The 144,179-nt window shown below is 40.9% G+C and overlaps 1 protein-coding gene across 3 annotated transcripts; it reads right to left on the bottom strand.

Annotated features, from left to right (window-relative positions):
- Positions 1-36,813: 36,813 nt before the first annotated feature.
- Positions 36,814-123,531, bottom strand: col5a1 (procollagen, type V, alpha 1). Of its 3 annotated transcripts, none has more exons than XM_035991257.1 (66): positions 123,102-123,531; positions 103,400-103,567; positions 96,646-96,859; positions 95,407-95,569; positions 80,794-80,925; positions 79,098-79,205; positions 78,187-78,627; positions 76,931-77,485; positions 76,747-76,803; positions 74,929-74,970; positions 74,294-74,356; positions 74,043-74,117; positions 72,101-72,193; positions 71,546-71,602; positions 71,328-71,381; positions 71,119-71,172; positions 70,665-70,718; positions 70,499-70,552; positions 70,357-70,410; positions 69,817-69,861; positions 69,045-69,098; positions 68,522-68,566; positions 67,588-67,641; positions 67,457-67,501; positions 66,289-66,342; positions 65,109-65,153; positions 64,723-64,776; positions 63,428-63,472; positions 63,002-63,055; positions 60,813-60,920; positions 59,155-59,208; positions 58,631-58,684; positions 57,810-57,854; positions 57,565-57,618; positions 57,029-57,073; positions 56,879-56,932; positions 56,718-56,771; positions 56,567-56,620; positions 55,458-55,565; positions 55,169-55,258; positions 54,581-54,634; positions 54,164-54,271; positions 53,975-54,082; positions 52,800-52,853; positions 52,580-52,633; positions 52,349-52,456; positions 52,140-52,193; positions 51,937-52,044; positions 49,598-49,651; positions 49,250-49,357; positions 49,045-49,098; positions 48,888-48,941; positions 48,710-48,763; positions 48,550-48,603; positions 48,319-48,426; positions 48,058-48,111; positions 47,543-47,596; positions 47,082-47,189; positions 46,388-46,441; positions 46,252-46,287; positions 46,083-46,136; positions 45,710-45,977; positions 44,249-44,361; positions 42,563-42,631; positions 39,497-39,730; positions 36,814-39,206 (listed from the first exon to the last, which is right to left on the bottom strand). In XM_035991257.1, the coding sequence occupies exons 1-66, from the start codon at positions 123,199-123,201 to the stop codon at positions 39,060-39,062; spliced, it is 6,078 nt and encodes a 2,025-aa protein (XP_035847150.1). In that variant the 5' UTR covers positions 123,202-123,531; the 3' UTR covers positions 36,814-39,059. The 3 variants fall into 3 exon arrangements, with proteins under 3 accessions (XP_035847150.1, XP_035847151.1, XP_035847152.1); XM_035991258.1 differs by lacking the exon at positions 42,563-42,631 and adding an exon at positions 42,429-42,497; XM_035991259.1 differs by having other exon boundaries at positions 78,190-78,627.
- Positions 123,532-144,179: the final 20,648 nt, after the last annotated feature.

The following is a 144,179-nucleotide window of genomic DNA, read 5'->3' as shown; positions in this document are numbered from 1 at the left end:
TTTATCTCCATCCGGACAGATTTGTATGAAATCCAAAAATGCAGCCTCTGACGCTCGCTGTCACTAGCCACATGTTAAACATGGTTTTGGGTCTGAATTGATACAGACAGCCAGCTACTGCAAAACATTAGTTCAGATGATTGCTCTACATGATTGTTTACCAGCTAAGAGATATGAGACTGTGTTCATAGCATCAGGTGCACACTGTGAGGCAAATACCTTATTTTAATGGTGCTCCCATACTGCAGCATGGTAATGTCACCAGACACACTGCTCGAGCAATTCAACAGTGTTTTCAATCAATGTCGGGATAAAGTCAAACACATTATAACTGCCTCTCCAATCACCACATCCAAAATCATTAAAGCTTCATGGGAAGTTCAGAATCACAGAGATGAATTAGATAGTTAACATTTAGCGTCTATGACCTACGTAACATCGCTCATCAAAGAATTGGAGGCTTTCGTTCTTTGAGGATGGACTAATGTCTCACTAAATACAGCTGAGGACTTTCACAGAACACTGAAATAGTTTTAGACATTTCGCTAAACTCCTCCCACGAACAGCGATTGTCCAATCATAGCTTCAACTAGTCATGGCTGATCAAGCTTTTGGTTTTGGCTTTTTTGAAGCGGTTGAAGCAGAATTTGGCAATGGTGTCTGTTTTTAAACCTTTCCAAAACCAAAAATACAAGAGATAAAGTGTGAGTATTGGATTAAACAGTGAGTCTGTCTGCTCTAAGCTATAAATATTGCTATAAGCTGCAAATATTAGTATGCTAGCTAGCTAACTACCTAAAAGTATCATCAGCTAACTGCATTCTTTTGTGGGGTTATATCAGAAAAAGGCCCCTTAAGGACTTGGACATCCACTGTGTAGTATTTACCCATCGTTCTGGATGCTATTACTATATATATCAGATTTCAGTGTATTGTTAGCGTCCTTTAATGATGGGGGGATGGGGGATCCTTTTCACACATCGAGTTGATACATGTAAATGTATAAAAACCTTTCGAAACTTGCGAGTTTTGAGTTTCTCTGTAGAAAGTCACAGAGAAACTCAAAACTCGCAAGTTTCGAAAGGTTTTTATATGGATCATAAGCTGGTAAGGTTGCTGACTTTTTGCCTGGGACTTTAGCTTACCTTTAGCCTCCGTCCTTTAGCATGATACAATGTATGTAGCCATCAAGGGCATATATATAGGACCTTTTTTATAAAGGATTCTAGTTTTTAAAACAAGCTTACCAGACACAAACTTGTCAGTCATGGAGGCAACGATAATTAGCTACAGTACCTAGATAACTATGATAAAATATGCAAGCGATAGTTGTCATTTCAGCCGGCAAAAATTGACAGTTGCCAGCTAGAAATGAACAGCCTGCTTTTGTCTTCCTGTATGAAATTAAGGATCTATTGTTTCAAAAATTACAAAAAATTCTGAGTGAGACAATGTGCTGTGCATGAACAGAAAACTTGACAAGTCAGTAACCAAGCCTGGTTTATATACAGTCTATGGGTGTAGCAAACAGTCAGTCTTTTGTACAGCTGCAGGTATTTAGGCAGATGATGGAGACATTTATAAGAGCTGCTTGTTCTGTAGGTTGGTGTAGGCCGCGGTGAGTGTTGCTGAACCCACACAGTTTGCTACGGTAAACATAGGCAACTCAAGGCCCTGGGGTGGAGAAGCCTACAGGCTATCCCTCAGGCCCTGCCTTTGATTCACAGACTGAGCGCTGTGATTTGACTAATGCAAACATTTACAACAAAAGCACAAACCCCTAAATCAACAAATATTATGCATGTCACGCCTACATCTTCAGCCATGAACGCACCCATTCTAAAAAGATCCAGACACATTCACTGTGCGACACACTTGCTGTGGATGCTCTTTTATTTAGTAGGTTCCAGTCTGATAAACTGATGGTATGGGCTGCTCACAACCGCATTGTCAGACAGCTTTACAGTTGAGTGACTGTATGGGTTAAGAAGGTTTCAATGTGTGTATATACCGTATTAGCCTATTTGTTTTCCACTGTGTTCATGCAGCTGCTTCAACCCTCTACTAAAACTAAGGTTTGTGTATTTCTCCCTCCATCTCTTAATTATCCATTCCATTTATTTCTTTATTCACTGCATCCAGTGTTCTGTGCAGATATATTATCATCCCCACTCAGTCTTTTTCCGTGTTTGTCTGCCCCTGAATAGGCTGCAGTACTGTTCGCGTGTGTTGTTGCTGGGGGGCTTCATGTCAGCGAACGACTGCAATGGCTCTGATTTATGCTTGTGTGTCAGTGAGTGTGTGTGTGTGTGTGTGTGTGTGTGTGTGTGTGTGTGTGTGTGTGTGTGTGCGTGCGTGTGTGTGTGTGTGTGTTTCAGTGACATGCCGCTGTTCACAGCCCCTGGATGGACATCTCTGCCATAGAGACCCATGCATCATAATGCATCAGCTATATACAAAATTGATGACCAGAGGTTATGTAGGTCAGGCCCGAATGATGCAGCAGAAATGCACACAGGGACATTGACAGACAATGGGAGACAGGGAGAGGCTGAACAGACTGGAGGCCATCATGGATAAACAGAAAAGAGTACAACAAATAGTCAGAAAACAATGCAGCATGAGACAGACTAATGGTCGAGCAAAACAAGACAGTGGAAAGAATAGAGTAACGGAGAAGGACGGGGAGAGCTCACAGTAATTTTTGATGTTAGTATTTCTGTCATATGGTACCGTCCTTTGTTTGCACATCACACGCAGCATCTCTGCGTGGTTCTTGTATTCATGTCAGAGCTAATTACAGCCGCCAGTTGTCAGATCAGTAGTTAGAGGATGAAGCTGCATCTTAGCAATGTGCTTTCCACCCTACTGGGTTGCCAGATTTGTGAATGTCTTAATTACGCCGTATAAGCTCGCAGCAATGCCTCACCTTCTGCGTGTCCTCAAATAAAAGCGTCCACCAGGCTACACATTTCTTCACTATGTTTGCCGTGAAGGTCAACACAGTATATTTTAGCATGCATTTAAATGCTTGTTACTGTAGCCGTGTAGAATGCATCTGTGTAAGAGTGCAATGAACTCGTTGATTTTTGATGATTGGACATTGCAATTGCTGCGAATGTCATGTACTAGTTGTGTAGTGATTTACATTTTTGTAATCAATATTTTTAAATTAAGAATGGATCAACTGATCATATACGTGAAAGGTGTCGCTTGTAGTGACAAACCCACAGATAATTATCCCCTGACTCTGCAGTTACCCTCACATCTATAGAGTGATTTATTAGTATATTTTACCTCATTGTTTTGGTTTTACAATTGCATTTTCCAGCTGATCCAAAAGGGTTTTTAAAGACTTTATGTAGCTTAAGAAGTAGGATAATCTTATTTTAACACATAAAGGAACTTCAAATTCAAAAATCAAATTCAAAATCACCACATTTGGACATACATATAATTGCACAAAGTTTTTATGTCGCTTTTGTACGAAGCACATTGTGTTACATTGATTTGTATCAAATGTATTAAAAATAAAGTTTGATTGATTGATACGTGGTTTTCACTAGACAGGGACGGAGTGTAATCTGAAAAGTATAATTATAGCTGTCAGACAAATGTAGTGGAGTAAAAGTACAGTTTTTGCCTCATGGAGTTGACATATACAATTTCATAAAATGGAAATACTTAAGTAAAGTACAATTATCTTGGATTTTATCTTACTGGAAGAACAGTACTTGAGTAACTGTACTGAATTACATTCCACCACTGCATTTATTGGATGGCCAGAAACATGAATGTGCTCCATATCTGCTGCATGTGACTGTTTGCTAACACGTTAATGTGTCAGTGCTGTGTTCACAGCTTGTTTCCACTGTTCTAACAAATCAGGTACTACAAGTTTAAGCAAAACAGCTTGATCACTATGAATTAATTCTTAACAGTTGGTGTAATATTTCCACCAGTGTTGTAGTACTCGAGATCAGTCTTGCTCTTAAGACTGGTCTCAAGACCACTTTTTGAAGGTCTCGTCTCAGAATCGACCGCATTTTTACTCGGTCTTGGATAAAGAGGACTCAGGATTTTATTTCACCACCGGTCAAGACCACAACTGCAGGGATGTCACTAAATTGCCTCTGCGTTGTCTTATTTTATGTGTTAACGTCAATTCTGTGATTGGATGTAAAAATTCTTGCTTCAAATGCAACCAATAACTTGACTCATTTCTAATTTGAAATTTGTTACTGTTAACCCACTCTACCACCATCTTAACACTCACTCCCAAGAAAGTAAATGCGGGAGACAGGAGAAGCTCTGGCTGTCTGGCACTGGTCTGGTCTTGGTCTCGACTTGGTCTCGCCCTGCCTTGGATTTGGTCTTGACTCAGTCTCAACCCTCAAAGTCTTGGTCTTGATTTGGTCTTGATACACTCTTGGTGATGACTTGGTCTCGGTTTAGGTGGTCTTGACTACAACACTGATTTCCAAAACAGTATAATGTAGGTTACATCAGGTATGTGTTATTTTTATTTTAACCTCAATCAGTACATAATATTTGGTTGGTCTCTCTCAGGAAATCATATCTCAATATTTATTATTGTGAGATTTGCAAGTGTGACACTGTGCAACTGTGTCATACATAAATTGTTCAATTATACATCAGGAGTGAAATTGGTTGAACAGCACACGCACCTCAAGAAAATGAACACCAAGATGAGTAGACAAGAAAAGTGACTTAGTATTCAAAGTTGGTCCAAGGCAAACTTCGCCAAGCTGCTTGATTTATGAGGCTGAATATGTGTGATTTGTTCTAGAGAGCGAAAACTGCCCTCTCAGTTTAATAGTGATTTGAATGCGTCTCAGGATTCCTATATACACTAGCACTGTGGAGTACAGTTAAACACTACTTCAAAGCCCATCAAAGGGAGCATTTGGATTATAGTGATGTATTTGCTACTCTGAGACATCACAGTTTGAGTGCTACAACTTTAAAGTGGCGACTGCAAGTTTCATTGGCTTGAACAATAGGGTGCCATAGAAACCAGGAGAAAAAAAAAAAGGATGAGGATAATCTTTCGAACATCCAAAAGAAGCTCTGGCTTTTATCTGCATACTCTTTCCTATTTACAGGATGATTTTGACAGTTGATGTCAGTTGTACCAGAGGGTGGTTACAATCTCACGAATACCTATATGATCTTAATGCACCTGTAAGCTGTGAAGCTTAGAATTTGTTGTTGTTTTTTTTCGGTTGAAAGACTGTGTCAGAGATATGCTGATGCAACTGTAGGAGTGGGGAAAAAAATCGATACAGCATAGTATCGCGATATTTTCTGTGGCAATACTGTATTGGTACACAGATGCCAAGTATCGATCTATTATTATACTTCATGTGTTGGTCACTTTGTCTGCTTGACAATCCCATTTTGCAGAGAGATGAACAAACAGAGAAATGTATCTTTTTAGATAAAACAGATGTTGACCAAGTTTCCTTTTGGGGACATCTATCTAATAAAGCGGGACACCTCTGTGTGTGTGTGTGTGTGTGTGTGTGTGTGTGTGTGTGTGTGTGTGTGTGTGTGTATTCTTGTCTGTGTGTTTGTCTTTGAAATATCTCATGAACCGTCTACTTCACACTTGGTGTCCTGGGTACCTAATGACCTTGGGGTTTGGATTTTGGAGCAATTTGGACGACATTGGATATTGGATAATAAAGATAAAACTAAATGTCCGAACAATAAGCTGCTGGTGCAACACGCAGCAGACTGTTGATACGTTCTGGACAGCAGCGGGGTCGGGGGAGGTTTACCGGCTTGGACTGCGGTTCACTTTTTGCTGCTTCTAATGTAACATGATTGCTGGATATAACAAGAAAACTTTTCTTCACGTTCCTGGAGCACAAGCAGATAGTTGACAGGAACATCGCAACTGTTGTATTGAATAAGGTTGGAAAAAAGGCGCTACGTAACGCTGGCTTTTCCGTGTCTACTATTTCGCTTAGAGGAAACTCAATAAAAAGCCATTTGCCAATACTAAATATCAAACAAAAGCCAGACACTATATCATATTAAGTTGCTGTGAGCTGTACATTCACCACTTCTAAACAGAGGCAGAACATAACCTAATCTTGGAGCTTCCTCCACAGCGCTGTGCAATGCGAGACGATCTCGGAGCTGACCGGCCGAAGACAGCAGTTTCCATCAGACTCACCCTGGGTCCGGTTATTAAGTGTAGCCTACTGCTAACTTATAATACTAATAACATTACGGTCGGCAAAATGCCCTTGCAAATCAAATCCATACTTTATTGTTAACCGTCAAGCCGCTAAACCTGTATGGAAATTAATCCACATTTTCATTGTGATATTGTGATTAAATTCTGAATCTGCAACGTTCTCTGTCAGTACAATGTCTTCCTCTGATGTAGAAGTACACTGTAAGTCAGTTGTAGGCTATACAGTGGAGTTGCATATTAAGTGGTTTGGGGTCCTTCTGTCAGTAATTTTGGGCCAAGCAATAATTACGTATTGTGACATATGTATCGTGATGATATCGTATCGTGAGGCCTCTGGTGATTCCCACCCCTATGCAACTCTATTGTCATTTTTGATGCTGTTTGTGGTGGTATAATTGATTGCAGTGCACTACTAACTGCACATAATATTTCCGCCACCTGTCCTGACAGTGCATCTTTAATCAAGTTTAGACACCCTGGTATTTTCCCTCTTTTTAGATGTAGGCTACATCTCCCTTTTCTCTACTTCTCCGTGTGTGACATAGTTTTTATCTTTTTGTGCTGTATCTGGAGGGTGCCCAGGCAGGGGAATTCATCATCCTAATGTGCCGTGTATAAGCACTTGTTAAAAACCCCACACTGCATTTTTTCGATATTCATCATGGTTGTAATATTCCTGCTTTGGGTGCCTTAGGCAACTTTTGAAGCCGGTCAAAAAGTATCATTGAAAAGAGTGAAATCAAGCAGTATCTTGTGGAACTCCCAGATGAAAGAAATATCAATTGAGGAATACTGTTTTTACTGGAGAGAAGGTCCAACACACACACACACACACACACACACACACACACACACACACACACACACACACACACACACACACACACACACACACAACTGTGTTAAGATTTAGATTTTCTTAAAACCATTTTGCAAGCATTTAAAAAATGAATGCATATATATTACAACTGAATCAATGTGCAGTACAATGGCTCCAGTATTAGCTAGCTACTATGAGCAGAATGTACTCAAATAGAGTGTATATGCACAAGCACGTATGTAATTTATTTACTGTCAGAAAACACACAGTATAACTGTAAACAAATTATTTCTTCAGGGTACAATATCTTGTGCTTCACACACACACATGCACTCAAATGTTCATATATTAGGTCCATGTGGACCAAGATTGCACTTATTACATATCATTAATTTTGTACTATGCCACATACATGTCCATTACACAATTCCTAAGCACATTATACACGCAAGTGGACCATGGCCACACACACACACACACACACACACACACACATGCACACACACACACACACACACACACACACACACACACACACACACACACACACACACACACACACACACACACACACAGTTGCAGAGAAAGCCAGAGGCTTGCCTGTCTAAATGTAATTTCCTTTGACTTGTTATCGCCTTTGTGCCACACATGTATAGACACACCTATATGCATTAAAAATGAAACAAGTTTTCCTTTGGATGATAATGATGCAGTTTAACTGTTTGAGTGCCATCAAAGCCAAGTAAATTACATCTAGGGGAATAAAACACGCTTTGTTCCAAATAGCTTCCTGACTGTGTTTTTTGTTCTGTTTTATAAATGCATTAGAAGTATAATCATGAAACAGATGTCAAAATGTGAAAGATTCAATTGGGTTTCTAATTCAACATTAATTAAATTTTTGAGAGTGACCTTATTTTCTAGCTTGTGTGTAGTTGGTAGCAACATTAGATAAAACAGATATACAGTAGGGTGTGCTGTAATTACTGCACTTGAATGATATCTTCCAGAAAAGCAGTATTTTCTGCGTGTAGTAATAGATTGTATGAATTTAAGAATGAATATAGTGTCGCCTGTCAAGTAATGCTTTGCAGAGTGCCTTCTCCAAGCACACCACTATTTCAAATGTGAGATGGTATAAGTGTCGAGTCACCACACAGTCAGCAGTCCCATGATGGAAAGTGGCATTTTGAATAGGTGGCACTGTAATGATTTCTGAATTTAATGTAAATAAACTGTGGTTTGGTGGTTCTCAAAATGAGTCCCTGCAATGGAATTGATAGGTCACCAGCAGACAAAAATCTTTCATTTTTTTCCCCTAGTATAATTCATCCTAGATTAGGAATAAAATGACATTTGAAGCAAAACCCTTTCATGATCCCATATTCTGTCCCATTTCCCCTCAGTGTTTGTGTTGTATCATCGATCATCAGCCCTGACGTGTCAATACTTTGCTACATTAATCAAGCAAAATGTCAACATAGGCCTACAATTTCATCGATTTTATATGAACAGTAGAGCTTTTTTGTCATTATAAACGCCTTATTTAGAGTTATCTGGACTGAGTGAACATCTATTGAAAGCAATGGCTTAGCCCTTGTTAGTCGGTCCGTCATGCAGCACCACAGATTAATGTTGATCACATGTGTCCAAAGACTCATGATCAATTTGAGGGTAAAATCAATAGGAGCTGAGTCTCCCAGCTCTGCCTCCCTAAACATTGGGCTCTGCAGGGGAAGAGATCAATGACCACACCAGAGGCAGGTGCATGGTCCAATTACACCTGCGTTGCAGCAAGCATCCATCTTGCTAGTTGGCATGCACACAGGAGCATTAATCCCCTTCACAAAAATCTCACACAAACACTGTGATGGGGAGAGGGAGAGAGAGAGAGAGAGAGAGAGAGAGAGAGACCCCAGTGCTTGAGACTATCAGTCTCATCCACCCCTCCCCCATTTCTATAGCCTACAGCCAGGCAGCTGTGCTCTACCGATGTAAAAAGATGCTAGCAAGCAAACCAGCGATTGATTTTTGTCAAATCAAGACCACAGTACAACAATCATTTACAGTATGCATGCTAGAACATGTATTAGCAACAGTGTGCCTGTGAATATTTATTTTGCACAGCACAGACACTTGTCATTGCTGCATTGTGCAATGTTCAGATTTTGATGGCATAATATTGGCATTGAAAATATCTATATGTTTCCAGCAGTAATTTGTCATCATATACTAAAATCTTTTGAGCAAATAAAAGAAGATATTTGTTGAGTATTGATTGATTTTTTTAGCACATTATTATGCTTTTTATGCAGCTCCTTTTTATATACTTCACAATTATTCACCAGTAAGCACTTTGTGATTAACTGAATCAGTTGATTGCACAATGCTTTGTCAGTCATTGCTACTAAGACCAGTATGGGTTGTTAAATAAATAAATAAATAAAGAAATCAGCATTAATGCAGCGTGCCAGCAGATATACTCTCATCTAGCTTGGGGTGTCAAACTGTTACGATTACTCTATAAAGCCTCTGCCTCTCTATTATTTCAGGAGGCTGCACAGTGAACAGAGTAAATCAACATAACCCTGCAGAGCCGCTTTTTGACAAGACATACTTTTTTAATTTTACAGGAGGAAGTTGTGGGTCTCTTCCTGACATCTTTATATATCAGCGCTGTCTGTGAACACAGTGCCTGTCTGAGTCAGATTTGGCTGATGTGCAGCTGGCAGGGAACAGATATATGATTTTAATATATTATGCTCCAACTGGACACTGAGTGAATGAATTGTATTCCATCTTGCCAAACACACTCACTATTCTCTTTTGTGTGACTGTTTATTTGATGTGTTTGCGAACAAAGCAGAACAAAATTGATTTGAGATTAATTTGAATGCACATTTTTGATGTGCGTACACAACCCAGCCCTGACTTGATTCCCAAAAGCATGTAATATTAAACTGCACCAACACTTCTTTGAATGAATCTGACACCATACGCTCAGCTTCTCCAGTTCCTTCAAAAAGGCAGCGCAGTCAAATCAGTGTGATGATGAGCGGGAAGGGCACTGTAGCCTGCTCATTTTGAAATAGAATATCTAATGTAATTTGAACAAGCATGTGCAGGCTTCATCTGGATTTCTTTCTTTGTTTGATTTAGTTGCAATGGTATAAGAAAAGTCATTGTTTGCAAATGAATTTGAGGCCTAATGTAGAACAGAATTCCATCCAAACATCATTAGGTCTGAGTTTTCTCCCATTTATTCCAGGCGAAGCCAGGCAGTGACTATGAATGAGTAATTTGCATCACATTGGGCATCATTAGCAGCCCTTATGAATCTTGAGACAGTGAGTGTTGCTATTTTTTTTGATGACACAAGCACCGTCTTTCTCCCTTAAACTCTGCAGGCAGGAAAATAAGCAGTAACTTCTGTGACAAATAAAATGTCTTTTCTCAAGATCTCATTTCAGCGTGTGAATAATTAATTATAGTAAATATGGTAAATAGGCTGCTAATGTTAAAGTAACACCCATGGCATGTAATTGGCCTCTTGCTCAGCCCAACCCCCCTAAGCTACTGTTGCTATGTCTGTTAAGTTTTCCACTGTAGCATGACTTGTGTGTAGTTTACAGTGGCAGCATTACCATTCGGTTTTTGGAATAATAGTTCCCGGATTTCAAACGGAGGTAAAAAAATAAATGTTGCCGGCTGAAATTACAACAGTAACGAGTAGATTTAAGCTCTAGCTAACCAGCTGTTTAGCTGGGGCTGTCCTTCAACATCCTGTCTGCTTCTTCATAAGTAAGCTAAATTATTCAGTTGTTGAGAAAACACACAGGCTTTAATCTGTTTTTTTTGGAGTGTAGGTTGGAACATCATTGCCAGTTACAATTTATACAGGACATTAGCCTTAAACTTTCCTGTCTATGCAGAATGGTAACCAGAGTCTTATGCAAGGGTTACTGTTTCTTTCTAAGTAAAACTTGAATTATATAGCACAGATAAAAAATCACAAAGTGCCTCACAAAAAATATGCAATATTACACATATTAAAACAATGCACAATTAAAATCACAAGGTAATACATAAATAAAAAATGAATGAAGTGCGGATAGTCTCGCATTGCCAGGCCTTCCTCCACCAGCACTGCGGAGGAAGGTCTGGCAATGCGAGACTAACCTTTGGTTGTGGAGGAGGGTCTGGCTAGTCCACACAGCATTCCGGATTGGGAGAAAAATGTGCTCTGATTTATTGGCATTTCTTTAAACCAATCACAATCGTCTTGGGCGGTGCTAAGCGCCGTATGGAGCAATGGTGACTCTGTCGTTCAAAAGTTGTTTTAGTCATGCAACAGAAAACTCAGATTGGACAGATAGTTTAGCTAGCTGTGTGGATTTATCTTGCAGAGATCTGAGGAACAGTTAACCATAATACTCATAAACAGGCCCGGATTGGCTAATCGGGAGCACCGGGAAAATTCCCAGTGGGCCGGTCTGTTTTTTTGGCCGCGAGGGCCGTTGTTGTCATGGCACTGGGTTGAAATATGGATGCTGTCCCTAGGCTGCCTGCACTCACAGCAGCCCCACTTTCTTTATTATTTTACCGCAGTCCCACTCTTTTTATTTATTATTTTACCACAGCCCCACTCTTTTTATTTATTATTTTACCGCAGTCCCACTCTTTTTTATTTAATATTTTCTCGCAGAGTGCAGCCTGCAGGTTAATGATGACGTGATTATCTTTTGACTCCCTGGCCCCGCCCCTGACACGGCACCTTGCAAGTTGCTCAAAATAAAAAAAGTCAGATAAAAATGGATAACAGGAAGCACAAAAGCGGCGCTGAAAGCTTTGGAAACTGATGCGGGCAAATGTTCTAAGCTGAGCACATTTTTCCTAAAAAAAACAAATGAACAGGCCGGTAAGTAAGCTAACGTTAAGGTAGTTAGGAGCAGTGCAAGATGCTAGCGACCGTGCAAAACAACGTTGTGTGCAAACCACCGTTCATGTATCAAACTTTTTCTTGTAGCTCTTCAGCAGCAGCCGCCTCTAGTCCAGTTTGCTGCTAACAGTGAAGAGCAAGGCCCAGTAACGTTACCAAGCTCCAGTCATGAGCCCAACACACCAGAATGGGCAGGTAGGATTGTCATTCAGAAGAACTAATAGTAATGAAGAGCCCTGCTCAATGAAAAATGCCCTGAGATAATTAATGATACCTGATGATTCAGCAATACATTATTGAAACTGACTTGACTTGATTTGAAAGCTTTGTAAAAAGGGGATATTTGTGGTGAGAAATACATGTAAAAAATTTCATTTAGTGTCAGAAACAGAGCCAGGACCCAGTTGTGAAGAGACTAATGCTCTCACTGTGAGAAAACTTAGGCTACTGTTTTTGCACTGAATTGGAAATGATGATATTTTTCAAAAATTTGCTTGGAAAACCCATATAACCAGGTTGGTTCCTGTCCATGAGTATTTTCTGGAGCCACAAAGTTGTCTGTGGGAGATCCAATACTATTCTGTTGTTACCAGAATGAACGGCTGGTTGGAGCCAAAAGTGCAGGTTTGTGCCTGATTTATCTCACAATGCAGTGCAGCTGCTACATAAAACCACTGCTTAATTCCTTTCTTACCATTTTTTCTTTTTTGGTTTTGGAAAAGCTAAAAATCCTCATGTTAAGAATTCCAAAGCTTGGCCGGGCTGCTGACAAACTCTGTTCAGTGGAGGATTTTTGCAAATAGTAAGTAGTCGTAATTAAGTATGGAGACAAATGTCCCTGTGTTAATATGTGGTGGAAACTCTGTGTTTAGATAAATAAAAAGTCAGTTGTATAGTACCTTTTATTGCAGAACACATAGTGTTTGTCTGTGGCCACGGTCTGTCTTGTGCAAATACTCTCTCTGTGGCTGTCATGATAAGTAAACTGAACTGTTGGGATATCAAAATTGGGATGAGACCATTCTGTTATTGATTAACTAGCAGCTAAAGTAAAAATTGCCTCTTTTAAAAAACAGCCTACACCAGGAGCAAGGATACTACAACTATTGGCGAAGACATAGGGGTGAGGAGCAGAGAAAGGAATCCCATCCCACAAACACAGAAATAACAGTAGCTACTTTCTTTTGTGTTTCATGCCAAATATTCAACATGCCTCCAATTCATCCCAGTTGTTTACATCATATCCCCAACACACACTGACAGAAAGAGAGACATCAACACTTGTCTTTAGCCAAGCAATGGGGCATTTGGCAAGGGTGGAGAAGATGAGGGTTTGCGTGGAGTGAGAGTGGACAGGCTACTCTGTGCCTTGGGGTAACTTGAGATTTCCCTCTACTGTAGATGCTTCAGCTTTTATCCAAGTAGTCTAGGAAGCTGCGTCTCCCCACAGGAGGATACGCTGCCTTCATTAAGCTCCATTGTCTGCTAATGTTGCTCTCAGCTGGCTAATATAGGCACGTTACATTCCACTGGCGAATAGTTCACACTGCCTGGAGTTCTGCCTGGGATTGATAGAACTGTGATCTAGAAGATACTCTATGAATAAAAACTGAGGCTCCCTCTTTTCTGCCCAATAGGTGTATTTTATTGAACTGCTGAACTTGCGGTCGGTAAAGTTGTAGTGCTGTGTATCAGTAGAGAATGATAGGTCTGACAACACCACCCTCTGGCTTTCTCACCGACTCCATCAACAGCAAAAACTGGTCAACAAATGGTGAGTTGTGGCGGGTGGGGTGGAAGGGGGTTTGTGGGATGACAGCCAGGATATGGGGAAAGAGATAAACTGTAATGATACAAAAACAACCATTCTGGTTTATTGGATATACAGCCTTGAGAGCACCTCTTTGCCTGCCATACATTTTACCTTTTGACATCTCTGATCTGCGTTTCCTGTTGCTGTCCATTAGTCATAAAAGTCACCAGGAGTGCTTTTACTGCAAGGCATGCTGAGCCAATTAGACATCACTACCTTCATAGCTCAATAAAACTTTTATAACTCTTGACACTGGGCATTAGCCAGGGTTTGAGAAGGATTTGTCCGGAACTAAAAGTGCTTCAATTTGTCCCGTGGAGAGAGACAGAGAGAAGTAACACCTCAGAAAGCCTTCATTAGGCCATTTACTATCCCCAGTCTATTCTCTGGGCTCAGCAAAGTATCTTCACAACATCAGCAGCCTGGGCAAGTTAACTTCTGAAACTGACAAAAAAGCTTCTTTCTTTTTTTTTAAATGTAGCTGCCATGCTTTTCAGGTCACAACAATTGAATTCATTGTAACTCAGCTGTTTTCCCTTTTATTTAAAAATGTCCAACAATTTATAAATTATAAATCTAGATTCAACTTCTTTTTGTTTTAATTAAAGTATCATAAATTTTGGCCATAATATCTTGGCTCCCCGAGACATAAAAAACCTACATCAGGAGAGGGAAAGGACAAAAAGGATGTCCAACCACACACAGAGATGCCTCAGAAAATCACAGCAAGTGATAGAATATAAAAGAGGAGTGAAAGAAAATTGTTGGTTGGTTTAAAAAAAAAAAAAAAACTACAGATAGGGAAAGTAAACAAATAGTCAGAGAAAAGAGGAGAATATGCAGTGCAAGACACAGGGTGGGGATTTAAATTCAGCAAAACAATACATTCACTGAAAGACGAAAATGAGAGCCAGAGGAAGTGGAGGAGGATGGAGGGACAGCATGTGCAAAGATAATGGGGAGGAGAGGTGAGGGACAGGAGTAGATGATGTCGCTGGGAGATCATCTGTACCTTTTCCTCCTCTTTTTCCAATAGTTTGCACACACAGCCACACAGCTACACACAAAAAGCCAAAACAGGGATGAATCAAGTGGGGCATGGTGAGAGTAAAAACAAAAACAGCCATATCCTCATTACCAGTTTTATAAAGTAACAGCTTGAAGGGTACGTGGAGAGCGCCAGTGATGTAGTCTACGTGATACGCAGGTATACGCAGTATACCCCCTCAGAAAGCTCCAGGATTTCCATATACCCACTTAAAAATGATGAATAAAGGTATTTCCACCGCAAATTGGTGCATAAAAGTGTGTCAGAATGCAGGAAATTAAGTTGTTGATGCTCAAAACTTCCCTGGGGGAGGAGACTCAGACCCCCCACAATGAAATGCCCCACCCAAAAAGGCCCATTGTGGCCCATATATATAGGCCCATACATATACAGTACAATATACCCACTACAATACATTAGACTACACCACTGGAGAGCGCAGACCTCTGCCAAGGCCATCTCGTAATATTAACGAAAGTGAAAAATAATTTGCGTATGTAAATTTCATGAGTTCTTCCTCGGCCCACGCTACACCCTTCCACCAAGGTTTATGGAATCGGACCAGTAGTTTTTCTGTAATCCTGCTGACAGACAGACAAACAAACAAGCCGAACCAAAAACACAACCTCCTTGGCGGAGGCAATACATGTGACATATACAAGTTGTCAATCAGTCTTTCTTTCTGTCTCAGCAACTTTTCGTATCTCTTCTCTGTTTTATTTTTTATTCTTTTCTGCCTTTGTTCATTTTTTACTTAAATTCTCAAAATCCAAAAGGACCGTATCAGAAGTAGCCTACATTGACTGCAGTCCACGCTGTATTCCAGGTAACAGCTGTAATACCTCTGTGGGCTGTGTTGCCATTAAGCAAATAAAATAAATATTGATAGATTCAGTTTTAAAGGTTAGTTGTTTGGCAGCCTATAGTCTTGGAAGTCAGTGTGTGTGAATGCTCCAACAAGGAGACTTTTCAAAGCACTCCAAACTGATAACATACAGATATGTGAAAAAGTTAGGACACCCATGCTAAAGTTGACTAAAAAGAGGAATAAAAAAATCATCTTTTGGAAATTGATCTTAATGCCTTAATTTAAAAAATGAGTAAAAATCCAACCTTTAAGTTCCCTTGGCCTTTGGAATTAAAATAGCCCCACATCATCACATACCCTTCACCATACCTAGAGATTGGCATGGGGTACTTTCCATAAAATCATCTCTCAATGCAAATCAAACCAGCTATTAGGCTAACCGACATAAAACCATGCCAATCTCTAGGTATGGTGAAGGGTATGTGATGATGTGTGGCTATTTTAATTCCAAAGGCCAAGGGAACTTTATCAGGATGCATAGTATCCTGGATCCATGAAATAACTGGCCTTTAAAAATAGAAATCTGCCTGCCTCTATGGGAATTTAACATAGGGGTGTACTTACTTATGCCCCCTGTATTTTAAGGAAGAACATTTATTTATTTACGATACATTATTCATTCACAAAGAAAATTGGTGTCCTTAAAGATTGGATTTTTCCTCATTTTTTTAATTAAGGCATTAAGATCAATTTCCTAAAGATGATTTTTTTGTATTCCTCTTTTTAGTCAACTTTAGCATGGGTGTCCTAATTTGTTCACATGACTGTACCTCATACCAAAAATAAAAGGATTCAAATCTAAGTTCACTGTGATGGATTATCTATTAAAACCCATTTTTAATTCATCTCTAAGTTAATGAGGTTCTCTGAAGTACTGAAATGAAACCAATGTCTGGAAACAAATGGCTGCCTGGAAGGAGTGAAATCAATCTAAAAACTTCTGGTATGCTTTGAAAATTGGTCGACAGCAATGTTGTGTGTGATGTGTAATTAATGGTCTTAAACATACAAATCCACCAGTATGGACCTTTATTTGACTACTTCAATAAATAAAGAAAACATTGGGTGTCTCGCACTGTCTCGTTTCATTTTTTCTTGTTTTCTTGTTGTTTTTTTGTCTAAATCAGCATCTCTAATTAGAAGGGGGATTAGATGGCGAGGATAATGTGTTATCACCAGCTTCTGTCTGCCCATGCCTTTATTAGCTCTGCTCATCATTACGGATCATGGAAGAGTGGGGAGACAAATCTAAGTATTGGTGGATTAACACTGCCCCTGAGAAACTGGGGAGCTTAAGCAGGGTACAGCTAATACCGCCGCACAAATGTGAGTGTAATTTGAAAGCTATTATGATCCTCAAACTACAGTAACCAGCTCTTGGACGTCAGCTGCGTGGACCTCATTGGCACAGGAAGTCCAATAACTCAGTGGTCCATGACGTTTGACTGGAGGAGGATTTGGAACATGGTGGGCTAGGCGTGATGGTCGCTGAATTTGAAATCTTTTTTCACATCCTCATATCATGACAAAATAAATGGCCTGTCGACCGAAACTGTGACTAGCCCCTGACAGCTGTTTTGGCAATGTCTCATGATCCAATGTCTCATGTTCAGTCACAGGTTTCATACAGAGACTTTAATCCGTATGAAACATTGAGTTTCTTGGCCACAGGCCTAGAGTAACACTGAGACATAGCTGTGTGTGTATGTGTGTGTGTGTGTGTGTGTGTGTGGTGTTCTTCTGCCTCTCCCTCTTCCTCTCTGTCTCTGTGCGTGTTTATGCCATCGTGCTGCAATTCTGCCATCTGTCCTAGCTGAGAATCAGGTACTGAATGCTTTGTGACTTGGCTTGCAGCTAATTCCGTGTTCCCCAGCCTCATTCTCTCTCTGAGGCCAATTTATGCATAAATGAGCCCAATTGAAAGGATACTGGCACTGAGCTGCACAGGTCCAATTTGCATCCTGGAACTAAGAAGTGTCGAAATGACGATACTGCAAACTACTACTGTCACTACTGAGCCAAAACGACAGCATTTTGTAGTCTATTTGCTTCCATTTTCTTTCCCTTCCTCCAGAAACAAGAAAACCAATTGAAGCACAAGAAATGAATGAAAGGTGGTGCTCAGGGAGGACTCAAACAGCTGTTTACCTATTATGGTAATAACTAACACAATATTAATAGTATTAAGCTGTGATCATGAAGCCTGGTTGCCTGAGCATCCTGGTGCCAAATACAGTATTTTTTCCTTTTGTGTCCCAGCCCATCCTGTACTGGACACTTGCAGTGTTATCGCAGCACAACATCATTAATAATGCACTGACTGAGAGAGCCATGTGGGCCGCAGTACAAAAGCTATTTTTGTGTCAAAGCAAATACACTGATCTGTCTTTTATTTGCAGCAACAACAAAAAAAGAAAGAAAGTCGAGCACACAGTAGTTATGAGCCTTCGACGTTTTGTTTGTTTGTTACAGGAGATGATAAATAGCCTAAACTAAAAGAGCTCACACAGACAAACTCAGAAATAAATACAGATACTGACATCAATATGAAGACTGTCTTGCCTTTTTACAGGCGTATCGTCAATGCAGATTCATAGTTCTGGCAGTAAATCACACCCTCACAGTACGCTGCTCTGTTAGTTACTGCCACCTACACATAAGACCCTGTTGGAGTTTATGGCTCCTGCAGCCAGTTGTCATGTTACACAGCAGCTCAGCTGTGTTCACTGCTTTCTGTAATGAGTGGTACCACACCTCTCTCCACTGATCTATCGTAATATATGACATCACACGCACTCCTCTCATTCCCTCTAGATCCAATTTCCATCCTGTGTAACCCCAGGGTATTTGACAGCCGTGCAACTAACTCCCACAGTCCTGTGCAAATCATTTCGCCCCCTTTCGTCTTCCCATTGACTTTGGCATTAAAGAGTGGATGCCAGCACATTGCATCAGCCGCTGTGGACATAATCGAGGAGAAATACTAAATTACAGAAAGAGGAGGAAAGACAAAAGTGGATTTATGGGAGAAATGAAATGAGTCAACAAAGACAGATGACTGGAGGACATGCATATGTCCAGAGTGATGCATTAATTGCAGAACAGGCTGCTGCTGTTATTATTGCTGTGTACTCCAAGTGTATTGGTGAATCAATCCCCTTTAACCCTCCCTCCTTTTTACACATTTGTTTTCTGAGTGAGACAGATTGTAATACTTTATTTCCACATACAGACAATATAAAACAAAGATGTGGTCGCCGTTCAGACATAACCTGATCACAGATGTATATTTTATGAGCAATGTAAATCTCACCGAGGGCACCTGAAGCAGAATTTCCTTGTCTGTATTTTGTTCACACACATTGACATTGTTTTTAAAGCAATAGTTGGACATTTTTGGAAAGTACGCTTCTCACTTTCTTGCCGGGAGTTCGACGAGAAGAACAATACCACTCTCAATTTAATAACTTTCATTCAGCAAAAAATGTCTTCCAACCCCAAATGTCCTCACAAGACAGGCTGTGTTATCATTCCTCACAAGTACTGCTAAACCTGCTCACACACGACACACGCAAATAAATGGCAATACATATTAAATTATTGAGCACAATATTACACTGGATGTTCTGCAAATTCACCTCCACGTCTTGCAACTCTCATACTCCTTTGACAGTTGATGCAATGTAGGACGCTTTGCTGAGAACAACCTCATAACAGTGTCTGTGATGTTTGAGAGCCCGCTGTAAAAAATTCTCATGGTCACAGCCTTCACTCTACGAGCTCAAACTGAGTTTAATTCCATCCTGTCAGCAGTTGCACCACAGCGAGGGCTGTAGCTACCAGCTACTGCAGGAGACGTGGCTCCCATAATGATCCCCCCCTCCCCGACTGCTGCAGGGTTTTGCTCTCCTCAAAACAAATACAGAATCCCCCTGCAAAAGATGGACGAAGGGTGCAGAGGAGGCCTAACGGTTGTGAATGAACATGATGCCAAGCTATGTCTCCAGACTGTTTGTGAACCCCTAACAAGCAATTCTTAGACAGGTGGAATCCTGCAAATTGCCATAAGGAGCTTGCATAGTAAAGTGTCCAGATGCCTGGCTGTAGGTTAACACATTGTCCTCAAGTTTCCTCCAGACTGGGCCACAACGTAATTAGTATTCACAGCGGACAATCTGCTTTGTTTTCGATCCTCAGAGGTCATACATCATTTTTCACTTGTTCTAGAAACTTCTAATTCACACTGTAGCCTAAGTAAAATTGCCCGCCCTATACACATTCCCTACCTTATTTTGTATCGCTATTCAAACGCAGTAGAGGGATGTCTGTGTTTTGAAGTGGTTAGTGAGATATCAAACTGAGTTTTCAGCTGTCAGAGCTGTTTCTGCGTGAGACTCTAGTTGCCAACTGCACACCTGTGCTGGCACTCAGTATCATCTACATCTCAGAGGCACGGCTGCCTTCTCTGAAAAGCAACTGAATTTAACAGTTAGTGACAACAACAAATGGTAAGGAGGGGTGGAAAGGCATAGAGAAGCGTCTGGATTTTGATGATAGTCTGCCACTTTATGACAAATGAGTAGTTGACTGGATTCCTAGTTGAATGTTAGCGCCGTAATTAGTTAAGGAAAAGCATAAGCTCATGAGACTTTTTTCTTATGAAGGAGTTACAGAAGAAGTGAGTCAAAGAAGCAAATGTGCGTGTATTTGCAATAAAGCAGGAAAGATATATCTATCTTCTTGATTTATCATCTATAGAAATTATGGATATGTGTGTGTCAAAAGAAACTAAGGCAACTATTTGTAAAAAAAAATAATAATAAAAAAATAGACATGCGTTAATAAATAAAGCAGGATTTGGAGCGTTGTAGATTCAGGTGGATTTACTGTAAGAGCAGGAGACTGAACTGAAAGAGGAATAAAAGTGGAACCAAATCAATTTAGCGTAAAGAAGTGCATTAAAGAATCTGAATCTGACTGTACTGAGGTGCTTTTATCTTATTTGCCTATAATCACATTAAATTGATATCCAAATCATCTGGTATCTGATGCCTAAAGGAAGAATGTAACCTAAATTACCTTAAAGTATACCACAGGTGAATTTCTTATCACCATTAATGCTTGTAAAGATTCTAAACCCATGATTTATTCACCACAATGAAGCGCTACGGTCTGTCGCAGGTGTGCCTTACCTGCTCAAAGTCACATAGGCTCATATTGTTTGTTCAAAACTAAATTAAACAGCTTGTCATACTGTTGCCTTGATTAATGTAATACATCATGCTGAACAGCATGTGGCTTCTGCTTTTGCCATATCGTCTTTAATAAACACAGATGTTGACTCTGTTCCTTTTATATCAGGGCTCGTGTTGTGGTTTGACGCCAGATTTGTGTTATTCCCGTTGATTACTGAGTAAATCAAAATGACATGACATCACATTATGACACTTCCCGAGCAGCATGGCCAGACTAACCTGCTGGGGTACTAAAAATGAGATGCTGGTGGGAACCTATTAACCTCTGTTACTGCCATTCTCTTTTTCTATGCTGCAATACTACTTGGCCTCCTGTTTGCTTAATAGTAGGAATTTGCACATACATTTTGAAAAATAACACATATAAACACTAAACTGAAAGGTTCACTGCAAGGTCTTAGAGGGGTGGTTCAAAATTTTGGACACAGGACCTCATTTCCAAGTTAGCCAGTGTGTTATTTATCAGTGGAGACAGTTTTCAACACTTTTCATCCAGTCCTTCCAGTTGCAGAGTTCGCTGGTGCTAGGCTAGCGCAAGTCAACAGTATCTGCTAGCCTGCCATTAAAAGCAGTATATATATATATATATATATATATATATATGAGATCTTTGAGTAGTGACCAAAAGAATGGGATTACGCCTTAGAGATAGGGGTAAAGAGTTCAGACATCCGAGGGGAACTCGGAGAAGGAACGCTCTTCTTTTTTGTGGAATGGAGTCAGTTGAGGTGGTTCAGGCAAGGTTCTGACAAGGATTTCTCCTGGACGCATTCCTTTAGAGGATGTCTGGGCTACCCTGTTTAGCCTTCTCCCTCTGTGACCTGGACCTGGACAAAGTGGATGGATAGACTCATCAACCATACAAGAGGATGATACTCTTTTCTTGCAGTAGCCACAATAGACCAGAATGCAATACATACCACTGCAAGACACTTCTTTTTGTATTAAGGGCATAACAGTAATGATAGATAGACACACAGTGTACTAATTGGCACGCTCACTTTATTTATATGTTCTTATTCCCACCTTGGAATAAAAGCTTCTTCTTTTCTAGGGATTTTTGAAAGCCTTTAGGGGGACAGGAAATCACAAACTGAAATAGAAGTCGAAGATGGTTGACATAAAGGTGCACCACAGAAGCACCCTACCAACACTCATCACAGGCGTGTCACAGATTGATGATAACTAACAGTGTAAGAATACCGAAGGGTGGATTATTCCTTAAAAACCTAATGCTTCCTGATGCCTGCCTTGGCGCCATTAAAGATGCATCACCCAAGTTTATTTGAAGCAGCTCGGTTTTGATGATGAAACATCTTTGTTGTACTTCTAGCAGCGTGTGCTTGGCATTTCCTGATCCAGCTGTCATTTTGGGTAACGTTTGATGACACCTCGCACAGACAAAAGTAATGTGAATTCAGCCCTTAAACAGAATCAGTTTGACTGAATCAGGGGTGATCAGAGCCGTGCTGCCGAGGCACAACAGGTAAAGACGTTTTCAGGTTCCAACACTCAGTTCGAGACTAAAGAGATTCTCTATTTGTTGAGGACCATTTACAGCTTGCTCTATTATTTTCCACATGGTATGAAACATATTGAGTTTAATAGATTTACTCTTTTGCAGAAACTATGAAATAAGTATACTGTAGGAGTGAGAGAAAGAGAGAAACCAGTTGGGAGATGTAAAGCAGTTGAGGGGGAGAAGTTTTCCTCCTGGACTTTATGTAAATACATATTTGCGTTCTTGTTTGCATTGATGTTGGAGTGTTTGTGTGTGTGTGTGTGTGTGTGTGTGTGTGTGTGTGTGCGCGCGCGTGCGTGCGTGCGCGCGTGCGTGCGTGCGTGGGAGAGCCAGCAGTCTGGGCTTCTGCTGGTACCAGGGGAGATGCCTGATGACAGCATTGAGCAGTGTCAACTTAAAACTATTAAATTAATTATTCTCCCCATCAGTCAGTCTGGCTCTGGACAGTGTAGGCCTGGAGCACAAGCTTGACAAGTTGTAGCCAGTCCAGTCTTACTGATGCCAATACATGGAGCACAACAACAGACGCTGCATGTTGACAACGTATTTCACTTTAGTAATAATAAATAAATAAATAACGTTATTTTAGTTGTTTTTTATAGCATGGCCATGATGATTGTTTGCCATTTTTTGTCAGCTATAGGCTTTTTTCACAAAAGAAAATTTAACATGTTGTAGCATGAGAAGCACAACTAATAACATTAATGATAGTTCTGTTCCTTTCAAGTGTCCTGGTAATGGCCCAGTCACATCAGCATTTAAGTTAACTTAAGTTGACTTGTGGTCCAATTGACTTGAGTGTAAGGGTTAGGGTTAGCAATAGCAATAATAATAGCAATTGCTATGCAATAGCAATAGCAAGCTGTCCTGACCTTTAAGGGAACGGAAAGCCAGAGTGTCCAAAATGGAGGAAGTTATCGTAGGTTATTAGCTGCGTTGCACCACTCCACTTTTATTTAACCCTACTCTGTCAGAGTATAAACTGCTTAACAAAAGCCTAAGACAGATCTGTGGCAGGAATCAATAGCTTATGTCTTTGAAATAAACATTAGTTTAGTTTTTTTGCACAAAGATATAAAATGCATACAATAGATAATAGAAACAAGCAATTTCAGCACAGGAGAGGAAAGAAGCCTAAAAGGCTGATTCATAGTACTCCCCTTATACAAAAGAGGAAAAAAACAGACAACTAGTAAAGTAAAGTAAAACAAGCACCACAACAAACAAACAAACAGGAAAACATAACATCCAAAATGCATGACCAAGCTAATGAGCCTGCTACTTTACAGTTAGCAAGCTTCCTAGCTCAGCAAGCTTTAGTCCCACTTCAATAACTTTATTGAATGAAATGATAAACAGTCCAGAGAACTCAATGCCGGGAGGAAGTAAGCTTTATAAGCTATCATAACTGAATAGCACAAGCATGTTCCCAGCTGGCTAGCATGTTGGCAGTGAGCACACCAGCTACATCAGCTTATCAACCCTGCAAGTAATGGCTACGCCAGTAAGCCTGTGGAACCAAATATTTTGAGAAGACACGCAGAATTCCGCTGTGCTACTTTTTGTAGGGTTATATGAAGTAGCCTACCTACAGTATCTATAGTCAGTGTATTAGCTACAGTAGACGGTGAACAGCACGCCCTCAGTTTGGAGAAGTAGGCAACAGTACCGGCAAACAGTGTTGCCAGATCTTGCGAGACAAATAAGCAACCAGATCTGTGAAAACAAGGCCAAAACAAGCAACTTTTTCTACGGAACCCCCCTAGGTTCCGGGAAGAGAAAAATAAATAAACTGTGTGCACGGTTTTACAATCCGTGGGGACGGATTTTAAACTGTGGGTACAGATTGTCAATTTACATCCAGGTGGACAGATTGGTAAACTGTGCGCAGTTTTGCAAAACTGTACACACGGTAGTTTATTTATTTTTCTCCCCCCTGAGCTTCAGGACAATGATCACAAGAGTTAGTTAAACCACCTTTTAACATTATTTAACATTAGAAAACTGATGGGATATCAAATATAGACTGATGTACCAAGTACATTATATACACAGTAAACCTCTGATAGCCTAATTAAAATTTGCACACACAAATAAATATCCTGAACTCACAAATTCGTTATTTATTATTGCAGGGACTGCAGAAGATCCCATTTTTAAATAACTATAACCCAGAAACAGGAGAAAGTATTAACAATCTTAGCGTGCAGCAATAAAGTGGCTCCTGCTCTGATAAACAAATGAGTGAGTTAGAAAAGACTTAAATAAACTAAACTGGTTTAAAAACAATTCCAGTCAAAACCATTTAAACAGGTGAGGATGAGGCTTGGTCTAAAACATTTTTCTTAAGACTCTTAACACTTTAGCCTCATATATATGAAGAATAACACCACCATTATCTTTCTCATCACTCACTGACATTTTCCTAAACAGAAAAAAACGATTTCCCTGCTCTGCCTCTGATTGGCTAGTACTCGTTGCCATCTGGGTCAGAGCCAATTAGAAGCAGGATGTGGGTGGGAAAAAACGTTGCTGTCTTCTGTATGTATGGGGAAAGGGGAGGGACAGAAGGAACAGGTAAGGCAAACTCCTACGTTTAGAAAATATCTGCTTGACAACTTATTATGGAGCTAGGAACAAGCCCAAATAAGCAACTACACTTAAGAAACAAGCCCAAAAAAAACACGACCCGCGACTACCAATATTTGTAAGCGACTTTACAGAACAACAAGCCCAAAGTCGCTTATAATAAGCGGACTTGGCAACACTGCCGGCAAAGGACCTAGGCAATGTTCTGCTGTGGACGGGGGCAGCAGCAAAACGCATTTAAGCCACCTTAAATAACATCAATATCAGTAGTATACGCTATATTTACAATATTTTACCACTTCAGAATCAGAGAAACCTAATTGTCAATCACATAAAATAAAAATATTCATGACAACATACACATAGCATTGAGAAAAAAAGGACATTCCCAATAAAGTTGTGTCAGGCTCAGTACATCATACCTTCACTAGCTCTGTTACTCAAGGTGTAGCCTGCTTCCACAGGAACATGATCTGAACCAATCCTTTTCATGGTTATTATGATGGTGATTCAAACTGCGTAACCAAATATGTGGATGCTAATGGAAAATGCATTTTGTGAGTACTGATAATACTGAAAATTGACATCACATAAATGTATGGTAATTGTGCTTAAGTAGGAATTTTGTAATACACTAAACTCAATTTAAATGTTATGAGAATAGGCATGCAATTGGGGTTGACACATAATAACATAATACAATTACAAAGCATAATCATCATTTCTCATTGAGATAGAGGTGCTCATTCAAGTCAACTGTGATTGTTTATTTTTGTATTGAACTGCATCATATAATAAGGTTACCATAGACTCCCAAAAAAGAAGAAGACAAAAACAAATCATTCACAAGGTTGCAGTTTTCTTTGTGGAGCAAAAGAGCACTCAGAAAAATGATGTTAAATTGCTGTGAGCGACATAACCTCATTATAATTAAATCTTTCTCATAGGACTGGATGAAGATGCTTAGCTGACTGCAAAAATCCTCCTGCAGGCCAAAGATGCTTCACTGGTTTGATTCTCCTTGGCATCGCTGTCTCCACTTGAAGTTTAATCAGAGGAAGCTTTTTGACCTGCTGGAAAGGTGTTGATGTTGAAATGACAGTGATGAATTACCTCCATGTGCTGTGACCTCAGGTGGTACATTCACTCTACCATAATTTAATATTCCCTTTTCTACAAAAATGATATAAATTTTTTTTTTTTTTGCAGAATGCGGTGGAGGGGGATGATTCGAGGTGACTCTTATCAATACAAAATCAAGTTTGGGCAAGTTGGTTCCCTGGTGTTTTTCAAAATTGAAACACCAAAAAGAAAGTTATTACAGGGGCTCAGGGACGAAATACAAGAATTGGAGCAGAAAGGGTCAGACATCAACTGGCAGACGCACACGCATGCACGCACACACACACACAAACACACACACACACACACGCAATGACAAGCCCTGCATTGTAGGAACAGGATTGCAAATCATTTAAATGGCAATTTGTATGACACAGTATGACAAGTATCACAGGCACTGAATGTGGTCAAGGCCAGTCCAAGGAGCCAACCAGTGGCTATTTTAGTGGCTATTAGGGTCGGTGTCTCAATCTGCAGAGAGCTACAGAGAAGGGCCTTGGTTCTTCTCTTTTTAATATATAGAACATACAACACAATGTGTCACATTGTGATATACAAAGCCAGTATTTGTAATCAGTGTGCACATGCTGGGGTATGCATACGTCTCTCTATGCTAACTCATGCATATGTTTTAGTGGCTGAATTTGCATCAGCAAATGACAAAGCCTGGATTCTATTTGTCATTTCGCAAATGATTTAATGACAAATAAAAGCACAGGAGAGGATGGTGAGATCCTGCTGTCGATAGCTTTTGCCAGCATCATGAAATATGCAGTTGAGTTGCACTGAAATAATTGTATCACCTAATTATGTTAGACATATGCTGATGGAGATCTGGGAGATGTGGTCTCCCAACTGAGAAAATACGGTAGAACTGATAACTGAATCAAACTGACATATTCATAATAATATATTTTCTTACATTGTAAAAAAAAAAAAAAGAGCTGATAAATGGTATGCAATAGATGCTATTTTGACTTTAATCTATGCACTGGACAGTATAGACCTTTGAGCAAACTGAGAACTAAGATTTTGTGCATATAGTTAAAATTAGTCATGCATGTTCTTCCAAAACTAATCAAATATGATCCATATTAAATCTATATTAAAAAATAATAATATATTGCACATCATTATATACAATTATTAGCTCAAATAAGCAACCCATGAAAGAAATAATGAGTCCAAAATGTTTGTTCAAATTACAACTGTTGGCTGAATCCTTAAGCTACTAATGCAACCACTCAGCACAGAGCGCACTTGCATGATAAACAACTGCACAATGTCGACACTGTCTGCTTGTCACCTCTCCCAAATCCATTAACAACTTCACGTTTGTTTCCCAACTGTACTTGACCAATTCATCAGCAAAGATATACACCATCTGGGAGGAGAGGGGAGGTGAACACAGCAGTCCAAGAAATATAAGAAGTTGTTTGTTGACAGCTAACAGAGCCATATATAAAAATCTCCCAATTTATGAGAGCAAACAATTGTTTTCTTTGTTCATCGACCTAGTAAGCCCTCTACTTCAGTATGTCATTTTTGTTCTTCCTTTTTGTCTCCAAATGTCAAGACATACAAAGACTTTCATCTCCTCCTTCCACTCCACCAACAACCTTTCTCTCTGTGCACTGGAGAGTGCACCTCAGGAAAGAATACCATAATACATGTTCATTTCCATCAGAGTTATATCAGTGGGCCGGTATTGTCTTGGCTTCTGCCCCAGCAAGTCCTCCAAACCATACAACAATATAGGTTGTAAATTCCTACCTTTAAATAAGACCCACAAGAGCTTTTCATAAATAAGCGCCCCCTAGCTGTAGCAGGAAATACGACCCACAGGTGCGGTTTCGGTCCTCATATCTAGACGACAGAACGCAACAGTTGTTGGGAAACGGTCGCAGTTTGGTTGCGTTTGGTAACAACCCATCCTTCCTTACACTGAATTGGGCACTCTTATACTTTGTTACTTCATGCTTTGATCCTGTAATAATTATGGGAGGCTACCAGAGGGCGGTGCCACTATAAACTTTAATATGAGTCGTAATTGCTGCTTGAGCAAACAACCTATGAGAGCGTTTTTCAGTGGAGGACAGCGTCTTCTGCCCAGATAAATGAAGATGTGCTGGTGTAACAGGTTAAGTAAATTCCCCGTTTTACCTGGTGGCTTTAAGTGGTTAGTTTCCCAGTGGTTTTAGTGGACGGATGAAACTTAAAGTGCCCATATTATGAAAAAAAAAAATCACTTTTTCTGGGATTTGAGGTGTTCTTGTGTCTCTGGTTCTTCCACACGCATTCAAACTTTGAAAAAAAAACATCCATGCTGTTTTGAGTGAGATACGGGTTTCTGAATGTGTCCTGCCTTCAGTCTCCGGGTGAGCCGGTCAAAATCTGCACGGCTTTCTACGTAACTAGCTGAGACGAGGGGCCTACGGGGCTAACCGTTAGCTTGCTAGCTCGTTCTCAATGGCAAAACACTGCTACAATACACACAAATTCACCTTAATCTACAAAATAAATTGTATAGAACTACTTACATGTCCCTGTTCTGCAGGTATTCCACACAAAGTTGCAAGTGCGCCCTCATTTAGAAGAAATCTCCCGGCTAATCCTGCCTTGTACAGGCCAAAGTTGTAGAAACAGCTAGCTAGCTCATGTAATCCTTACCTAGCTACCGACGTAAAAATCACCCTTTAGCGTCTGTATGGAATGCACCAGCAGCTCGACCACCCGGGGTTGTAAGATGATGTAGTATTAACAGTGACAACGGTAGCGATTGGCATGAAAGGCCGAAATCTGCGTAGAAAGATTGGGGTGTGGGTGGTGGATGGGTCAAACAACACAGGACTTTCACCCATGAGACTGGGGTTTGTCCCGTTGTTGTCCCGCGTATCACTGAAACGTACATCTTGTAACCCCACCCACGATCTTTTCCTAAAACCTAACTGTTCTGTTCTTCTGCCGCACGTCAGATAAACATAGTCCCGACACAGAGCATCAAAAAGTGACGCAAAGAGGCCCGACCAAGCGGATCTAAATATGACACCAAAGGGCTAGCCCCTTAGGGAGATTTTTTGCGTCAGTAACAAACTCCAAAGGCACCTAACCAAGCATCGCTTTTTGACACGCTGGGAGTGAGAATGCGTTGTACTGTGAGCAATGAGGTTCTACAAATGAAAGGAGTAGTTAATGTGCTTACTATATGTATATGGAAGCATGTTTGTGTTGCATGAGAGTATGTGTTGAGAGATACTTGTATTTTGAGTTGTTTTTTCTGTATTTTGTGTTGTCTTCGTAACGCTGCAGAATGGACAGAGTCCAAAACAAATTTCCCCTAGGGGACAATAAAGTATATCTTATCTTATTATACATGAACTCAGTTCTGCCAAAGTTTGAACAGTTTTGGTTATTTTACGTGAGACTTTTTGTACCTGTGGTTTTCCCCCATTGTCTCGCTGGTTTTGAAGTGGGTGGGACGCTGCAAACCTTGCACCAATAAGAGTTTAGCAACAATTTTGGTTTTTTTTTGCTTATGCTGCCAGCACTGTCAATCAAGTTTTTCACCGTTAAATTCTTGAAAAATTGCAACAAATATTTTTTCCCCAACTTTGTTGTTTGGTCATACATACATTTAAGCATGCACCCATGCACTTAATCATGCAGTCAGACAGCAGGGTATTTTAGCACCGATTGTATACGTATTGTATACCGAGAATTACAGCAGCATTGCTCACACAACAGTTTCAGCGCAGAAGTGCATAAGGCTGCAAAACTACGACACAAAACCAATCGCAGAGCAGACGAGCGAGTTATGCAAGTGAATAATTTACCCCGTCCTTGTTTGTCTCTCTTGAATGACATCAAGGGGAAAAAGCTGCTCTCACACTGTGTCTAGGAGAAGTAATTAATGCTGTTAATATGGCCCGTCCTTGGCTGCTGTTTGGGTCCTGTACCACACAGGTCTGTTTGACCCTGTCTCTCTACAGGGGGCCGCCAAAGTGTGGAGGAGAGGCCCGCAGCTTCAAAGCTGATACTCCGGGATCCTGAAAATAGAACAGAGCTACTGTATGTGAGTGAAGGGGGAAAAAAAGTGCAGGACCATATGCTCTTCCTTCTGGCTGTGAAACAAGATGATCTAATTAAATCAAGTGCTAAGTTTTACATGAGTGGGACAAAGCTTCTCCTGCTGAGAGAAGGTTCAAAGTCATTAGCTATTCCTTTTGGGCACAGAATTCATCACATCGATTCAATGCCAAGAATTATTCCTTTAAGCAATCTTGCATGTTAAGTTCTCATCCAACTACACTGAAACACAGTATGGAAAATGTGCTATGTATGTTAATTTGGTAAACTTTAACATTTTTAATTCCGGAGACATCTGAGAATCTTCTAAGGAACTGAATGTATCGCCATCTCAGCTGTTTGTACCTCTCATGACAATAGCAACGAGGAAGCACATCAATTCATTCTCCGCATGCTAATGATGTTTGCTGACACCTATTTGAATATGATTCTAAATATGAACCAAACTCATGTGTTATTTACCTGCATTTCTGCAGGGAAAACATCACCGGCTGTGTGGCGTATTTACACATCAAACATCTCCCTCGCTTCCCCGCCACTGCTTTTCTTTTTTGTTTGTCTTTTCTAGTTTTCCTCCGATCCCCTCCCGTGACCGTCTACTCTTATCTCTGGTACTACCTCCTCTCAAAAGGACAGAATCTTTGTCTTATCAATCTTAAAATAATAATCTTAAAATCACTTGTTATGATCCACTGTACAGAATTGGATGAATGCAAGCTTACAGAACAGACAAGACACCGCTGCAGTTTACCCTTGTGTTGTCTTCCCTTCGACCATGAACTTGTCCTTCAGGGTAAAAAATGTAATTTTTGGCGCTTCTTAAAAACGTGTTTGCCACTTATTTCGACGTCGTTTTTTTTATGCATGGTCAATAAACCTAAGTTAAATGGCATTGTACCTCATTTTTTAGTTAAACCAAAGCAGATATTATGAATTATTCTGACTAATAGTTTAGATCAGAGGATGTTGAGCAGATCACAGACTGGTGTGTGTCAAAGTTTAGTCAGGATATTGTTTTTGAAACCATTAAAACATTTTTTTCAAATGATATTAAAAAAACAAAAACACCCAAAATGCAATGAAAGTAATCATTCATTTTACCCGTGAAGAATGTTGCATGGGTCCCATACAATGTGCATGCATCCATGTTATTTTTAGGCAATTTGATTGAAAGAAACACATATTTCTGACTTTTCTTTTAAAAAAAGTTTTCAAAAGGACAACACAAGGGTTAATAAACTTATTCATGTTTGTGGTGAGCTTCAATACTTTACTTTTCAAGCATTCACCAAAATGCATACAATTCTGAAGCCGGTGGCATCCTGAGCCTCTGCACACCCACACAGGTGTTGTCACTTAGCTGATTAGACCTCTCAGCACTGCGTGGGCGGGTACACACTGTGCTCGATTGACACCTGCCCAACTCTTCTGGCAATCTTTTGAGATCCTTTTTAGATTCAAATATCAGTGAAATGTATTTGTTTTTAAGTGCTTGGACGTTTGTGTCCTCAGCAAGCATGGGATTTACCCAATGTCAACCTGAAAAAAGGGGTGTAATCAGCCTTCATAACTGAAACACTTGTGTGGGTGAGCGGGGGCTTTGAAAAAAAAAAAAACTTACTGAAGACATGCCCCCAGCCTCCCTTAATCTGGTGATGCAAAAAGCACTTTCCCTGTACACTAAAACTTCTGACTTCCTAGTACAAGTATGCCATGTACTTCTGAGTATCGCTTCTTGGATATTTTACAGGATGATTCTGTGTGAATGAATCATAGCAATGTGTGATTTCTTATTATGTTCAAATATTCTTCACAAAGTATTGTTTTACGCGACTCTCCCGAAAAAAACAACCCCATGAGTCGTTTGTACGAGCAGCAGTTGTTAGCCCTCTAGTGGCCGTATTAATTATGATGGGAGATAAGAAGGAAGTCAAGTTTGTCCCGTTTCAAATCTGTTTGAAAAATAAAAAATAAACGGCAAGTCATTTTAACTAACAACAGAAGTACGTCACCTTCTGAGTCACGTGCGTTATTACGTCGTGTATGTACGCACAGAAGTGAAGTAACGTACTGTAATGTACTGATTTTAACCCAAACTGCTATCTTTTTCTAAACTTGACCAAATAGTTTTGTTGCCTAAACCTAACCAAACTGCGATCCGTGGCTGTTAGGGTAGCTAGGGTCTTATTTATGAAACGCTGGGTTGTACTATACGGTAGGAACAAACAACCAAAGTGGTCTTTTGGTTTGGAGGACTTGTTGTGTTTTACATACACAGTTTCATAAAAAAAAGGGGTGCTTGTAATTTGAGAGTTTTGCTTCACTGGTTGAACAGATTGTCTCACATTCGTGACTTGCTCTGAGGTTATAGTAGATTTCTGCTGCTCCTTATACCTTTTGCATCATCTAATTGGATCAGCTAATGACTGAGGGCCTGCAGCTGTGAGATGGTGGGTGGAGTCCATCATTACAGCACACTGAAGATGGCTTGAGGCTGGCATGTTTTTTTTTTCCTGCTTTCATTCTGTCTTTGCTAATAAAATATGACAAAAGGAATCGGAGCTCTTAGACCAGTTTAATGAGTGCAGACTGTCTTCAGTTGATGTGGTTAGATGCATCTGACAGATGAAAGCTGACACAAGGTTGTGGATGGTTGTGAGCTAAAATGTAATTTTTAATCTCCAGTGTAAAATGATGTAGATAAGGCTCCAATGTAATACAACAGCACACAAACCCAGCAGTGATATTGGAGAGATGCAGCCATGTGTAATGTTGGGTGGCCAGCCTCTAATCACATTAGAAAAGCCAAGCATCTTGAACTACAGCCACTCCTCAATCTCAAAGTCTATTAGAGCGGAAAAGCCTGTTATTAATATCCCAATATGACAGCCCGTGTTGTAACACTATCTCGTTTTCTCTCCCCTATCTGATTCATATGTAAGTAGGTCAGTGGTGCCGGGGCCCGGCTATGAATGGGCTCTGTTAGCCGAAGATCCACAGGCTCAAAGCAATTACACATTAACACAGGGCTCTGTCCCAAATTTCCCTTTTAACGTATTGACCCTGTATCCCTTCCCTAACCAGCCTGGACCACACATTAGCACTCCTTGACATTTAATATGTAGACTTTTATGTGTGAATTGATATAATACTGATATACGTTAGTAAGTGTGGTATCTTTAAGTAGCGATGATGTGTCTGAAGAGAAATTCGCTGACGCTGTCTTGATTGTATAAAAAGATTTATTACATCAAGTTTCAGCACCAATTACAAGCCCTGCAGAGCCCGGTTTACACAGCCGATGGACACACGCTGTCTTACTGCATCGAGAACAGGGTTATAAGGGATATGTTTAGATAACATATTAGATAACATAAAAAGATGTGAGTTGGCAAAGTAAAGGTCAGAGTCCATCACGCCACTGAGAGGTAAAGCATTAAACCTACTTCACTACCACACATGATGACTCAGCACATTTGAGCTTTATAACTTATAAGCCCTCAGATACCACATAAGTAAGGTTTATTTTTCACAGAATCACAAAGTGCTAAACATTTAAAACAATTACACAGTATCCTGTTTCTAACAAGCAATCATAGAATGGGAGAAGCAAGTTGTCAAATAAAAATACGTAACAGCAGCTGGGAACAGTTTGTTACCACAACAATGACATCCAGGAAGATATTGACAATATTGTGATTTTAAATCTTGACTGGTTTCCTTTTTATTTGGGATATCTCGGAAATTGCCTGCAGTTATCCCAGAAAGTGACAATATCATAATATGGTCAATAAATCCATGGCACCCATATTCCAACAAACATTCGCCCTACTGTTCCAGCCCGACTCAGTGATAATTTTAAAGTGCTCATATTATGCTTTTTGGCTTTTCCCCTTTCCTTTATTTGTGTTATATATCTTTTTTGTGCTCGTTATAGGTTTACAAAGTGAAAAGGCCCAAAGTCCACCCCAAAGAGACTTACCATCTCCATCAGAAAACACTGTTCACAAACTGCCCCAAACAGCTCTATTGTAGTCCAGCTTTTACTTCCGTGACAAATGTGCGTCACTTTGCGTCACTATGTTATAATGCTCGCCTAGCTGCTAGCGTGGCACGCCCTCAAACCAAGCTAGTTAGAGCGGAGGCCTGAAGAGTTCAGATAGCTGTATAGCCATGTCCACAGTGCAGAATAAAAATGTTCCGTATGAAATACTAATTTCTTAATATTTAAATAACTTACCACTCTGAAACGTCTTGCTCCAGTCTAGGTTGTGAAGCTGGTTCGGATTGTTCTGCCTGTGTTTCGGGATCAGACTTGGGTTTGAACATGTACGGCTGAGCCAAAGCCATAGGTTACCGGCTGGATGGGGTTTGTTTTGGATCACACTAGCTTGTTTGTCAGGGCCCGCCCTACTCTGCTTCTGACTGGCTAGTAGTCCTTACCTAGGTACTGTGCATGTGTGACTCCCAACAAAGATGGGATAGAAGTGTGATGCCTCACTCTGTAGCTAAAACAGAGAGCTCAACACACAGGGTGAAAAGAGGAGCTGCAGCAACGTCCAATACGACAACATTTCTTGAAAATAAACCATGTAAACCTATTCTGGTACAACCTCTAAATATAATTATGAACCTGAAAATGAGCATAATATGAGGTCTTTAATCCAAGTCATAATTAATCTTTTCTTTAAATTGAAACAATCATCTACAAGGTTTACTACTGACTCAGTCTGCATTTCCTTAGGGTTAGTCTCCCATATCTGGAAATTCAGTCTTGACAAAGCTGCTGTTCTTTGTTAAAGACACAACAGCAAATTGGCACTGCCACCTTTCTTACAGGATGTGAGTAATGCTCTTACATGTATTTGTAGTAATAAACAATGAATATAATAATCATTCTCTAATAATACAATACTTTACAAAGGAGCCATTCTGCATAATGAGTACATTTACTTTTGATTCTTCAAGTATATTTAGCTGATAAAAAACATACCTCTGTACGTTTACTTACTAAGAAAAGGATCTGAGTACTTACCTAGTTTACTAGTTTTGGTTGGTACATTTGCTCCGCTATAAATTCACTACTTAGCTCCGAGCACATTTACATGTCCCAAAGCGACCTCTTCACACATCCTGAATCTGCTCTTCTAAAATTTTTCACAAGCTTATTACACTTAGGTGCTGTTGTAGACTTTTGACACATCACCTGTTGACATAACTGGACAGAGCTAAATCCCTACCTGCTGTCACTTCTTTTTTTCTTCCTGTCTTCAACCCACTTTGATGCCCCACTTATCACCCCCGCGTTGTAAGTAGGTCTGTGCTTAGATGAGGAATTAGCTTTCCCACTTTGGTTTTCTGCTTTACTCACCCAGGATGCTGCCTCAGTAGAATCCATGCATTCTGATCATCCTATATCCCTCCTGTAAACACTGCATTAAATATTGATCATGGCATCATGCACAACAACTTTATTTTTTGTTTCGCTGTGCTAGGCTTAATGTGCACTGTGTGAGGTTTACTGCTAATGAGACAGCTGAAGCGCTGCAAGTCATCTTCACCACCAAAGATTTGATCAAAGCTTTACGATTACAGATATTGAAATTAGTGGTTCATGAGCGGGTTAAAAAACAGAATTTTGTTTTAATGATCACTGAGGAAGGTTTGCATGAAATACATACAGTGGAGCACACATCACATCGTACATATATTTGCTGCCTTATCATAATGCGCTGCAGGCAGTGTAGAAAAATGAGCATGGGAGTGATAAAAGTAGGCCTACGTACAGTAGCTGTCCAAAAATGCCTAGCCAGGAAGATTCTTTAAGCAGTCTTTTTTTGTTGGAGGAATCAGCGGATAACTGCATGTCCTATCACGGATCACAGCCTGGAAACCTTTTTCTTGTGGAGCATCTGTGGAGCAAGAGTTGTTTCACACTATTAAAACATACGTGGTAGTGCAATTAATAGTAGCCTTGCCTGTTATGCAGCAACAGACATCCACTCATTTGTTTAGGGTTTAAATAGTCTAAACCTTCAATATGCATTATCTCTCTCTCTCTTACACTTACACACACACACACACACACACACACACACAGCCAAGAGGTTGTTAACATGAGGACTTTATATTTAAACGATGCGGCCAAACACATCCTGAAAGGCTCCATTAAAAGAGCTCATATGTTGTGTAAAATAGCATGTGGTAAATGAATAACCTTTTGACAATAACGTTTGTTTTCCTGTGTGCATGTAAAGAGGGGGCCTCTTACACTTACACACTATGGTATCATTTAACATTTATTTTTTTATTTTAAATAATACAATAAATATACTACAAACGAACATTGGCTTCGGTAGAGTTACAAGTTCATCATTTTGTCTTCACTTCACAATTGTGGACATGACCTTTTACTCATCTGTAGCATGGAAAAAACGGATGTATCCTGATGAATTATAACGTGGACTGGAGAACATGTCACTCTACAAAATTGTAACAAGAGAAAAAAACTTTACAATTTCATGCATACAGATAGGTTTTAATGCTTCAAAAGACATACAAGAGTGGATGGCCACAGTAAACTTGAATTTATTGACATAAAAACCAATATAACTTCTATCCTCTTATCCTTACACAGGTTTGACAAGACTGTGAAAACAAACAAACAGACAGACAAACGGAAATCTACAAGATAAAACGAAACAAAAACAATGGCAGCATCACTGCTGGTTCTGGAAATTTACAAAAAATTGTTTCTCCTTTTTATTTGAGAGGAAAAGTTAAATTTGGGTGTACTGCATCACAATGAAAAATAAAGCCAAAGATCTACAAGCATGTTATCTTAACAGAAATGGTTCAAGTCACATATTTGAAGATAAAAAAAAAAAAAAAAGGAAACAAAACAATCCTATGCATGAAGGGCTGTAAAGATTCTGTGGTAGATACTAGTGGTCATAAGCATAGAGAGTGCATAGTTTGAACAAAGAGCATAATTACAACGAGGGCAAAAATAGTAGACCAACCAGCAATTGTTAACGCTTTCATCTGGCTAATTTAGTGACCTGCTTCTACTGTGAAAAATACTTATCAAGTTGGTTCCCATACAAAGACAATGATGTCAAGCCTCCATGGCCCTTAAAGCTAAACATATACCTGAAAACCTTTGGTGGAAGGGGTTAGGATTTCAAACACCGAAACCAAACTTTGGACTATATCCCTTTCAGTTGCTTTGGCCCAATCACAACATGTCCACTTCTCAACTCCATCACTTTGATGTGGCCCAGATGATCCAACAGCAAGAGCTATACTGTATAATGCAGCGCCTTAGAGCAATGATATGCAAAGCCAACAGCACCATCTTAGTTTCCTCACGTTATTCCAACGTTTGGTACAAGTTTCTTATCCGTGCGCTCCGCTGAAGCAGAAGATAACATATGCCGCCGTGCTGCACTGATCTGTGAGTGGATATGTAGAGAAATGGCATTCAAACACCACTGCTGTACGTAAAAAAAAATAAAAAAATAAAAAGATGCAGCAAAGATCCACGTACGTTGGATGTGGTGGTTACGAGAGTCAAGGGGCTGCTGGTGATGGAATATCATCACCACAAATTTCCTTTCATTCAAACAACACAAACTAGAAAAATACATAGCACCACAGAAGAGAGAAATATAGCACCTAGGTTTTGATTTCTTTGTGTTTTCATTTAAATGTGTCATCATCTCCCATTGCATAGTCAGATAGATGTGTAGTTTGAGGAAGAAAAATAGAAGCTAGCTGTTTAAGTTAATGATATTATCACCGAGGTGGGTGTTCTGTTCAGAGGGCACAAAAGGAGGAATGTATTCTTTTTTTTGTTTTTTGTTACGTAAATCAAACTGTCACATAATATCACAGAGCTTGTTCTCGTCTTTTATTTCCATTCTGTTCTTAAATTACAACAAGGTGTGCTCCACAACTGCAACAAGACAGGACTTCCCAATTTGTTTTGTTTTTTTGTCAATTTACAAGTCGAATTTCCTCAATTTCGATATATTTCTGCAATTTAGGTGTTATCCCCGTATCCATCGTCTGCTACCTCAATTCATAAAGTCACATGCATGTTTTGAAGCCAGAAGCAATAAACATTACCTGGAAAAATATACAAAATGTACTTACAAACATTAAAATTATTTATATATATTTATATATATATGGTCCATTCCAAGGGAATGGGGGAGAGAATTATGCACAAACAAAGCTCCTGTAGTGAATGAGCAAAAAACAAAAACAAAAGACAAGTGGAAAAAAAGCCAGGGAGATGAGGGAAAACATGAGATCATAACTTGAGAAAAGAAAAGAGCCAAATCAGATGGAGTCTTTGGCAAATACTGCGACCGTCTGGAACGGCTGCAGCTCTCAGGGTCGCCTTCGTTGTTTGGGTAACAAAAGAAAAAGTCTAAATCAAGTGTGATGACATGGGGCTAGGGTTGCATGTGTGTGTGCGAGTGTGTCGTGTAGGAGGCAGGATCTGACATCCAGTTTCAAAACGTGCATGTGATGGAGAAGGCACACTGAGGTTTCAAGGTTTTTTCATTTTCCTCTATTCCTATAGAATTTCACTGTATTCTCAACTTGATTTCATTGTACTCATACTTGTTGCTTTATGGAAAAAAAAGTTACTTTTTTACAAATAGAATTGTCCTATTCTTTTTCAATTGTTTTTTTTTTTTCTTTTTCTGAGAAAACAAATATATGCTTTTCTTTCTCCATTTGTTCAGTAAACAGTCTTAGCCGATGAAACAGACAGGGCCCACTTCAAATCCAAACTTCTGCGTGGAGCCGCCAAAATCGTTGAACATGATGTCCACAATTGGCACCTGTTCCACCTTTGGTGTGTTGATCTCAAGTACTGTCTTTTCATAACCCCGTTTCAACTGTGGAAGAAGAGAAGAAGAAAAAAAAGACACAGCAGGGAGGGAGAGTTAGTGTGCGAACAAAATATTCTTCAGAAATAAACATCATACACTTCTGCAGGGCTCTTATTGACCGAGCCACTACAAATGCAACAGAAACATCATTTTCTGATAGTGTTCATCAAAGGAACCCCGCCGACCACGTGCACACGCACGCACGCACGCACGCACACACGCACACACACACACACACACACACACACACACACACACACACACACACACACACACTCATCATCTCTTTGACTTACCGCACAGCCATCGACCACGGCGCGGACGTAGGGGTTGTTATCATAGGACATCTCCTCATCGTTGGAGCCCAGGAAGCGGATGGCCTTGTCGTAGTTATCCTTTTCCTGGTCGTGCCAGGCCACAGACTGGTAGCAGTTGTATGTCATGTTTTGTCTGGCTGCCGCGCTCAGCAGCCGCATGAAAGTCATTTGGACCACGCTGATGGGGTTGCCCTCCGCATCCACGTAGGAGAGCTGCAAAGAGGAATACAGATGGAGTTGAAAATCCAAAACGTAACACCAGGAGAAAGGACCGGTGTAAAAAAAAGAGTAAACCGAGAGGAAGAATATCCTGAGTATCCTATAAAGATTCACCTAACATATTCATATCTATACAGTGCAGTGTTTTTGTCTCCTGGGAGCCACGTTGATTACATTTATGACTAATTTGTATTCCTATTTTGCCGCTGTGTTTGGATTTCTAGGATGCATTTCTTATTGAAAACGGTGTTAGAATAAGGAGGTGTCATCCAAGAATAGAGTTAATAAACTTCCATGCTCTGCCATCAGAGCAAAACTAACAGCACTTCATTTGCAAATTCTTAAACAATACAGGACAGCATTTTGACCTCATCATTTTTCTTATTGTCAAAATAAAAAGGCCAAAACCAACAATGTGTGAGTTTGTCTCTCAGTACTTTCCGACTTACCTAGCCTGTGTGTGGCACTCAGCTCCAAGCCCATTCATTCCTATTGACGTTCATCTCCAAAGGTTTCAAAAATATTTATGTATTTAAAATAATTTCCTTTAGCAGCTGGACACTGTAGATTTAGCAAACGTTACTCCAACAGGAGGAAATATTGCATTTGTTTGACTATTTCAACCAGCGGATGAATACATATTTAGTATACTATTGAATATTTAGAACAGAATGGTGTATATAGGATTGAGTATGTTCACAGTAAAGGAACATGTCAGCCAGTGCAACTGTGTGGCTCACTGATGGGTTTTTGGACAACAATGGAGCTCTCGTACCATTAGTAGAATCACTTCATAGTTGGTTTTGGCCTTTTCATAGGGATTTGTTGACAATAGAAAATATTGAATATTACCCGCCTTATGCTTAAGAACTGTAATGTGCAAATATCTGCAAATGTCTCCAGGGTGAAGATGAACGTGGAACAAAGTCCACATTAACAATGGATCAGGTGATGATACTATATAGATTGTAAGAAGGGCTCAGAATATTTCCAAGGTCTAATGCCTGGAAGCTGCGCTGATGTGCAATGCTTAATGTGGAAAAAATATGCCATCAAAGTAAAAAAAAGCAGAACTAAACCCCTCATTTAAATATTGATTTTGTAATTATGTAAAATATGAATATGTACCAGTCACCGTACATGAAAATGTAATTATCTTAATAGGAAATATGTTGCAGTAATGATATGTTAATTGTCTGGCAATTAACCCTAGAGTTAACCTAGAATTAAGCTTTTTCAGCCCGTGTTACATAAAACAGAGACATGTTCAATTAAGCTGATTATTAGCGCTGTGTAATCCTGACTGATAAGATGGCAGGTTTGGAACCAGTCACGGTTCAGTTTAATGTCCGTACCTGACTATCTACATACCAACCATCAGGAATCCATTAGATCCATATAGTCGCTTCGTCTTTCAGACAAACAGGACTTACTGAGAGTAGTGCGCATGCACACCATGCAGCCAGAGCAGCAGACTGGATGTGGTCTTTCTCGACTTGTTGGTCTTGCACATAAGCAAACGTTCTCACACACACACACACACACACACACACACACACACACACACACACACACACACACACACACACACACACACACACACACACACACACACACACGCACATGCACGTACAAACCCAGAGAGTGCCGACACTCAAACTTGACATTAACAGATGGAGCTAATCATCTTCTCCATCTATTTGTGCAACCATTTAGTGCCAATGATTGATTGAATTAGCCAATTAATCACAAGATATAAACAATGAAGACTTTGTTCTGCAACATGTCTATGAGTGTCGGCACCGCGGCTCAACAAAGTGCCACGGTTCTGATGTTTTGATCCTCAGAGTGGCCGGGTAGTCCCATCATGCTTTTCTTGTGTTACCCCACCACTCTTCATCCCCCCACTTTCCCCCGCCCCACGCAGCATGTGGATCCAGCCCGACATCGCCAGGGAAACATTACCTCTTTATCATCACAGCCGCAAGTCAACAGTGACTGAGAACCCAGAAGCCCCTGGGTGGTGACTGAGTGCCTGACCTCTTTGACTCAGAGCTACTCTGCCGGATCTAAGTAATGTTTAAGGGAGACATTGGGAATGTGAGTGCAGCTGAATGGCTGCAGCAGAGGAGAAATGATACTTATTTTCCCCTCCTTGTGGAGGACAGATGACCTGCTGAGGCATGGACTAAAAAAATGTGTCATGTGAAAGAAAGAGAAGTGTTAAGTGATGTATTCACTCTCAGGAGTTTTTGTCCAATCTATTAAATCCCCTATGTATGGATATTGCTTCTTGAGTGATGGGAGTGTCAAGGCACACAGTCACTAGGGGATGCTCTCTTAATGTAGCAGAGGTGTCTTAGACTGGATATATAATCAAGAAATTTAAACAGTGAAACAGCAGTACATTGTTTTCCATTTGCTAAACTCCATTAGATGCCAAATATAAAGCTTCACCACGGCAAAGCTTGCCTGTATGGTCCACAAACCTCTCCTCCATTTCCTTGTCAGAGCATCACCCATGTTGTTGGACTGTAGGCGAGTGCAGCTCGTGCTGAATCATGCACCACATTAAAGCAACAACCAAGATGCAAGGTGCCACTGCATAAACGTACCAGAAACATGCAGAGCCTCAGGCACACAGAGTCCAGGCCGGAGCCAGGACTCTGGGACCACGGGCAGGGCCACTTACCAGGGAACCTCTCTTGTAGTGACTATACCATGTGCCTGGCGAGTCTTTGGGCCATTTTGCCATTTTGCTCTGTAAAATATAAGAGGCATTCAGGGAAGGGAAAAGGACTTGGGGAAGTCGGGAGTCTGGCTTACCAGTTTACCACGTTTGAATTCACTGAACCAGGAGCCAGGATTCTCCTTTACCCAGGATGTGAGTCTAACCTGGGGGCATGGATCGACAGAGAGGCAGAGGAGGGAAAAACAGCAGTGTTAAAGAAAGGAAACAGATCTGACAGAAACACATCCCATCTTTTTTTTTTTCTTCTTCTTCTTCCCCTCTTGCTCCTTCTGTTTGACCTCTGATGAGTCTTCCAGACCTGAAACAGTATCCAGTAAGATCAACCAGACCAACCGGTCCAGTGCAGAAAGTTTTAGTAAGCCATTATGCCATTTTGTACAGTACAATCTGTAGCTGGCAGCTAATTGCTGCTGAAAAATTCATGAGTACACAGTGATTAATTACGAAATGATCGCCTGCAAAGAGCTCTTATAGCGAGGCCTCTATCCCTGCTGTGTAGTGTTAGTGCTGTGCAGCCATGGTGCACTAACTTTGTTATGCCATTAAAAGCTGTGGATTGGCCAACAGGGCACAGCTCTAATGATCTCAGCCATGACAATGATGAATTTCTCTATAATTAGATAGCCCGGTTTGATATGGAACTGTCCTCAATAGCTTAATGCGTTAATGAATGATGAGCCGGAGATCACTTAGCGCTGGGAGATGGCATACATTAGACCCATGCTGCCTCGAAGGTGACCTGCAGTTGTTTTCACTGGGAGGAGTAAATATATTCTTTCTGTGACTTTCTCTTTTTCCAGAATCCGTGATAGTGTGTCTGGCTTTGGGACTGTGATTCTGTACAGTGCGTGGACAGTGTAACTATGTGCTCTTATAATAACTGTGCCAATCTAAACTCACGTGGGTGTGTTTGCAATGTCTACGCCAAGACCGTCAGCACAGGCTTTTCTTTTCACCCCCGACACAAATGAGAGCAGCCCATCGCCAGCACTCTATAAAAAGTCTGCTTCATTATTCGAAGCTTAAGCTAAATCCTGCTCCTCTGAGGCTTGGTGAGTGTCATCATTAAAATGGCTGTAGCACTGTGCTATTACACAACCCCGACTTGTCAAAGACAGTGTTCCCAATGTTTCACCACCCTGCTACTCTCCTCTCCTCCACACGCTCATGCATAATGAAGTGAAAATCTTCTCAACGTGTCTGCCACCTGCCAAAAGGCTTTACAGTTCCTTAATGGCATTCAATCTAAAAACGGCACTGAAACAATAGTATGGACGAGAAAATGTGGGAGTTGTCTCCCTGTGGTTACCAACTGTCAAAATTAAACTGAGATTTAGCATGTTTATAACTTCGCCCCCCAGGGGAAATGCAGGGAACCCTGTTGCGTCATCTCCCACTACTTATTGGTAACAACACGCAAGGTAATCTCATGGAGGCTAATTATATGGGTACATGAGCTACAATAGAGATACTGTTGCAACTAGCGCCGTCTTGAGATGTTCGGGTTATTTATACAGTATATGCAAGTCCCAGATGTGAGGAAAAAAAACAATCATTCACTTATCTGGAGTGTTCAGCTAATGTTACTTTACTGTCAATCAAATCCACATTTGGAGGCTGGAAATAGTGGTATTAATACCACATCATCTTGCTAGCACTAATCCCAACCTTTCTGCTTATTTTTTCTCAACCTGACTGTCCATTGTGTGTGTGTGTGTGTGTGTGTGTGTGTGTGTTTGTGTACACGCGGCCAAACTTACCCCTTCAGACTTCTTATCTGGGAAGATGCAGCTCTCGCCACCTGCTGTGAAGTTGCAGTAAACCTTGAAGGAGTCCCGAGAGCAGCCCTGGTTTGGATCGATCCAGTACTCACCTGGAGAAATGGAGACAACAGGAGAGCAATTAGAGAGTGGTATATATGATTTGAAGCCTATACTGTTCTCCCTCAGGCCAAGGCAGTGTCTAACATTATATGGCCAGTGCTAAAAGTATCCTGTCTCTACGTCTACACTTTCAGTATCTGTGTTGAGCCTATATCATATTCTGAGATGTACAAATAAAAACTGTTAACAAATGTTAAAATATAACATAACTTGTGAAACACAATATACAACACAAATCTTAATTAATAGTGTTTTCTATGAAAATCAGCATTAAAAGTGATGACACCAAGTGAGAGACGTTTAACAAAACTCCATCTTGTAATTTCTGCTGTTTGATAACATCATGCAAAGATGGAACATGAGAAATAGAAATACTTGCATTAAAGGGTAACTCCCGTTTTTTTCAACCTGGACCCTTTTTTCCTATGTTTTTGTGTCTAAGTGACTGATGGGAATACCGATCTTTGACATTGGTCCAGTATTAAGCGAGATAGCTGCAGTCGGCAGCGGCAAAACGAGCTACAATGTAAGTAAGTAGGGCAAAAGTGCCCGTTTTACCACAGATTAATATTCTAAATTTCTGACAACATTATGGAAAGGATCCCTTCAGAGATACACCTTTAAAACCTCTTTGAGACCTTTCTGTTTAACCAGAAACAGCTCTGGAGTCGCTAGCGCTAAACCCACCAGACTCCATTTAAAAAAGCAACACTTTTAGTGTGTATAGAGCCAACATATTTTCACATGTAAGCTATGTGTTTATTTCAACCAAAACTAGAGTTGTGATGGTTGGAAAAGTGGAAAGACGACCCAAAGTGGCTTTTCACAGTTGTATTTTGTTTTCTGTCGACTTTAAATAAAGTGCATTTTACGATGCTAAAATTACTTTTTATTGACATGGAGTCTGGTGGGTTTTGCGAACGCAATTTCCCAGATGTTTTTATGTTTATAAAAGGATTTTACTCTTTAACAGAAAAGTCGACCTCCTTAGACATCCTTTCCATAATGTTGTCAGACACTTAGAATATTAATCTGTGCCTGTCAGTGGCAAAACAAATGCATGTAATGATGATTAGGTGGTTGATTCTAGGGCTGCACCTAATGATTTATTTCATTATAGACAAATCTTTATTATTATCTAATAATTTTTTTATTTTGATTTATTTAGTCGTTTGGTCTATAAAATGGCAGAAAAGATGATCTAAAGGCCAGGGGGACATCAAGATATTCTGTTTACTATCACATGAAAGACAAGCTGGACCAGGAATTACAATCTGCGGAGAGGAAGGATTAGCCAATAGACCTGTCGGCTCATTTCAGATAGAGTGGAACACAAACCATCGGGGAAATCGGGGTGGCAGAGCTGCAGGTCTTTGCAGGTACGAGCGGGGTTGGTCTGTGTGCCCAGCGGGTGCTTCATCTGCTCGATCTCCAGCTTAAGGGAGTTGAGCGAGCCAAAGATTTCCTCCATGCCGTCGTCGTAGTCCTTGTAGTTGGCATCCGTGGCTGCGTCGTCCATCACCTGGCTGGCATCGATGTTCCTACGAGTTCGGCCCTTCACGGAAGACATTATGGGGAGCGGGTGGATGACATCGCCGGGGGGGCCCTGTTATGGAGAGAGACGGATGCCAGTCAGAGATAAGGATGGAGATTATGACTTGGAAGGGTAAGACACAAAATTGATGATCGAGTAGAAAAGTCTTTGACTTACAGGAGGGCCAGGAGGGCCAGTTGTACCAGTCTCTCCCTTTGGTCCAGTTTGACCCTGAGCAGGACAAATTAAAGCAATGCTTGATCTTAAGTGGCGAATTCTTTCAGAAGTGTCGTGATTGATACTTTTTCCTTATCTGATGGGATGCAGCTATCAGTAAAACACTTACCGATGAACCTTTAGCTCCTTTGGGACCAGGGGGACCCTAAAGACACAAAAATGGCAAAGTAATCAATATTGGCTTAGACATTACGCGCTATTTGGTTACACACATGCTGAAGCACAACACATATGATGAGTCTTACAGGTAATCCGGGAGGACCAATGGGACCAAGTGGACCTGAAGGACCAGCAATACCCTAAAGGAAAGAAAGAGAGCGTGAATCCATAACTGATGTCTGACAATAGAAGAAGTTTATTCCTGATGCAACAGTTAGGGCTGGTCAATATAACGATATCATAACGACATCGATATATGGGGCTAGATATCGTCTTAAATTTGGGATATCGTAGTATCGTGATATGACACAAGTGTTGTCTTTTCCTGGTTTTAAAGGGTGCATTACAGTAAAGTGATGTTCTGAACTAGACTTACTCGCTGTTTTATTATTGTATCCACATTATTGGTGATTATTTATCAAAACTCTCATTGTGTTGATGTTTTGTGAAAGCACCAATAGTCAACCCTACAATATCGCCGCAATATCGACATTGATGTATTTGGTCAAAAATATCGTGATATTTGATTTTTTTTTCCTATATCGCCCAGCTCTAGCAACAATATTGACTAGAATGAGGGATGTAAACACTGGTGACTACATTTTCCCTGTACAAAATAAAAAACACTCCAATGCCGAGGATTATCAAACACTTCCAGTGGGCTGATTATTGGCACAGATACTCTTCTACAGCACTCCCAGTCTGATTTTGGCATACAGACTTTTTTTTTTTTAAACAAGCGTGGGCCTTTTAACATGACTCCAGTGTAGTTGTACTTACATTGTCTCCTTTGAGACCATGTGATCCTGGTGGACCAGGAAGGCCTCTGTCACCCTTCTCTCCCTGTTCACCTGGGGGTCCGATAAGACCAATAAGACCCGGATGGCCCTGAGGGTGGAGAACAGCACACACATTATCAATACAACAGTCAATAATACACCATCACAAACATTAGCCATATAATACATCTATCCGGCACACCCTCTAATCATTAGGGTAATGATTTGATGGCTGGAGGCAAACAACAGATCTAATCAATCTGTTAGGAAATGGTTCCATTAGTTCTAGTATTAAGCTACAGTAATGCTTTACATCCAAACATTCATGCTAGGTAATTAGGACTACAGTTGAAAATTAGCCGACTGGCTAACACTGGCGCATTTACAGAAATGTTGATTAATGTGCATTGTCCTAATCAAATAAAAAAACTTACAAACTATTCAGCTGGGGAGGTGGCTCACCTTTTCTCCTTTGATACCAGAGTCTCCTTTCAAACCGGGTAAACCAGGAGGACCCTGTGAGAGAGGTGACACATTAGAGAGTAGGGGTGTTGAAATGAATCACTGCATGACAGACCATAATCGATTATTGCCTACTGATGTTGCTTGCTGATTTTCCGGTTGCTGCTTTTTTTGTGTTTGCCTTTTGTCTGTTGTCTGCTGTGTTCAGACTCCGCTACATTCAGGAAGTGTCTTTTTTTGAGAGCAGATACAATAAAAAGGGGATTTCATATTTATTTCTGACTGCTTGAATTTGTCGATGTAGCAATATAGAATAATATTGAGGAGGTGACGTGTTGTGATGCATCGGGATATCGAAGCAATTCGAATCGTTGACAGGATAATCAAACTCAAATTGAATCGTGACACCAGTGAAGATTCACACCCCTATTGGAGAGGGGGATCCAGATCAGGTCGCACACATTACTGTATGTGAGATACGTCGGTTCAAAGGGCCAGGAGTCACTTCTACTCACCATTGGTCCGGGAGGTCCGTCCGGGCCTGGAGCACCAGGTAGACCTTGCTCTCCCTGCATAGAAATACCAATTAGACAGTGTTTATCACCCCCCGGTTCATAAGAAAAACACACGTTTCTATTAATAGAACGGCTCCTTTATGTTCAACAGTTTATTGAAAACCATTCAGCACCTGCTCTGGAAGCTCTTTTAACAATGCCACACAACACTGAGACATGACTGCCATAAATTGCCGTGACGGTACGAAACATTTTACTTACAACTGGGCCAGGGATACCCCTGAGGCCTTCAGAACCGGGCTTGCCAGGTGATCCTTGAGGACCAACAGGACCCGTCTTTCCTTGGGGACCTTCCAAGCCAGACTCTCCCTTTCACACACAAAAACAGGGTACACACAAACCATTAGATTCTTGCTCATTTGTTGGGGGCATGATATTGTGATGTACTGAGTGAAGAGAAAATGTGTATTTGTTGGACGCGTGATGCGTTACCTTGGCTCCCTTCTCTCCTTGTCTTCCCTCAGGTCCCGCTGCTCCAGGTGGGCCCTATTCGAAAATAAATAAATGACAGATTAATATTGTGGAATACAAAGAGAAAGACATTGATAACATTTTGAAACGACAACGACAAAATCGTCAGGACAGAACTTACTCTCTTTCCTGGTGGTCCGGAGGGGCCAGACTCTCCAGTGGGTCCAGGAGAACCCTAGATTGAATTGTAATTAAATGAAAATCAAACAGTATTCATTTCATGATTTAAATTGAAATTTCTATCCCCAAAAAAATCCCTTTCAACACATAGAGTTGTGGTAAAGTAACACAACACTCACAGCTTGACCGGCCTCTCCATCATCTCCCTTGTCACCAGCTGGACCGTCTAACCCCTGCATAGGAAATGAACAGAGCCTCAGTCATGCTGCATTGCAGCCAAAAAACAAACTGTAAAGAACAGAGTTTGCACAATGCATTCACTCATGCCATACGTACAGCGGGACCGGGCTCTCCAGGGGGGCCAGGGTCACCAGGGAAACCACTCGGCCCCTAAAAAAAAATCAATAGAAATGCTTTATTTTTTGAGAAAAGAGATGTAGTTTAAGGTCACAATGTGTCCTTGGTGAGAGGTGAAAGCGGTGGCGAGAGTGCACTTATTTATAAAATAAAATTCTGAAGTCGAAGGTGGAAAAAGACCTACTGGGCTGCCTTTGGGACCATCATCTCCAGGGGGACCCTTAGGGCCGGGAGGGCCAGCTGTACCAGCCGGACCGGACTCTCCCTTTTCTCCTCGCTCTCCTCTTGGACCCTGGAACAATACGCAGTATGTATGTTATTCTAATTCAGAGATGGCTGTAGAAAACAAGTTAAAAATTACGAAAAGGAAACTTCAAAGCAAAATGTAACAGTCTCATTATACGTTAACTGATTTGTAGTCCAGCTATTGACCAACACTGATTCAATTGGTGGTGAAATTATTGTTGGTCCTTTCATCCTTTGTTGGTACTTATTCATCTAAATATGGAGGAAAGAAAACCAGATTACTCACTGGTGGGCCAACTTCTCCCTGAAGACCGGGCTCTCCTGTTTCACCAGCATCGCCCTGATAAAAGAAAGAGAGAGAGGGGGAATATTAGAGGGTGAGAGAGGCACATATATTATCAGAAAGTTGATTTGTTGATCCAGCATGGTTCTAAAATTCCCATCATTTACAGCAGCGTCCGCTGTCCTGGCGCCCTTGTCACCCAAATGGGGATAGAAAGAGATAACACAAGAGATTTCAATCCATCAAGTGCAGACAGATTGGGCACTGACCTCACTCTTCTCCCTGGACCCTGCCTTTATATCTTGTCCTCTTTCCCCTGCCTTATTGGATAGTTGCCCTGTTGACTCACCTATACACCGGGCACTATCGTTATTCACTGTCACATAAGCCTACCATCCTCCCTGTTGGGGTTTTATTGCAGATGCAGTCTGCCACACTTGTGTAAGGGACAACTATTAGCTCGTGTCATATTTGGGAAATGGGGAGCCAATGGATCGCACAGCACTGCAGAGCCAATACCAAGCCATGCGGGGATGTGTTATGATAAGCATGTCCTGAGTCTCTCTAGCATGAACAACAGGATTGCTCTGTATTGTGAACATCAGCTGATCCTCTAAATGAGTGTCTGGCTGTCTTCCAAACCTTCTCTTGCTGCTGTCAAGAAATCCACTCTAAGCAGTTGGCATGTCTGTTTAAAAGCATGACTGATCCTCCTGTATTAGGAGCCGGTCTTGCCCTGCACAGGCCTCGACTCCATCCTTACAACAACCTGCCTATGTTCACCACAGGGCTGCCTGGAAAATCTGCTGACAACAGGGAACAACCAAGAGCATGAAAGACAGCTGCTCATCACAGATACAGTATATGAGAGATGTGTTTAAAAAAAAAAAAAAAAAGCCCGAGCTCAGTGGCTTGCCAGCTCCCGGGGCTGGCCAATAAAATGCCAGATCAGCTCAAGAGCGATTAGCCAAGAGAGCGCTGTGTTTGTTTGCAAAGGAGAAGGACAAGGTATCCTCAGGGAGAGTATAAAGGTGATTCTATTGACTGGACCAGATAAAACAAATCACATCATCGCTACGGACAAAAAGTGATGAGAAAGTGCAAAGCGCTGCAGTCCAGCGGCTGCAAAAGCTGTCACAGCAGGCCTTTCATAATGAAACGGCAGCAACGAATAAGCGCTGATTATATGAGAGACGCATTTTAATAATGCAATCATCATCTTGCAAGTGCAGCACCTTTGAGTATTAATTCATACTCTCTCCACCCAGCAATAGTACTGTTGGGGATGGCAGCCCGTCTACTAGATTTGCTGTGCATCTGTCACTCTGCAATGGAAAGAAATGATCATGTCTAATTTAAAAGGGTATCACATAAATAGGCGTGGGAAATATTAATGGCCGCAAAAGCCTTTTAAAGAGGTATCATTCACATTCTATAGCCCAGAGCACTCAAACAAACTGCTAGCACACTGAATCTGTCGCTTCCAAAGTGTTATAAAAACCAGTCAGCCGGACAAAAACTGAATCACGTACATCTTATACAGTAGGGAGGTTCATTGAAATACTTGTACATAATCAGGTGCCATAGTGGTCTGGGATCCATAACACTGAGACATGTTGGGACCTTTATTGTGTTGTCTGCCTCTCTGGAAAAACTGCTTTATCTTTACTTCTCTAGATGTGACTAAATTCACATCTAAAGAGACATGGCACCCAGTGTTTTTGGAACGGGACCAGAGGTGCCATCTGGAACAAAAAGGCTGTACAGTAGCACACATTGTCAATTGAAAGAATACTGTTCAGCCGGTTTAGTGGACTCCCATGATAGCCAATAACAACAGCTCTACTTTAAAATCCAAAGACAGTTTCAGTCCATGCTTCTCCAAGCGAAAAACTGTTCTTCTCTGAGACGTGCAGAATACACGTTTATACTGTACTGCAATCCAAATACAGTATTTACATGGGTGAATGTTCCTTTTTTCAGTTGAAATAATGTTCCAGGAGAGAATGAAATCATGATGATGTGCACGAGTAGTTTGTTTAGACAAATACCTGTGAGGGTAGGGTGCAGACTTCAAATCGGATTTTACTGTCTGCCTATGTTTTTGTTTACTGAAGTGATTACGTTGTCCATTTACCTAATTGCCTACAGGGTAGATATAATTAGCATCAAATGAAAAGAGGCACAAAACAACATAACCAAAAGGAGTTCATGTGACTTTAGAGATGTCTGTGTTTACACTTACACCAACTAAAGAAGTGGCAGGTGTAATTTAAAAAACATTACACAAAACCTCAGCTGCACCACTTTACTCTCACACCAGACGTAGAAGAGAGGTTTACCTTTTCTCCAACAGAACCAGGGTTTCCAATGCCACCGGGAGGCCCCTGAGGGCCATCTGCTCCTGGGGGTCCTGAGGGGCCTCTGGGACCAGGGGGGCCGGGTGGACCCTGCACGGAAGAGGTCATGCAGTCTAATGAGCAAGGAGCCTTTACATGCAAACTTCCTGTTATGTGATGTATTGAATGATGACACAGTCACTTACCATTTGACCAACGTCTCCAGTTTCACCTTTCTCACCAGGTGGACCAGGCAAGCCCTGAGGAGTGTGCAGAGGGTTTAATCATACAGCCTCAGTGCAGTGGTGGAAGAGTTATTTTTCTTTAACATGTTAAAAATAAACTAAACTAAAACCTCAGTGTTTCTTAATGATAACATTTGACCATAGTTTATATGTTTCGTGGCAGTCCGCACCTGCAGCCCAACTGGCCCTGGAGGTCCGGGGAATCCTCTGGATCCTTCATCTCCCTTCTGGCCAAACAGACCCTGCTGCCCTCTGGGACCAGGCTCACCATCTGCACCCTGCGACAGATGAAAAGGGGGTCCCAATCAGGAGATACAACGGTCGCTGCTACTGTTGGCCTAGCAGATACAGTGGATGAGGCGTTGAGTCATCTGAACACTTGATGCAAACGAGACACTTACAGCAGGACCGGGTGCTCCAACGGGTCCTTGAGGGCCGGTGGGACCAGGTGGACCCTGCAGAAGAGAAGGAACACGTCAAAGGGTCAATCAACTCAAAACTGTCAAAACCCATGAATTCACAGGGAAAAAAAATAAATAAAAATGGATCGTACTGAGAATCTCAGGCAGTGAAATGATACATAAATGATGTATTTATGATTTCTGTAAATAAACAACTTACATGCTCTCCTTTGTCCCCCTTGCCTCCTTTCTGGCCTGGCTCTCCAAGCTCTCCCTGTCAAATGACATGATCACAGTGTGAAACCAGGACAGATAAATGGTCATCAAACACGCCCCAGGACAGAAACTGACATATTAAAGCACAATAAAACTCAACTATATCCCACCTTTATATCTTTTCTTAGAGATCTGTCTATGGAAATTTTCAATTAAATATCTGTAACAAATGGGGACAGAAACAGTTCACATCTGGGGGGGTGGGGGGTTATCGTGATTGCTGAGTCACTGGCGCTACGGGCAGCCAAATACAGAATAGATAATTAGTCCTGTCTCAACCTGTTTGCACCAGCATTCCCAGAGTGAAGAACCTTGCACCGTTCTTTCAAAGCCTTCACATGCTGTTGGCGTTTGGAGAAATAATGTTAATATCTGCCCAACCCAAAGCAATTTACTTTTGGTATGAGTCACACAAGGCTCTTCGTGAGGCAGTATTAGTCTTAAAATAAAGGCCTTGGAGTTATTCCTTCCCCGTAGATAGGACTTATAATGGGAAAGTGTCTGAATGTGTGTAAACATTAGCTTGCGAGATCCTTTTTATCTGCACGGCAAATACACTCTGTATTCTCTGTGTCCGTCTGCACCGTGGGGACCAGTGTGAGGCCAGTTAAGAACTGAGGCATTCTTCAAAGGATAAGAGATTATCCTCTGAGTATCTCCGAGGCTGATCTCCCGGCAAATGTTTTTTTTAGAGCCGATGAAGAGTTGTTCTCGCATCTGAATACTAAAGGGTCACTTTCACACATTCTGTCATTGCCACAAAAGTCCTCCCTATCCTCTGTCTTTTTGTACAGAGGAGTACAAAGCTGCGACGAGGCAGGCTGACCTTTTAAAGATCTGTTAATCTATGAAAACTCTGTCGGCCAAATTCCCCTTAGAGCACTTAAGGTCACAGGGAAAGAGACAAGATAACATCTGGCTTAGATCTCAACTGTAAAGTTTAGTGTCTTTGTAAGGTGGTAAGTGTGCATGTGGTGTATATTAGTGTGTGTGTGTGTGTGTGTGTGTGTGTGTGTGAAGCGAAGTGCTCAAAAAGTTGAAAGCTATACAGCTTTACTGGATTTCACCTTTTTCTCTCTTCACGTGGACGGCGAAACAAGACATTAAAAAGTAACCCACCTTGTCTCCGTCCTCTCCAGGTGGTCCAGGAGGTCCTCCAGGTCCTGGCAGACCCACAGGTCCCTGAATACCGTCTCTTCCAGCTGGGCCTTGAGGTCCTTTCTCTCCCTAAAATGTATATTTTTGTCAGGATGTTGTCAGCCATGCTTGATCTGTGAAATGTGCTACGTTCTAAGACGATGTTCTTACCGGTCCACCTTTCTCTCCTGCAGGCCCTGGGGGTCCCTGGGGGCCAGGGCGTCCAGGAAGACCCGTAGGTCCGGCTGGGCCAGCAGGACCACGCTCACCAGGTGAACCCTACAGCACCGCGGCACAGTAATGTTAGTAATCAGAGTAACTGAACGAAAATATCAGCGACATCAAAGTGTTAACACTGAAACAAAGTCATCACATCAGGCACATTTACCAAATAGGTCAGACCTCTCTTATGTAAGCAGCAAACTGTGCATATCATTATATTATGTAAGAGACTGGAAGGACTGAGGGTGGGAACTTTGCCATGAAGACAATTCCCAGAGGCTGAGACTGAGACCATGGAAGGTGAGAGCGAGAGTGAGAGAATGAAAGTGACAAAGTGAGGATGCGGATGCAGTAAATTGCACTCACAGCAGGGCCAGGTGGGCCATGAGGTCCTTCATTCCCTTTCAGGCCATGAGCCCCCTGCAGAACAAAATAAAAAGAAGGCATCAGAAAACAAACACATCTGTTGGGGGAAACACATCCTGCCCTACACTGGACAGGCTCAGCGTGAGATGGAAAACCTCCTGTAGTCCCTAAAGTGGAGGCTGAGAGCAGCCGGGGAGAACAGTTATTCAACAAAAATTGCTCCGAACATCCGTTATATTACAAAGGGAACAGATGTATCGCATAATTTCTGCATCCTAGAGTTAGAAGGAAAAACTGTTTCTGCCATTGATTTCTTTCTAAAAAAGTTTGCAGTAAGAAAATAGCATCAATTGCATAACTACCAGAACATGACTTTGTCAAGTAAGAGTAGAATAAAAATTTTCAAAAATTAAACAGTCTAGAGTACACTGTTCCTTATTTAAAGCCCACTCAGGGATGTGATATCATGTATGATTCTTGAAGTTAACTACAGTGATTTAATAGCCCAGAACGATTATGCAATAACCAAGCTGTGAGGTGTACTGAATTTGTGAGATGTTTTTGTACTGAGCAGAAAAGAATACTAACCACAGGGCCAGGCAGACCTCTCTCTCCAGGGAAACCTCTTGGCCCAGGAGGGCCATCCTTACCTGCTGGGCCAGCAGGACCAAAATCACCCTGTGGGTCAAAGCACAATGCCATTAATTCTATAAATGCAGTGTTATTGTATGTATGCTCCAAATTACACTAAGATAAGTGCGGTTATATCATCTCACAAAACAAAAAAATCTAGATGGGATGGGAACAATGTTATTGCAGGTATGATGCTGACTGGGTGCTAAAAAGATACAATATCAAATAGAGCTTCAGGATTCACCTTAGCTCCTTCTTTCCCTGCAGCTCCAGGTAGACCCTGTTCACCAGGTGGGCCTGGGGGCCCAGGATGACCCCGATCTCCCATTGGTCCAGTCTCACCGGTTGGTCCCTACAATTGAAAACAAAACCCAGGAAAGTAAGACACTACAGCTATAAAACCCAGTTGCAAAGGAGGTGTGAAGAAGAGCAGCTACGGTAAGAGGAACACTGTGAGCAAAATCAGCAATTCAACAACAAAAAAAAGATTTCACAATTTCTCCATCTCACAAAACACGGCATGGAGAAGCTGTGTGGGAGGCCCACTAGTCATTAAGGCCACATACAGCTCCATTATCGCCAATGTTTTCAGCTGGCATTAGCAGAGCGGCTGGGTGGTAAAGTCTGTTAAACGCTTATGTATAATGGATGAAGAGCCCATTGCTAATATGGAAGAGGATAAGCAACACTCATGGCTTGTGAGATATAAGTATGAGGATTAATCCATGTGTTTGCCAGAAAGCCATAATGTTGAGAGCGTTCTGGTAGCTTTACTAGTGCACGTCTCAACGATCACCGACAGGTTTCTCTACAACACAGAGTGTAACTTTGAAAAAAAAAAAAACATTCTGAAATTAATACAGATACATATTTGTTATTTTTCAGCATCTTAATGGAGATCTGTCTCTGCACTAGGGCTGTGAATTAATCGAATTGTACTCGCTATTTTGATTTGTGCAATCACAAAAACAGTGTAATCGAGAGAAACGATTATTTTTCACATTGCATTCTGCAAGTAAACTCTTATTTTGTCTTGTGTTCTGAAAGGGAATTCAGAAGGTTCAACGGTAAAAGTCCTAAGGGAAATTTCACAGTTTAAGGTGTTTTCATTGTTGATTTGCTTTACTGTTTCACTGTTTTTTAAGTTCAATAAATGCAGCATCTTTCCAAAAGTCAATGAGTAATCGTTTTAAATAATCATGATTTCAATAATGACCGACATAATTGTGATTTTTTTTTTTTTCCATAATCGAGCAGCCCTACTCTGCACAAAAGATTACAATCAAAGTTAAGTTGTACTAATAATACATATAAGGGAACAACACAGCAAGATGGCCGGTGACTGTGACTCACCTGAGGTCCAACCACGCCTGGAGGGCCAGGAGGACCAGTCTTGCCTTGGAATCCCTGTTTATTACAAAAGAAGAAAAACAGAGTTACATGACATTTAACTGACTCTGTTGAATACAGATGAAGAGCTGAGCATTCAAACTATTTTACTCACAGTCTCTCCTCTCTGTCCGGGATGTCCAGGCAGTCCATCTTTCCCTGAAGGTCCCTGAGAAATACATCCAAATCGATGAATGCAAGTGTAAAGAATAGCCAAGGAAAAGGAATGATGGGTTCATATACACAGTTGTGTGTCGTGTATGAGTTTGGACTCACAGGTGGGCCCTTTGGTCCTGGGAAACCTGTTGGTCCCTGAGGCCCTGGTAGACCCTGCAACAAACGACAAATGATTCCGGGTCAATAATCGGTTGACTCTACATGTTATGAGAACAAAACGACCCTTGATGACAGTGTGACGGTACGTACCCTCTCACCGGGAGGTCCTGGTGGGCCATCATTTCCTGAGTTACCCTGAAGAGACAAAATAAGGAGTAAGTGGGCATTCACACCGACTCAACTTTTGGAGAAAAAAACGCAACCCCACGTCCCCTGCGGTGGCCAATCATTTAATTTTGTGGCGGTGTGAGAATCCCGTACTGTAAACAGGAAACATCACTGCCTCCGTCGCTGCCACAACAAAGTTTGTAAAACACGAAACACAGGCACCCAACTGCTCAGGAGTTTGTGTAACAGCTGAATGTTTGACAAGCAACAAAGCACACTCGATCCGCCTCGCTCATCTCTTTTCTTTCTCTCTTTCTCCGGGAAATGAACCTGCCTTCAAGTCCGGTCAGAAACGTCGAGATCTATAAACGATCTGACGGAAAACAGTAGTCACAACAGGACGTCAGTGACACTCCCACCACCATCGCTGTTTTGCTTATTTTGGTCTGAATGGGCCTTAAGTGGTGAACTTGTACCACAAAATACACAAGAAAGTGGCAGTGAAATATTTGACTCACCTTTGGTCCAGATTTTCCTGTTGGTCCTCTTGGTCCTCTCTCTCCTCGAGGCCCCTTGAGGGAAAAGACAAAGTGAATAAAAATGGTAGAACGGGTCCTAAGACATATTTGTGACCTGAAACAGTTATGCTTTCCCGGTTGAATCAGTGTGGGTTCCCCTCAAGCATGCCCAGGTTGAACCTCCAGTTTCACTGTGCCAAGCTCGCCATCTGTATACAAGCACGAGTCTGCTGAGTAAGACTAACCGTTGGTCCTCTCTGTCCGCGTGGGCCAGGCTTTCCTGCTGTTCCCTGTGGACACAGAGAACACAAACAGTGATCAAAGGAGTCACATCCTCGAGAAGAATCAATCTAATGCCGGCAGTCAGTAACATTTTCAAACAGATTTGAACAGAATTGGGCAATTTAAGAGCTCTGACATCATCTTTTATCATTAATTAGGAATTACCAGTTTCAAATAATACAATCAATATTTATCCTGACTTACATTAGATTCATGACTACCTCAGGATAGGATGCTAGAATTATCAATAATGCACAATATAATGATTTTAAAGCGATATTACAGTTGGCTGCATAAACTTTAATGAGCAAAACAATTATATCTTTTGTGTGGCTTTAAAAAAAAAATAAAGTGCTGTGAAATGATGTTAATTGCCCTATTATCCCTTTCTGTCTGGGAGCTTGGTCTCATAAACTTCACAAATGTTTTGTGAAGATGAAAAGCTTTATATGCCCTGCTCGACTCGTGGTGGCAAACCATTACTCTGGCAGGCAAGCTAATGGCCCAGCCCTTAAACAAAGAAAAAGAAACACTGCTCAAGTACCGCAAAGTGATAAACAATGCTTTTGGTGGTTCGACATGAGTTGTGTTAAGTGGTAAAGAAGAAGGAATGCAATTGTCTTTCTGTCCTTGGTAAAAATCTTTATTTTAGAGCCATGCAACTTTCTCTAGGTTGATAAATCTGGAGCTAGGACAGAAGCCTGTCACCAGCACTACGCCAGTATTGATCCAACCCTTCTTGTAGCAATGAGAATAATAATAATAACAAGTCTATTTGACATACCCGAGTTCCTTTCTCTCCATTGGCGCCAGGGAAACCTTGGAAACCTTGAGATCCCTGTGTGAGAGAAAGAGTAATTAATCATTTCAGAGACAAACCTTAAATATTAGTTCCTTTGTTTATTCCCTGAGATATCCCTAGCATACTAAACGCAGCAAAAGACAAGGTGCACCATAAATAAAAGCGTTTTATTGTTGTCATATTATAGCAGCTTAGGGCTGACACCAAAAGGCATATTCAAATCCCCAGCTCTTTGATCAGGGAGCTTCAAGCATGTCCACTTGTCAGACTGCGGCTTTGCCTATGTGAGGCTAAAGCGAGAGCCATCAAATGTTCAGCAAAGCAGCCTGCACATGCACATGTATGAATTTTTCATTGTCTTTCAAATACACATAGAAACACGCATGTGTGTGGAGACACTTTGGCCATATACATTGTGTCTCTTATGAGTCGGGTTTTAAAGTTCCTCTATACTCACATCAGTGAACTAATGGCAATATTATTAAGCATTACATGTGCGCAATTACCTTTGGTCCTTGTCTTCCTGGGTATCCTGGCAATCCGGGAACTCCAAGTTTACCCTGTAAATGAGAAAAGCCAAATTTAATTTTAGATTCACTTTTCCAGACATGAAGTATTGCACTTCCATAAAGTTGGGGGAACTCATTTAAGACAGATTAAATGACACAAAAGTGCAAATTGATTCAGAACTTTACAAAGCTTCCTCCAGAGCCTCAGACAACATTATACAACTTAGACAAAAATGTCTTTTGTTGGGGTCAATTTCCACATTATGTAATCCTATATTACCTGATACTTGTGATGCATACACAACATATTTAAGACACCTAGTATTAATGTGACTTTGTACATGAAATGTCTTGTATTGTTATGGCTTATAGGTAATGCAAAAGAATTGCTTTGCAACGTTAATTTCCTAACGAGTATCTTGCCAGCCAGCCTAAATGCAAGGCAATCAGACTGCATTATACTACAGTGGTACAGCTGTGAATGTAAACAAAGTAGCAGTGTGTTATTTTAGTAGTAAAACTTCAATAAAATATGAACACCTGCTAAACACAGCAGCATTTATTATGACTAGCTGAGTGTTAATGTTGGCTGCTGTGCAGGCTTCAATCAAATATGAAAATGAGTCTGCTGTTACCACATGTGTGATCCAGATACAGACCAGTGTCTACATCTATAATGCATTGTTACTGCGATTATGCAAATATATGTACAATTCAGATTAAGAACAAACACTTTAAAGCTATAGTGCGTAGTTTCTGTCTCCCCCATGAGGAATTCTAAGTAATGACAACAAAACTGTCGGCACGTCCACATGATACAAGCCTTCTGTGATCGTGCACGTGCCCCCACCCCTCCTCCACGCAGTTGCTAGTAGCCAAGTAGGACACGGAGGATTAAAAAAAACATGATGGACTCTTCAGAAGAGGTAATTATCTTCGAGTTTCTGCGCGGGAAAGTCACCGGACGACACAATCTTTTGAACATAGCCATACTGAGAAATACAGAGAGAGTTGTGTGGAGCTGATAGTCTTAATTAGCTTTGTAGCAACTCATCTGGCAATGGCTTGAATGTAACGGACGTTCATTAATATCAAAAAGTTACGCACTAAAGCTTTAAGCTCGGATACTAAACAGAAGCACTGTGGTTACCGTGGAACATAACCACAGTTTCGGCTCGTACTTTGACTGATGACTTGCCAAATCAGATTTTGTTAGCACAGTCTAAATGACACTCAACATGTTTCAAGCCTTTTGTGAAAGACCACAGACAGGCTGCATCCTCTAGAAAAGACTGACATTTCTTTTTTTATGCACAAAAAATGTCTGAGGTATTGTCAGCAACAGCTAACCCAGTGTTCAATTTAACAATGAAGAATGTTAAAAACTGAATCCATTTTATGCTCCCAGCTGGTTCAAGAGCAGCAGCAATAACAAAACGGTTGCTGTTAGGAAGAGAACGGTCGGAAAAACTATTTTCCTCGTCAAGCCCTGCTGAACTATCATCCTAGATCAAACATGACTGATGATACAAAATTGCAAATTGTTTTTGATTCTGTTTTATCCGTCAGTGTTAAATTTAGGCAGAGGACACAGTGTCTGTTAGAGCTCAGTGTTTTGGTTGTGAAAGCCAAACTGGAAAAAAAAAGGAGCTTACCTTCTCACCACCTGGGCCAAGAGGACCAGCATCTCCTGGGAGACCTGAGCGACCCTTTGGTCCCTCGGGACCATCTTCTCCTCTGGGTCCTGCTGGTCCAAGCTCTCCCTGGAAAGCACCGGAACACATGCTTGTTCATACTTACAATTTATCATTTTCCTCAAAGCTACAATGTGGAGTTTTCGTGTAAAAAAACGTTGAATGTATTTCCGTCACCATAAACCATAAAACAGATTAAATAAAAATAAATTAGCAAAGCCAGTTTTGTTTTGTTCTGTCGTTTAGATGCATACACCAAGTAGCACTTTTCTTCTTTCCTGCCTTTTGCTTGTGCATTTGTCGATTAGTTGAACTGCGTGAAACACTACATTACACATTTGCATTCATTCAGGAATGTTAATCCACCTTTATAGACCCAGAAAACCAATTTTCTCAATCAGCTTCTTAATTGACAATGTGCAATGGACACAGAAACACACAACTTTTTCTTGTAAAGCAAACAAGTCAATTCATTCTGGGTAACTCGGCTCGCCCTTTTTAAACTGTTGTGAGTGTAAAGTTGCTTGAAGAATCAAGTAATGCCATTTTCCCTTGCCGCCCGCCCCTCAAAGCAGTTAGCGATCCTATTATTGCTTCTCTCTGTGAGCGTGCTCCCCTTCTAGCGGGACACCCACTAAATGACAGAGTATAAACTCGCTCTGACAACCAATCACGGCTGCGGAGACTCAGCAGTGTGTGAAAGGTATCCTGTTAAAGGGCAGGTGCGGAGTTGCACAAGCAATCAGGTGTCTGCATACGCGCACTTAAGTACACATAAAACGGCATCAAGGAAACTGTACTTGACTCACACTTGCAAGCTCATCAAAGAGAACACTTGCAATTGAGCACTCACACACACACACACACACACACACACACACACACACACACACACACACACACACACACACTTTTCATAGGCATGCTTAAAAATTAGTATTTTAGATTCTAGTCCATGTGTGTCTATTCCAGAACATGGGGACTCCTCAAATCCTTGCTTTCAGCTGGATCTGCAACGTCTCCAGAGTTTGAAAAGGTTCAGAGTGCCATTGATTTCTCCTTCCTTTCTGTACTCAGCTATAGACAGCCTGGTCAGGGATTGGGGGATTGATGTTTGAAGTGGGGAAAGTTATGTTTCTCACTGTAAAAGACTGTTTTCCTGCTACTTTGACATTGTAAATCCCTAAAGCAGTTTGCTCTGCTGTTCCCGGGTACACCTGTCAAACCTTGTGCTTCTTTAAGTAGTTGAGGTTTGGACTGACTGGAAAGTAGCACACTGGATAGAAAAGGAATTGGAAACTGCTCACGTAAACAGCTGGCAATAGGAGCAACACCTTATGTTTGCTCATTACCCCACATCCACAGTAGTCACAGAGGCTTAGGCCATAAGGGGCTAAACTCAGGAGTGGTTGCTGCTTTCACTTAGTTCAGGTAAAGGTCACCCCAACAAAACTAAGCCCCAAAAACAGCGTTGAGTGCAGAAGTTACAGTTGTCTAATAAGTCATTTCAATTAGGGCTGCACGATATGAGGAAAATATGTGATAACGTTGTTGAACATCGCGATAACGATATGACTTGCGATAAATAAACAGATATTAAAGTGTACTCAGTTCAGCTGCTTTCAGTATTCTAACATACAACAAATTGCTTGAATGAAAGGAAATCATTTCTAATATACTTTTATTGAACAAATTGAACATTAAACTGAATATAAAAGGCACCACTAAAAAAAAAATGACAGTTACATTTTAAAGTGCAGTTTTTTTACAGATATTTTCTTTCAACTAACACAAAATAAGTGCGATATGTCGCCGCGACGACGATAAACAAAACCATATATTGTGCAGCCCTAATTTGAATGATGTTTTCCAACGCTCAAGATGTGACTGACCGACTTGCACAAAACGCAAAAGCACTTTGGTCATGTACTGTCTTCTATTCTGTCTTCTATTCTTTTTATCCATGTTTTATTGCCTGTTTTATATGTTTTAATGTTTTGTGTGTTACATGTTATGTGGTGGTCTACAAAGCTTTAAGGGTGTCCTGCCTCTTAGACTGTAAACCTAGTTTACCTACGGGTACCAATAAAGTAACCTGAACCTGAACCTGACACATACTCAGGAGTATAATATAAATAAAGGAGCCTTACCCTGTCGCCCTTGATACCCATATCTCCCTTGAAGCCAGGGAAGCCATCTTCTCCCTGGTGAGAGAATAAAAGAGATAAAGAGGTGAGGATGTAATGAAGGAGAAATAATTGGATAATACAGATGTTGAAACCATTTGTGTGGTATTCATACGCAGAGACACAGTCAAAGATGAGCACACATACACACACAGATGCAGAGTCTTGGCAAGATCCCCTGTTGCCACAGAAACTCTTAATCGCCTTTTTTCTTTCTGTACCCGCATCAGTTTTACAGGACTTCATTGAGATTATCATTAGCATGAAATATTTCATGCAAGACCCCCACACATGTTTAGTTATAATTCATACAAATGCTACAATTTCTCTGAAGTTTACAGTCGCTTCCCTTCACACACAGACTTTCTTAGCCAATAAGAGCTCTCTTACCTTTTCACCCTTATGTCCTTTAAGACCGCGCACACCGTCAGCTCCCTGTGATGGAAGAACAGACAGATGTTACAGGCCGATAGGGTGCACGTTGGACAAAATGGAGGAGTTCATTTGTATGCAGTCCCACAATGAGCAAGAAATTTATTCACCAACACAGCTTTACTAGATTGAGGCAGAAGTCATCTGATGTAGCTGATTGTCACTGTTGCGAGTGTGTCAAACAAAAGGTGCTATGGAGGCTACACAATGTAATCGATGCATTAAAATGTGTTTTGTCTGTAGTTTATAAAATAACCGTAAAAGCATTTGACATAGGGCTGGGCGATAGGGAGAAAATCCGATATCACGATATTCTTGAACAAATAGCTCAATATCGATATTGCGGCGATATTCTAGGGTTGACAATTGGTGCTCTAACAAAATATCTTCACAGTTAGGTTTTAGATAAATAATCATCAGTAATGTGGACATAATGTCTAAGTGGGGAAAAGGCAAATAATAGAACAGCTACAACAGTCTGGTAAGTTCAGATAATTACATTACTTTACTGTAATGCAGCCTTTGAAACCAGTAAAAGACAACACTTATGTCATATCACGATATCACGATATCCAAAATCTAAGACGATATCTAGTCTCATATCACGATATCGATATAAAATCAATATATTGCCCAGCCCTAATTTGACATCTACAACTACTTTCCTTGAACATCCTTCTGATCTTCCCAGAGAGAGCAGACACTTCAGGCCTCAGCCATGTAACCGAACGACTTTTAGCTAGAAGTTAAGCCACTTGTGTGAGCCCCTTCCCTCAGTGGAAGCTTTACTGATTGGATCAGTCACACCCTCTTGCCAAGATTTCATTTGATGGGATTTCTTTCGTCTCTAGCTACTGATGAAGGGCTGTGCGCCTTGAGCTGTCATCTGCACCTGTGACTAACCTCAGCACCACATTATGTGAGCAAGGTGATGTAAGATCTGACTTTCCCGTCTCACAGTAATCATTGCATCACTAGGATCGTTTTCATGAGGCCATTCCATTCTAGACAGTCCCTAGAAAATAAGCAGTTTAGCAGCAAACGAGGGCGTTGATTTTGGTAAAGAACAGCTTTTTACAAAATCACACTTAGTTGTTGGAAGAGCCTTGGAAATAATAACATTGTTGTTGTTTTTTCAGAGGCATTTTGATGAGATAATGTGCAACTATTAGCACATAACGGTTGTTAATTGCAGGGTACCACGACCTGATGATATCACAAATGGATTTATGAGTGGTTGATAATCATCTCACCTTCACACCTCGGGGCCCAGGATAACCGATGGGTCCTTGAGGGCCAGCAGGGCCCTGGGGGGAGACAGATGTTTAGTTAAGAGCTTGTAGCACACACACACGCACGCACGCACGCACGCGCACACACACACACACGCACGCACGCACGCATGCACGCACACACACACGCACACACACACACACACACACACACACACACACACACACACACACTCACACACACACGCACCCACAATGCAAATGTTATCTACATTAATGAAAAATGTTTTATGCAAATGTGTTTGAACTAGACAAAAGGAGGGGAAAGAAACTTAGAAAAGCTTCAAATAAATTCAGAAAAGAATAAAATGCAAGCTCCAAATGTAAGAGAAAGAAATAAAACCTACCAAGTGTCCTTTCTCTCCAGAGGGCCCCTCCTTTCCAGGGTGACCCTGTGAATTATTAGGAGAAATATTATCGCATCTCATTTCAGGATAATTACCACCATAAATACTACAACACCCTCTATAACTGAGGTATTAGGTTGTAAAACTGTTGGAGGAAAATTGGAATAAGAGCCTTTAGATTTTTATCTCATTTGGGATTATGGATTGGATTATTACTTGGAATTAACACACAAGTATTATGAATGCACTACCGGCTATTACTGGGTTCTAAAAGCCAAGACTGCCGTCTTGGGACTTCACAATACATTACGCACATACTGTACATGCATGTGTGCAAACACAAAAGCAAAAACACACATCTAATATGGATGTCTGGTAAAAAGAAGAAAAAAAATTGCGTTCTCATGAGACAAAGAAGCTCTGCAAAGCCTCTGATGGGTTCATAGTGGATGTGAGAGAGGATGGAGAAGGAAATAGATACTAGAGAGTAGAGAAATGAGGGGCAAGGAGGGAGCATTGAGATTGAGAGAGAGAATACTGCGGCTGGAAGATGCAACAAATGGATAAATATAAAAAAAGGCGAGAATGTAAATGGCGGGGAGCTATTTCCACTCCAAAAAGACCCTGAAAGCTATTGAAGCACCAGGGGACATCGTACGGTGTCCGCTCTCCTCCATTTCTTATTCCTCTCTTTCACCAAATCCCTCATTTTCAACACTGTCTCCTTGTGTCTTTTTCCCTCACTACAGTTGTTTGTATTTCACAGCCTTTCTCGTCTGGGTCTCTCTCCAGTGCACCAGCCCTCTCAGACACACCTGCCATTAGTGCAGGTGTTTTCTGTGCCGTCTGTGCAAAGATGGGACAGAGAGCGTTCGCATGTGTGTGGGCGGGTTGTTCCACTGTTACACAGCTGTGTTACTGTGTTGTACCATACATATGTTTCAGACAAATAATTATCGCAGTGCCTTTTGGGTGCGTTAAGTGGTTTCTAAACATCAAAATGTGATGTACTGCTTTGAAAGTGTTGTTACTCACAGTTAGCAATTATAATTTGCAAATTATCAACATCAACAATTGTCTTTTACAGAGCACGAGACAGAGAGAGAGAGAGCGAGAGAGAGAGAGAGAGAAGCTGTTTCACTCGCATACGTTTCTTTGGATGTGTGGTGTATGGACTCACCGGTGGACCATCAGCTCCTGGCATTCCCGGCAAGCCTGGCTTTCCAGTAGGACCCTAGACAGAAGACAAGACAAGATGTAAAGACATCACACAGTAAAACAACACATGGCAGACGAAGGTTAGAGGTGATGGAGCAGCGGATATGACACATTCCTTTGATGTGGGAGACCTGGGTTCAATTCCCACTGCGCTACATCAACCAATGTGTCCCTGAGCAAGACACTTAACCCCTAGTTGCTCCAGAGGCGTGCAACCTCTGAATTGTAAGTTGCTTTGGATAAAAAAAGCGTCAGCTAAATGACATGACAGATTCTGACAGTATGATAACCATGGAGCAAAAATACCATGGTTTCACAGTATTGCGGTATTGCAATTACAGCTTTAAAATGTATGATTATTGAATGTCTTTTTCCAGTGAATACAATGTATTTTATTAACACAATGCACACTGGTAGGCAGAGGGATTTCTAAACTGCACTTTCTGTCCTTGATGACTCATAAAAAAACAGCAGACGAAAAGTTTTAGTGGTTTTCAAACTGCGGTTTACCTTGAAACTGGTAACCGGCCCAATGCCTAGTTAGAGGTATCATAAGAGTCCAAAGCCTTGCTAGCAGCTCTTTGATGCTGTACTTAGGCCCAGTGGTGCTTGGAGCTAAACGATAACTTCAGCATGATAACAAACTGATTACATTCCTGCAACTCCACAGTGGAAAAAAACTGCCAACTGGATAAAATGTTAATAACCACAGACTTGAAATCTATAAAATTGCAGGACGTTGTCTCGTTCATTTGCATGAGCTGAAAGCCAAGTTGCTATCTTATTCAGTTCCAAATGCTTATCACACTATTATGCAAACGTGTCCCCATCCCCAACACAGGGCCAAATAGTGCCTAGTAGACAGTGCAGAAAGATTTTAATCCTGATACATTTTAATCCAATTTCAGATAAATCACATGTTCCAGTTTATATGGAGGGTGTTCAGCTTATTATTGAACAGTTGGAATTTGAGACTGAATAATGTTTGCATTGTGTTTCTCCTGATTATAAATGAAATATTAGAAGGCTGTGGTATTTGATGTAGCGAAATAGAATCGAATAAAGAATACTTTATTAAAAAGTGGCTGAAAGAAGTCGTGTTTCACAATATTGTTATTCAGTGATCTTACCTTCTCTCCTGGAGGTCCGATGGCACCTTGGGGCCCGGCGAGTCCCTGCGGCGAGGACAAAAAATGCTCAGAACATTTCATTTGAAGAATGAGAGAAAAATCAAATGTCAGACAACCTGTTCATCACCGACCTGGGCACCTGGGTTGCCTTGCTGTCCAGGTGGTCCTGGCTCTCCTTGAGGTCCCTGAAGAAAACAAGTTCATTTTATAAATCTCATTACAAACACAAAGATTGATTACTTTATTTACTTGAGTAGAACCTCCCAAGTGAAGGTAAGAGTGATTAGTTGCTCCATATGGTCCATTAAAAGTAAAATGCTGCTCTCAACAGATATAAATCAGAAGCTGATACCTAAACAGGCAAATAGCACAACATCCTGCTCTGGCTCAAGGTAGAAGATACACACACACACACACACACACACACACACACACACACACACACACACACACACACACACAAAAACATACGCATTCACACACCTACTTTCCTAATGACTGAATGTGCTGAACCACAAACACAACACACATTCCCTCTCAGATAACTGGCAATCAATTACGTTGCTCGGGTCCAAGAGTGCAGGAAAGCTGTTGATCTTCCATTTCTACCTAGTTGGAACCTTCCCAACAGAACAGACGAGCTGCTCCAGGCAGGTGTTCTCTCATTACGGTCAGGCGCTACCAGAAATTGACCTGGAATGATACAACTGGCCGTGGTGGACTGCTCAAATGGATCTAAACACAGCCGACCTATTCTTCATTATCTGGTAAGTATCCTCTGATTGTACTGTGTGTGTGTGTGTGTGTGTGTGTGTTTTAGTGTCAAGAGAGTGAGTTTATGAGGCAATACCGTGGATTTGAAGATAAAATAGAGAGATGTGAAAGTAGTGCATTTTCTGTCTCTGTGACAGTTGTGTTTGTGTCTGTGTGTGTATGTGTGTGTGTGTGTGTGTGTGTGTGTGTGTGTGTGTGTGTGTGTGTGTGTGTGTGTGTGTGTGTGTGTGTGTGTGTGTGTAATGGAGAATGCTGAAAATTAGCAATTTAATCAATTGCCGCTTCACTTACTATGTTTCCTTTGGGTCCAGGGTGGCCGTCCATTCCAGTAACACCCTACAGCAGATGAGATGAACACAACATTTAGCACATATAAGGCAAGGCCAGCACATCTGTACAGTAGTACACTGAAAAGGTGAGTCTAACTTTTAGCGGCTAATTCTCACTCTTAGCTGTAGACAAACTGAAAAACCCCACCTTGGCTTTTGCATCTGCACCACATGAATTTGAGCATATGATTTATTGTACGTTATAGCCCTACACATCCTGCACAGGAATATCACTTAAAAATACACTACTTGATTGATGCACACTGTCCAACATTAGGTTTAACTTTGCTCCGCTGTAAACTCAATAACCTATGCTACTCTTTGTGTATGCTGTCTGAAATATATTATTTTGTATTTCCCGGTGGGTGTTGTTTGCAGTCTCTTTTGTTCTATGAGATGGTAAAAAAAATGATTCTGCTCTCTAAACAGTAAATCACTTTAACAGCATGGCTATGAAAAAGTGAGAGGAGGGTATGGGGACTCACAGGGGGTCCAGGAGGTCCCTGAGGTCCTTTTGGTCCCAGCAAACCGCGGGGACCCTAGGTGGAAAAAAAAAAAGAAAAAGGAAATGAGTTTGAGAATGATATCACACCTGTGAAAGGATTGATGAATTATTAAACATGTTAAACAAGTTTCAAAATTATACTTCAGGAAACGACCCTGACTTCCCAAAAGTCCTTGAGGATATTCTACCGAGTCAGATTGTGAGGAAAAGCTTTCTTTACTACGTTTAATTCCCCACAGCTATGCCTCTCAAACATTGCTTTGCATTTCTGCGCTTTGCCTCAAAGCTACAGTTACCTAACGAGACCTATTGTCCTGTCAGTGTGAATTCAAACTAATGTGGCACACCCTGGTGGACAAAACAAGTCATAGCAGCAGATTGAAAGGGCTTTCTGGTGGTTTTGCCTTCCCTCTCTTTCTCCCCCTCCGTGGAATATATCCTGCCTGAGAGAGTGGGAGGCTATTATATCAAGCTTGATGTGAGCTGCCTGCATGTCTCACCTCCAAAGCTTCCCTTATACAGATGAAGCACTAGCAAAACCCTCATCAACATACACTTCCCAGCAACATAATGCTAAGAAAAATCTCCATTTATATGAATGTGAACAGTGGCTGTCTTCTTCAGATGATATATGATATCATGAGATCATTTGATTGTTTGCTAACACAATAGCATGACGAGAGCGGGCCCTCTCAGCTCTGTCATACTATCGCTCAGTGTGAGTCCGAACAGTAATACGTGTGATCACTCACGGGTTCACCAGGAAGTCCTCTGGGTCCGATGTCTCCGTCATCTCCCTGGGAAAGAGAGAGAACGGGTGAGAATGTGGAACAGACCATGAATGACAAAGGAGGAGAAAGTAAGAGTGTGTGTGTGTGTGTGTGTGTGTGTGTGTGTGTGTGTGTGTGTGTGTGTGTGTGTGTGTGGACGATGAGAGATAATGGAAAGGCACAAAGAAAAAGGTGGGAAAGAGGGGATCAGGCTGCATCAGCTGTGGGTAATGAGGATAGCGAGGGAGATTAGAAGCAGATGAAGGTGTGCAGAGATCAAAAAAATATTAGGGGAGATAATTGAGTATGAGAGGGGAGACGGGGAGAGCAAGTGGAAGTGAGAATTCGGGTGCTGACAAAAAAAGGTGAGTTTGGCAGGAGGAAGAAGTTATTTATGTCTTCTGCAGCATAACATTAACGGTTAAGGAATGCAATCAGACACAATCAGAATCCAAATTACAACTCTTCTGTTTCTCTAGGAAATAAACGGAAAAAAAGAGGCGTGAAATTATAATTTCTTACCCTTTCTCCATCCTCTCCAGGACCACCGGGAGGTCCAGAGGGGCCAGGTTCACCCTATAACAACAAACATTTAGATTTCACAATGGCACACATCAAATCAATATACATAATACACTTTTTATAGCATCCCAAAGCATCTTACTCGGTGTCCTTTTTCACCAGGAAGTCCGGCCAGACCATCAAACCCTCGGTCTCCCTGAAGAGCAAAGACACATCAGGTTGCATACCACTTGTACAGGCTTGAAAAACACTTTTAAACAGGTATTATGAAATATGCTTATGGATTATGAATACAGTAGACAAGGTACCTTGGGTCCAGACTGTCCCGGCATGCCCCTGGCACCGTCGGCTCCAGAACGACCCTGTAAAAATGACGACAGTTACAAAACATGTCAGAAATCACTGTGACTGGGCGCCTGGGTAGCTCAGTTGGTAGAGCAGGCGCCCATATATAGAGGTTTACTCCTCGACACAGCGGCCGTGGGTTTGACTCCGCCCTGCGGCCCTTTGCTGCATGTCATTCCCCCTCGCTCTCTCTCTCCCCTTTCATGTTTTCAGCTGTCCTATATAAATAAAGGCCTAACATGTCCACAAAATAATCTTTAAAAAAAAAAAAAAAATCACTGGGACTATATGGAGACTAGAAAATGCCTGTTTTTATATCGGCACTCCGAAATGTACAGTATATCAATTATTCAATATGAGTACCACAAAGTAATACGCTGCATGCTTTGCTGCAAACTCGGTGTGTGTCACGCTTACCCTTCTGCCAGGCTTTCCAGAGGGTCCAATAGATCCCATAGGTCCACGTGGTCCCTGAAAAAAAAAACACTTCTATCAAACTCGCAAGAATTTCTTTATTTTTCTTTATATTTCCATCTTGCAAATATCATACTAAAACAAGAAAAGTTTCTTTCTGTTTTTCAGTAATAGATTTTAAAAACTCATTTTCACATTCTTATTTCTCATACCTGAGGACCTGCCTCTCCAGACTCTCCCTTCAGTCCTGAAACACCGGGAGGACCCTGAGAAGAAAAACAAACAAAGATTCAACGGACAGTAAACCAATATAACTTTTCAACTCGGCTACAAATTGTTTTTTGCAATAACTGTTAATAACATTTTTGAGATAACATTTGTATTGATTTTGAGTCTGTGATCGTCGTGAGGTGCTTTGAAAAATACATACCAGAGGGCCGGACCTGCCAGTCAAACCCATTGGACCTGTAGGGCCGCGCATAGCCAGCTGAACACAGAAAGGAAAGGATTAGCAAAAACATAAAAATAATAAAAATATAAAAAGGAAATATATAAAAGGATATAAGATTGAAAGCTATTGCATTTAGCTGATATTATAACATGTATTTTCCATTTGCATGTTTGTGTGTGTGTGTGTGTGTGTGCTGTAAGTGTATTTGTGTCTGTTCATTTGTTCTCTGTGTGAAATTGTATATTAATTATGCATTCTTGTGCGCAACCGCAGGGTAATAAAGTGTAACAATGAACTTTTGGTGATAATAAAGGAGTACCAATGATGTATGAAAAGTGTATAGATACAAAGAGACACATGTAAAAAAACTAATTAATGCAAATATGGCAAAAATAAAAACACAAAACAATACAAAAAAAGTAAGACAAATTCCAAAAGAAGAACCAAGTTAGGTGAATGAAGAAAAAACAAACTACACTTACTACATACAGTATAATATTGACTACTACAGTCTGTTTATGTGTGAACTGTTACCCTAGCCTGCTGCATGATGGCCTGCATCTGGGCCTCCTGCGCTGATACAGCAGGTCCTTTCTGTCCAGAGTCACCTCCAGCACTCATTCTGAACTATGGAGAGAATCAAAAAATGGTGAGACTTTACTGCAATAAAGATGACACCAGCACACAGGAGGCACTGGCACAAAACACAAAAGGAATAGCTGAGAAAAATGTGGCAGCGAAAAAAAAAAACATTTTCGTTGAATCTATTTACCAACAACATCTGCAACATTTCTCTAATACGGTGTCCCTAACTTGGAACTAGGATGTCCAACTAAGCATCACCCTCCAGCTGTCAAACCAGCACCATCAAAGGCTGCCTCTGCAGGCCACGAGCTTCCAAGTCTACCGGCATCTGGTGGCGATGAGCCGGCATTGCACCATAGGTGAATAGCCAGGTTTTGTGGTGCAACACAGGTTTGTTTGGGCCATGCATCTCGGTTGGGTTACAAAGCACAGTCCTCAGGAGGCTGACTGTCGGTTAGTTTAGAGATGCACAGCAATACAACAGTGAAATACTGTGCAGGAACAAACAGTGTTACCAAGAAGCGAAAATACAAACAGTTGATTCAGAACATCAGGGCTGAGTCAGATCTACTGCAGCTCACCAAATGTCTCTAGAGCACAGACTTTTCACAAGTATTGCGCAAATCCTACAGTTTCCCAGAGTTTGATTAAATATTGGCCGTTCCCTTCGCTATATTAGCCACAATCAAATATATGCAGCTATTTCTTTTTTCCCTCCTGCCAATCTGTGAGCCTTTTGGTCCGTCTTTGATTCTTTCTCTCTTCAACTTTTTCGTCATTCTCCAACATGCATTGCTATTTATCATTGAACTTTGAAAAAAAAATGTTCTGCTACATCAAATTGTTGACTAGCGAGCCCAGAGCAAAAGAAAAACACTATGATGGGAACTACATTATTGTTTTCACCTTACACCAACTTATGGTAAGGCAGACTGTCCACAGAAAACAAAGAGAAGATCCATCACTATTCATTGGACCCTTTAAGAAAAATAAACTGTTAAAATTCACAATTTAACCCCGTTATGTTGATTCCACAATTTTAACACTGAGCCAAAGACTCCTCTGGTGAAAGAAGGGGCGAAACAACAATGCATGTTTCCCATTAGCCTCGGAGCTCAAGGATCAGATTTCAAGCCGTGCTTTCTGCCAGTGGATACACCAGAATGACTTGAGTTCCTGTCCAGACGAAGCTTGCCTCATGGCTCACACAGACAGCTCTGTGGACCCCTGAAACCACAACTTCACATCTGCACAACTAATCAGATCCAACGGCAGCGGTATCAGACCTCTTCCAAGTACAAGGAAAAGAAAGAGGTACTTAAAAAGGTAGACAGCGTCGGAAGTCGTTAGCATGGCTGTGTAACTGTCGCAGTCGAATCATTGGATGCAGCTGAAGCTACAGAGAGAACCGACAGCGTTGCTTTGCTTCCTGTCTAAAGCTAGACGACTTCCTGGATGGACACACGATAGGACAACTTAAATGCTGGCAAAAGAATGTGGAACAAGTTAAAAGTATGTAGGTAGAGAAAGTCCTTTAATACGCAGATTTCAGTTTATGGAGTCAAAACAACTGAGAGTGAGCACTACAGATGATAGAGATGGGGGGCAAGCTCATTTAATAAACGTACCACAAGGGGCTGCTGAAGCACATATTTACATTACAAAATATTTGTAATGGTCAGGCCCATCAAAATCGGTTTCAAAGGAAATCCCCTTCATTCCACTACACTGTGTAAACCACATGTCAGAGTTATTGATAAAAAAAGAGAAAGATACGTCATACTTGGCTTTGAACAAGGATGTACAGCCACATGGAAAATGTTTTAGTGCTTTAGGTGTGGGTAAACATAAAAACACAGCGCTTTCTTTTTAACAGTTGTATTTTACTTACAGGCAGCATCAGGACAGTTCCAGGGGGTCCTGGCAGACCATCAGCACCAGGAAGACCAGAACGACCCGGAGGACCCTTAGACGGAAAATAACACAAAAATGATTACACACACACACACACACACACACACACACACACACACACACACACACACACACACACACACACACACACACACACAGAAATGTGGTTCGTTTTTTGGCATTTGTAGAGCTTTGAAAATCAGTGTGACATATGCAATTTATACACACCCTCTCTCCAGAATCTCCAGGACTGCCTGGTGGGCCAGAAGCACCTGGGGGTCCGGGGAGACCCTATGATAAGCAAAAGATCTCATTTTACACACATCGTACATGCACAATGCATCACAGAGAAACAGTCATACAGTACTTGCTTCACTAAAAGTTCTCGCCATTATCTTGCAAAGTGGTCACACATGGCAGAAAGGAATGCATGATACAATATGGGGCAGCTTGTTGAGTTGTAAATCCTTTATGAGACACTCTTTATTTGTCTATAGCTCAACGCTTGAATGGCTGGCCTCTGTGGGACTCCATCTGCAGTGTGTCAAGAGCAACTGTGTCTGAAAAGAAATCGTCCTAGATAAATAATTAAGTTGTTCAACATCTGGGCAAGTCCATATCTCTTTGGGGGGAACTGTTTTGGCCACTCCCTTTGCATTACAAATCAGACATACAGGGATTTTTTTATAGAAAAGCACTACTAACAACTTGAATTTCCCTATCCATAGGACGTAGCATGCAGAATGGGTGACATAAACCGTTATCAGCTTTTATTTATACACAGAGATTACACAGAACAATGACAAGATGATGACAAGAAGAAAAAAAAAGAGAGGAAGTAAAGGAGAGCAAGCTCGACTTACTGTTGGCCCTTCAGGCCCAGGCGGACCCTCCACTAACATTCCCTGAAACACACAAGCACAGAAATCATCACTTACCACAAGAGTCCCCACAACTATCTCAGGCCTCATTCATAAGTCTGTGTGCAACGATCTCACAGTGTACAGATGCACCCGCAGCGTTTTGTACTCATTAACACAGGAACTTTGGTTAAAGGAGGTAGTAAGTGTACATAAATGCATGTCCCAACACACCTGCCTATCAACCTTTCATCTCAAAGTCTTTGCTAACTTAATGTACATTCCTGAATGTCATTTCAGTTTTGCTTGCAATTAATCCATGGAAAAAAGGAGGATGAATTCTACAGAGCCAGAAAGGCAAAGACACCCTTAGGTGCTCTCCTACCTGGACAAAAGCAGAGGGAAGTACTATTGAAATTAAAGTGATAATTAATTTCTTCACACTGCCAGATTTGATATTTGATCATGCATGTGATATAAAGCCAGTTTATACATCTGTCTATGCTTTGAAATACATTAAATGAAGTTACGGAAGTGCATTACTACCATATACATTCCTCCCTATCGCTAAAAACATTTCCGTTTGCGTGGACGACTTACAAGCATCTGACTCACAGATGCATTGACGCAGCTCTGTGGCTACAGAGATATTGCTTTGTTTGTTTGTTTGCTCTTGTGGTAACATGCTGGCTTTCTGATATGTTATGAGGACAGAAACCCACACATTATCCAAACTTATTTAAATGTTGTGATGATTTTCATCAATCCCCCAAGCTGTACTCTTTGAGCATTTTCATCATACAATTACTGCACTTGATCTTTGACACTTCCCAGGTTTGACCTTTGTCTAGCCTGCGGTGTGTGTGTAAAGTGTGTGTGTGTGTGTGTGTGTGTGTGTGTGATGGGAAAGGGGCTAGACCTTGAGGAAAAAAAATGTTTATGTGTTCATATGTGTTCATATGTGTGTGTGTGTGTGTGTGTGTGTGTGATTTCCAGCTTTTTGAATGTTTACAAGAGAAAAGACACACTGGGTGGTTGGTAATGAGTCCTCGAAACATGCTTACACACACGCACACACACGCGCGCGCGCACACACACACACACACACACACACACACACACACACACACACACACACACACACATACACACTCACACACACAAACACAAGCATACAGTACACACGTTGCCAAGACACGTCATTTAGGAAGTGGACTTTGACACACACTCCTTTCTGCTCTCACATATAAACATGAAGACACTCAGTCACAGAAGGATGTATACTTAGTGGAGCTCAGTGACATTTGTTTGAAGTGAAACAGCTGTAGCTGCTTTAGAGATATCATTTCCTTCTGTGTCTTATGTACCTTTGCAAACCAAAAGGAGGAGTTGTCCTCACCTGTATGCTGTATGAGTCTTTGAATCAGGACTGGATGTATTCCACCAGTTTCTATTTAAAACAGCTTAAGTTTTTTGGTAGAGAGGCAGGAAAAGTCTTTCTAACTCCATTTTTTTGTTCTTGTATTCCTTCCCCCCACACACTACCCACACTGTGTTAAGAGATTATTGATAATCCCTGCATGGCCGTTGTCCAAATGTTTATGCTGTAGTCCTGATGACCAGCCAGGAGCCAGGCCTTGCCCACAGATGCTATGAGACAGGTCTGGTGGGCCATGATGAGTGTGTCTGGCCTTGATTGGTGGATTTTGTTTAGACTTGTTCATACATATGTACTCGCAAATATTAACATCCCCGCACCCTTGTGCGCACATGCAGCCTACATCTGTTGCTCAAGTATGTTGTTCAAATAGTGATACTTACAGGCTCAATAACAGCAGGCTCTCCCTTCTGTCCCTTCTCGCCACGAGCTCCGTCGACCTGCACACCAAACACACAGAGACACAAACATCATCAGCAGACCCTCTCCTTCAACACCCTCATCATGCTATCCGCCTCATCTTCTAGATCGTGTCTTTGCCAGTATGTCCTTCCAAATATTTTTCACCTGTCCATAATACTCATCGGTCTCAGCAGGCAGCACTTTGCCCTCTTTGTCGTTGTAATCCAGGTCTCCGTAGGTATCGTAGACATCTAAATCGCCATAGTCGGGAAGGTTCTCCTCCTTGAAGCCTTCCTCCAGATCTGTGTAGTCACCATCGCCTTCCACGCCGCCGCCTGTTCCGGTGGCAATGGATCCCCCTGCTCCGGTGCCGGCGCTGGCCGACCCCCCTCCAGTGGCGGAAGATCCTCCCACAGAGACAGAACCATCTCTGTCAGAACCGCCCCCGATGGTGATGGTAGAACTGCTGCTGCTGCTGCTGCCTCCTCCACCTCCAATGTGGACTGTACTGCTGCTGCTGCTGCTGCCTCCTCCACCTCCAATGTGGACTGTACTGCTGCTGCCTCCTCCACCTCCACTGTGGACTGTACTGCTGCTGCCTCCTCCACCACTGACATGAACTGTACTGCTGCTGCTGCTGCCACCGCCTCCACCAGTTGTGTAATGGCCGTCCACGTTATAGTCATATCCGTCGCCGTAGTCATCGTAGGAACTTCCTACCTATAAAATCGTAGATTTAGTTAATAAAGTGATATTTGCAGCATTGCTTGTTTCAGTTGGAAGTAAGTGATCATGAAGAGCTTACTTCCTGTGTACACAAATAACATACAAATGCAAGAACATTACTTTGCATTTCTGACCTATTAAAACATACATGGAGCGTACTAAGGCTGCAACTAAGGACTATTTTTACTACACATACATCTGCAGATTATTATCTAAAGTTTGTTTGCTCTATAAAATGTCATAAAATCTCGAACTCCTAAAGCCCCAGCTGACATTTTTAAATGTCTTGTTTGATCATCAAAATAGTTGCAGATGTATTTTTTTGTCATCCACGTATCAATTCATCGACTAATCATTTCATCTCTACCGCGTAAGATGTATTTTCCCAAAGCAGCAATGATTGGGGTTTCTATGAAAAACAAAATGTATTTCTTCATGGTGGCATTTTTAAATACATCCACACTGACTTTGCTTCCCCCATGTGGATTGGTGGATTATAACATGAGTAAGGGCCCAAAGAAGGCACTGCTTATGTATCCCTCACATAAGTGCAGGTAGGCCTTGCATAGACTATGTAACAAAGTAAAGAATAGTATTTCAAATGTTCCAAACAGCTTACCAATACATATATTCGACCTACAGGTCACACCCACAACAACTAAGTGAGGATGTCAGTGTAATGAATGTCAACGTACTGATGTCTTATTGCTGGAGATGGTTATAGAAGAGCCTCCTCCGCCGGTGATGACCTGCCTTTCGATTCCGGCACCTGTACCCAAGTCAATCTTTCCCCCTGCTCCCAGATCCAGCTCCCCCCCGGTGCCGATGCTGGTGCTGGTGATGGTGACACGCCGAGAGGTGTCGGCATCGGGCAATGCCGTGGTCTCGTCGTAGTAGGTCTCGTAGTTACCGTAGGTGTCGTAGCTGTCGTAAGGGCTGGTCTCCTCTCCGTTGGCGTCTCCTCCGCCGGCGGCAGTACCTGAAGAGCTGCTGGATGAGCTGGAGGATGTACCAGAGGAAGAAGTGCCAGAGGATGAGCCACTGGAGATGGAGGTCAACACTTTGCCGCCAGTGGCACCAGCACCGCCCCTCAAAGCCTCCTCAACTTTGGTCACCACGCTGTCTCCATCTGTCCCCTGTAAGGCACAAAGGAAATGCTTACTTTGGTGCGTTTGAAACAATATGATTGTATTTACATTAAGTGAGTAAGTACATAAAACAACAACAAACAAAGTGCAATTAAAATCACAAGGTAATACATGAAAATAAAGGGCATGTTTAAAAAAAGTAGTTTTTCAACTGATTTCTAAAAGAGTCCACAGAGACAGCAGATCGTATTGGAGGAGGCAGAGTGTTCCAGAGTCTCATTGCTACCGACTCAAAAGAATGATCACCATAGGTCCTTAGTCGGGTGCGAGGAACAGTCAAAAGATTGGACATAATGGACTTTAGGGAGCATGCTGATAAATAAGGTTGCAGTAGTTTGCAGCCACATATGCAGGTGCCTGACTGAATTCTATATTTGACAGAGAGCCAGTGGAGAGACTGGAGAGACTAATATATGAAGTCCATTTGTGGCAAAACGTATATTGGAGGACAACAGTACCTTGGCTTCTTTTGTGGTAGTCTCAGTATCAGATGTTGAATCAAAAGGCTTGCCGTCCACATCCTCATAGTAAGGGTATTCATAATAGTAGCTGTCCTCCTCCGTGTTCTAAAGGAGAGAAACATGACACCAACACTGAGAGTGAATTTGACTGAGAGAGCCAAAATAACTCAATTATTAAAAAGGTGATTTCCAAACATGATCTACTGCTCTGTTGCTGCTGGGTCTGGCTGACTTATGCGCGACAGACTGGCCATCGATCAGAAGCACACAGGAATGTCTACTCGCAACTATGTTCTACTCGCGGAAACCTCATGCTGCTTCTCCCTGTTGCAACTTGTTACGAGTGAATGACAAATTACTTTTCCAGTGCTTTCTTAATGAATCTGTCACACATCTTTAGAGAAAACACAGGTCAGGTTTTTGTGTACCTTGCAGGCATACTGACGGGCCCCAGGGCAGGGAAAAGGTTAAGAGGAAGGACTTCCTGTCCCTCTTTTAACCCTTCTCTGACACACCTTTAATCAGCATGCAACGTATTGGTATTCAGTGCAGAAAACAACACAGTGCAGGGATGCAGGCTTAGACAGGCACCACATCATTCCTGAACAGTTTTAACTATCTGCATAGCCTGATAACCCTGTTCTTCCCAGTCAGCACTTTCCTCTGGCAGAGTGCAGTTCGCTTGTATAAGCCAAGAGGCTCTTTTCAGCACAGGATCCACCCAAGATCTGATTTGAGTATTACAGACAATGATGGATTAAGGGATATTAACTTCCTTGAGTATGGTCAGCTATGAGAACACATGGTGGTTCTTTTGCTGGTTTCAACAATGTCCTGTATGCAAAACTCCAGTAGAATTACCTTTAGTATTGTTAAACAATGTTATGTTCGCAAAGCTGCACTGTGAGCTCCAAGGTACAAAGTAAAAAGGAACATATTTCGGGCTGCAACTAACGATTATTTTCATTGTCGATTAATATGACATATGACTTTTAGATGCCGGTGCGTATGGACACAGCGGCCCCTCTCTGTCCCGACAGCGTGATGTTTTCCTTTTCAATATCTTTAGTATTTTCAATATGTTTTGTCTTTAGTTTTTATACTGTTTGGTTTTGCCTTACATTTGCACTATTTAGAACGTATTACTGTATTGTACATATTACGTATCTTTTTTTAATTGTATATATTACTTATCTTTTTTTTTTTATCTTATTTGTATATATTACAATGGGATATATTACGTATTACGTATCTTTTATATTATACTAGGAGAGAAATGTATTTTTAATTGCTCTGTATGTCTGGCACATGACGCAGAATTGACAATAAAGCTGACTTGACTTGACTGTCGATTCATTTTCTTTCAATTAATCGAATAGTTGTTGCTCTATAAAATGTCAGGAAATGGTGAAACATGGCGATCAGTGTTTTCCAAAGCCCATTATTTTTTTTTACCTCAAATGTCTTGTTTTTGTCCACAACTCAAAGATATTCAGTTTACTGTCAAAGAGGAGGGAAGAAACTAGAAAATATTCACATGTATGAAGCTGGAATCAGAGAATTTGTGTTCAATTCCTCAAACCGATTAATCGTTTATCAAAAATAGTTGGCAATTCATTTAATAGTTGACAACTAATCAATTCATCTGTGCAGCTCTAAACATATCCAAATGATAAAAGGTCTGGTTACTCACATATTCATCTGTGTTGGGGTCCTGGTTCTGAGGCTGGTCGGGCACTGGCACTTCACAATCGGGGCTGTAGTGCTCACAGTAGTCATAGGCAGCACGGTGGTCTGCTACAATCATTAGCTGCTGGATGTCTCCCTGGAAACCACAAGAAACAGGAAGTCATGAGATGCACTGGACGTAGCTACAAGTCATGCATGTAAAAAAAAAAAAAACAAGCAAACAAGCACATAAACAAATAAAGATGAGGGAGAACATCTGCGAGCAGCATTATCACACGCAGAACAGGCAGTCCTGAAACTAGGTCAAGCCAGGGGAATCTAAGGCTGACTAAACGATGAACAACTTTGTCCCGGGTTCAAGATTGTCGTTTTGCATCAGAGCTGAGCACCGGAGTGTGAGATGAAAAGCTTACAGCAAACAGAGTTACAAGAGAACAACTGAGACTTCATGTAGCTGTGGGGGGGGGGGGGATAACAGACAAACACGGGCTCACATTAGTCATAATCGCGATTACAATTTCAGCTCCTAATGATCACAAAAACAGAATAATCGAACAATTGTTTTGCACGTTACGTTTTTCAATAAACTCTTATTTTGTATTGTGTTCTGAATGGAAAAAAAAGTTCAAATGGGGAAAGTATTAAGGGGAATTTCACAATTCAATGTGTTTTCACTGTTGATTTGTTCAACTTTTCCCCAGTTTTTTTAAGTTCAATAATTGCAACATCTTTCAAAAAAGTCAATGAGTAATCGCGTTAATTAATCGTGATTTCAGCATTGACCAAAATAATCATGATTATGTTTTCCATAATCGAGCAGCCATAGCTCACACACACAACACACACACACACACACACACACACATACATACACACACAATGATAGATTTTAAAGAGCATACATTAGCCCTGCCCTACATCTGAAGACATGAGTGATTTTGCCTTTGAGCTGATTGTGTAAGATAAATGCATCAACTTAGCATGTGTGACATGGAGAACATGAGCAGACCTGCAGTTCAGGTAGCTGACCTGAGCCATCAGTGTGTGCATATACTAAGTTGAGGTGCAGGGTGGGGGGTGTGTGTGTGGGGGGGGGATAGTAGCAGACGTGAGGGATTTAAAGAAAGAGACATTGGGAATGAAACAGAGATTGATAGAAAAAGAGCAAGAGAGAACAAGAGGGAAAAGAGAAAAGGCTCAGAAGGATCCCCGGGCTACATAGGGAGTTGGGTGTGTGTGTGTTTGCCACATGTTTCTGAATAGAATGCATATGGCATCAAAACGCTGTATTGTGTCTATCCAAACATGTCCTGATCACACTTCCAAATGCAGTGAAGTCATTCCACATTAATCAAATACAATGTCAACGTAGCTGAAACAAATTTAGTTTCGGGGGGAGGGTATGAGAATAACGTTGGGAACAGACCACCACAGAAGATGAAGTGTTCTTGATTATGTCCAATTGCTGAAAATCTGAAACCTCTCAACATGTCTTTCCAGCTGAAATTCTCCTCAGATAGCTGTCTTTTCTGACAAACATAAATGGATTGCATTTTGGGTCTAACCAGTGACAGTTCATTGAGGAGCACCAGTCCCACTGCTACACTCCAACATTCCACACAGAACTCCCTCTCTCCTGCATCCTTTAGCAACTCTCGCAAAACACTCCACGAGACAATGTTTCCTGCTCCGGCCTTGGCTTATGCTATCAGTGGTGCTAATGGTGGATGCAGGAAAACAAATGACAAAACTTCCTCCAAGACAGAAAAATTGGAGTAGCCATTACACTACTCTCCCAGGAAACTTTCAAATGGCTACCTCTGTACCATTTGTCTAAAATCGGGATCTGTAAGGAGCCTATACTTGGTATCAGTCTGACAGTCAGTCTTTCCCTTATCCTGGCAAGACTGTGTGTAACAGCTGCGCAGAAAGGGGATGATGGGAATTCAGAGTGTTTGAAATGAGGTCACATTCAATGAGGAATAAGCCCTCTGTTCAACAAAACAGCCCTGCCGTCTGGAGCATTGCAACTGCTTTCCTATTCATAATATGCCATTTTTCTGCTTTCCTTTTCTTTTCCTCCACACTCTCTTTCTCCATCTCCCAGAGCAGCCAAAGGAATGTCAGCGTAGATCCTGACCACAAGTGGTGTGATCTTAATTGTACCAAGATGAGATAATTAACCATGCACCTAGGCATTAATGAGAACATCCTCGCAGCACTGAGAGAGCATCGTGGCAGAATGAGTTTAATGATGTGTGACAGGAATATATATATATATATGTATGTATGTATATATATATATATATATATATATATATATATATATATATATATATTTTTTTTTTTTTTTCCCTTATTTGCCAAGTACATTTACACATACAAGGAATGTATCCTCTGCATTAAACTCCTAACTAATCAGGAGCGGTGACTCCAGTTGTAATGCCAGTGCCTACCTCAAGGACAATGGGCTTGCATGTCTTTATGGTGAGAGGAAACCCACGCAAACACAGGGAAAACATGCAAATTCCACACAGCAGTGCCCGGCCATAACGGGGGATTGAACCCAGTACTCAGCAGTGCCTACTTGACCACTGAGATACCGTGCCACCGAAAGAGTTGCATGTGCATGCCTAGAGGCACTGTTATAAGGATCTTATTGAGGCTGCATAAGCTGATGGCTGCTTTTGATTGTACCAACTCGGTAGCCAAAGGCATACGAGAGGGGGAAAGGATGAGAAGAAGCTGGATAGGGAATGGGGCCTGAGCTGAGCTGTGCTCATGCGTGTTGGACCATTCAGCACAAACAGTTCCAGCCGTCTGAAGTTTTATTCTGTGTTAAAAGTTCTGGACAAAAAAGGGAGGCCAGGCACTGAGCACTGCACAAAACCAAATGCAGATGGATCGGCAAAGAAGCAACAAACTATTTTTCGCTTAGAGGGACATTCTAGCAACGTAACATTGCACTAAGCTTAAGTCCGGAGAATGGTGAAAGACATAAGAATGGTAAAAAAAAAAAATCACTTCTAGTCCTTAGGATAGGCAAGGCTCCAAAACACTGGATCCTACAATTCCCATAATGCAACTTCATTAACTCTTCATTAGGCCCTTAGGCTTATGTCACAAAAGTATGCTTACTTATTTTCTTTTCACCCTCCATCTTTACATATAATTTATTTCTGTGTTAATATAAAAAAAAAGGCATACGGTGCATTTGCTCCCATGAAACTGCACACCTTCACAGTGAAACTATTGTCAAAGTCTTGATCCACCGTGACAACCACTAAAGCTGGTTCTGATTTCCTTTCTTTGAGCCAGAGCTGCTCTTTTCGCCACACGTCGCTCTACAGATTCTGGTGCCAAACGTTATATAAGCTGATGTTTTACAGATGTAGGAAAGCAGTAAATATTCCTATACTGTACTCCAGCTGTATGCTAATGCCAAATTTCCCATTTAGTATTCTGGCACTAGATACTCAGTCTAGAAGCCCATTAAAGAATGAGATATTTACTCCATTCCTGTACATGGAGGCAACTTCTCTATATTTTGATGACAGGGGACCGCACTGCAAGTACTGTATGTGCAGACTCAGGGATTCAGAATGTGATAACGCTAATTGGTTTAACCCAACACTTAAAAAGAACACAATATTATAGCTTATTCCTCACTTCAAGTCACATCAACGGAAGCTGATGCATGACACAAAACCAGACTAAAATATACGTGAAATCATTAATATACAGCAACACATGCACACACAGACACGCACGGACCACCAATCCCACACCCAAACAGAGCACACCAAAGGAGAAAAAATTGAATTATACAATCACACCCAAACCTCTGGGGGAACCATAAAAGACATGCAATCAGCTTTCATTTTTGAGAGGGGACAGAGACATTTTTCACTCTGGAGCATCATGTGGTACATCAGAGTGGTGCTTAAGGCAGAAATGTCAGACAATAACAGGGTTGCTGCTGTCAGCATCTCTCTGGAAATATGACTCTTCTCCTGGCCAGTGCTCTGGTGGAAAAGCCATTGCCTGTGGCTGTGAGCGACGGTCGATCTCACTTCACATGCTTTGTGTTAAAGAAACTTCTGAGGACACTTGCATGCACACACAAAGCATGCACATGAAATCCATAAGTGATTACAGGGCTGCAGTTTACGAGATTAGATTACAAAAGTGGAACAAAGGCTGATCAATAACACTTAAGATTGTTGAGATTCATCTATTCTTTTTGTATTTTATTTATAAAAATGTCGCATCAACTTTTTTGGCTTTCGTTCCCGAACCTCACCCTGTTTTGGCCACACATGAATCCCTGCTGGACGTTCTGGTTGTGTCCAGGTGGGGGCAGGAGAGTGCTCTAGTGAGCATGAAGCCAAACATTTGTCTCCATCTGAACCTGACCCACAATCATCCAGGGTGGACCGAGTTCATTGTGTTCCCACTTCTGAATCTGATATGATGCTTGGCATGGAAAGCAACATCGCTGCGATCTCAAAATCGTCACGACAAAATGGACAGCTAATGAATGGGGTACATTACTTGCTACACGAGCGTCACAGAACGAACTTCATGCATATATGCTCTCTTCCTCTCTTTCTTACACAAACACATATACTTTATGCATGAGGTGAAGGGAGTCCAACAAAGGCTTATTTCAATTAGAGTATGGTCCGGAGATGATGTCAGGCGACCCCCTGCTGATCAGTTTAAGGGGGCTTGCACTTTCTTGGCTTAGAGCAGCATAGCATCAAATTAAACAGCACAAAGCAATGCTCATTATACCTTCATATCCCCAGGGACACCTGATAATGGCTCTGTTTACCTTTTAAGCCTCACACAACACTAAGACAAAAGCTTAAAGGAGAAAAACTCAAGTCTAGTTTCTCATCATTTTTCTGGATTATATGTCAGCAAAGGAAAAAATGGGTAGGAGGGCCCCACAGAGCAGGATAAGACTCTGGGAGGTCCATGCTCTGGCTGCATTTTAAGGCGAGCTACTTTCACAACATAATTACACATTCACCCCTGAGCTCTGAGCCAGGCCTTGGTCCCTCTGCCAGCCCACACCAGCACACTCGCAGTCCCAGCGCCTGGGCAAACTCCAACCTGACCACAAAAACCAAACAACACGTTGCAGAGGTCAGCCCGCCGCACAGAGGCCATTAATCAGCATGGACACACGCACAAAAATTGCACGTGTACACATAAACAAACTAGATATGCATTGTCTACATGGCTGTGTAAGTACATACATGCAAACATACACACACAGGCCTACAGAGAAATTTCATTCTAACAAATCTACAGAATTCAACTTTTACCAGACATCAAGTACAGTTTCATCCACATACACTTTCCCCTCCAGACTGTAGCTCAATCCCAGCGCTCAGAGCAGCTGCCAAGAGCAACAGGCCTGTCTGCCACCCCACTTATCCACCGCGCAGCCCCTTAACCATTCCCCCACCTCTTTGCCACTGTTCTGTTTTTTTGGATTGCATCTAGGCCTCACCGTCATTTCAATCCTCAGCTTCCCAGCCCCCATCACACTCCCTACTGTATAAGATTTTAATTCTACGTCTCTGAACACTATGGGAAGCCATATACACATTTCCTGTTCATTTGGGGTGGGGGAAACCAAAGCAGCTCGCCTCATCTAACAGACGTAGATTCTGAGTGTTTGGCTTGGCCATTTGCTGAAATCTACATAAAAAAGTGCTGAGGGCACACTTCAGGCCTTGCTGACACAGTAAAGGAATAACAGAGGGAATACGGGGGAGAAAAACAAACATCTGACATGAGTTAGGGAAATTCTCTTAATTATCCATGGTGGAAACTCCATCTTCCCTGGGGCTACTGAAGTCTACGTCCCATTCCTCAGCCTGAATTGTATAGAGGTAGTGTGTTCTGACAGTGAAGCATGACCTATACATTGGACAAGATAATGCAGACAAAGGGACTACAGCAATGTAAATGTAATAAATATGGATTTAATATTGTTTGCTTTGGAAAAACGTTTTGGGTGTTTAAAGGTATATAGTTGACTACAACACTATGCCACAATATACCATTCAAAAGTGACATTATGAAAAACATAAACATTTTCACTCGACATTGCATCAAAATACACTAAGTAATCAGTCAATTATGAACGCCTAGCTCAGTGTTTCTCAACGGGGCGGTACCGCCCGCCAGGGGGCGTTCAGAAGATGACGGGGGGCGCTGGAAGCAATATTTTGGAAAGAGGGGCGTTGAGGTGCCTTTGGGGGGCGTTTGTTTGAAAGCTAGTTTAAACCAAAGATTCACAATAACAATACATGTTTACACTTTAAACTACTTGCACAAATCCAGTTCACGGCACTGTAACCGGACAAGACGTGGATCATAACTCTTCTTCTCTTCGGTGCGTCTGCCAGCTTTGTTTGGCGCAGCTCCGCGCTGCCTTCACGGAAACTGGACGTCAAAGCATCATCTTAAATGAGCCCCGTACTTCAGTGTGAAGCTGCGTTCAGATAATTAAAAAAAGAAAATCGCCGCAGGGTGGTGCGACGTCCTGTTGTGTTCTTTAACCCCCCCAACGTAGCACAAGTTGACTGTATATTTCACAGTTAACAGTTTTTCGTCAGATCGTTTATAGAACGCAACGTTTCCTACCGCACCTGAAGGCAGCTTCATTTCACGGAGAAAGAGAGAAAGAAAAGAGACGAGCGAGAGACATCGACTGGGCTTTGTTGTTTGGCAAACATTTAGCTGTTTCACAAACTCCCGGGCAGTTCAGGGCTTGTGTTTTGTGTTTTAAAACTTTCTTGTGGAAGCAATAGAGGCAGTGATGTTACTGTTTACTGTACGGGATTCTCACACCTCCTCAAGATGTGGGGTTGCGTTTCTCCAAAGCTATTTACTCGCAAGACAGGCGATAGCAAACCTATACTCTTCTAAGCATCAACAAAGGGCTCTCGCTAACTTTCAAAGGTTGTACACTTATTTCCATTCGGAAGTAAATCCTTCTGCTTTTACCCCTTGATAAGTGCCAGCTTGTTTTCCCTTGGAACAATTCAATTATAGATTTAGATTTGAATGAAAAAAAAGAGTTGAATGTTAAATTGCTAGCTGTTTCTGATTGGCTACTGTTAGTGTTTGTAATACCTAATTAAAGTTTGAATGTTACATATCCAGTCGTTCTGATTGGCTGCTGTTATTTAAATTGAATGTCAAATGGTTGCATTTTTTTAAACACCTGTAAATATAATTTCTATTCACATGGCTTTTTTGATACCTGGGAAACTAATAAATATGTTGTTTGTCATTCAATGAAATGATTTTTTGATTATTTTTGATAACAATAATAACAACAATAAAAGGCCTAATATTAGGGTGTAATCATTAATATTCGGGGCAACTAGCCTACATCTTATTTGATGGGGGGCGGTTAGGGACCTGGATAATGGATAGGGGGGGCGATGGCACAAAAAAAGGTTGAGAACCACTGGCCTAGCTAAACCTTATACAGTCTAATACAACAGTACTGCAATGCATGCTACCTTCAGGAAGAATATAATGTTCAGTTGTTGTAAAAGCAGTTTTAGAAAGATGTTAATTCAACGTCATGATCGTTTTGGAGGCTATAGTTTGTGGTGCTGTTGATTGTATTACGTTGTGCGGGTGTTTGTATTATTTTGTCCATCCCATTCATATCAATGACCTATACACCTAATAAACTGGCAACTGAGTGTAAGATGACTGAGGTGGATTCGCAGCACCTTGCTTCAGGTACATACCTCCAAACCTTGTCCGAGCTGTTTGCTGTATGTAAATCAACCGTGATTGGTGGTTCAAAGCTGCCAAGGACTAAACTTGTGGTCACACCTCTGAATAGGCATTAATTGATCTAATCTCAATGCATTCTCAACAATTTCACACTCAATTTATTATACAGTGCTTTTCAGAACTGTTCACGTGAGATCAGATTTTAGTGCTTTGTGGAAAAAAAAGCTAAACTATAGTATACCCCCCCAAGCAGGGCATCACATTTCCAGGTCTCTTCTAATAGGGCTCCATTAAAGAAGCCATTATCTATCCATTTCCCATCCAAGATAGACCTGATAATCAAAGAGGCTAGGTACATTTGTGAATATTGTTGTGGAGCTGTGGAGCCACTTATTCAGAAGCTTCACTAGAGCAGTGTGTAGCCAATGACAAATAATAAAACAGAAGACCAGTCAAGGCCTGGAAACATCAGTCAAACCAATTTTACTACTACCTCAGACACTGGGCCAAAATGGGCTTAAATCGGATTCTGAATTTGGAAAATCTACTGTAAATATGCAAAGTGGTGTCAACCTCTCTGCAAATAGTCAAGATGTAAATCAGGAGAGCCTCTACAAGTGAATACATATTTACCTTAGATGACTGGAACATGTGAACTGTAAATAAGGAGTGCTGAGTGAAGTGCAGGAAAAGAAGAAGAACAGTGCTGAGGCAAAGATGGAAACAGGATGTGTAAAACTCATCACAATATGAAAGCTCTTAACAAGCATCAAGCTCATGTGTTGCATGTCTTTACTACTTTTTCCTGGCTCTGGTCGCACCATGGGAGCCACACAACTCGCTTCATCCCAGCCCTATTATAGGCCTCCCAACCCTTTGCGCTGCTCCCCTTACTCTTATCATATTGTCTTTATCTCCCCCACTCATTCCATCTCTAATCTTTTATTTCAATATCTTTACCTCAATCCTCCTCTTCCAAAGCACATCACGCTTCCCTACCTATCCTCCCCAACTTGTCCCCCCCCCCCCCCCCCACCCACACACATGCCCGTCCACCCCGACCCTCCCCCTTGTTCCGACCATCAGCCTGGGACAGCCTATCAGTGGATACCAAGGAAACCTCTGGATGATGTCATGTGGTATGGTTGCTGTTCCAAGACTGACATCAGCGGCGAGAGAGCTCCTCATTCTTTCCAGAGAATGGCCCAAAGGTTTTGGCTCCACTACCCGAACCTACTGCTCCAGCTTCCTCACTCCTCCACACTCTCAATTTCGAACATCTTGTTCTTCCGATCTACTCTGCTCCAACTCCCTAATATGCCAAATTGATGTTGTCTTTCTGTGACAAAAACTACACTATATGATCGCCCACTTTCATCCTGGACTCAGATGCTTTCGCTCTGTTCAGACTGCAACAATGGAGGCCAGACAACAACTTTTGTGCTTGCACAGCTCCGCCTCGGCTACTTCGATTCACTCAAGTCCCTTGTGGACCCCTCTGAGTGAGGCCAAGCAGTCCATCTGTCCCGTTTGTGTTCCCTCGAACCAAGCACAGCCATTTATTTCACTGAATGCTTCTTAGAACCCAGGGATCGGCATGAAATTATCTCTGGTTTTTCTTGGCACACTAACAGAAAAAAACAACTGTGAACAGTGAACACGGAAATCAAGGGACACATTCTGTAGATGGACTTTGTCATGCAGGTCCTAAATACTGAACAACAGAGATTAAAACACACTGGAAATACAGACATGCTTTCAACATCCATAACCCTACAGTCATGAAGACAAACAACATCACAAAAAAGTCATTAGCCGGACTTTACTTAAGATAATGGTTCTTAATGACAGATTTGAACATGTGCATTACAGTCATTATAAGGGAGTAATTACTATTTCATTTGCAACAGATGAGCACTGATTAGCAGGTAAAATACCTGTCTTCTGACATAATCATCACCTTAATTACCTTCATAGTCTTTACTGGCACACGCTACAGTACTCTTATGCAAGCTACTCAGAAAAAAAAATAACATTATGGTACTTATAGAGGGTAGACGCTGTCTCTGTGACCACAATAACCATGTTAGAAACCAAACCACAAACCACCTCAGCATAGAGTAAGTGGTACTTGCCGCCTGCCTGCTGTATGTAAAGAAAGGGAAGAGGAAAAAACACACTGTTCACTTTAACTCAAAGGTTTTAAAAATCTGATTACCTGTCCCTCCTCAAGTCTGTATGCAAATATTTGTTCTCAACATTTATTATCTCTTCTTTTTTGGGGAAATTCTTTCTTAGCAGTCATCCTTATGATGCAAGGGAATATATTGTGACTCCAAAGAAAAACTTTTGAGAAATCAAATCAATGCTGTCAGAAACAGCTCTCTCAAATTGACAGTTCAAAAGGTGTTTTTGCTCTGTCTTATTATTTCCCCTTTTACACGCTTGTTTTTCTAAAGAGGCTGACTGGAAATCGTAGACTCTTAAAGTCAGCTGAATTAATTGGCCTCCAGGTGAAATCGCATACGTTTTTTTGTTTTTGTTTTATGCTCACCACCTCTTGGTGGTAACTGACTCTGGCAAAAGTCAACACAGGATCAGACTAAACTACAGAGGGGAGAAGGGAGTAAGAGGAGGAAGGGAGCGCGGCCTGAGCATAATTTGGAAACTATGTGGCATATTTTCCGTTTTCTGCACGCACTGGAGCCTGTCCTGTCTCCCAACTGGCAGACACACAGCAGGAGCGCTTTAAACATCTCACACAAAATATCTGTCTGTTCCCACGGTAACGCTTTGATTACTGGCGAAGATTTTAATTGTTCCTGTATCACCCCAATCTCATGACGAGTATGCTACAGGCAATAGTAAAAATTACAGCAGAATTACAACAGTACCGGATAAATGCAGTCATCCTGCTGCCAACTGGAGGAATTTACTAGTGGCCATTAGGGCTTCGGCTAAATAATAGCTATAACACATAAACACAAACACACACCAAAAACATCTGTATGTATGCCTCATTAAATAGTTCAAGTCAACAAGTTCACTGGAATGTAATCCATGTAATATAAAACAGTGTTGTACTTCCCTGCTTCACTCATGAACCACATCTAACACTGCTGTGGAAATAAATGCTTACATATACAGTTCTGGACATACTGTCTTTCTTGAAATGTAGCTTTGGTTGCGAGGCTGTGATTAATGGTTTTGACTGAGGGAAAGAAATGAAGCTTATATCCCATCATCATCTATCTCCCCTATTGCTTGGCAACTTTAGGGATTGTGGGGGTAAGTGATGTCATATTTCATTTTTTTTTTGTCTGTTCTCGCTGAGCAGCAGTGAGGTCAAAGGTCAGCTGGCTCAGCATAAGTCACATCAGTCAGCTTCTGTTACTAATTATTATTGAGGGCCTCAGCCTCACAGACTAATCCCCCTTTAAACAAGCGCAACTCTGACGGGACAAAGACAATACTATTCCTTATGCCTTGTGCCTTTGTGTGCCTTTTTGTGTGCCTTGTGTGTGTGTGTGTGTGTGTGTGTGTGTGTGTGTGTGTGTGTGTGTCCGTCACAGAGGTCATGTTTAAGAGCCACAGATATCCACATAAACGCTTGTTTAAGTCAGGCACTATCCAAACTAACTCTGATTCTTCAAAGTAGATAAAGACAAAAAAGTATTTCATATAATGATGCACATCCGGTACCGCTATCTATTTTATGAACCCAAAAAAGGCTTCCTTTCACTAGACAGATTAACATCCATCTTTCATATCCATAGCCACAAAGCTTTTCCAAAGATAAAAAGAGCAGAAAGGAAGAAGTAAAGCCCTCATTCTAATAATGAAAACCTGTCACCGCTTGTTAAAAATCTCTGTAATCAGAAATGTTGCAGCCAATTCAGAGAAACAGTTCAAACATGAAACCACAAACAGAAATATAACAGTTTGACTTGTAGGTTTTAACTAGGGCTGCACGATTATGGCCAAAATGATAATCACGATTATTTTGATCAATATATTGATCACGATTAATTATCACGATTATTTGTTGATTTTAACCAAAACAAATTTTACTGTCACATAGGCTAATTATAACTGCTTTCACATCCATATTGTGCTACATTACTGCCAATACATCCATATTGTGCTACATTCCTCCTTTGTTGAAGGATACTATGAAGGAGTATGCCATTTCAGTTGTTGTGCGACCGCTTTCCAAACATGCACGTTTGCCGTGAAAAGATACAAGCAATGCAATTTTCTGATCACGTTAATGACGCATGTTAAAATCCGGTGCCAATATGGCAGCGGTGCCCGGTATCTACCGGACAAAATAGCAACGCGGATTACACTACCACTTAAATGTCTGCATTGCGCTCTGATGCTGCATGTCACGCTAGTTAACACTAATAACACGTTACACAGCAGCTAACGTTAACCTACCATTAGCTACAGTAGTAACTGGATTAAACACAGCTAAAATGCTGACAGTAGGGGTGTAACGGTACGTGTATTCGTACTGGACCGTTTCGGTACAGGGCTTTCGGTACGGTGCGCATGTGCACCGAATGCAATCTTTTGTGTGTGGAACATAGGTCAGTTTTCGTGTTTCCACACGAACATATTAAGTGGCGGAAGTCTCCGCGTTCAGCGCAAATCCCGCCCTGCAGCTGATTCTAAAGTTTTCATTGGTCATGTCAATATGTCAATCACTGTACAGATTGCCTACCCCAAACACTGATCTCTAAACCTACCCGCCGTCACTGTAACCTAAACCAATGAAATCGACTGCAGGGCGGGATTTCCGCTGAAGTGGTTTGGGGAAAAAAATAATGATCACACACCGCGCGCTGTACAACAACATACACGGCACACTTTAGCCCAGCCTCTCGCTAGCTAGCGTCATGGCCAATGCAGACAAGCCCATAGACAGTACGGACAAACCGGAGCTTGAAGAGCCACCCATATCATTAAGGTCTCCTGTTTGGGAACACTGAAAGTGAAATACGTCAACGGACAAAGACTAGTCGATAAGACGAAAGCAGTGTGCCGACGTTGCTCAGGAATGATCGGGTATGTTTCTGGCAACACTTCAAACTTGTTAACGCACTTGAAAAGGCATCACGCGAGTGTGAACATCACTACTACAAGGAAAAAAACGACCGTAATTCAAACGCAGCTCCCGTTGGCATTTAAACAGACCTTTGCTGGTAATTCCGATCAGGCCAACGCAATAACGAAAGCAATTGGTGTTTTTATAGCAGCTGATCTACGACCATACTCGGTTGTTGACAAGCTGGGATTGGTAATGCTGCACAGTAATCCATAGTTATTTATTTATATTTTTCATTATATTTTATTATGTGATATTGGTTTGAGTATTTTATTTAGTGGAGAACTTTGCAGCAGTATTTTATTTCTTATTCTTTTTTTATTTTATATATATATATATATATATTATTTATTATATTTTATTAAAAAGTGTTTAAAAAAGTGTAAACAAATGGTTAAAAAAAAGTTTATAGTAATAAACAACCTGCAGTTTAATGTTTGCATTTCTTTCCCTTACTGTACCGAAAATAAACCGAACCGTGACTTTAAATCCGAGGTACGTACCGAACCGTGATTTTTGCGTACCGTTACACCCCTAGCTGACAGCTAAACAGTGTAGTGTGACTGTATTTCACTGTAGAGGATTCCAACAGCGGGACGTACAACAGTCTGCCGCTAAAGCTATGAGCTAAAAGACTCAAACTAGCACTGGTCACTGCTGTTGTCTGAAAAACAACACAGACGGGACAAAATGTTGCGTTTACAACTATCTGTTGTGGAATTTTCCTCACGTTACTCTGTCCTCTGTGACGGTCTACATCTAAACTAAGCTACGCGGTGCAGGGAACAACTCTGATTGGCTCATGGAAGCACGTGATCAGAGAGTGGTTTATGGAGCTTTGGGAAAAAAAAACTTTGATACAGAGCGTTCTATGAACAGAATGAATGAAGCATTTTATCACGTGAATTTGATCGTGGGAAGCCAAAATCGTGATCGTGATTAAAATTTGATTAATTGTGCAGCCCTAGTTTTAACTGCCTCGTAGCCACAATGAGGCGAAACTTCAAAACAGCAACAACAGATGCAGAGTTGGACGGCAAACAAATGCAGCACAGTTGGAACAGAACAGGATCCAGCGACATTGTGTTTTTGTGTGGAAGTAGTGGAATATATGGCACCTTAAATTAAATTTGATTTGCGATTGTGTGAGTGCGTGACAGAGGTCGGGGAATCAGAAGCTGGGGGTTCCACGAGCTAAATCCACACATATATAGAGGATGTGGTCGCGACCACAGTCCCCATTCCGGGCGCCATAACACGCAGAATGGGGATTGGGGATGGATGACGATGACCACCATCTTGCACCACGGCCACATGTGTCTGTACTGTATTTAGAATGGAGAATCGTTTTCTTTTATCTCATTTGCTTAAGGACTTTAAATCAAAGTCAAGTTGGCCTGAGTACCGTCCACAGAAAGGGCTGTTGTACTTACTGATGTACTTACTTACTAGCTTACTTACTAAACTCGATTAGTACAGCCTTGAAAATAGCATATAACAGGAGATGCAAAAAAGCATGTTGTCAAAACTATATATCAATTCATTCATATCACTTTGGCACAATCAATTCACACACACGTACCAATAGACGTAGTTGAGTGGAAAACAAGTGTGTGTCTGGTAAAAATGACACTGACTCAACATACACACAGTCCTAAATAGTGCAATAATAGAATAAATTAATACCGTTCAAAACATGTAGATTAGGAGTTTAAGTATAATGCTTACCTCAAAGACTTCTTCATCAAGTATTCTAGTTCCAAATACTACAATTCCCTTGGTATCAATGATGGGGTTGGGGCTTCGGAGCAGCTTCTGGGTGGTCTTCTTTTTACAGTCCAGAATGAGGGTGATGGTCTGCTTGTGCACACTGATGGCCACTCGATGCCATCTGGAAGAGAAGGTGAAGTTAATTCACACACTTACTGGGTTACATGCTGCCCACTTACACGCTACTAAAGGCACTATTAAAAGCCCCTTTTGTGTTTGGCTTCTCGTTCAAATTCAAATATTTCCCATAGAGCTTTTTCACGGCAGACATGTTGACATGTCATAGTAGGAAAAGCACAGGTGTATTCAAAACCATTAATGATGGCTGCATTCCACTCAGGAGAGGCCCTGGTATTGTGCATGCTGACTCACTGAAATAGCTTACTGGGACACTTGATGGAATTGAGCCATCGTTAAGGTTATCAATTTCAGCTGTGCTTTTCCTACTATGACAAGTCAAAATGTCTGCTGTGAAAAAGGTCCATTGTGGATTTTTTTGTGGTGACACAAACACAATTCTACACTGCGCCTGCAAACAGAAGATCCACATTTGAAGACACTGCAAATCCACGTTAAGTTAGAGATGGGCAATATATCGATATTATATCGATATCGTGATATGAGACTAGATATCGTCATAGATTTTGGATATCGTGATGTGGCGTAAGTGTTGTCTTTTCCTGGTTTTAAAGGCTGCATTACAGTAAAGTGATGTCATTTTCTGAACTTACCAGACTGTTGTAACTGTTCTATTATTTGCCTTACCCATTTAGTCATTATATCCACATTACTGATGATTATTTATCAACAATCTCATTGTGTAAATATTTTGTGAAAGCACCAATAGTCAACACTACAATATCGTTGTTGTATTGATATCGAGGTATTTGGTCAAAAATATTGTGATATCTGATTTTCTCCATATCGCCCAGCCCTATGTTAAGTGTAAGGGAACAAATTAACAATATGACAAAGAAACAGTGACAAGGTTGCATGTCACTAACAAATCTGTTGCAAAAGGGACACCTGGGCCAGGTGCTGCTTAACAAATTACACCAGCATCAAAGCCTTACACATCCACCTGGACTCTGATTAGAGGGATAGATGCATTAACACAATGCAGACTCTAATATGCGTTTATATGAGTGTGCTGTACAGTTGCTGGATGTTCATCGAGCCAAAGGCAAGTGCACCTACTTTCCGTCAGCTAGGTTGACTCCTCTGAAGAGGGGGTAGTCCTCAGGGCTGGGTTTGCCTGTGTGGTCCTCGTACAGGAACACTGGAGAGCGGCCCACTTCCAGTCCGAGCTGCTGGATGCCTTGTTCATTGTACACAGACAACAGGAAGGACTGGCTGCCCTTCTTAGGCTTCACTGTAGCCATAATGGAAAAGTCCTCTGGGAACACATCACCTGGCAGGACGGATGGCGGGTTGGACAGAAAGAGAAAAGTTTTGGAGAGTTATAAGTAGCAGTAACGATTCATCATCATAAGAGGAATGACATTCTATGTTTGTGTCCAGGATGTTGTAACCGTATTATTATTATTTCAGGAGACAGACTGTGCTCTTCTTCGGTGTCAAGGGGGAGTATGAAAATTATTTTTTTTTAATTCTAATGAAAAGAAAAGTTACAAAAACAGACACTTTAGATTGGAAGAATTGGGAAGATGGGCTTTGAGCACCGAAAGAAAACACCGGTGATTTGTAACAGGATAGGATTAATCTGAAAGGGACGGCTGGCAGAAGAGAGGCCGGTCAGAGGAAAAAAATTAAACGTTAGAAGCAGAAGTGCAAAATCGAGAATTTACAGCGCAGCACAGGATAAGAAGCATAATGACAAAAGCATGTGATCCTGAGAGACTTCGTCGAACTATCCTTCAGACCCCTCCACTCCGCCTCTCTTCTCCCACAGCTGATCGACCTAACAGACACTGAGACGCTCCAGCAGAGAATTGGAGATGGGGAAATGTGAGTAAAAAAAACAAGCTGGTATGGAAATGGAAATACCAATAATAATCTGGTATTTAAACACATAAAAGTTGCAGAAACAGACATGAAAAGGATGTGTTTGCCTCCATCTGCATGGTTCCACTGTGCGGCCTCAACTATTTCCTCCATTTTGCTAAAGTGTGGGGGACATCTGCCAGACAGATTCAGAACCCCAGAAAGAGGGCGGCCGTTCTAACCGCCCGAGGAGACTGTTGCTCGCTAATGTCGAGGTCGGACTACACTTGTGGCAAACAGAACTTTCTGATCTTTTAGTTTGAAAAAAAAAACAAACACAAAGGCAATCCAGCTAAATTAAAATCACTATTGTTAAGAAAAAACAGCTATCGGGATTATATTTAACATACAGTAAGTAAAAATAACAAAAAACGCTTGGATTCCAGTAGCAGATCTTTGCTCTTCGGTATATGCAGAACAGAGATTTCCAGACGGCCGGAAAAGAGAAGCAGGGTTTGTGGTTGCAGTGGTTTTGTAGCACCTTGTGCAGCCATCAAACCCCCTTACTCTGTCACCACTTACAGAATAGAAGGAAAATGCTATGTTGGACTGAGCCAATCGGAGGCTGTGGACAAAAAGAAGTCCGAGAGGGAATACAGTGTGGAAACCTGAGGTGAGGAAGAGATAGTGGAAAAGGAAAGAAGAAAAGAGAAAAGAGACGCTTCACGACCAAGTTTAAATTGGCCCCATCATCCATTCACTTTATTCTTACTTTTTTTCATTGTCTTTCACCCAGTCAGCATCTGGGTTCCTGTCTTGTCTTCCTGCATTTTTCTATGATTCCTCCATTAATGCCAGGCATCAAATCACATCATGCGGAGAGCACATGCCTTGGCAGTGTGCTCCCTCAGGAATTCAGCTTGGCATCATATGAGAAAGATTTCTTTAATTGACAGATGCTTCGACAGGATGGTGTAAGGCAGACATCGAGAGAGGGCGAGCACAAGAAAGAAGGAGAAGAGAAAAATAACCCTTCAGAAACCATCATATGGACGAGTTTGGTTACAGATAGATACATAAAGACTTAAGCGGGCAGAATATTATGAAATGAAAGTGCTATGATGTGAAAAAGGACGTTGGGAAAAATCAGAGTTAAGAAACCACATGCCGGAAAGTTTGTTGATGCATCCTGTTGCATGAGCCATGTCTGTCGCAGAGACAATGACTCAGCGCTGGCTCAGGACAGGCTGTTTGTGTCAGCTGTGGGGTGAAAGGAACACGATGGCATAGAAGAAGAGGGAGCGGGGGGAGCAAAGAAATGAGAATGACTCATTTTCAAATTCAAAGTACTCTTTTTGGAGGGCAAAAATTGAGAATTCATCTGACTCTGAATTGAATTGTAGCAGCATTTACAAAGCAAGGCTTCTCTTTTGTACATCCGTGTTTATGCAGTGTGTCCTGGGGGCCCCCCCCTCTCACACTTTGCTTTGAGGTCCTGAGGGGGCGTTCAGAAAAGCTCGGGTTTCTTTTGGAATGTGTCTCTCAAACCGCTACTTCGGGCCACCAGATGAGAGATACTTCATTCCTCATTTAGTGTGTATGTGTGTGTGGACATGGTGGGAATGGAAAGTCTATAGTGCCAGAAGTCCTGGGAGTTTACAATGGCAGCACCATCATCAGTGTAAATAGGTCTGGGAAAGTCAAAGACTCAAAGACAAGCCCAGACAGGCAATCACACGCGACCCAACAATTTCCTCCAGATTAAATAACCAATTAAAGATGCTTTTTTTATTTTTGATAAAATATCTAAAGTGTGATATAGCTGGCTTTAATTTTACCTTGAATGGACTATTCTCTAGTAGACCTACAGTACAGCTTTAGCCAACAAGTTTAAAAGAGACGGAGAGAGTGGTGTGCCACCCCGTCTCCAATTTCACACTGAAGACATTTGACATCTACACCTAAATTATTCGGTAACACTTTACTTGAAGGTACCTACATAAGAGTATAGAGAAGAGTCCCGCACACTGACCATTACGCAAGCAATAATTTATTTAGAAAAATACAACGTTTCGGTCTCAGACCTTCATCAGGTAAAATTTACCTGATGACCGAAACTTTTGATCTGCTACTTTTGGTAATATCCTACGCACCTGCCCGACAAAAGAGGTGTGCAAAAAAGTTTTCTTACGTTACCTACATAAGAGTGACATGACAAGTTATGGTTAGGGTTAGAGTTAGGGTTAGTTAGGGTTCATGTGTCTAACCCTAACCCATGACAGTGTCAAGACAAAAACCGAATGACACTTACTAAAAGAAGTGTTATATCATAAACGTTCATGACTTGTTTATAATGTTTATGACACATTCATGACAGTGTCATGTCACTCTTATGTAGATACCCGTCAAGTAAAGTGTAACCAATTATTCTTCTTTATCTACCAAATTTACAGAATCTCTACAAACGCCTCAAAAGTCAGGGAGGGGCAGGAGTTATGCCAGCACTTTGACTGATCCTCTCTCCCCCATCTGTCAGTGTGCATACGAGCAGGTAAATGGGGTAGAAAGTCTTGTGTCCTGTAATTGGTCATTCAGTCATCACTGTGTCCAAATCCCCCCCACTTCTGTATGAGACAAGCAGCATTCCAATGGGATTGCACATTGCTGCAGAGACAAGTGTACCTGTCTGATGGTGCGCAAAAAAAGGGAGAAACAAGGACAAAGAGATACACATGGCGAAGGAGAGGAAGATGGCTGTGTGTCCAGCATGTACGCAGCCCTAATGGAAAAAGGTAGAACTAGTAGTGTGTAGAGCTGGGCAATATATCGATATTATATCGATATCGTGCTATGAGACTAGATATCGTCTTAGATTTTAGATATCGTAATATCGTGATGTGGCATACATGTTGTCTTTTCCTGGTTTTAAAGGCTGCATTACAGTAAAGTGATGTCATTTTCTGAACTTACCAGACTGTTGTAACTGTTCTGTTATTTGCCTTTACCCACTTAGTCATTATATCCACATTACTGATGATTATTTATCAACAATCTCATTGTGTAAATATTTTGTGAAAGCACCAATAGTCAACACTACAATATCGTTGTTGTATCGATATCGAGGTATTTGGTCAAAAATATTGTGACATTTGATTTTCTCCATATCGCCCAGCCCTAATAGCGTGTCAAGTTCAAGGCGCAAATAACACCACGTGACTAAAGCTCTGTAGTTTAAGAACAGTCTGAGAATGTTTTGATGGATGGAGCTACATATAATCATATGTCTTATTGTCTGTGAACAGCACACTTTGATCAATAGAAGAGGGAAATTATTTTCCCTGATCCAACACTGATTACTTCAGCTTCTTCAGAGGGCAATAGGAATTGAATCACGAGTGATAAATGTCATTATCATAAAGACATGAGAGGACAAGTGCAGACTCTAATGTTTTAAATTGATACCACAGAGACATCTGGTATTATTATCTGCATCAGCTGGAGTGATGATAAAAATGATTGGTTCTCAGGTTTTGGCTAAATGTTCTCTCATCATGCATCCTCACTTACTAACTGCCTTGTAGAATCTCAGACTTTGTAATCATTTTGTTAATAATGTTTTTTGTTTTATAACCAACAAAAAAATAATTTCTATCTCCCTTTACTGTGTTTTTGGTGTTGTTCATTTTACACAACCTTTAGTAAAAGGCCCCAAGAAGAGGTGGGCTTCTGTTAAAATTAGATCATACCATGCATGTGGGATAGCGATATCTTCTAACCTAATAAATGCAGGCACCAGTATTGCTTTTACAGCTTGCACAGGGCCCTCACTGAATGGCCGGTGCCATCTAGCCACAGCAGTCCAGACTACAAGTTTGAATGCCAAGTGATAGCTAACCCCATTCAGAGGCAATGTAAGAGCCACTGCATCACTCCTTTCTTCTTGTCTGTCATAATAACGACAAACAACATGGAAGAAATCTCTTCTGCACAAATTGTCAAAGCTGCGGCCAGGGATTTATGGCAATATGAATTTGTGTATGTACTCGTACATGCTATTTCTCATAGATTTATCTGGATACAGAGTGAGTTACCAGACGAGGACAGACTACTGAGACGCGGGACGTGTGTGGTATAAAACTTAAAAAGGCCCGGCGGTTCATTGCCCGGTTTCCTCACTCCTCATTCCCATCATAAAGGTAAGAAAGGACCCTTCTGTTTCCAGTGCCTCTGTACTTTCAAATGAATCATCCCTTCCACATGTTTGCCTAATGATTGCATGTCTGCACTTGCTCTTTTCCAACACATCATCACAGTGTGGTTACGGGGTCACAAGCTCAATCAGAGCTACTGTGGTTTTTATTACCAACATTATAGTCATAACAAAACAAGCATGTTTGCATTGCCTTTGTTTTCTATATGTGGTATTTATTTATTTTTTTAAACCTTTAGGAGGGAGGATGCTGTGATGATAATTTCAGCAAATTATACCTCCAGGCTTCGGGCCAAAGTCATAACTCAGTAGCAAACTCACTTAAAAGAAAAAAAAAAAAAAAAAGAGATGGATAAAATGATCTCACAAGTTTAGCTGCCCTCTGGAACATATTAGCTGTACATTCTCTTAATGTTAAAGCGAGACAGGGACAACGTCACAGACGCTTCGACTAGATTTTAAGGCCTTCAAACCACAGGCGGCTAGTTATTCTGTTTGCACCTTGAGACTATGTGGTGCCTGTTATGGTAAACTCCTCCAAGTTGGTTTGTTTTATGTAGACTGTTATTTCAGATGATCCAGAGTGGCATGTGTGTAATTATAGCATGTGTATCCAAACAGAGACTCATATGGGCTCTGCTGTCACCGAGCTTCAAAGTGAACAGTATTTGTTTGATTGGATAGCATGATAGGGCACGCAGGCCACAGGAGCTCTGTGGCTCTGCTTTAAGCCCCAAAGAAGAGCCATGACATTGATCAAAGGTCCAATGAGGCCAATGCAACATCTCAGAAGCTTTGTGGAAGATTAGCTTACAGGAAGGGTTATTACTTCTCCTTTGTTTTCTGCATCTAGACCACATCGTTGCTCTTTTTTCCCCCCGTTGTATATCTTTAAGCTGCAGGAAAACCAATCACAGTAATTCCAGAAGTTGGTTGTCTGGGTCAAAGAATTATGGTTTTGAATTTCTGCACTGTTAAAAAAAAAAGAAAAGAAAAGGGAGCCTAGCATGTTACCAGAAAGTGTAGATGGAACACAAAGGGAGAAAACACTGCGAGGCAGCAGCAGTCTAGATTGAAATGATAGAGGGAAAAAAAATGGCGCTTGAGGGACAATAAAGAGAGAAGGATGGAGAAAAGCGAGGAAAGATTGCCTGAGAGGGAGGAGAGAGAGGAAAGTACTACTGCAGTGCTCCATAAAGCACTAACCCAAAGCCACGTCAGCACAATAGAACAAGGCTAAAGTGGAACCCCAGACTTCCCTCCCCTCTACCACCCCTATTTCCACTGCTTTTCCATCGTCGACATCGACATACAGTATGTGTTTTGGTACGGGGTAAACAAGTTAAGACGGGAGTGAAAAAAATGAAATAGTACTTTGCCTAAAATCCCATAAAACAAAGGTAGAATTGAAATAAATAATCAAGTTACAGGAGCAAAATACAACTTCTGCATGGAGGGAAAGGACAGAAGCAGGCTAGATGGGAGCAAATACACATTTCTTTCCAGCTACCTTTTAATGTTATAATCCCTGTATTACTATGAGGGGTGAAAGGTCATACAGCTGACCAGATGGCAAGACTGTGTAGCAGAGACACACCTTGTAAGATAAGTTAAAGATCTTGAACAACCATCTGTAGTGATGAACCTAAAGCAGTGGTGTGGGAAAAATGATTTGAAAGTGGCTTTGAACTGGTTTGTTTGATGTCTCGAGAGAAAAAAAAAAAAAAAGAAATGCAAGAGGTGATTGTATTCATTTGTAGAGGGAGAGCATTACTGTGTGTCGAGTCAGATACTCACCTGGATACAGCTGTACGGTGGGGGCGCTGAGCTGGGCTTCTTTGGATACTCTGTAAGCCACATCGGGTCCTTGTGTTGACCTCCGATGTGAGCAGAAACCCGTTGTTTTTTTAACACCCTCGGGTAAACTGTGAAAATCTAAAATCTTCAAGAGGTCTGCTGGTTCCACTACAGAGAGAAGAAAGAGACACAAAAAAAAAGTTGTTAGATTTTATTTTTAAATGGGTTAAAAAAAGCAGTTAAATTTGTCCAAACTCCGTAGCGCACATTGCTAACTCTACAGCCCACGTATCATATTGTTTATACAATGCAAATACAGATACTACTCTTTAATAGCCCAGAATGGCTGTCTATCAAATAAACCTTAATTGTGACCATTTCCCTCTATGTGCTATCTTTTGCAGAGTCAGAAGTTACTCAGCAGGAGATCACAGTGTTGTGGTTGAGAGAAGTTTTCAGTTCAGTTATCCATTTAGGCGCTAAACAGAGATGTGCCCATTTATAGATCACCATGATCATGGGTTAGGGCTGCAGCAAAACCCATCCTTCCATCCATTTCCCTGCAATGCTAAATCTACCGCTGCCTCCCTTCGACCACAACCATACAATTAGCACACTTTCAGGCCGGTCGTCCCGGCTGTAACCAGGCCACCGCAGAAATACACTGGGTCAGAACAATGTGACATGGGGTTTGACCCTGGACCGCACCCTTGCATGCCAAAACCACCCAGGACAAACAGCTGTTCGTGCAGCCAGATGCACACACAACAAGCTACACGATGACACCCATTAGCATCCAGCCTTGTCCCAGCAAAGGATCTGGACAGAAAAGGGCACTGGGTCATGTCTATAGGGACAGTCGCATAAGGAACGGGGGGTCAGGGTGTTTTTAGAGGAGGGCAAACACTAAAGTGAGGAAGCTAACTAAATAGAGGACAACAGAAGGATTTTATGGCACAGGAGTTACAGAAATAAAACAAAAGACAAAAGCAAGCATGCTGGTGGTATTCTGCTGGATGCATTTTTGTGTTGTTATGGTGAATGTGGACTGTCAAAGGCAACCCCCTCGGACAAGAAAAGGAGTACACCCACACACAGGTACAGAAGTCCCAGTGTCAGGCTACAAAGACCACACACACCGTTCAGAGAGTGAAAAGAAAGAGAAGAAAAAAAAAAAACGTTCAATAGCCCCATCCATCTGAGAGCGAAAGGGATGCTGGGAAAGGTGGAAAGGCGAATGGGCAGACCGAGAGTGTTTGTACATTCTGCGTTACCCTGCAACAACCTCCAGCTGGATGTCATTACACATGGCTCGCATGCAGCGCACATCAATTTAGAAGAAAAAACTTGACATTCTTAAACAGAGGTCTCCATTTAAGAACACTTTGGCTGCACGTGTTTGTCCACAGGTGTACAGTGATGGTGGTGGTGTGTGGTGGTGGTTGGGGGGGGGGTGTCCTTCTTATCAGATTGATTGCATGTTGCCTACATTATCTTATCATCAACAAGACAAAGACCCAACTAAAGAAAGCACACTATTCAAGACCAAGAGTCATGTCAAAAGTAACCAAGTTCTTTGATTTATAAAACAAACACGTAACTTCAGTTTGCAGCTACAGCACAGAGAGCCAGTGGAGAGACTGGAGAGACAGCACAGACATTAGTTACAATAACTTTGTTTCGATTACTCAACAAATAAACTAAGATGTAGCCTAAACATACTCGATAACAGTTTATACCTTTTTAATACACACACAGTAGACAATCTGGAACAAGTCTGTGTAGAGCATTTCGAGAGGAAATGTGGGATTTGAGCGAGATACATTTGGTGTGTGGTGATTTCCTAATCAGGATGTTCTCATCTCAGTCTTTCTATCTCTCTCTCCTAAGCCATCCCACTCTTCCTGTCTTGGAGGAAGTCTATTATCCAATCCCAAACTCTGCAATTACATTTCTGCAACATGTACAAGTGGAACCCTGCACACGGGGACATATTAGGCAAAGGCACACAGATCTGTAATAGCAATAGAGAAATATATGAATCCAAGCACCACACCCATCTGTTTCAAAAATCCACATAGCCCAGCATGTAGGCATGTCAAAAGGATAACTATATTCATATTCCTGGAAGTGCACAAACCACAGGATGACAGGGCCTCTAAACAGGCGAAGGGTCTAAACAAAAAGACAGCTTTGTCTGTCATCAACTCATAATGAAGAGACAGACAGAAACTCTCCCACTGGCCAGAAAATATATATCATTCACCATGAGGTGATGAGGGAGGTTTATTTAATGAGCTTGTCTCTGAGCGCGCTGCAATAATATGTCAAAATGTCAAAGTGTTGGGAAATGTAGTTCTGTTACAAATGCTCTTATTGATCCGTCAATCAAAAATGTGTTATATAGCGTTTGCACTTATTGGTCTGCAAGCGTTAGATTGTGCGAGCTGATCATGTGATATAACGAAATAGCATGATGCAAATCTCTCTGTTTACACAGGTCGCTTAGCAACTAAGGCATTCAGGGGCCTGAATGCCTACAATAAACTTCTGAAAAGTTGAGTAAAGGTGTCAGAAGATACAGCATTAAGCACAGGGACCCTTGGGCGTGTGGAACTTATAAGCGCCCAGGAAAGCATACATCTGCTTAATTGCGGCATCTGCATTTTACAACTGACTGACTTTTAACTGTCTGAATAAACATGTTCAAAAAATAACATTGTACACTTTATTAGACAGCCCAATTATTCGAAAACAAACACGTGTTAGAGAATAGTATAGAGTCCTGAATTTTTCATCAATACAGGACACTGCACGATCTTCTCTTTCCCCCAAACTCTAGAAGTTGCATACATTTAGCATCTTTTAGACAAACTTCATGCAGGATTTTAACATTAAAAAAAATCCTGCTAGAGCTTCCTTAAAATCAAAATCAGTTTCAGTGAGACAGACAGGGAGTTACGGTTTCTCAGCTATTAACATGAGAGAAGTAAGTGACGCTGGCGCATAAAGCATTTTTAACAAGGATCATGGTTGACTAAAAGCAAAGCTCATCGTTTTTGCCCTTGTCTCAGCCAGCCACAAATGTACCCTGTTAAAGCCACAACAGTCTGCTTTGACCCTGCAGTAATTCCCTCGGACCTGCCAACATCAAGCAGCACGTTACTCCCTTGGGAAATAAATCAATCGATCACTGACAAAAGGAGTCCATACAAGGCATGGAAAAGGCTGTCCACTGTCTAAATGATGGAGCTTACATGTCACATTAAAGCCAAGCTACAGTATTATGGTCTGATCACGTTCCTGTGGAGTTAGACTGTGATTCTGAGACTAGCCATAGCCTCCGTTTTCCATCTCCTCTTGATTCATCGTCATGTAGTCTCTCCCTACCACACACAGCCTCCCCATCTCCTTATATGGACACAATCTTGCATATAAGCCCTGCTGCCAAAGACTGGTGGTGACAGGTACAAACACTCGCTTCAAATCTTACCTCATATAACCGTAATACTCACATAGGTGTACTTCAAGATCATCCTGTCAACATGGCAACACATTTACTGCCATTTCAGTGTGACTTTGTGTGGGAAGGTGCTCATAATGCTGTTCTTGCTCTTAAACTTATTTGTAAAGTCTGTCTTCACATGCTAACAGATAAACACCAGCAGTGGCTGATCGCAAACCAGATCCATTGATCAGATGTTTCCAACAAGCCACAGCCATGTTATTACTTATCAGATGACAACGACATACAAACAGGGATGAATTATTCAATTAAGTTCCTTTGGCCAACAGTTGCCTACACTCACAGAGTGCATCATAACAATATGGCTGTCATAATAGCAATAACAAGAGCATAATAATAACAGCCAGCTCAGCACCACAGAGAAAGAAGAAAAGGGGGAAGTCTGTGAGAGCATCCAGTCGATGCTAACTGTGTCACGACCCCTGCTGAGGAGTGTTGCTTTTGCTAATCCACACTGACACATACTAATCCCATGAAGATCAGCAGCTTTTTGGGAAGGAAACAATTGTCATCAGGACGTCCATCATTCCACACCTGATAAGCCCTCATTTCCTCCCATCAGATGGAATCAAACTGTTCCACTTTCTCATCTCCATTTTCCAATTTCCTTTTTCCTCCCTGCGAAATCTGTTTCATTCATTATTTCAACCGAGGTTTTTACATCCCCTGATGGATCTAAAAATGACCACAGGGCCCCTTCTGGGTCATCTGGAGGTGAGCCAGGTGGAGAGGGCCAATTAGCAGCTTACGGGAAAAGAGATGGAAGGTGAAAGGATAGCATAATATATCTCTGTCCGGATGCCAACTACAAAAACAATAGGCCTTTCCAAAACCCATCTGAGGACAGCAAATGTCTTTTCCAATAAAGCGATGGCTAACCTAATGCAAAGAGCCATTTTCTTGGTGGCAGTCAGACAGGCACTTCAGAAAGTTCGTCACACAAGCATTATCAGCTCTATCCCCCTCCCTCTTTGACGTATACTTCCTTACACACCTTCATTCATGAATTTCTGTCAGCGGCAGTCGACCTTCCAGCGGAAGCTGTCCTGACCACATCCTAAGCCACAGGTGTGGGTCTCCGTCGCACCTTGTTAAGCTGAGATGTTTACCCACTTAGCATGGCAGTTCCCTCGAGAGACCAACACCTCTGGCACTAGATGCTAAACATACATTTCCCTCTGACCACAGGCCCTCACATCCAAGAGGCAGGTTCTCTGCAGATAAACAGAAACTGTTTATATGACACGGTCTTGTGTTCATTTCCTCTCTTCCAGTCTACCGTCCCTTTTTACTTCTGCTGCTTTAACTACTTTCATGCAACGGCATGAAATAAAAGAGCAATGCTGTAAATACAGTGCATCCTTTAAGCCTTAGCGCTCTTTGGAAGCTTTTTTTCATGTGCAAAATAAAAACATCTCCTTTCCTTTGCCTCTCATGCTCATACATTGCTTCGATCAACAATCTGGGGGAACCTTTTTGGATGCCTTAAATGCTATGATCAGCCACAGGGCCTCTGCTGTCCACAAGTGAATGCATTTACAACACAATAACAAGAAAAGGACATGTTAAAGGAGGATTAAAATAGGGAAGCTGAGCTGTTAGTGTTATGTGGTTTAACAATTTTAAAGGATTCACCCAGGATTTAGACTTTGCTGATGAAAACTCCAACTTGTCTTCCTCAAACTCTAAACAACACAAACTTGTTTACTGCTATGAAGCCCTCATCTTCAATGCTTCAAAACTATTTTCTTTCTCGAGATAAACGCTTAGACGGCTGGGGTGTAAAGTATCCACTTCTACTCCCACAGTTAGGTCTTCCTGAGCCATGTGCACAGCGGGAACTTGTAAGTGTTATGTACAAAATTAGTAAGCAAAGTGTTGCATCTTTGATGTGATGTGCTAAAAGAGGAGCGGTTAACTTTGTCCTCTGCCTTTTATGTGTTTGTTTGTCGGACGTGGGCTGGATGAGGTCGCAGCATAGTAAAGGATAATTAATTCATAAAAGTATGTGGTTTAAGTGTCAATTATTTTAAAATGTGTGGTGAAACTTACGACATTACAACCGATTGTTGAAGAGATGAGTGGGCATGGTGTGGTTTTGCAAATATCTTCCCCTCCCTACCCCGTTACACTTTCTTTCTACCTTTTTTCTCTCTTTCTCTGAACAGTAGCTCGAGTGCCGGATACATAATCCTGCTCTCGGCTCAATGCCAAGACTGTGGAGGATCCCATTCCCCTAACCTATCCATGTACCCTCGATTTCCACAAATGCACACACACACACACACACACACACACACATATATCTGCAACAAGACTGTGACTCCAGGCGGCACCATTTCATTTGACAGGAGTAGGGGTGCCGGACCAGTGAATTAGGACTTTTTCATGGGGGGGAGATTAACATTCTTGCCTCTTTCCCTGCCCCCTATCCTCCTCTAGCCCTTTCTGAAGTGAGGCCTGACTCTCCAGACACATGCTTGACCTGGCGCTGAGGACAAGGAGTAATTAGCAGCCATAAAGAGGACCCTGCCTCTCTTGGAAACCAGCACAGCCGAAAACAAGAATGCCCAATGAGAGACTTCCCCCTCCTAGAGCGCATCACAGACAGGGATGGTGTAAGAGTTTTGTTTTTTTTTTCTTTCACCTGATTCTGTTATAAAACTTTAACTGAAGCCAACTATTGTGAAGCTGGAGCCTCACTGTGAATGCAGCAGGTTACAATTAAGGCCCTGACTTTAACTACTTACAGCCAGACTACTAAAAAAAGTAAGACATTCATCCTTTTACAAATGAAAAGTAAAATTCATCCGCAATAAATATGCTCTAGCTCAATTTAATACACTTATGGGTTTGCAGCTACAGTCTTATTTTGGTCTATCATAACCTGTACCTGAGATACTAAGCCTCCTGGATCCTGAAAGAAGGCCTAACTAATACTAACACCCATTAAATATATGGCATTTTCAGTGTGAAATAGTGCCTCTGATCTTTTTCCTTTAAAGGTTAATTTTTCATCTTATAAAAGTGTATAATCTCGTATTAAGTTTTTGCGAAAGTACAGCCCTCCTCTGCTTTAAAACACAGCATGAAACCTTTAAAACACAACTCCTGCAAATATATTTAAGCATCAAGATATCTGATCCAAGAATACGATTACAAAAAAAAAGCCCAAGACACACTTCCATCAACACTGACCTCAAGTTGTTGCTTCTGGGAATCGTGTGACCGGACCTGGAAATCATACTGCAGGCATTACGTTTGCTAGATTGAACGCATTACATACACTGCATGGAGAGGACATCCGGTGAGAGAACACACACTGACATGCAACACATGAATAAACTAATGCCAGCGCAAAACTGAACGGGATGTCAGTTAGCAAGATGGCGAGCAATCACACACACCTTCGCACCTTGGCTTAATTTTTCACTGCTCCTAATACACGTAAGCTATGCAGTGAGGCACTAAGTAAGGTTCAAGATGCACCAACATGCTGTACTACTCACACAATTCTGAAGACAAGATCACAGCTACAGTAGAATGGCGTACAAACGTGAATGCTAGTGGCTGTTAGTTTTCAGCAAACAGCTACTGTAAAATCCTACCAAGGGCTGTGTGGTATGACCAGAAATCAATAATAATAATAATAATATTAATAAGAATTAAGAAAATCATACATGTATGTTAATATTGATTAAATAAATAAATAAATAAATAAAACGTTCAAAAATACTAATATGTATGTAATTGGGGCTCCCTGAGAATATGGTGTAAAGTGAGATTATGTAACTTTTAAAACACAATTCTTCCTCTTAAAAGTGAAAAGTTGAATTTATGACCAATGAAAGACACTCACTCTCAACTCTATACTGCTACAGCCTTACTTAGTCTGGTATGATCAGTGGTTTATGGTGACTAATGTTAGCAAACTTTAGATAGATATTGCTGTGTAACTGGCAGTAATGAATCAGTTCTCTGACTTTACTTTCTACTTTTGCTTGCCTATTAGGCTGACCACTCGTCGCCACGGTAGGTGCTGTTGAGCAAAAACGGCTCACCTGAATGCTGAATTATTAGCATAAGCAATCATCGTGTTGGCAGCTGCTTTTGAAGAAAGATGAAGAACGAATGCCAGCGAGGGGAAAGTGTGCGACTATGACAGGAACAGTTTTTTTTTAAGGTGACAACTCTCAAAGGCAACTGAGGCTGCTGTTTACACCAACTTGAGCAAGATTAATATAAGTTTGTAAATGACCTCACATGCCAGTACAAGTTATGTTTAATTTTATCGGCCAGCTTTATTGCAGACATTTCAGGACACTGACCCAGTGACTGGGGCTGAGAGCTGCACGTGAAAGTAGCAGCAGGGAGGAAAAGGCAAAGCAGGAAATCAGAGAGTGAGATTTTTTTTTTGTTTATATGCCTAATGCCTTCATTTCCCGGGTCATTATCAACTCGTTCTGACTCATTCATAAGGAGATAGTCAAAGATCAACCACAGCCTCTAACTGCAAAATGACACAAAACGCCACATGAGATGAATTTAGAAACACAAGAAACGATAGACAGTCTGACACGAACACATGTAAAGACAAATTGAATTCTTCAGACATAGAGTTGCGTATTTACACCCAGAGACGTTCTGACCTTCACACACACACACACACACACACACACACACACACACACACACACACACAGAGCCACGAGCGCACAGACCTGAAAGATGATCCAGAGAACAGAGAGTTTTTTCTGACCAGAGCTTCTCTTGTGTACTCTGAGGCTCAGTGCTTTAGCCAGACTCGTATTGCTTTAACAGAGGGAATACCAGATGGTTTACTTCACTGTCTCCACGCTGCAGCTCACAGCAGTGAGGATAAATCACTGTCTGCCGTCCAACCCAGACTAAGATGGAAAAACTGAGTCAAGAGATTCCAAGGCGCAGCTCTGAATGCTCATTTTACAGCAAGAAACTGCAGGAATGGTACAGGACATTTGAGGCACATGTGTGATGGCCTACTCATCTCTTCTTCTTCTAATTCCACCCTTTTGTAGTTTTGACTCCTTTTCACAATAGCTTCATTCAGTTTTATTTTCTAACCTCCATTAGCAACTGTATTTCCCTCTGCCTATTTTTATCTTTTCCTCATTCTGTCTCTCCCACAGCAGATATTGTTTTGATGGCTGACTGCTGTGACATTTATGATAAAAGAGAGCCCTTGCAGCACTGTCATTAAAGAACCATTTCCTCTCACCCAGCCTCAAAGATAACCATTATTCCAGCACCAAACACACCGACACAAAGCAATGAAATTGAATCTAATACAAATGAAATTCTGCACAATAATGAAGCTTTTCGCTTTGCTAAGGACTATCTAGCACTGGCACACGAGCCATCAAACCTAAGCGGCCCATTTCTGTGCCAATTAAGGGAATCAATCCAAATATGCAATGTTTTCTTACAAAGGAAGACTTTCATCAGCATTAGTGAAATGTTTTTACCCAGTCCAAAAAAATCAAAATCTTGACACCAATATAGAGCAAAAAGAGTAGATGGGAACACAACATTCAAAATGATTTACAAGGATATCTCATGTCCAACTACTTTATAAAAGCATCGAAATTCCCAATTAAAATCCAGAAATGCTTCTAGACTAATACTGTTTCATAGGGGTTCACGATTCAGAAAATGTCACGATTCGATTCGATATCGAATTTTAGGCTCACGATTCGATTCAAAAATCGATTTTCAATTCAAAAACGATTCTCGATTCAAAAAACGATTCACAGTATGTAAATGTAGTTACTTTTCCCATGTGATTGCAGTAGACATACAATTTAAAAAAATAAAATAAAATATAAAAAAATATGAATCGATTTTTGGAATTCTATGAATCAATTTTGAATCGGTAGAGCTTGAATCGCGATTCGAATGTGAATCGATTTTTTTGCACACCCCTACCGTTTCATTAGAATAGGGCATTACTAAATACTGACAACCTGAGACACAAAGGATGTACATGTAGGGACTACATCAAAAGAGCCATTTCCTGATGCATAAGCAATAATTTTGCATCAACAATGTCTAAAGGGAAAGGAAATCACAAAGACAGGATGGGCAGAGTTAAAAAAAAAAAAAAAAAAAAAAAAAGTAATGGCACAGCTTCAGTGAGGTGTGGAAATAATGACACAACACAGAAATGGGAAAAAAATAAAGGGAACATTTTGGTTATCAATCATTGTTCTTGTAGTAGTGATAACAACCAACAACTGTAATTGCAGCCTGGAGTAAGGAAAGCTTGCCATATCATGTAGTGCCAAAAATGTAGCCCGAGTGCAATGACAGCCAAGTTAACTGTCAATTCATCTCCTACTGACATTTTAACTTGTGTCGTACAACATCAACCTAAATTGCCTGGCTGACAGTAAGATAATTCACCTGAGTCGTCTACTATGAATCCTTCATATCCCTGGTTAAGTTAAATGTTTTGTAAAATTACAACAACAAAAAAAAGACATTTTAAGAGAAGATGGAGAGCTGCGAAACCAACCTTGTCTCCTAGAAATTACATTTATATACTACCACTCCTACAAACCTTGTTTTAACAATTAAGTTTCACGAGGAAGCATAATGACTTCCTGGATTACTGTATGTTCCCTGGCGTTCTTTTGTTTTTGTGTGCGTACAAAGTGCAGGACTTTGACCCATCCCGTGTGCCGCTTGTGGTTAGCTTTGAGCAACAAAAGCATTTTGGCTAAGGTTAAGAAAAGATCGCGGTTTCGGATAGGCTACATGCACGGTTAATACAGTCATTGTTGGACTTTTCAAGATGTAACCAAGATCACAGCTTTTTTCCACTAAAACTGTTATGTGCTCAAAACACTTATTTTTGCTTTCTCCATTTTGTCTAACACATTTCTTTCAGCTCTTGCTTCACCACAAACTTGTGTTTGCAGTCAAACTCTAGCTTGGTCCCTTGTTACAACAAAACCAAATGAATGAAGCCCAAGTCATAATTGCAAAATACTGCTGAATACGCAGAAAACTTGAAGTCTTGATTTAATGTTGCCATTCCATTCCTACTCATTTCATCACCTAATAAAGTAAAATAGAATACAGCTGATGACAGTGAAGTTTCTGTAGTGACCAGCATTGCATTTCCCCTAGTAGGAAAGAAATGCTTACACTCTGTATTCCTACTTCCCTGGCTGTGGCTAAGCTCGGGCTGGGGAAGGGGGTATGGGGTTGGAAAGGATGAGTCACACATTGCTTTCCATGCTCAATGATTATAATACCCCATTACACAGAAAAGCACTGTTTCCCAGCTAAAGTGAACACTCAGCGTGTGAGCCTGGACCAGACTTAACTTTTTCACTCTGCCATGAACTAAGCTGCAACAAAGCATACTGTTAAAAATGAAATGCACTTGTGGGAGTTGCATCATGAGGTAGCACATCCAACTTTTCCATCACTGATGTGTTCGTGTTGACATTGTCAAACACCACTGCCTCTATTTGGTTCTTATTTTTTCCTGTCAGGAAGTAACAAATGATCTATCTTTGCCTGAGTGTGTCTAGCAGATACTAGCTTTGGGCAAGCAGCACCTAAAGAGAAAACCATCTGTATCTGGCTTCAAATCAAGCACACTGTGTCACAACAGAGGACCATTGAGCAGTTGAAAACAATTCGTTGACCCTTAATTAGTCTGAAAAGGAATAGACGATACTGTGGCAAATAATGCACTATTTGTGCTGCACAAAGGATCTCCTTAACTCTGACATAGGGTCAAAAACTTGCCCTGCATATTTTGTTTTATCTCCCATGTTGTTATCAGGCATTAGAGTTGATTTACAGAGGCCTTATTCACAAAGCCTGCATTTATAGGCTGAACTGCCAAATGCAATTGCAGGGTCACTGCTTTTCTCCACAGTCCAACTAACTCAGATTCCTTCCTCAGCGCCATGGCAATAGGCACACACAAGAAGACACTTTTTCTCACCACCACTTATCTGATTGAGCAGGACATGACCTCAGGATTGCCACTTATAGGTGAGTAAGAAACATCCTACTGAACCCCACGGAAGAATTACAGTTATAGTACATATGTGTGCCTGATTACTGACGGAACGAGTGATGTCAATGTCTCAAGCCTCATGGCTGCCATGTAGCTTGGTGAGATAACTCAAAAGGCACATCTGTGTCTGCCTCTCCCCTTGAAGTTTGATTTTGACAGATCTCACCAAACCAACTGTTCTAAATGGGAAAAAGAGCGCACAACTGTATCTTTTCGCACAGTGGAATTTATGGAATCCAGATGTGAAGGTACAACTGTATCTTTGTCCTTTCATTCAGTCGTATAAATGGGTATGACATTAACTAAATGAAAAGGACCTTATTCAATAGCATCATTTAGGACAACCAGATGTTAGCATCCTTTACAATTTACAAATAAAGCACACTGGAAGTTATGCAATTTATTACATTTTCCGTGGATTCAATCACCTCTATGCAATTCTCTAATTGGCCTCATAAATAACTTACATACACAGTGACAAAAAGGCAAGGTTTACTTATCCATATAAATTCCTTTAGATGAGGAGCTGTCCAGGTATAAAGAGACTGTAAATGACAAACAGCTGCAGACCAGCTGTATTCAACCTTTAACCCTGTTAGGCTTAAACAAAAAAGAACCTTTTAATGACCCTGGATGTGTATGTGCAAACCTGGCACACTGCTATTATTTTTACAAATTAAGTTATAAGGCTGCAGATGTTATGTGATTAGGAATTTTCTGTTAAACCAGCACAGAATAGTGTATTTTCTTTTGAAAAATGCAACAGTATATTTTTTTCATGGTCCCCTGTTCCACCAAGAATGGGAAAAAAACATCTGGAACACATTTTTTCTGGGGTTTTGGAGGGCTTAGCAGACAGCACAATGGAACTTATCGAATCCAGATGTGGAGGCACTCAGTGAAACAGCAAGGCCTTCTTCTGTTTATCCCTTTAAAATCTACATAAGGATAAAATAAATGCCAGCTCCTAATATATAGCATAATTCTTGAATCATGACCACATTGGCTAATTCCATAGCATATCCGCTGGTCCTTTCAATACTGTCATCTATCAGCATCAGTAGCCTTGGCCAAAATCCATCCTTGTTTTCATTTGCACAAGGTATTCAAAGAATGTTATTTCAGGATTTTTGATGACTAAAGTACTCTGCACAAGTAGGTTCTGTTGTGAATGTTTGTTACGGACCAAAAACTTTTAGTTAATTAATGATAACAAACCACTGTGAAACTTTCTGAGAGCTGTGAAAAGAGTCCATTGACTGAGGAAACTAAGTAGAAAAATCAACTCAGCAGAAACCCAAAGGAAACCATTTGAAGAAGAAGGTAGATTTGGTCTACAGTACAGCAGGTATGCTGATCATAAAACTTCAAAACAACCGAGGTCCCACACCTGAAGGCCAAGGTGTCTATTACATTTGAATGGATGTAATTATTCAGTCATCTGAAAACATCAACTAGTTAGAAACAAGACAAAACACCTTTATTACCTAAATCACTTTTTCTGCATCCAAGTTAAGTACAGAGTCCGAAAAACTGTAAATTGATGCAGAGATTCTATTCTTAAAAATCATTTAACACAGTCTTCAAATATATTATTACACAATCGTTGACCTCCAAGAGACAGAGGATTTTATTGAAACAAGGAGCAGTGGGGCTTCAACAGCAAGAATTCTTTCTTCAGGCTATGAAACTGTAAACCTGACAGCAGTGGAAATCCTAACCTTCACCTTTGAACTCTGACCCCCTCTGCTCATTCTTAACCTCTATGTCTTATAGGCCTTCTGTTATTACCACTTTTCACATAGGTTTAAAGTAAGGTTTTCTCATTAATGCCATGGCAAGATGACCTCCCTGAAGAACTGCGGACTACCACTTCACTCAGTCTCTCTAATAGAGCTTAACTTACATTCACTGCGTTAATCCTCTATGACCTAATGTTGCCTATAATTTCAAACAATTCAGTCCAAATTGTTTTTAAATTCATACCCTTTGAGAATATACTGCAAACCTAGAGGCATATTTAAATATTTTGTATCTATACTGTTAGGTTTGTCAGTACCTAAAATGCTAATTCATCTCATTTAAGCCAGCTAACTGTTTAACAGGCTAACGTGCTAATTTGACTGCAGACTTATCATTTTTGGCAAACCTGTACAATAAAGCTACACCAATTTTTAATTTTATTTTAAATGACTATGTATAATGTGAAAGGATTCCCTCATGTGACAAACATACAGAACATTATCACTCAACTCTACAGTTTGCCTCAGCTCAGAGCATTTAGCATCTTTCCGCTAACCGTTTTGGTTTTACAGCCCACAACTTTATTGTTTTTGTTCACTGTCACTCTTCTCATCAATCTGGTTTCAAACAGCAGCAGGCTGCTGTTTTCAGTGAAAACAGCACAGGTAAACCAACTGTACCCTACCTCCCCAGCACCAAACAGCATAGATTTAGCAACGAGTTAGCCAGTTAGCAGTGTGGAGCCTTTAGCAAGCTAAAGACCCAGATATTATCCTCAGGAGTTAGTTGAGTTAGCCAGTTAGCAGCGTGGAGCCTTTAGCAAGCTACAGACCCAGATATTATCCTCAGGAGTTAGTTGAGACCAAAACAGAGATAGAAGGAAAGTGAATATTAAACTTACATGTGCCAGTCGGACATACAACTCCAAACAAATGCTAATGTTGCTTTGTGTCTGCTGGATGTGTACATAGGCAACTGTTTGCTAACACACTGAACTTTGCTGTCAGTGTTGTGTTTCCAGCTTGATCTGCTGCCTCCAGGTGGTGAAAAAAATCACCAAAATGAATGCAGCTTTATAAATTAAAACTCTATTGTTTACATTTGAATGACTAAAGATAGGTTTTGCATAGCTTACTGTACACAGTGCTATTTAGCTAAATGACTACCTTATTGTAGATAGAAAATAATTATAAATGATTTTAATTATTTCATAAGAGATTTGTTGTTCGAGTCTGAGTTTATAGCAGATCTGGGAATCAAATCCATTGTGGAACTAGTGGCTGGATTAAATGAAAAAAGTATCAGTTGTCAAATATTAATATAATGCCAGGTTGTAAAATAAACTTTATAAACTGTGTGTACAGTCTTATTATAGTTGCCCAATCACTTTCCTTTTAATTTCAGTGGAATGTAAAAATATAAATATATAAATACTTACTAATACTAGTTATACCTGCATTTTATCGAAGTATAGTGTGTATAGAGTTGACAAGTTCCAGAGAACCAGTGCTGGTGTTATCTGGACAGGCCTCTGCAAGCTTTCAGATGAATGCATATCCAGGTCCTCCCTGAGGCTAAGAGGTCATGTTTTTTGGGTCAAGATGAATCTTTAACTGCTGACAAACTGGCTAATTGTCTGCAATTACTGTCTGTATACATAGATGGCACAGATACATACAAAAATGTTTTTTTTTTACCATTATTCGACATTAGTGTGAATTCACATTTATATTAAAACAAAAACTGAGTTTAATCAATTAAACTAGGTGTTTTTTGCACACCCCTACCGTATAGTATCATGATACTATACGGTAGGGGTGTGCAAAAAAATCAATTCACATTTGAATCGCGATTCAAGCTCTACCGATTCAAAATCGATTCATAGAATTCCAAAAATCGCTTCATATTTTTTAATGAAAAAAAATAATAATTTTTTTCTTTTTTAATTTCTTTTTTTTATTGTAGGTCTACTGCAATCACATGGGAAAAGTCACTACATTTACATACCGTGAATCGTTTTTTTAATCGAGAATCGTTTTTGAATCGAAAATCGATTTTGAATCGAATTGTGAGCCTAAAAATCGATATCGTGCACCCCTATGAAACAGTATTAGTCTAGAAGCATTTCTGGATTTTAATTGGGAATTTTGATGCTTTTATAAAGTAGTTGGACATGAGATATCCCTGTAAATCATTTTTAATGTTTAATGTAAGAGTAGATGTTCTTAGTCATCTACTCTTTTTGCTGTATATTGGTGTAAAGATTTTGATTATTTTTGAATCGAAAATCGATTTTGAATCGAATCTTGAGCCTAAAAATCAATATTGAATCGAATTGTGACATTTTCTGAATCGTGCACCCCTACTATACAGTATTTAATGCTTAAAGGGATACTTCACCGGGAAAAGCGGGACAAGGGCAGGAGTTCGAGCTAGATGGAAAGCTAACGCTAGCCGGCCACCTGTCCCATCCATCCTACTTGCAAGTGTCCCCTCATTAGACAACAAACTGGACTACATCCAACTTCAACGAAACTCCCAACGCGAGTTCAGAGACTGCTGTGTTTTTGTTTTTGTGGAAACATGGCTGAACAACAGTGTACCGAACTCCGCTATCCAGCTACCAGGCCTGCTAGCCTTCCGAGTAGAGCTGGGCGATATATCGATATTATATCGATATCGTGATATGAGACTGGATATCGTCTTAGATTTTGGATATCGTAATATCGTAATATGACATAAGTGTTGTCTTTTCCTGGTTTTAAAGGCTGCATGACAGTAGAGTGATATCATTTTCTGAACTTACCAGACTGTTCTAGCTGCTCTATTATTTGTCTTTATCTTAGTCATTATATCCACATTACTGATGATAATTTATCAAAAATCTCATTGTGTAAATATTTTGTGAAAGCACCAATAGTCAACACTACAATATCGTTGCGGTATCGATATCGAGGTATTTGGTCAAAAATATCGGGATATTTGATTTTTCTCCATATCACCCAGCCCTATTTCCGAGCAGATGCTGCTCTGTCGCCGGGTAAAGCCTACTACACACGGAGCCGATAATCGGGCGTCGGACTGTCTGGCGACTCAAGGTCAGTGACTCGAGGCTGTTCGGTGTGTTGCGTGCCGTCGTCCGTCCGAGGGGCCGTCGGCCTTCATTTTGGCCAATTTGACATGTATAATTGGCGGGGCGGGCACTGCCGGCAGTCGGACTCAAATGATCCATCTGATTGGTAGAGTGTTAACCTGGAAACGGGGAGCGGAATGAAAGTGACTAGAGTCTCTCAAAATCGGACGAAAATCTTTAAAACTGACCTTTGTCGATCTGAAATGAAGACAGATTCAGCAACTGCACGGCCTATTTCTCGCTTAAAATGTTTTCATAAACACGTTTCGGTGAACTATTTTAGTACAATATGAGATCGTATTCTGAACAAGCCACCATGACAGTCTGTCTTTGAATTTCCGGAGAAACTAGTCCCACGTGACGCGTTTGTCCAATCAGCTGCCGGTTTTCATTTTTGGGCGACAATACAGATTAGCGCCGCCTGCTGTTATGGAGACATATTACGTCTCGTTGTTTTGGTGTGTTCCGAGGCACTTTTTTGACCAACTCGGGTAGACTGATCAGTCCAACTCGAGGGTCAGCCGTCTGGTCTGTGTGTCTGGGCCTTAAGACTCGTGGAGGTGGGCTGAGTTAACATGGACACGGACTAGTGCAGAAATGGAGGTGCTTTTATCCAACTATTGCCAACCGCTGGTGGAGTTTGTGACTGTTAAATGCCGACCATTCTACATTCCACACAAATTCAGGGCTGCGTTTATACTCATGTTTACATCGCACCAAGCGCTAATGCTACCAGTGCGTTAGCTGAACTTAGCCTATAATTTGTGTGCACTAAATGTAGCCTTTCGTATGTCGTTTTTATATAGAGATGTTCGGTATCCGGTACCAGCATTTTAGGCAGTATCGGAGTCGATACTGCCTAAAATGCTGGTATCGGTATCGGGGAGTACTGGAGTTTATGCACCGATCCGATACCACGTAATAAAGCCCTAAAGAAAATCTACGTTAAAATAGTTCATTTATGTTCTTTTTCCGTTATAACTGACTGCCAAACTGGATAATAAAAGAAAGTTCTGTGGCATTAATTGTTTGTGTTTGTTCATGTTTCACAAATAGTTTAACCTGAGCCAGACCGTACAACAAAGATAGAAATCATATCACATCCATACAGGGATAGTAGTATACAGTTGTTAAAACATAATAAAATATATGACACACTGGTATCGGATCGGTACTCGGTATCGGGCCATCTCTATTTTTATATAATGTAATTTTTATATATTTTAAATGTGTAACACCACTTGAGCCACGGTGAAACGTTTCGTGTATATGGTTGAAATGACAATAAAACACACTTGAGTTGACTTGACTGCCTCACTGTCTATGTTTGTAACCGGTAGGCGTGGCTTGGGAGTGGACTCATAGGGAAGCGAAGCAAGTGCATTCTGGGAGTTGTTGTCTTTCATCCACATGAGCCAAAAATACATTTTCTGGCTTTTCTCGGTCTAGAAGACACCAACTTCTAAATAATTTTCATATTTCTACTACATAAATGACCCAATTTAATACATATTCATCTTTCCAGCGGTGAAATATCCCTTTAACTGAACTTAAATGAGCAAAAAGATTAATAAAAGTGAAAATCTTAAACTTCAAGAACAAGATAACTAGTTTACATAAAACTTGCATGTAGTTGGGATGTTGCTAGTCATCAAGTATTTCCCATTCGGCATGTGTCAAGTGTCAAGTTTCAGGAATTGTACCAGGCCCCTTGAGGATCACTTACAATACCCTGGTTTCTCTCCATCGGAATTAGGAGCTGATTAAATGCAGCTTGCAGCATCAAAATGGAATCAGTCCCAATTTGTCTTACGTCAACTCAAGTCCAACTCCTCCCCTGTCATCAAAAATGACCCATATCTGGATCCAGCCGTTATACAGTGACCTAAGTTGTGTTCAGTTAACAACCAGTGTTTGTAGGCAACATGAAAATAAACAGGCTGCAGTAATTCATTTATTTATTTAACAGTATAGTATATGACCTTGTAAAACCACTTCAACTGCATCTGGTTTTCATTAGAATCATTTCAAATTTCCAATGGCTTTAGATTGAGCATCTGACTCGGTGAGGCACAACATCACATCCATAGCATCAGCACAATCTTGGACACTTTGTCAGTGTCCATGAAGCAGACAGAAGAAGCCACCTGTTCACCTTAAAGTCCTGTGTCAGAGCCTCACAGCAGTGAGGCTCTGACACAGCAGACCACCAACCATGCCAGGCAGTCTTAAGGTGCTAATAATACATGTAGACCAGACCCCACTACCACAGCACTGCGTGACCTCTGAACACCCATGGGACACAGTGCCACTCAAAAGTGTCTAATGATACATTTAAAAAAGAAAAAGAAAAGTCCTTTTCCTACCAGTGGACTGGGTTTAACTGATATTTAAGTGAAATGCCAAACCTTTACATTCATATTTTCACACTCTGAGTTATACAACTGTTACTAAGAATTATGTGGAGATTTTGTAGAAAGCAATTAATGAACTACATGGGGTTTTGAGACTTAGTAAAGGGCCCTGTGTTTTAGAAACTGATGTCAGTCTTTAAGGCGGCTCCACCCTACCACTTCAGATGAGCTACAGCCCCTCCCTCTTGTGAAAATTATGATCATCCCTGTCATCAGTTTTTTTTAAAAAAGCTAAAGGAAAAAAAGCCTTTTTAAAACTTCCTTGAACTGCACCACAGAAAATGTGCTATTAGGCTACAACTTAATAATAAGTCTGCAAAATGCAAAACACGAATTTGATACCTTCTTAAAGTGGCATCTGAAAAAATACATTTTGTTTGTAAGTCAGGGACATACTGTACACTATCCTTTAACTATCTAATGAATGTAAACTTTGCCCCAAGAAGCCAGTAAGATTATTCGGGCATTACATCTTTATTTATCAGCTATCGGGTGTTTTTGCAGTAGAAAACCTTTGCACAACTTCAAATTAGACCAGTACCTCAGAAACAATAAGTCGCCAGTTCCATATGTGCCTTTCTCGAAAGAAAACGAGTTCTCTCAAAAACTTGCCGTCTTTTGATACTTTGACAAGTCCCATAGTTTCGGACAGACCAAGCTGAATACATTAAGGCACCAATAAATGCACAAAGATGAGTTTAGGAGGAGGGGCGGACATCAGTGAGCCACTATAACCAAAGAGAAAAACTTTTTTTTCCAGCGCAGCGTAGCTCCAAACTCCATCCACAAATCTCACAGCTGCATCTTACCTGAACTTGCTTGCGATGTGACAAAAAGCAGAATCACCGCTAAAGTGATTTGGGCGTCCCTTATCCTCCGTTTAACTTTCCATCTTATATGGGTATCCATGACCGCCAGAGACGTCCACGGCAAGTGGATTCAATTTTCAACTTGGAGAAACTAATTAGACTTGCAACAACTTCTGGTCAGGACGATACTGAAAAGCAAAAAGTCCCAGAGAAAGAGAAAAAAAGGGGGAGGGGGGGTGTATCGTTATTTCTCAAGCAGCCATAAGGGTTTAGTGTGCGTTCCTCCAGCTAGTTGACGGATGGGCAGCCGTCTCTCCCGCACAGCTCCTCTCCTCTCTGCTTTTCTGAACTGTCCTGCACCGCCGCGCCTCCGTTCAGAACTGCTGCCCACTCTTTCAGTCGTCACGTAGAGCCCCTTCAAGTCCAACGGAGCAACGCTAAAGTCTTTCCCCCCAGGCTGTCACTCACTCCGCGGACAGGAGACTCGGGCAAATCAGAGGAGTCCATACATAACAGCCAGCCCTGTTATTGGCCGTGGTTGGGAGGAAAAGTTGAGGGAAAGTTTCACGCCTACAATTCTTGCATGGAGTCCACTATTTCCAGAGGAGACAGGCAGAGCGGGAAAAGCAAACTGCTCCTGAGACAAATCATGGAGAAAGGCATGCAATTTAATATGCACGGTTTTGTTTTGTATAGTAGGCCTAGTGATTCTCCAAGCTGGGTCTGATAGTCAGGGAGTCATGATGAGATTTTGTTGTAGCCTATCAACAAGTGGGCCCCACTTGTCCATACTTCCACATGTTAGGGTTCGGCCAGTATCCTATTGAACATTACTTTTACTGAAAATTAAAATTAAAATGATGTATGTATTACATATAGCTAGCCAGGTCGTTGTTTCAATAACAATGTAGAATAGTACACTATTTCACTATACCTCACAAGGCTGGATTAGGCCTACCAACTCTTTTTTTTTTTAACTTATTCAATAAGTAACTTTAACTTTATTATTTAAGTTTATTTATTTAAAAGAAAAATACCAAACTGGGTAACTGGTGGACCCACAGAGGCCCCTAAAAGGTTCACTGCTTGTCAATTGGTTTTTGATACATTTTTCAGGGACACAATAGGCTGGAGGATGAGTAACCTTGACTCCCAATGGACAACTGGAGCACACCAGCAATTACAGACATGATGGATACACAAGTGATGATCAACCTCTGGGCAAGATGGTCCAGCTTTTGTCATGGACAGGCCCAGTTTAAGAAAAGAATAACAACACAAAACTCTAAATTATTGTTATTATTATCTTTATTAATCAGGTGTAACAGGATGCATTGATTAGTTGTTTTATCAACCAACTAATCAATGTGTAAAAGGGTTAGGGTTAGTTTATTTTATTGTTTATTAAAAAGATAGATTATAAAGACAGTCGCGTTCTCGTATACAGGCGGCCGCCGTCTTGGGAGCTACTGTCTTTCTAAACTGGCTTTTTAATAAACTGTCTGTACACTTACAATGTTCTCAATGCTTGGGTTAACATTTAGGGACCCTCATTATGCTACCGTTGAAGTGTGGTGATATTTTGAGCCTTTTTAGTGGTATAAATAGCGATTTCTTTTTACTTTCCCTGTGCCCCGAATACTAGCGTTGTAAGCTAATCAGCGGTCCGCGCTAGCTTGTTTCAAGCTACAAACACATTCGATAAGCATGAAAACATGTCCCAGAGAACGATCGAGTGGGTACACATCTGTTATTAACCCCTAGGTTCTTTTTGCGCTGGAATTGTCCGTTAAGTTAGACCATCTTAGAACATGCGAGTGACCTTTTAATGTTATGGACAATGTCAAGAGGAGCAGCCTTAATATCCTGCTGTTTGGATAGTGAAACTGGTAAAAAGCGTTGGGGCATATAAAGTTAAAGAAGAAGACCAACTGTAACAGTTTATGTCAAAGTTTAGTTAGTTGAATAAAACACCCCAAATTCAATGGAAGTAATCATTAATTTCACCTGCGAAGAATGTTGTATGTCTTCTATATAACATACATATTTCTGATATATAAAAAAACTTTGAAAACGGGTCAAATTTGACCCGAGGACAACACAAGGGTTAACAAAAACAAAAGTGCACACCTTGAAACCCCTGTCAAATGTCATTAGTATACAGACTGTAACTACTTGTGCTGTATAATCACATTAAAACAAACTTTTGCCTTCAGCCTTCACAGTAGTTTTACCTGAGGTCACTACCATTGCCATATATTTATACTCTCTTGGGTTTAAAGGCATTAAATGTTTGATTTAATTGTATCACATGAGTAGCTTGTCCTCAAAAGGGGAGAGGATATTTACATCAAGTATACACTAGCTTTTCTAAACTGACCACTTAGCCATATAATGGTTACGTGGTCAGATATATGGTTCAAATTATGGCCTGAGCCCTGTATTTAGGGTGGCTTTATACCTACACCACACTAATCTCAAAGGTCTCCAACTACTCCTGTACAAGGCCTCCACTTCCTCTCTTAAACTGTCTTCTAACCAAAAACATAGTGGTTTATCTGAAGCTGGACCATTCATGGTTATGCCTCATTTGAGGACTTTCAGACAGAATAATATTTCACGAAATAAATCCCAGTGAGAAAAAAGATAGGACATACAGTCTATAAACAGAGAGGAGAATTGGGATTTAGTGCTTTTCTGTTCAGAGCCATTTCTTCAGTCCCCTCTCTCTTCGTTCTATTTTCCACATTCACCATTTCACCAGGTGTCCAGACTGGATATGAAAGCCAGAGAGAATCTAATTCAATCCATCTTTATTATTATCCTCCACTGTTAAAGCAACACCTACAGATGACGGGACTATTACTGAAACCAGCTGAGAAATTCCAGTGATCTTACACACCATGGAGCAGGTGGCACCAGCTGTTTCCAAGTTCAAACTTAAGCTATAACGCAAGTGTTTGCTAAATGGAGATTTACACATCACTAAATTAAAACCAGTTGCACTATACACTCTTTTGTTACGTGGAGATTAGTTGTTGATTACACGTAACTGCCTATTGCATAGCTAATTGAACCTGAAACTGACAAAGCTAACAATATTTTCCTTATATAAGACCTATTCACTGTACAATGAAAAGTAAGAGAAGTAATGGCATATGGTTAGCACATCTGACTTGACGGTTGGTTAAAACGCTTTTTAATGATGTAAATTGTTAAGTTTTTAAACTACATCAGTTAGCTATAGAGCAGAGGTTTTCAAACCGGGAGAGGGTAACATTGCTTTTAAACCCTCAATGGCCAATTGCTGCAAATTGCTTCATAATTTGTAACATTAACGTTACCCCATTTCTGTGTCATATCTCACTTAAATCTGAACACACAACCATGAAACACACCTATAGATTCAGCGTAACTTATATTTTGCGATGATACCATCTCCATCACGATTAAACATGATTAATCAGGTGCACAGTTGGCAGTTTAGTTTAATACATTGTTTGGCCTGTTATTTTTTTGAACTTATGGCACTACAAATGTTTGATAACAACCAATTTACACATTTCTTAAGTCTTTACTAGCTAAAACAGTCCTTACGTTTTAATGGTGTATCCTAATTTACTAAACCAAAATTCTGAAATAGCAGGTAATTACTGAATAAAAACATTGGTGAAAAAAACTGGTTCAATCCAATCCAGATGGGCCACCATAGAAGGGCATACGCAATCATACAGTATACACACATTCTTTGAGTTTTTTCAACTTGGTCTGGTTTTATACGTTTTTTTACTGTTTAAAGTTATTTTTGCCTGTATTTTAAAACGTTGCAATAGTTTGCATGGATTTCTTTGTATTTTTACTGTCTGCTAAGGTTTTAGCATACAGTAGCATCTTAAAATATATAGAGGATTTTAGAAGGACATCTTTATGAGCAAGTCTGTAAAGAAGAGAAGACTACACAAACAAGGGCTTGCATCTGCACGTCTTCTTCCTCCTCAGGTTCCCTGTAAACTGAAGCATTTCATTTGTCAGAAACTTGTAAACTTTGTACAAGTTGAATTACACATATTTAAACCTGCCTTTTAGACCTTTTCAATCATTTCCCAAACACCCAATACTTTTTCACAGACTATCCATCAAAACATTGCTCTCCAGTGTTGTCATGGAGAGGAATTACAGAATGGAGTTGATGTGGTTTCACTTTAATGATAGATTCTTAAGGAGCCAGAAGGAGGAAACTTAAATACAGCACACTACCAGATAAATCGTGGATCCTGGCACTGAGCAGCTCCTGGCAGCTCCAAACACAGATTAGATTTACGCAATGTAGGATGTTGTGCTGCAGATCAAGAATCTGGGAGTAACAAAAGGAGTGTGTATTTGAAATACAGTGTGAGTTTGTATGTTCATTCTCTTGTTTTGTTTGCTTTCTGGCACAGAAGCAAATCCTGGATTTAGAGGAGGCAAGTGCACTATCAGAAAGAGGAAACCCTGGAGCTGACTTTCTCTTTAAGAAATAAAAAAAAAAAACACGAATATAAAAAAGAGACAGTGTGGGCCAGGTTTTATAATTGGGTCAGAGTCCAGTTTTAGATTTTTTAAACCACAATCAAAGGGTAGTTAAATTAGGCAGCCATCTGAAACACAAATGTGTGCAATGTCTCCAACTTGAATTGCAGATGTTTTTCTTCAGATGTTTGTGGAGTTGCATTTTTTTTTCTGCAGAACAAGCTGTTTTAAAAACATATTTGAATGTTTAAGAATAAGTGTTTAACCTTGAAGAAAGCCAAAGAAGCGTTTGACAGAAAGTGAACCTAATGCCTCCTCTGCCAGATGCACACTGGTGAAGTTATGCATTGTTAAAGCCTGTTTTGCTCGGTGCACCGTGGCAGAACACCATATTTTCCACTCCACAATATGTGACTCCAGACTGTGCCAGATTATATCATGGCAAACGTCCCTAAACACACTGTGGGGACACTTTGGAGCATTAAGAGACTTGACTGTTAGGTCCAGAAGGAAAAAGAGTATATATACACTTGGAATAATGGCAAAGCAATGACTGTCATCAGAGAATAAAAACACACAGGTGTTCAAGTAGTCTGTCTCACCTGTCTTCTCATGCTCCGAGCTGCAGCTCATTGACATTGGTACAGGAAAACATTTGCAAGCACATATTTCCTCTTGTACAAATACGCAGGCAAAAAATATTGATGCCAGGCATGAATCAATCCATGAGTATTAACTACAATAAACATAACAAGACAACCATGCATGCATGGCCTTGTACTGCATGTCCTGCAAAAATATGCGTGAAACAGGGAGCATCGGAGAGCATTATCATTTGTACTAACAGTGAACTGTTCTGCTCTGATCCTCAAAAGGGTGTCTTCAAAAGGGTGAAGACATGAATTTGTTACACGGCAACAATGAGTGTGGTTTATAACACATGTGGCAAACTCTTGTGTTCCCCATGATCCTTGAGTTCAGTGGGGCCGCCACCTTCCTGTTTTAACAATACAGAGTTTGATCCAACTTCTGCTATTCAAGAAATGCAGAACATCTGCTTACACTCTTCGAAAGTGCTTCTGAGAACTCACTGATGCAACCGTCAGGCAGTTATTTCTCATTGTTAAGGTACAGTAGTGCCTTTTACACATTTTGTTCTTTAAAAAATGTGGTTCATGTCAATGTTTTATGAAACCATTGCCGCATTGATGTTCTCAGAAAAGAGGTTCTGGTAACCTTTTCGGTCGGCACCATTTATCCCCACAGGATGTAGTAAAAATGTTTAGATTCTATCTTTTGTCCTGTCTATTCTATTCGGGGTTGCATATGTAGAACAGGCACAACACGTTTTTTGGAATGGAGTACACTTTGGCTGTCTTACCACAACATACAACATACCACTGAAACAAGAAAGGACATCTTTCGCCAATCTATGAGAGGTAAAGATTTTGCAGATGTATTTCATAAAATAAATACATAATTATAAAACATTTTCTATGATCTATGAGCTATATCTATATTCTATGACTTTCACCACAGATGAAGTGTTTTAAACCATGACCACGTGTAATCTGTAGGCTATACATCAATGACTGAATTTTTATTTATATATATATATATATATATATATATATATATAGTTTATACAAACATTGATGTCAGGTGTCAAATGCAAATGCAGCCACAATCACTAAAAACATCACTTTGTAAAGTTTTCCTCAAAATAAAGTCCTGTATTGGCTTTTATCAGGTTTTAATCTAATACTTTTTAACTACATGGATAAAGCCTTTGATGTAGATGCTAATTAGTTCAGGGTTGTCTAGCATCATGAATGTACTGCTGTGAATTATTTCTTGGCTGACTTAATTAAACTGGTTATAACAATGTAAAGAGGGCCATGTCACTTATATTTGCAGATGTTTCCCCATATTACAAACACCAGTATATAAATTAGATAGATAGATAGATATTCTAGGGCATTTTGAAGGTACGTCTTCGTACCTAGTTCCCCTCTCCAGCTAAGAGACCTAAAATTAAATCTCTCCACCAAAACAGCAAGAACAAAAGTGCCAAAGTTCTCGCCTGTCGTCTAAGGAATTAACTAACCATGTCTCCTTCCCCACCCCTGTGAGCCCAGCTCCGCCCTGTCGGCCGTTTGTAGTGGTGACTGTAATTATGGAAGGCAGTTCATACTAGTGTTTTAACAAGACCCATTCGTTATGTTCTTCTCTCACTGCTGCAGGCGGCTCGTCACATAATTGCTAAGGTCTGAAGAGTGACACTGCGTAAACAAGTTGCTTGTCTACTGTTAGTCCATTGAGGTTTTGAACTGGAGTTCACTGTATCACAGGTGCGAAAGTATGGTGTTTATCTAAAGAAATGTAAAAAAAAATATGCTCTTGTAAAATGAATGAAAGAATCATTTTGCAAGTGGCCGAACTATTTTCTCAAGAAGAAGCTCCACAAGCTGAGTGTCTATAGCACTATCTACCTCAAATGTGAGGATATTTTGTGTAAAATGTTGCAAAATGATTCAAACGCGTATTTATTCGGGAAAGTAAATGATGGTTACATGGACTCCAGTCAGACTCCAAGTTCCAAGCTCCTAGATAATGCAAATACACAAAGAATGTTCACTTTAGACCCAATTAAATTCTAATAATATTACTACAAAAGTAAAGTAGACTGCTAATTAAAAAAAGAAATCCTATAACCTTTGCCAGGGCCTCTCTCAAGTGGCTCTCTAAAAACGCATGTGATGATTACAAAGTACTGCTCCCAACTTGTTAGGCACTACATAACATGGCATCCCATTATATCATAAGTTCACAAGCCTTCCACATTCTCTGCTTGCAGGATGCTGAAATCGTTCCTGCATTCAAAAGAAACAGCTTAGGGTCAGGGTCATCTTTTATGGGGCCTGCTGCTTCACCAACAAACCACCAACCACTTTTTGCTGACATTGTAGACTTTCAACCTTTTGAAACTCCCAAATGGGGCCACCGTACAGTGCCCAGTCACCCCAACCACGGTTGAGTTTACACAGTCTGAATTTGGACCACATACTTAACTATGATACGGGCAAAAAAAAACGTCACAATAAAACATGAAAAAAGTTTTCAAATTGTCTACAACCCTTATTTTGATGGATAGTCTGTGAAAAAGTATTCCCTTATTTCAGGCTTCTATATTTTGGACCTATTTTGTTTGGGAATGAAGGCACCTACACTGCAGTGGATCCACTTGTATATTTCAACATTAAGTTGCCAAATTATGTCAGTGGGATGAAATGAGACTCTGCTTCCTCTTCAGAATAAAGGTTTCAAACAATCGCTGTGTTGTGTGTGGTTATGTTAGGACCCGTCTTCTGTCAATCACAACCGGGTCAAGTCAACAAACAAACCAAACCTACATGCTTTTATCAGCTAAAAAAAATGTCAGAATAGTGTCTTAACATTTGAAGCTTCTTCTTTCTGTTACTATATAATTAGAGAGAATTTGCTGTATTTCAAGATATTTACTTTGTAATTATTAATTATTTATTTTATTATTATTTATTATTTGCATGCAGACAGACAGTTTGGCTGGTTGCTTATCCATTGAAGGCCTAGAAAGACACCTACACAAACAAAAATAAACTCACACAAAACACCCCCTTCTTTTGGTGTTTCTTTTGTTGATGTGGATGATGATGATGATGATGATGATGATATGAGTGCTTCACCGAGAGTTTCCACTGGCCTTTTGTTGGAACTGAACTCATATAAATATTATCATGAGTGCATAATACTTGTGCACATTGAAAGTGTTCCGCAGCTGTTCGCAGGAGAGTAATACATCAGATTAGACCATAAAAGCATAGATACGCAGAAACTCACACACGTGAGTGGATGCGCGCACACACACACACACACACACACACACACACACACACACACACACACACAAACACTAAACACTTGACACGTTGTCATGAACTCACCAGCTGCCAGTTATCAATTGATTGCAAATCCCCAATTGGCAGGGATCCCGTGGCCTGCATGTTTGCGCTGTGGAGGAATACCTCTCCCTTAAGCTTGGAGTGTTATCCTTGTGGAGACAATTTTCAGCACATAAAACTTGTTATGAACTGTTATGTCAGTAGGATAAAACGTTACATCATCGCTAAATTGCACATTATTTGTGTATCTACCTTTTGTAGACTAGATACACACACCGACTACTATCTACATGTGTTTTGCCCACAAATCATACATAATTTTGTTTTATTTCTCAAAGCTTAATATACCTTTAAACTATAACTATTAGTGTCCTATCTTCATGGCAGCCATTGATTTCTATCAATTTAACCACACACACGCAACTTGGTATTTTTTTCAATGTTTCATCATCATTTTGTGGTAAAAAAGTTGCAAGCTTGGACCCCAACCCTTACCCTAACCCTCTAAGACATTGGATGCACCAACTATGAGCAACTAAAAGTAGTCCCTACAAAATGCTTTGATCCAATTTAAGGCTCATCATTTCATGTTTTAGAATTTTCCATTTGGATTTCTTTTTGTTTGTCTGTTTTGAAACTTGGTTTAATTATATTCACCAAGGTTTTATGTGGCTGCATATCCATAAATAATTGTGTTTCCTGCTGCAGGAAGGCACAGTAAACTGTTTGTGGGGTGGCAGTAACTCAGTCAGTAGGGAGTGGGTTTGGGAACCGGAAGGTTGCTGGTTCAAGTCCCCATGCGGACCAAAGTATGGTGGTGGACTGGTAGCTGGAGAGGTGCCAGTTCACCTCCTGGGCACTGCCAAGGTGCTCTTGAGCAAGGCACCGAACCCCCAACTGCTTGGGGCACCTTTCCATGGGCAATGTAATTTCCCTTGTGCGATTAATAAAGTATAAATCATTATTATTGTTTACAGTTAGTAAAGTCTTCTGTGAAGACCACTCACAAAATGGCAATCAAAGTGACGAGAAAAATGTGGAGAAAAACATTTGCTCTAAAGGTGATTTTTAAAATAAATTTCCCGATGGTAAAGAAAATAGTTACAGTATTAGGTTATTAGATTATTCTGCAGTTTCTATGAGTGAGCCATATTATTAGGAAAGGCCAAAATTCTTCTTAAACATGGAAAACAACCCATATAAAACTGCCATCCTTGATCATTACCATTAGTGTAGAACCTTATGTAAAGAATGTAGCCAAAAATCAAAGGTCTCTATGTGCACATATATGTTCAGATGTTTTAAGTTGATGTTATGTTTATTATATGATGATAAAAAGATTTTCTTTTTAGTAAATAGTTCTTCATATCTGCTGATTTCATCTGGTCGGATGGTTATGAAAGATTTGGGATGTGTTTTAGGACGTTTTTTTCTTGCAAAATATATTTATAGGGATCATGAGAGAAGACTATGTTCTTTGGTTGCAGTGCAAAATTTGATGTAAGAATTAATGTCCCTTTTTTTGGTTCACCGATGCTATTGGTATCTTACGCATGCAAGCCCACGTGGGGTGGTTGTGTATGTTCATGACAGAAAATTAACAACAACCAATATATAAAAAAAACATGCTTACTTGAAAGATATCTAACCAATAGAGTTGGCCATGTCATGTGTTTTGTGACCACCTGTAACTGTGCCTTGGAGGTAAGTGGGTTTAGCAGTATGTAATTTGAATGACCTGAATGACTCTATCAGCAGCTGAGAAACAGCTTGGATTGCTCCTTGCCCCTGGGCTGACTGCACACTCAACTCTGCAGGCAACTAACCACTCAAATACAGTACCTTGGTCTCACATGTGGCATGCAGCCCCTGCTCTTGGCTTACATTGGTCCTGCTGTTCTCTGTCCACACTGTATTTTTTGTACTCTTTGGAGAGCTGAGGTCATAAATTAAACATCACATACAGGCTGTAATAATTAAGAGCCTAGAGGATATTCTAATCCGAGACTCCACTAGAAGTGGAGTTGAACAGTGGAGATAGAGCGCAGGCCAGCTGGAGTCTGGGTGGGTGTGGCTCAGTTCAGAGCAAAATGCGCGCATTAAATATCTGTAGTGGTGGGGTTGAAACATATAGCAATGTCACTTGGGGTAGGAAGGGGTTGTCCCAAATCTTTTTTATCGTCTCTCAGTTCCTGTTGGGTTTGTTGTAGCTGGCCTACCAGATGATGAAGATTAAAATTCCTCATAAATGCTAAATTGGAAGGAAAAGGTTTGGGGTAAAAGACAAAATTCTGGGTAATTATAACCCACATAAAATGCATGCTGGGAGATTTGCTAATTAGCTGATAAATGTTTCTAAAGAACTTTGTGTTGAATTAAGTGGGTTAGGGTTAGGGTTAGTTGGACATTTAGTCAACATTTGCATACATGCTTACAATTTATATTTCTAAATTGAAACCCCTTTCAATCCTTATTTATGCTAAAAAATATAAGTTGGCATTTTTATAGTAAATGGTCCCCAGAGTATGAATCATCCTGACTTGGGTGATACCCTGACTTTCAACCCAGTCTCACGGCAGTTCGTGAAATGGTCACGTTATTTAATCTATTGATTCATGTACACAGACACGTTAATATCATTTATTTCGTGGTGGTCAGCACGTATTTTAAATAGGGCTGTCAGCATTAACGCGTTAATCGCGATGCGATTAAGAGCCGAGCATAACACATCATTTTTTTTTAATTGCATTAATCGCATGCCATTTATTAATTTATTGTACACTTCACTCTGCTTTGTGTCGTGCCTAACAGGCTACTATTTTGACCCTTTGCTGCACCTTTACTTGTCATCAAGCTGCCATACTTCCTCGTAGCACATCCTACTGCTGCAGGCATGATGGAGAAAGACAGCAGCAACACAATTCTGAATGGCGCTTTTTATTTTCCAAAACTCCCGGACGGCTCAGTAGACAAGTCGAAAGCCATATGCACATTGTGTAAAGCTGAATTAAAATATCACCGAAGCACGTCAAGCTTGAGCTACCACTTACGGAGCTAAGCATAGTAGTACAGTTAACGTGACTCAGGTTGATGCTAGTGGGCTGAGGCAAAGCACTATTTGGGAGAGTGCTACTTGCCGACCTGTGGATGAAACCAAATCCCAAAAAATTACTACAGCTGTTGCAAAATGGGTGGCAACTAACTGCAGACCTGTCAGCATCGTAGAAGACTCGGGTCTTAAAGACATAGGCTACTACGGTTGGCATGTTCTGAATTGTGCAATAATGACAGATTCACACATTTTTCTTTTGTTTACAGTAAATAAATAATAAACAAATACACATCTTAAAGTCAACTTCATAAAGCAACTTTCTTTGCATTCATTTGATTCCCAATGAAGATACACTGGTAAGAATTGCTTTCAATTGTTAATATTTACTTAAAAACTGTTCTGAAATGCAAAATAATAGAATTTTAATCATGTGATAAAACATGCGATTAATCGCGATTAACTATAGAAATTCAGCAATTAATCGCGATTAAGAAAAATATAATTGTTTGACAGCCCTAATTTTAAACTAATGTATTTCAATGGGAAGCATCTTTCGTGATCACAGCACGACTACTAAATGCTGAAAATCCGTGCAGGGAGGTTGGCTGGGGTAGTGGATGGGTCAAACAACACAGGACTTTCACCCCGGAGACCGGGGATCGTGTCCCGCGTGTGACGTTAACTTTCCCCGTTCTTCTTTTCCTAAACACAACCGTCCCGTTGTTGTCCCGCGTCCCCCACAGACCGCGGATTGTGTCCCGGCGTGTGATGTTAACTTTCCCCGTTCTTCTTTTCCTAAACCCAACCTCCGTATAGATGCTTCCCATTACGTGCTGACCACCACGAAATAAACAAGATTAAACGTGTCCGTGTACACGAATCAATAGATTAAAAATAATGTGACCATTTCACGAACTGCCGTGAGACCGTGTTGTGATTTTTCACCTAACACCTCCAGCAAGTTGACATTTTAGTTTTTTAGTGAAATGTCAGCTATTGGATGCCATCAAATTTTGTACATTGGTACATTCATTGTCCCCAGAGGATGAATCATAACTTTAGTAATCCACTTTTCCTTGAGCACCATGAGCAGGTTAAATTATCAATTATCCAGTGAAATTACTCAACATTTTCCAGATGAATTGAAACAAAATTGTGTACATACAATCATGGATGTACCATATAGACTTTGGTCATCTCATGATCTTTTTTTCTAGAGCCAACATGAGGTTGACAGTTGTGGTTTTGAATGTAATGTCACCAGAAGGATGGGTTGTCATGAAATTTGGAACAGACATTTATGTAATAACTTTGGCGACCCCTTAACCTTTCATCTAGCACCATCATCAGATACATTTAGATTTGTCCAATACTTTGGTTTATGACCAAATACCTGTTCTCTATCTAATGACATTCCCATCAGCCTCAGCTGTACTACGTGTTTAGTGTGAATAAGCAAATGTTAGCACGCTAACACAAACTAAGATGGAGAATATATTAAATGTTATACCTGCTACATCAACATGCTAGCATTGTCATCGTGAGCATATTAGCATGTTTACTGTAGCATTTAGCTCAAAGTACTGCTGTGCGTCTTACAGATGTTTACATCCAAGCTTCTAGCATGGATGTAAACATCTGGCTGAGATCTGATATCAATGTGAGCCTGACCATCTCCAAATGTGCTCTGGCTAATCCGGTTGGTTTCAATCCCATTCTGCATGCAAATTACATGTGGCATTAACATGCATTTTTCCTTATCCAGATCACAATTTAAAGCCTCTCTTAGAGTTTAACCTCTTATTCAGAGTTTCATCAGATGTTCTATGTATGAAGCATTGTCAAATATTGGGGAAATGCTGGAAACAGTAAGATGTGCTGAGTCAAGCAGCCTGTGGTCATCTTTTTTTCCCTTAACTGGTCATGATGCCATTGGCTCAGTTACCTCTCTAACTAAAAAGGCCAGTGTGAGGGTTTGGATTCAAACTCACAAAGAAACAAAACAATAACTTTTTGTCTGTTTCTTGCCCAAAGAAATTCTTTGAGTTTTTCTTTCCATCATAAGGTTCAACTTTAGAAACAGTTCCTACTAAAGGTACAAAGGTCACAGAGATCAAGGACTGATGGACCCTAGCCTTTCTCTCATCTTAATCCCATCCCGATCTGCCCAGCAGATGTTCTCACATACAAAAAGACCCACCCTATGTAATACGGTGAGGTGCTGCTGAAGTTAATGGGCCTTTCTGAATTCCAGGAGCACCCGTCTCAGACATTCAAACTATTTCCCTGTGGTGTTTTTAGCCTTTAGGGATGAATCCTTCTCACCTCATTCCTCCTTTCCTCTGGCTAAGAAAATCCCATGTTTATTGTATGCATGGATGAGCATATTAAAGAGAAGTATTAACAGCCAGGTGGAGATGCACACAGGCAGGAGGACCTGAACCAAACAGACTGGATTTAAATTCACAAATCATCCCCATCCCCCTGCTTTACTTCAAAACTTTACACAGAAAGAGTAATGTATTTCTGGGGATAGCGCATGTTTATACAAGCATCCCTGCTCCTTTGTGAATTGTAGCACGCACGTACACACACACACACACACACACACACACACACACACACACACACACACACACACACACACACACACATTTACAATGCATACATGCACACAACTGTTCCATCACTCATAATTTTACTGGTAATCTTCCTGCTCAGCCCTGTTTAATACACTTTCCATCTAATGCGATTCATCACAAACATCTCATTGAGGTTTGGCAGCACTGCTGTGGAAAATCTTAACACTGCAACCCATGCCAAAGTGCTCATTGGTCTTGATAAACACAATGTCAGGAAAGGGGACTCGCAGAAAAGTGGTGACTTCTTGTTGTGAATTTATTGCTGTAGTATGTTCGAAAATCAACTCTTTTTTTTATCAAAACTCAGATGAAAGGAACATAAGGGCACAATATGCCCATTCATTACATGCTCGTAACAGTAATGTCACTCTTTGAATGTCTGTCATTTTATGGCTGCTACTTGCCACTTCTCTCTGTTAGGCCATAAAAGCTGGAGCTGTTACCATGTAATGGTCTGCAGTTGAAATCCAGATGTCTGCTGGTGAATGCACAGTTGGAAAAAGATACAGTAGAGGAGGTAGAGTTTGGGGGGGTCGTGTGGGGATGCATTTGGTGAAGATGGAAGATGTACAGTGGGAAAACCCATATGGTTTAAAATTGTTTTGTTAAAACACAGATGGCACAGACAATACAAAAAATATGTAGACAGCCACAGGTCATGACAGTCTGAAGAAAGAGTGGCACCTGGGGGTACGTCAGAAATCCCAATGTGCTGGCTGTTTCATGTGGCTGATGACGCACTCACACGCCCAGACCACAAAACTCTGAATGAACAAAAAAATGTCTGTAAATATTTTCCTCTAATATAACTCCAGACTACAACAGACTGGTACAGAGTTAAGTCATTTACTTTATAAACGAGACATAAACTGTGCATGTTGAAATACTGATGGGCACATAATGGAGACAAAACCATCCTGAAGCATTTCCATGGTGTTCAGTGGAAGATTCTGCCTACTGTCTGCTCAGTGTCTAACCTTGATTCAGTCCAGCACTTTCATTCAGACCTCCTCCCTGAGGACTGGAACCATTGGCGAGGGAGGGAGGGAGGAGGAGATGTTTGGAGGCAAGCAAGGAGGGGGGTACTTTCCCACTACTCACTGGGAGCTACTCATCCGCTGTGTGTACGTAATATTTTTCTCTTCTCTATTTCTTTTTATAATTCTAACACCATGTACCCTGTCTTGTTCAAATGTTTTTGGACTTTTAACTATTTTAACCTAGTTTCTTTAGGGTGGCGGTGGCTTTTGGGATAGTGATGCCTGTCTGTTGGTCCAGACTTAGGTATCTCAACAACTATTGGATTGATTGCCATGGAATTTTGTACAGACGATCATGATCCCTAGGGGATGCATCCTAATGACTGATGTTACAATAAAATGTTGCACAAATGTTAATAAAAAGTCATAATACAAAGAGGAATGATTTACCTTGTTTGAAGTTGGACATAAAATATATTTACATGTACTAGATACATTTGCTCAAAATTGTATGCAGACAAGCATGGACCCCAGAGGAGGAATCCTTTGACTCTAGTGATCCCCTGACTTTTTCTCAAGCTACACCGGCACGTCAAAGTTTTCACAAATCTCTTTAAATAGCTCAAGATCTCCAGTACAGGCATTCATGTTCCCCAAAGAATGAATCACAGTGGTGATCCTGTGACATTTCAAATAGCGGCACTATGAGGTTGACATTTGAGGTTTTGAGTAAAATATCTCTACAACGATTGGATAAACCTCTATGCAACTAAAACATGAACTGCCATCCCCTCAGGGTCCATGAATCAGGTCAAAATTTTAGTTTGCTGTTGTTACCAAATATCTGCAAACCTCTGCTGTACTTTGTGTTTAGGGTGTGCCTAAAGATAGCCTCACACAGCCACTAAGGTGGCTGTAGAGGCTTGTTCTTTCACCAGTTCAGGCATGTGAGCCGATAAAGAGCACATCAATATAATTAAGATCGGTCTCTGTTGTCAAAAGGCAGTCATACAGTCCAAACAGGGACACATAGATGGAAAAAATAAACTTAAGAGAGGAGAGAGGACAAAGTGAACAGAGGGGAAGTGGATGGTGTGATGGGGAAGAGCGTGTCTAGACTGTTCCTGGCCTGCCTGAGCTCTGCTCTTTGAAGTGTGTGTTAGTGATGCGTGCTTCTCTCTCAGGGCATGTGTGCAAGGCTCCGATGAGGCTTATTCTAGATCTTCTGTTTTTAGACCATCATCTCCAGGGTTATAGTCTTTGAGCCCATAGTAGTGTGCTCTCTCTTCTTTTCCCCTTCCATTCATATTACTTTCACTGATCTCTTTCCCCTTTGTGTCCCCCCTCTCATCTCCCTTGCCTTACCTCACGCCATGGCGTTGGCCCCCACCACATTCCAAGCAGATGTTAGATGTGTGTGCCTATATATGTGTGTGTGTGTGTGTGTGTGTGCGTGTGTGCGTGCGTGCGTGTGTTTGAGAGAGAGAGACACAGATTGTACTTTTCATCAGATGCAAAGACGGGACTCATACCTGAGTGCTTTAATTGATTTTCTGTCTGATCTCCCCAGAGGCCAGTAACTCTAAAGTCAACCACTTCCTCTCAAAATAAAACGGTGACGGTGGTAATGACTCTACCAAAGCACTGAAAAAGAAATTGCACTGTAGTTGAACACGTGAACAGGGTCTTAAACAATCCAGTTTTAGCAGTGGTGGAAACATTTCAGCAAGTCACACATAAAGTATTGCCCCGTATAAAGGGGGGTTTATAGAAAGTGTGAGGTAGCACTTTCCAGAATCTTCAGAAAATTACAAGAAGGGAGGGAGGCCAGAGGGAAGGAGGGGGAAGAGAGGAAGGGAAGGTACCATGGAGGTTTGTCTTCTCAACTGGGAGCTGCTGGCAGTTATCAAGCTATACAACCCACTGAGAAGAAATGTACACTCAGAAACTTGTTAAAAGGGCAGTGGCAGGCAAAATGTGTCTGTAACATGCACTTTGAGAAAGAAAGGGGAAGAAATAATGAGCTAATTGAATTCAACAAGATGACTTAACATTTTCTGTGGTCAATTTTGTTGTAGTTTGGCGTCTTTGCCTCTCAGCGTTTTGAGCCCACATGAGGGGATTTGATGTGATGTCAGAACACACTGGAGAGATTGGATTTTGGAGAAAGGATAAAGGAATTAACTCACAGCATCTTGCAGAATACTGTCAAAATGAATGACAGATGACTCAAACAGAAATGTTTTACCTGTAGCGTCGGAAAATGAAAGAGGAATGTGAGTGATTCAGTTAAACATGACAACAACCAGTAGTCCCCTTGTTAAAAACACAATGGAAGAGCACTCCGATTTAGCATGTTTTCACAGATAGTTGGATAAATAGACAGATAGACCAATTATCTTTTCTGGCACAAATCAGTGCCTCAAGTGCTGCTCGGCACACCTCAGTGGAACTAGCTGGTAACTGAATGAGCTTCATTACATTGACAGCATGGCATGAAGGGAGGAGGTCATTGAGTCAGAAGTTTTGCTGACATCCTTTTCCACACCACTACCTCCAGGGGGTCCAGGCTCAGTGCAGCAAAAGGAACCTTTCTCACCAACATTTTTATCAGCATGCCAAACGCCCAGATATGAGCAGCATATAAAACTGGGTTGTTGTAGTTGACTGAGCATATTAAAATGATCTAAGTCTAAGGACGAAGCTGATCTGTCATTTCCTGTATAAATCATCTGCATTACAAAGCATAACCCCCAGAGCCAACATTTACATCCAGTGCCAACATTTAAATAGAAACACAGAATGTAGTGTTGCCTTTACAGCATGGAGCGAGGTGGAAAAGCACATTATTGTTTTGAAGGTCAGGGTGTTGAATGGACATTTTAGCAAGTTGACTTATAACTGTTAACCTTTTACCTTAAGTCTTTTATTTGCCTAACTATTAACCATAGTTTATTAACCATTTCCAAGATTGTTGCCGTGCACAGAAATTGTTGCCGTGCACAGAAATTGTTGAAAGCGAGAATTAAAAAAAAAAAAAAAACCATTGCAGTTGGATGTCAAAAAACAAACTCATTGAACATAATTTAGGATTATTTTGCAGAGTTATCTAATATGATGTTCCTGTCTGGCAATAAGGTTAAAACAATTATATTCACAGTTAATAGGTACCTCAATAGTAGCCTGGCTCCGCCCTCCTACGTACTTCTGCTCAGTTTTCATTTTCCTTCAGTACTACATCTGGGTTTGCGGTATATTCTTGGGTTTTCTCCGGCCAAATATTTGGTGGTCCAATCAGCGAACAGAGGGAGCGCTAGTTTGAGTTGCAGTTCTGTAATGGCGGTGGAGAAAGATGCGAGCGAAGCCATTCGGTCCGTTGTGGCAACGCTGCCGAATATTCAGAAGTTAAAGCCTGAGCAAGAACAATCTTTGCTGAGTTTTGTTGGTGGCCATGATGTTGTGGCCCTCCTCCCCACGGGGTTCGGGAAAAGTTTGATTTTCCAGCTCGCTCCGTTAGTGGTGTAGGAGTTGGCTAAGGCGACCGCTAGCGATGCTAAGCCGATGTCACGACCAAATGTTAGCGATTGGTTATGGTAGATCCAGAGTTGCTCTGGGCAGATCCAATAGTTTTAAACTTCAACAGAGTACCCGCCTTCAAGGAAGTTAACACTTGTCTATGGAGAGTGGCCAGACTCTCTGTACAAATGAAATGTATGAGAGTCTGGTAGGACCAGGCTATCTCAATAGCCCAGCTGTCATGTAGATCCAATAAAGAAACATGGCAGTTTCAGTTTATGGTTTTGAGATATTCTTCTCCGAAACTTCTGCTGCCATCACAATCCATGGGAGGTGAAAGGAAGTTAATTTCTTTGGAAGAAAGTAGAGATAGTGTAACTGTCCACAGCAAGGGCTGTTTATTATTATGAGTAACCATGGCATTGTTTCTGGAAAGAAATGCTGCTCTAGTGGGAAATTTTGTGATTTGAGTGGTCTTGACCTTTAACCTTATTTATTGTCCAGTTCAACACACGTACGCTAGTCGGACTGGTCCACCTCAGTGACTGTCCTTTGGATGATAATTCTGTTCTAATAAACCTTGTCCCATCAGACATCAACCACCAATTGCTTTGTGTCCTCATTCAATATGGCAAAGCTCTGCACCTTACATTCCAGGAGCCAAAACTTTTGTAAGTGATTAGTAAGTAATATAAAATCTAAGCTTTCGAGGGTAAACAGGAGAAAGAACAGGAAGTGTGTGGTAGATAACCCATCTATCCCTTCAAAAGTAAAATGCAAAGATGGAGTGCCCAGTTTTGTTGTGCTGAATGAGCAGCAAACACTGTTTGGATAGAGTCTCCCTTTGTTCTTGTTCAACGTGTCTAGGATGTTAAATACATTCTCAGAAACATTCAGATCATATGTGAACAATATAGGTTTAAATCCATGATGATGTGATGGTGCTTTAGTTAGATCATACCAGTGCTGCAATAATCCTGGTTGTACTGTTAGAAAAGGTTCCACATTCGTGTGTGGTTCATTGACACTTCTTGCATCAACTGACCCACAAACAAACTATGGAATTCCAGTGAAGTGGTGAGGACACTTCTCTATGGAACCAAACTAGACAATGGTGATTCGATATTGAAGTCAGCTTGAACTCAGCGAACTCCGTTTCTCCACCATATTGTAGCAGGCAGATAGCCATCAAAAGCCATGGAGCCACAAAATAAAAAAGTGTGCTAATATAAGACTGTGAGCCACCATGACTGCCAGAAACCTGCAGCACACGCTGGCATTGATTCTCCGACCACCTGGACCTCTAGTGGAGGAATGCAACCCAATTCTTCCAGGATGTGGCATCATTTGTGTTCTCTTGATGGGAACACAAACTGCTGGGTCAAGTGCCATCCAATAGCACTGATTTGAAGAGGTGTACAAACGCCCTGAAATAGCCATCAGCACTGTTTCTACATTGTGTGAAAGCAATGACAAAGTAAAGCCAAAATCTCTAGCTGAGGCAGATGGAAGCAGCAGGGAAAGGAGCAAGCATAGCTGAAAATCAATAAAGGCATCAAAATAGTGTCATTCAGAGCAGCAAAGATTTGCAAAGCAATGGCCAACTGGCTCATTCTTTAACTCCTGGTCCAACATTTTTATATAGAAAACCATATGTCTGGCATCACAACCCCTTAACCACTCACTTTTGAGACTTTTGTTTATCGGACTGGTTTTTAGTGAAAGGGTTTCTAATCATAAATCTGACTCTTGTAACAGTATATCAATGCAGGATCAAATATTCTTTGCTGTAGCTGGAGAGGCTGGGTGTTGTCGATTCTGCATTTTTATTCCTCAAGAGTGCTGTTGGAGTCCACGTCAGAATGGTACAACTTGTACACATTATCACAAGCTGACAGCAGCATGCAAATGAGGTAGAACGCCAGTGGCAACAATGTTCTGGTGCATCCACCTGCCTCCACTGCCTTCCATTGTTCACCATTTGACTTAAGCTTTTTGTCAGGTGTTATGGTAAACCCCAAATGGAAAGTGCAGAGCCAACATTTTTCTGTTTAGATAGATTGAGGAATGACTAAACTGTAATTTTACACAGTGAAGCTTTGCATTAGAAAAATGCAAATTCAAATGAAAGGGTCGCAGGCGAGGGAGCAAGGAAGACATGGGATTCCGCACATACCTTGTAAAGTGAGAACAGAGAGAACTGGAGTTGGAGAAACCTTTTGCTTTAGAATCACTTTCATGCCGAGAGTTAGACGAGAAGATCAATACCACTCGCATAACCTGTACGCCAAATATGAAGCTGGTGCCAATTAGCTTAGCTTAGCACAAAGACTGAAAGTAAGGGGAATCAACTAGCCTGGAGAGTGGTATAGATCTTCTCATTTAACGATTGGCAAGAAAGCAAGTATGCACACTTCCCAAAATAAGGAACAATTCCT

This window comes from Sander lucioperca, chromosome 14, assembly GCF_008315115.2.
Source record: "Sander lucioperca isolate FBNREF2018 chromosome 14, SLUC_FBN_1.2, whole genome shotgun sequence".
In the NCBI taxonomy this organism is placed as follows: domain Eukaryota; kingdom Metazoa; phylum Chordata; class Actinopteri; order Perciformes; family Percidae; genus Sander; species Sander lucioperca.
The sequence above is the reverse complement of the archived record's forward strand: the minus strand, read 5'-3'. Positions and strand labels throughout refer to the sequence as shown.

Coding starts and splice junctions, on each gene's coding strand:
- col5a1 (XM_035991257.1), bottom strand. CDS start 123,201: ATGGATACCCATATAAGATGGAAAGTTAAACGGAGGATAAGGGACGCC. Junction 70,553..70,664: donor CGGGACAGTCTGGACCCAAG/GTACCTTGTCTA, acceptor TTTGCTCTTCAG/GGAGACCGAGGGTTTGATGG. Junction 68,567..69,044: donor AGGGACCTCCTGGACCCCCT/GTGAGTCCCCAT, acceptor CATCTGCTGTAG/GGTGTTACTGGAATGGACGG.